Here is a 144,179-nt window from a genome sequence, read left to right as displayed (position 1 = left end):
TACCCTTCATTCGATCCCTGCGAAACCCTACATTTCAGCAGGACAATGCACGACCGCATGTTGCAGGTCCTGTACGGGCCTTTCTGGATACAGAAAATGTTCGACTGCTGCCCTGGCCAGCACATTTTCCAGATCTCTCACCAATTGAAAACGTCTGGTCAATGGTGGCCCAGCAACTGGCACGTCACAATACGCCAGTCACTACTCTTGATGAACTGTGGTATCGTGTTGAAGCTGCATGGGCAGCTGTACCTGTACACGCCATCCAAGCTCTGTTTGACTCAATGCCCAGGCGTATCGAGGCCGTTATTACGACCAGAGGTAAGATGACAAGATAATGTATGCGCGAGATAAGCCACTGCAAAAGTAAAATGCTGGTACATTAATAATCGGTTTAAACGCCAGACAGTAATATGCAAACGTGCATGCATTGTGTTGTATAGGAGCCAGATGTCAGTTTGTGGAATGGAGTTCCATGCCTGTTGATTGGTCGGTCAATAGAGGAACGGTTAATGCTGTTTGTGGATGACGTGGAGTTGTCGTCCTATGACGTCGCATGTGTGCTTGATTGGAGACAGATCCGATGATTGAGCAGGCCAAGACAACATGTCGCTGCTCTGTAGAGCATGCTGGGTTGCAACAGCGGTATGTGGGCGAGCGTTATCCTGTTGGAAAACACCACCTGGAATGCAGTTAATGAATGACAGCACAACAGATCGAATCACCAGACTGACGTACAGATTTGCAGTCAGGGTGCGTGGGATAACCACGAGACTGCTCCTGCTGTCATATGAAATCGCACCCCGGACTGTAGCTCCACGTGTTGGTCTAATGTATCTGGCACACAGACAGGTTGGTTGCAGGTCTTCAACAAGCCTCCTTCGAAACAACAAACAGCCATCACTGGCATCGAGGCAGAACTAGCTTCCATCAGAAAACACAACATACCTCCACTCTGTCCTCCAACGAGCTCTCGCTTGATATAACTGAAGTCGCAAATGGTGGTGTTTGGGGTCAGTGGGATCCACGCTACAGGGTGTCTGACTCGAAACTGTCCTTGAAGTAACCGATCTGTAACAGCTCGTTGTGTCACTGTGGTGTCAACTGCTGTTCAGATTGCTGTTGCAAATGCAGTACGATGCGCCAGAGCCATACATCGAACATGATGGTCTTCCCTCTTCCCTCCGGAGCCCGGTCTTCTTGCGATGGTACATTCTCGTGACCATCTCTGACAGCAGTCATGTATGGTGGCTAAATTCCTGCCAACTCTTTCTGTAATATCGCAGAACGAACATCCAGCTCCTCGCAGTACTGTTACACGACCTCGTTCAAACTCAGTGAAGTGTTGATAGTGGCATCTTTGTCGCCTTAAAGGCAATTTTGACTGTCATCAGCTCATCACGTCCGATCTCAAAGGTAACTAACGCTCATCTACATCTACATGATTACTCTGCAATTCACATTTAAGTGCTTGGCAGAGGGTTCATCGAACCACAATCATACTATCTCTACCATTCCACTCCCGAGCAGCGCGCGGGAAAAACGAACACCTAAACCTTTCTGTTCGAGCTCTGATTTCTCTTATTTTATTTTTATGATCATTCCTGCCTATGTAGGTTGGGCTAAAAAATATTTTCGCATTCGGAAGAGAAAGTTGGTGACTGAAATTTCGTAAATAGATCTCGCCGCGCCGAAATACGTCTTTGCTTTAATGACTTCCATCCCAACTCGCGTATCATATCTGTCACACTCTCTCCCCTATTACGTGATAACACAAAACGAGCTGCCCTTTTTTGCACCCTTTCGACGTCCTCCGTCAATCCCACCAGGTAAGGATCCCACACCGCGCAGCAATATTCTAACAGAGGACGAACGAGTGTAGTGTAAGCTGTCTCTTTAGTGGACTTGTTGCATCTTCTAAGTGTCCTGCCAATGAAACGCAACCTTTGGCTCGCCTTCCCCACAATATTGTCTATGTCGTCTTTCCAACTGAAGTTGTTCGTAATTTTTACACCCAGGTATTTAGTTGAATTGACAGGCTTGAGAATTGTACTATTTATCGAGTAATTGAATTCCAACGGATTTCTTTTGGAACTCATGTGGATCACCACACACTTTTCGTTATTTTGCGTCAACTGCCACCTGCCACACCATACAGCAACCTTTTCTAAATCGCTTTGCAACTGATACTGGTCTTCGGATGACCTTACTAGACGGTAAATTACAGCATCATCTGCGAACAACCTAAGACAACTGCTCAGATTGTCACCCAGGTCATTTATATAGATCAGGAACAGCAGAGGTCCTAGGACGCTTCCCTGGGGAATGATAGCTTGTATTTAAAGCAAACCTGGTTTGCATCTCATAGTGGCGCTACAAGCACGTGTCTTATCCGACTGGCGCGAAATTTTGATACACATCGTCATTCAGATGTAGAAACACACCCACCAACTTCCGTTTATGTCGCACAACTCCTTCTCAGTGCTGCGATTTTTTCCGTCCGTGTTGTTTCCTCTAAAAACGACTTAACCAACAACTTTCAAAAGCTTTTCGAATAAAAAAGATCATTGACCAGACAGAAAGAGGTTTGAGACCTAAATCTGCATAATCTAAGTCACGTTGATCTAAAATTTCCTGACAGATTGATGGTGTATATCGAATCGAGTCTCGAATTCGGGACTTTTACCTTTTGGGGGCAAGTGCTCTGCCGACTGAGCTACCCAAGCACGACTCACAAGCCCTCCTCACAGCTTTCCTCCCCCCAGTACCTCGTCTCCTACCTTCCAAATTTCACAGCAGCCCTCCTGAGAACTTTGCAAAACTACAGGGCTATTACAAATGATTGATGCGATTTCATAAATTCACTGTAGCTCCATTCATTGACATATGGTCACGACACACTACAGATACGTGGAAAAACTCATGAAGTTTTGTTCGGCTGAAGCCGCACTTCAGGTTTCTGCCGCCAGAGTTCTCGAGAGCGCAGTGAGAGAAAATGGCGACAGGAGCCGAGAAAGCGTAGGTCGTGCTTGAAATGCACTCACATCAGTCAGTCATAACAGTGCAACGACACTTCTGGACGAAGTTTAACAAAGATCCACCAACTGCTAACTCCATTCGGCGATGGTATGCGCAGTTTAAAGCTTCTGGATGCCTCTGTAAGGGGAAATCAACGGGTCGGCCTGCAGTGAGCGAAGAAACGGTTGAACGCGTGCGGGCAAGTTTCACGCGTGGCCCGCGGAAGTCGACGAATAAAGCAAGCAGGGAGCTAAACGTACCACAGCCGACGGTTTGGAAAATCTTACGGAAAAGGCTAAAGCAGAAGCCTTACCGTTTACAATTGCTACAATTCCTGACACCCGATGACAAAGTCAAACGCTTTGAATTTTCGGCGCGGTTGCAACAGCTCATGGAAGAGGATGCGTTCAGTGCGAAACTTGTTTTCAGTGATGAAGAAACATTTTTTCTTAATGGTGAAGTGAACAGACACAATGTGCGAATCTGGGCGATAGAGAATCCTCACGCATTCGTGCAGCAAATTCACAATTCACCAAAAGTTAACGTGTTTTGTGCAATCTCACGGTTTAAAGTTTACGGCCCCTTTTTCTTCTGCGAAAAAAACGTTACAGGACACGTGTATCTGGACATGCTGGAAAATTGGCTCATGCCACAACTGGAGACCGACAGCGCCGACTTCATCTTTCAACAGGATGGTGCTCCACCGCACTTCCATCATGATGTTCGGCATTTCTTAAACAGGAGATTGGAAAACCGATGGATCGGTCGTGGTGGAGATCATGATCAGCAATTCATGTCATGGAGTCCACGCTCTCCCGACTTAACCCCATGCGATTTCTTTCTGTGGGGTTATGTGAAAGAACATTTGTGAATGCCTAAAAAAACTTTTTGAGTTTTTGTATGTGTGTGCAAAGCATTGTGAAAATATCTCAAATAAGAAAGTTATTGTAGAGCTGTGAAATCGCTTCAATCGTTTGTAATAACCCTGTAGTATTCCTGAAAGAAAGCGTGCTGTTTCGAGGACAGTTCTGCCAAAGCAGAGTTACTAAACACAGCCTTCCGAAATGCCTTCACAAAAGAAGACGAAGTAAATATTCCAGAATTCGAATCAAAGTCAGCTGCCAACATGAGTAACGTAGAAGTAAATTTCCACGGAGTAGTGAAGCAACTCAAATCACTTAATAAAAGCGAGTCTTCTGCTCCAGACTGTATACCAATTAGGTTCCTTTCCGAGTATGCTGATGGATTATACATCATATAGAACCGTTTGCTCGACGAAAGATCCGTACCCAAAGACTGGAAAGTTGCACAGGTCGCACCAATATTCAAGAAAGGTAGTAGGAGTAATCCATTAAATTACAGGCCCATATCGTTCACGTCGGTATGCAGCAGGATTTTAGAACATATATTGTGTTCGAACATTATGAATTACCTCGAAGGAAACGATCTATTGACGCACAGTCAACATGGGTTTAGAAAAAGTCGTTCCTGTAAAACATAACTAGCTCTTTATTCACATGAAGTGCTGAATGCTATTGACAGGAGATTTCAGATAGCTTCCGTATTACTGGATTTCCGGAAGGGTTTTGACACTGTACCACACAAGCGGCTTGTTGTGAAATTGCGTGCTTATGGAATATCATGTCAGTTATGTGACTGAATTCGCGATTTCCTGTCAGAGAGGTCACAGTTGGTGTTAATTGATGGAAAGTCATCGAGTAAAACAGAAGTGATTTCAGGCGTTTCCCAAGGAAGTGTTATAGGCCCTTTGCTGTTCCTTATCTATATAATTATATAAACTATTTGGGAGACAACCTGAACAGCCTTCTTCGGTGTTTGCAAATGACACTGTCGTTTATCGACTGATAAAGTCATCAGAAAATCAAAACACACTGCAAAACGATTTTAAAAAAATATCTGAATGGTGCGAAAAGTGTCAGTTGACCATAAATAAAGAAAAGTGTGAGTTCCTCCACATGAGTGCTAAAAGGAACTCGTTGAACTTCGGTTACACGATAAATCAGTCTAATCTAAAAGCCGTAAATTCAACTAAATACCTAGGTATTACAATTACGAACAACTTAAATTGGAAAGAACACATAGCAAATAGGCTGCGGTTTATTGGCAGGACATTCAGAAAATGTAACAGACCTACTGAGGAGACTATCTACACTACGCTTGTCCGTCCTCTTTCAGAATACTGCTGCGCGGTGTGGGATCCTTACCAGATAGGACTGACGGAGTACATCGAAAAAGTTCAGAAAAAGGCAGCACGTTTTGTATTATCGCGAAATATGGGAGAGAGTGTCACAGAGATGATACAGGATTTGGGCTGTAAATCATTAAAAGACAGGCGGTTTTCGTTGCGACGGAATCTTCTCACGAAATTCCAATCACCAACTTTTTCCTCCGAATGCGAAAATATTTTGTTGACACAAACCTACATACGGAGGAACGATCACCACGATAAAATAAGGGAAATCAGAGCTCGCACGGGAAGATATAGGTGTTCATTCTTTCCGCGCGCTATACGGGATTGGAATAATAGAGAATTGTGAAGGTGTTCGATGAACCCTCTGCCAGGCACTTAAATATGATTTGCAGAGTATATATGTAGATGTAGAGGATGAAATTTTCAGTGTGCTCTTATGCGATACTTCCTGGGCGGATTAATCTGACTAATAGCACTAACTGATTATTTGGCCTAAGAGAGACGACAAATTGTGTTTCTGTAGCTGTGGAAACCATTAACTGAAACCGTGTTTAACACTTTAAAATGTGGTACTGCTGCAAGTACAAGCGGATTATCAACCAAATGTCGAGTTCTTTCTCAAACTGAAGCGTGCTGTATTTATAACACAGAAGTTATGAGACGGTTTGCCCTTGCTTTCCTCCAGTGAGCACTGGAAGTCTTATACACAAAATTTATGCGATACTGTGAATACTTTGAACACTGTAATTGACGTTGTGGTCCTAAACATGTAATTCTTTGTTTACAACGATTTAAAAATTATAGAAGTGGTAGGACACAACCGATAGTCACTGGCTACAAAATCACCGTTTTAACCCACACGCTATACGTCGACTTGGGTGCTTTCCTATTGCCGTTGTGTATTGTGTAATGTGTGAGGTAACACATTTGCTTAAGAACATACTATAGCCGGAGCAATATTACAGAGTGTCAGTATGTGAATCTAAATTTTTCTTCTGCTCTCTGAAAACGATGACATAATTACTATTTATGATACCGTATCATACAGCAAAGCTACGATTCATCTCTGGGTGAAGACGAAGGCGGATGAAGGTCACATCAACGGTCGTCGTAGCCCTGGACGTGCACGCACTACCTCGGTGGATCTAGACAGTAATACATTCCACTGCAGTTATGACGACCCTTTCAGGACCAGCACAGAAATTAAGAATATCTGACAGTTAAAGCATGAGCAGGCCGACCATACATCACCGTCTCAGTGACAAAAGCAGTTATGGACGAAAATCAGCGGTTAAGGAAATGCGAAAGGACAACGTAAGGCTATTAGATTAACCCTTGCACTGGCGAACGGATGCAAGCCGCTTTCATAAGGGGACCAAGTCTTATTTAAGGACGAGAAGATATTTTATACTAAACCAAATAGTCAGCCCCTGTATGTCGCCCAACTGGAAGGAGCTTCTACCATAAATATGTCCAAGCAGAGACAAAGGTGTCGTCAAACATCTGTCACACTTTGGGAATAGATATGAGCAAATGTTTGCAGTATTTTGTGGGAATAGGACTATCTGACTTCTAGTGATTTCTGTTGCCAAATACAGGAGAACAAAATGCTTCCTTCTGTTCTCCAGAGATTTTCGGGAGTCAGAATAATCACCCACTACGACCTTTCCCAGCCCACACAGAGAATTGTGTAAAACACTGGTTTCAAATCAACGGAGACGCTGATTCTTGGACTGACCTCCAAAAGGTGTTGACCCGAGTCCTGTAGAGCATTTGGGAATAGATGGAGACAATTAATAGAAGACCTGCAGCAATATCCAAGATAGCGCTGTCCCAAGATGTTCATGCCGCATGGGAAGAGAAGTCCCGGAATAATACTAGATTCGTTCGGAAACTTGTTGCCTGTGCTCGTCCCGACGGTTAAATTCAGCTGTAGAGGGGAACGGAAATTTGACGCCGTCGTGCATCTTTTTTCCCTTCAGTTTTTCTTCAGCATTCACTTTACTACGAAAAAACGGAAAACTGTCTTAATTTTGAGGATTTCGTGCCTCTATCTGTAAAAACGGAATCCTTATAGGATCGGTTTGTTGCCCGTCTGACTTTCAGTCCGTCTGTCCGACTGTTCATAACAGTTTTCCTCAGGAACAGGTAAACGTACCAAGTTCAAATTTATGTCACATATTAAGGTCTGTGGTACCTTGGCAGTGTATAAATTTTAAGCTTCTAACTAAATGTCATCAAAAGGTGTGGCCATTTATGTCACATACACTCCTGGAAATTGAAATAAGAACACCGTGAATTCATTGTCCCAGGAAGGGGAAACTTTATTGACACATTCCTGGGGTCAGATACATCACATGATCACACTGACAGAACCACAGGCACATAGACACAGGCAACAGAGCATGCACAATGTCGGCACTAGTACAGTGTATATCCACCTTTCGCAGCAATGCAGGCTGCTATTCTCCCATTGAGACGATCGTAGAGATGCTGGATGTAGTCCTGTGGAACGGCTTGCCATGCCATTTCCACCTGGCGCCTCAGTTGGACCAGCGTTCATGCTGGACGTGCAGACCGCGTGAGACGACGCTTCATCCAGTCCCAAACATGCTCAATGGGGGACAGATCCGGAGATCTTGCTGGCCAGGGTAGTTGACTTACACCTTCTAGAGCACGTTGGGTGGCACGGGATACATGCGGACGTGCATTGTCCTGTTGGAACAGCAAGTTCCCTTGCCGGTCTAGGAATGGTAGAACGATGGGTTCGATGACGGTTTGGATGTACCGTGCACTATTCAGTGTCCCTTCGACGATCACCAGTGGTGTACGGCCAGTGTAGGAGATCGCTCCCCACACCATGATGCCGGGTGTTGGCCCTGTGTGCCTCGGTCGTATGCAGTCCTGATTGTGGCGCTCACCTGCACGGCGCCAAACACGCATACGACCATCATTGGCACCAAGGCAGAAGCGACTCTCATCGCTGAAGACGACACGTCTCCATTCGTCCCTCCATTCACGCCTGTCGCGACACCACTGGAGGCGGGCTGCACGATGTTGGGGCGTGAGCGGAAGACGGCCTAACGGTGTGCGGGACCGTAGCCCAGCTTCATGGAGACGGTTGCGAATGCTCCTCGCCGATACCCCAGGAGCAACAGTGTCCCTAATTTGCTGGGAAGTGGCGGTGCGGTCCCCTACGGCACTGCGTAGGATCCTACGGTCTTGGCGTGCATCCGTGCGTCGCTGCGGTCCGGTCCCAGGTCGACGGGCACGTGCACCTTCCGCCGACCACTGGCGACAACATCGATGTACTGTGGAGACCTCACGCCCCACGTGTTGAGCAATTCGGCGGTACGTCCACCCGGCCTCCCGCATGCCCACTATACGCCCTCGCTCAAAGTCCGTCAACTGCACATACGGTTCACGTCCACGCTGTCGCGGCATGCTACCAGTGTTAAAGACTGCGATGGAGCTCCGTATGCCACGGCAAACTGGCTGACACTGACGGCGGCGGTGCACAAATGCTGCGCAGCTAGCGCCATTCGACGGCCAACACCGCGGTTCCTGGTGTGTCCGCTGTGCCGTGCGTGTGATCATTGCTTGTGCAGCCCTCTCGCAGTGTCCGGAGCAAGTATGGTGGGTCTGACACACCGGTGTCAATGTGTTCTTTTTTCCATTTCCAGGAGTGTATTTTGATATTCGAAATTCTCACTCATCAGAACCTACGAGGTACTTTCCGTTGATCTAGAACCATGAAATTTGGCACGAAGCAAGGTTTCACAGTAAAAATTAAAGAAAAAATCCGAAAAATTTTAATTTGTAATTACACAACACGAAAAATATTTTTTGTCATTTTTTATCCGTCTGTCCGTCTGTTGAGACCACTTTTTCTCTTCAATAGGCAATCGTATCAAATTCAAATTTATGTCGCATACTTAGGTCTATGGATCCTTGGCGCTGTACAAATTTTAATCTTCTAAGTAAATGCAATCAAAAGATAGGGCCATTTATGTCGCGTATTTTGATACTCTCAAACTCAAGCATCAAAACCTATGGGGTATTTCCCGCTGACGTAGATTCATGAAATTTGGCAAGAAGCAAGGTTTCACAGAACAAGTAAAGTAAAAAAAAAAATCTGAAAATTGTTGCATTGTGATGATACCACAAAAAAATCTTTCTGTCATTAAAACACACATTGCATTCATCAGCTATCAAAAGCACAATAGACGAACAGTACTGCATGCAAACTTTAAAAGTAAGTCGTAGTGAGGTTTCAGTAAGTAAATTTAAAATATTTTATTAAACCTATTTTATCTACATATATAAACCAGTGGAGATTTTGATATGGTCTTGGAATTCCCGAGACCGATATCTCGCCAGTATCTATACCGAAAACAGGCAAAAATCGTTGAGATTCTCGATTCCAAGGATGGATGATCTATATATATTAAGTTTGCACGGAACCCTCTGTGCACCAGTCCAGTGCCAATTTTTAAAAGTGTAATACAGTATAAGTAAATTACAAATATTGGTGCAACACCAGCAAAGAAATCTATATTAATGAATAAGAGCAGATTATACATATAAATCAGTGTCATTCAGTTTCATTTTTTACAATTGCTAAGTCGATTTTACATTATGCTACAACCGTCGATCAAGATGACGAAGACCAACCTGAAAATAATTTTTGTTTTCACAAGGGAGCAAGATGTCTACGACGATAAACGCATCAAAGCGAAACCTTTTAGTTTTCTTACGTCACGAAGAAGGCCCCCTATCCATTTTTGCTCTCTTTAGTTACACGCAGGCAGGACGCCAATACCGACGAAAATATAGTAGACGGAAACTTTACTTTTAATGTCGAACAGAAACCGCTAAATTTGAAAAAAAAAAAACAGTGGCGAATGGCCTCCGTTGTAGATGCAAAGTCAAGCGTTTGAGAACCTTTCTTCCTCAAATATGCAATTATGAATACTTTAAATCAGAATCGGCGAAGGCGTTCCAAACGGAAAACGAGCTCTGTTAGTCCAAACTGTCAGAAAAAGGCCTACGTCTTGCAGAAAGTGAGACAGAAGATTTTATTTTTTAACTCGTTCATATAGTTGGAAAGATCGGAAAACTAAGTTCTGCCAGCCAACTGTACGCTGGCTAAACTTCCTCCAATTAAAAACAAACTTTCGAAATTTCTTACTCTTTTCGTGTGTGTCCAAATTTTTATTAGAATATTGTATACAATTTTGAAGTAAATCAGTAAAGAACTTTTCGAGATTTTTGGTAACGAAGTTTCTTCTTTACATGATATACATATGTATTTATATACCATATACATTAAAAATGTGTAACTTATGTCTGTCCGAACGTTTATCACAGTATTGTGTAAAAATTTGAAGTAAATCGGTTAAAGACTATCCAAGATTTGTGCTAAGAACTTTTCCTTTATCGGCGTGTGTGTGCGTGTGTGTGTGTGTGTGTGTGTGTGTGTGTGTGTGTGCGTGTGGTCCGTTCGAAACTTTATTTCATGTAAAAACTTGAAGTAAATTGGTCAAGAACTTTCAGGGATTTTGGCAACAACTTTAAACGACTTGTCATCGTGATGGCTGAATAGGTATGGGAATTGCGTATCAGTCATAGCCTCCTTCTTCCCTCCCTCTCGTTGTTCATCTCCTGCTCTTCCCCCCCTCCCCCCTCCACCCCTCCTCGTTGCCCATTTTCTCATACACCCTCTAATTGCCCTCTCCCCCTCTCTATCCATCTCCTCCTTTCTCTCTGGCCTTTAGCCTTGTTTATTGTTATTGCAAACGAAATCACGATTGTAAAATGAAGGCACTTAAAATGTATTGGTAAATCGGTTGGAATCATTAATATAAGGCGTACAGGAGAGATCACTCTAGCTGCTGGATATTTGAGGATTTGAGGATAGTAGATTCAATCAGTAGTATTTATCGTAGTTTTAAACTGTGAACGGAACGGATTGCACAGTTTCGAATGATTCAGACTCCATAGTAGTATTCTAATCATAAGTCGATAAGTGTTAAATACTAGATTCTTCTTTTCTCATAAAACTGCTTGCGATGAAGAACACCAGACAGTGCGCTGCAGTGTAAATGATTTTTGTTTAAAGTTTTATATAAGGATAAAGACTATATCTGGAAGAAACTGTTGTCTGATGGCTTAAATGCCTGATATCTTAGTTAAAAGAGATTACGAGAAAGAAAACGAAACTGCACATTTTCACAGCACAACATTTTCTTTTTCGCAGTTACTTTTAACAGAAAATCTGTATACCGTTGTTTAAAAAAATACACAGCACATGTCTGTCTGAATGGTAATAGACTATTGCCTAACCACATGAAATAAAACTGTCAAGAATTTTTGGAGATTTTTTCCAACAGCATTTCCCCTTTACATACCAAATATGTATTTATATATTACGCATACTTAAAAATATACGGGTAACAGTTGTCCGAATGTTTATTAATGGTTCGAGTAAAAATTTAAAATAAATTGGTCAAGAAGTTTCCGAGACTTTCTAACAACGTTTCCCCTTTAAGTACTGCATACACTGTTATGTATCATATGTATTAAAATATGTAACATATTTCTGTCTGAACATTTATTGTACTATCGTGTAAAAATTTGAAATAAACGGGTCGAGGTTTTTCACTAACAACTTTTGCCCTTTATTTCAGGTACACGATTAATCACACAAAATCTAAAGCTGTAAATTCAACTATGTACTTAGGGATTACAACAACAGATAACTTGCAGAACTCTTAACGTCTACTAAAGAGACTGCTTACACCACGCTTGTCTGTCCTCTTTTGGAATATTGCTGTGCGGTGTTGGATCCGCTTTAGATGGAACTGACGGAGGATAAAGAAACAGTTGAAAGAAGGGCATCTCCTTTTGTATTTTCGCAAAATACGGGAGAGGGCGTCACGGAAATGATACGTGAGTTGGGGTGGCAGTCATCAAAACAAAGGCGTTTTTCGTTGCGACAGGACCTTCTCGTGAAATTTCAATCACCAGCTTACTCCTCCTATTGCGAAAATATTTTATTGGCGCCAACCTACGGAGAAATAATAATCTTATAAAATAAGATAAATCAAAGCTCACACCTAAAGCTATCGTTTCCTAGGTGCGGAAGTTTACCGCCCGTTTTCCTAGGCGCGGGGCGGCGCGCGTCAGAACGTAAAAAACGAAAGTAATGACTTTTATAATTTGCGATTAATACACAATAGATTGATACGAACATTGCCTTCAACCACCTTTTTTTTAATTCGATGAAAATTTCGTGTTATTGAAATAGAGGTATATTTAAGCTTTCAAGACAAGTTGAATTTTCGAGTTACCCAATATTTATCACGCCATATCTCCTAAACTATGTGTCGCACAACAACATAATTTTAAAGTTTCCTTCAGAAAGATATATCGATAACGTCTGCAGCTTTCTGACCAGTTGAGTCAGTAATAATGAAGTTGTTCACATTCTAGGAAAACGGTCTCGTTTTCGTTGCATTGTGCAAATGGAGAACGCGGTCCCGCAGGCGTTTTATACAGCACGGTGCGGAAAATTCCCGCAGCTAAGAAAACGTAGCTTAACGGCTCTCGTAGTATTGACATAAGAAGCTACCAACATTTACGAACGCCTGTCTATTATCGCTGTGTACTTGCAACTTAATAATTGAAAACAGCACTTAACACCGCCGTTATTAGAACTGTTGAGATGGAGTGTAAGCAAAAAGGAAATTATAGCATGATTGCAGGCGAATCGTATTGTCCATTGTTATTTTAAGGTTGGCTGAGCAACAATAATGTGATTGGTTACCGAGGAAATGACATCTCAACAGAGCACAGAGGCTATACAAAGAACGTAACAGGCACAGAATTCAGACCAGTCCAGCAACGAGAGAAGTCAATGAGTGACGTTGGTGAGTCAACGAACCTGAAGTACACACACACCTGCTTAGTCCACACATGCCTCTTAGTCTACACATGCCTCTTAGTCCACACTTGCCTGCTTAGTCCACATATGACCTGCATAGTTCACACATGCCTGCGTAGTTCACACATGCCTGCATAGTTCATACATGCCTGCATAGTTCACACATGCCTGCATAGTTCACACATGCCTGCATAGTTCACACATGCCTGCTTAGTCCACATAACCTGCTTACTCCACACATGCTTGCTTAGTCCATACATGCTTGCTTAGTCCACACATGCTTGCTTAGTCCACATATGCTTGCTTAGTCCACATATGCTTGCATAGTCCACATATACCTGATTAGTCTACACATGCCTGCATAGTCCACAAATATGTGTTTAGTCCTCACATGTCTGTTTAGTTCACACATACCTGCTTAGTTCACAAATGTGTGCTTAGTTCACCATGGCTGCTTAGTCCACACATGCCTGCTTAGTCCACACATGCCTGCTTAATCCACACATGCCTGCTTAGTCCACACATGCTTGCTTAGTCCACACATGCTTGCTTAGTCCACACATACTTGCTTAGTCCACACAACCTGCTTACTCCACACATGCCTGCTTAGTCCACACATGCCTGCTTAGTCCACACACACCTGCTAGTACACACATGCCTGTTTAGTCCACACACACTTGCTTAGTCCACATATACTTGCTTAGTCCACACGTGCCTGCTTAGTCCACACATGCTTGCGTAGTCCACATATACCTGATTAGTCTACACATGCCTGCTTAGTCCACAAATATGTGCTTAGTCCACACATATCTGCTTAGTTCACACACACCTGCTTAGTTTACATATGCCTGCTTAGTTCACACATGCCTGTTTAGGTCAGACATGCCTGTTTAGTTTACACATGCCTACTTAGTCCACAAATATGTGCTTAGTCCTCACATGTCTGCTTAGTTCACACATGCCTGCTTGGTTTACATGTGCCTGCTTGGTTCACACATGCCTGCGTAGTCTACACATGCCTACTTAGTCCACACATGCCTGCTTAGTCCACAAATATGTGTTAGTCCTCACATGTCTGTTTAGTTCACACATGGCTGCTTGGTTTACATATGCCTGCTTAGTTCACAAATGCGTGCTTAGTTCACAAATGTGTGCTTAGTTCACACATGCCTGCTTTGTCCACATACACCTGCTTAGTCCACACATGCCTGCTTAGTCTACAGAGCCTGCTTAGTCCACATATACCTGCTTAGTACACAGATATGTGCTTAGTCCACATATGTCTACTTAGTTCACACATGCCTGCTTAGTTTACACATGCACACACAGTTTACATATGCCTGCTTAGTCCAAACACACTTGCTTAGTCCACACAACCTGCTTAGTCCACACATGCTTGCTTAGTCCACACATGTTTGCTTAGTCCACACATGCTTGCTTAGTCCACACATGCTTGCTTAGTCCACACATGATTGCTTAGTCCACATATACCTGATTAGTCTACACATACCTGCTTAGTCCACAAATATGTGCTTAGTCCTCACATGTCTGCTTAGTTCATACATGCCTGCTTAGTTTACATATGCCTGCTTAGTTCACACATGCCTGCTTAGTCTACACATGCCTGCTTAGTCCACATATGCCTGCCTAGTCCACAAATATGTGCTTAGTCCTCACATGTCTGTTTAGTTCACACATGCCTGCTTAGTTTACATATGCCTGCTTAGTTCACAAATGTCTGCTTAGTCCACACATGTCCCCTTAGTTCATATATGTCTGCATAGCTCACACATGTCTGCTTTGTCCACACACACCTGCTTAGTCCACACATGCCTGTTTAGTCCACATATACTTGCTTAGTACACAGATATGTGCTTAGTCCACATATGTCTACTTAGTTCACACATGCCTGCTTAGTTTACACATGCACTCACAGTTTACATATGCCTGCTTAGTCCACACACACTTGCTTAGTCCACACATCTGCTTAATTCACACATGCCTGCTTAGTTCCCACATGCCTGCTTAGTCCACACATGCATGCTTAGTTCATACATGCCCGCTTAGTTTACATATGCCTGCTTAGTTCACACATGCCTGCTTAGTCTACACATGCCTGCTTAGTCCACATATGCCTGCCTAGTCCACAAATATGTGCTTAGTCCTCACATGTCTGTTTAGTTCACACATGCCTGCTTAGTTTACATATGCCTGCTTAGTTCACAAATGTCTGCTTAGTCCACACATGTCCCCTTAGTTCATATATGTCTGCATAGCTCACACATGTCTGCTTTGTCCACACACACCTGCTTAGTCCACACATGCCTGCTTAGTCCACATATACTTGCTTAGTACACAGATATGTGCTTAGTCCACATATGTCTACTTAGTTCACACATGCCTGCTTAGTTTACACATGCACTCACAGTTTACATATGCCTGCTTAGTCCACACACACTTGCTTAGTCCACACATCTGCTTAATTCACACATGCCTGCTTAGCTCCCACATGCCTGCTTAGTCCACACATGCATGCTTAGTTCACATATGCCTGCTTAGTCTACACATGCCTGCTTAGTCTAGAAATATGTGCTTACTTCACAAGTGTCTGCTTATTTCACACATTGCTGTTTAGTCCACACATGCCTGGTCTACATGCACTTGCTTAGTCGACACTGCCTGCTTAGTCCACACATACATGCTTAGGTCACACATGTCTGCTTGTCTACATGCCTGCTCAGTTTATGCATCTGGGAGTGTACACATCAAGGAGTCTACAGAGCTGCAAATCTGCTGCTAGTGAGCTTCGCACAGTGTCGGCGATCATGGTGACGATGGCGGCGACTCTGCGCATCTGCATCCATAGCTTCATGTCTCCTGGGAATGTGTCAACAACGAACTGTCAGTTCCGACCAAGGTTTTCTGGAGGTTTTCCTTGGTTGTAAGGCGAATGCCGGAACTGGAAACATCCTCCAATTGCTGTAGCCAACATTCATGTAAAATATATATTCCGAAATAAATGCTACAGCTGAATTTTATTGTCTTTAATGATTTTAGCAATATATTCGCATTAAGAAGTTATGAAAGGAATAGAACTCAGTCCTTGATCTAATCAATCTTTGATAGAAACAGTATTTATTCTTGTCTGTTACTATTTGCGATGTAGCAATGCTCTGGTTCTTGATGACAGTGATCAGCAGATGCAAGCTTAAGGATGGGTAACAGCTTTGGAGAAACAGAGAAAGAGAATCCACTTGCAGCTGAAATACAGGAAGAACAAAGATGAAAAACGACAGGAAAAACTATTATAGATTTCTTTCCGGTATGTCGTTCGGAAGTCAGCTGGACTTTCTGTACTGTTGACTGCTCCGTTTGGCCACGCCCCTTTTTTTTAAAGATTTATTCAGCGAATACATTCCCAGTTCTTCAACTGTTAAGCGTTCGTCAATGCGTCGAATGCTATCTCTGGTTTAAGAAACCTTTGGCAGACGCTATTTCTGGAAAAAAATTGTGGCATATGGAACAAAGGTCTGCGAACTTTAATGCTCACTGTGTTTCTTATGCACAGGCTATAGAAAATGGTACTGCAGCGGTAAGTAAAGATTCTGACAGGAACCAAACGAAAATCTATCTGTGTTTACATTCAGACTGTAGTACGTCTGTGCTTTCGGTAGAGCGTGTTAACAGTCAAATAACATTTCATCTGCTAAACGATTTTTTAAGGTGTCTCGAAATGTAGCTTATGAGTCCATTTATTAACCCCTATGGGATACCGCAATGTAGGAATTCCTTAAACACTGTTTTTCGTTAAAGCGTATTTTCCTGTGTTGTCTGATATGGTGCTCAGTATTTTGGCCATATCGTCTAATGCAATCCATTCCCAACTAAGAACTCAGTTTTAATCAAAGCACAAATCCTACTTCGTAAAAATAAGAGATTTGTGCAAATTAAAAGAAAAAAGGCTGCTATCTACGTAGTGCTGCTCCCCTGAAGATGAGCTTGGCCTAAGCATATTTATATTGGTACCCGTTAATGAGACGGATGCACGTTTAATAGACACCAACAAGATGAATACATTGAGTTTACAAACTATTTCTCCGTTTTTTTAATATATTCATGGCATAAATGTACATACAGTGACAAAGAAATTTTGGTGAATGTATCATACATTCAGTACCATATAAAAGTATTCTACTCGCACTAATTTTAAGAAAATGTGTTTAAAATTCCAGTGACTTAGGCGTCATGGGAATATTGTGATTTCTAATTTTAGTCCGTATGACTATGTAGTGCGAAGTGCTGCGTTCACTAACACAGGAAACTAAAATAATTTGTGTTTCTGATTTTCCAAATGGTCATTTACTATGTCGCATTGTTTTGCTGCATGTCGAGAAATTCACTGAATGCAGTTAGGTCCACACAAAAGTTTTTCAGACGCTATGAAGTGCATGATAGAGGCATTAGCAACTTTGTCTGTTTATTCCATACACATATAAAGCGAAGGAAAATGGCTGTTCTTTTCCCCATACGTGCCATCGTCTAGCTTACATTATTTTCACGACTCCTACCCAGAATATGTGATGAATACAGTATATATGTTGTACAGTCTTCTGCACATATCGGTGATTTCAGTTCCATACGCTGTACTGACCCTGGTTCTAGCACTGCATCTCTGATTTCGTTAGGTATTTTCCATTATCTCTATTTGACACAAACTCCAAATGCTGACAAAGGTACTCTAGGTATCTCTAGATTATTGTATTCGGTTTCCATGACCTGGTAAACAGCTCCTTTCCAGAAAGCTGTCTGCAAAGTTGTGTCTATATTCGCCTTGCCTACTAATGATTTCTAGTATTCGTGCAAGTCCACGTCGCCTAATTTTATGAAAGCTGGATATTTTAACAGGTTCATTAAAATAACCACTGATCTTAAAATCGAATACGATAGTAGGGTTCTTCTTCCTTAAGAGCACTGCCATATGTTCACCAGTATATAAATAGAGTTGACATTCATTCAGTACGCCAAAGAAAACACCTAAGTCGTTCTTTATTTCCTTATTACAATCTAGCGACGGTGGTTTCCTGTAACTAGCGAGATGGATAGCGAACAGCGTGTGAAGTTCAAGACGCACAGCTCATGTACCATGAAGTTTAAAAAAATATTTATTGGTCATTAGTAACCGCCTTATAAAATATTTGAAATCTGGTAGTACTTTTGAATGCATCTGAAAAATCTGTATTGTACAGTGAGAATATTGCTCAAGGCACATCAATCGTTACATTTGTTGTAGCCGAATATTCGCCACGCCGGTTCTATTGGACATAAATTCGTCATGCTCTAACCGCCATATCCCAACTCTTCTATAAACCGACAGCCAAATCTAACGACCCATCTCGCTTTTCTTTCTCTAAATCTCAGTCGCTTAGTTAGTACTGTAGTCTTGAGTGAGTTAATTAATCACTCTCATCAATTTAAATAAACGGTCGCCTTTACAGAGCGGTTTTAAAGAAACTACATTGTTTAATAAAAGAAAAGTAATGTAGTTAATTACTTCAGGTCAAGAAAAGGATAAATGCGTGAGAGCTCTTTGTTTTCACACCAGCTAGCTAGTTAACTCTTGAAAGCGTTACTGTGTGCATAGACGGAGACCTAGGTAACCAATAGGTATCAGCATCCGAAGACACAATGATACACTGTCAATTGGCTGTTAATCAACACCATCACTTCCAACCTTCTTATCCTTCTTTAGTACAGTTTCTGGCAGTGCAGAGAGAGCCGAGACAGAAACCAGTACTTACCATTAAACCATCCACCTAAAAGTTAAATGATGCTAAAAATATTGTAAAAGTCTTTTATTTGAAAAGTTTGACTGTGCCAGAATCTGTTTATAGTTGTTAACTTTAATTCTGAAAAGTAGCATAAACCTTGTGTAAACAAGCATTAGCTATGAATTGGAAAGCTACTACAGTGTCTCAGAATGTGAAAATACTGAATTATTGTTTTCTGTGTTAAATACAATACCATTTCAATTAAAATTTATGTGGGCTTTAAAGCTATCTCTCAGCATGAATTTAACAGCCTACTAACGCAATGTATTTACTTGCGAAGTTAAGAATGTGAGGCTACAAGGAAGTTAAACTTCATAGACTCACTGAGAATTACTACAGTGTGTCGTGTACAAGCAAAAGCAACAGTCATACAGTAACTTCAAGTAACTTCAAGATGTGTATGTACACTAACAGTGTTGTAATTCCAAACAACATATCATCTATACTTCCTCTGTAATACTGCTGTCATTTAGCAATACCAAACAACATGTCATTTACTTCCTGTGTAATACTGAAATCATTTAATTACTTCTCAATGGTGTACACCTCCAGACATAAAAACCAACAGTAGTTACATTCTCGGTTAGCTGATAAGTCTGCATCTGGTATTAATTTCATGAGCTTTAATAAACAGTAAAATAACCACTTTTATTATTAGTGAAGAAAAGCAATACAAAAACACTGTTACTTTCAACCAATCTCAACTAAGTAAACTCCTGCTCTGCAAAACTTAAGGACGAAATGGATTAAGTAAGATAACACACTAACAACTCAGTCAAATGATTAGAAGTACGGGAGCATGTTGCCAAAAGTCCATACAAAGCTGAACGAACGTCACATGGCGTGAAACAGCGCTAAATGGGGCTCGCCCGAAGACATGACTCAGCTGAAAGAACGCGAAAAGACAATATGTGTCAGTCAGCGAGTGACTGCAGGAAACCATGGTGGTGCTCTTCATTACATTTCCTGGAGACAACATTTAGGTGATTTCACACGAGGAATAATCACCAGGTGTCTGGAACAAGGACGAAGTGTAACGATTGTAACCCAAGAGTTAGGTATTGCGTATTGCTTTGTTTCATGTGCATGGGGAGCGTTCTAAACCACAGGCACTGTTCCCGAAGAAGAGCAGGTGGCTGCCACGGTCAACTACAGCAGCAGATGACCGCTACATTGTGGAACAGCAAGAAGGGTTCCATGTCAAACAGCAGGTGAAGTTGAAGGGTATAGGAAGACAAACAGAGTCCAAAAACTGAAATTTTTGCGGTAGAAGTAAAATAAACTTTCATATGCTTAAACTGTGTTATGTTTGTACCTTTTTGTCCAACAATATTTTTGAACTTACGTTGAATTCTTTCTTGTTTATCTCCGAAATTATAAAAGCATTAAGTTTTTATTTTACTGCAATAATTAATTAACGGTATAAATAATGAGTGAACCCAGTTGATTTTCCCCTTGCAGTTTGCAATAAAGAAGCTGGATCTCCTTATAACACTGTTTGAGACTACATGATCTTGTGTTGACAGTGAGTATTATTTAAGTCTGTAAAATTTTTGGCCTGTTATAGTCAAATTTCAGAAAATAAACCAAGTTCAGGAAACGTATGTAACAAAATGACAATAACTTTAAAAATAACATTCACCATCGGAGATACCTCGTTCAGATAGCAGTCCTAGCTATTGTGCAGCCTCGTTCAGATAGCGGTCCGAGCTATTGGGCAGCAAGAAGTTGGCTATAGAATTTCCTGGAACCCTCGTCTTCACGGACCCAGAATCTTCAATGCCTTGTACCTGCCTCTGGGCAGAAGAATAGGCGCCTGGGCTCACTTTCATGAAGATCTGGAACACATTGTTGACTCGTCTGATTCTTCCGTTGCTCCTTTATCAACGCTACGAAGAATGGTCCGTTATAAGTGTCTCTATGTTCTATGATTCTTTATTTTACTTGAAGGGATATTAACTTCTTCACCGGCCTAACAGCAAAAGAAACCTTTTTCTTGTATAACTTAGAAGAAAAAAATTTACTCTGAGTTTTAAACATGCTCTGTTCACACGGACAACATTAAACGGAATAGGCTTGACTCTGGCCCCAACGGTCGCTTATCTCCAACTATGAGTAGTCTCAGGCTTTGCACACTTGAGGATCAATGCCATGTTTATATCCCCTTGAAAGAATGGTTCGCACTCATATATGTAGAGGTCACCTTCTCACGTCACATTAATTCAACAGTGACGTAATGCAAGAGCCGGGTGATGGTGTGGTTTTTGTTTTGTCCCCTACACGAGTCGCCGAAAGCAATGAAGCGTTTGAACCTTTCTGTTCAGATAATTATTGAAAAAATGATGAAGCACTGACGCAACATAATCTGATCCTTTCTTTGTCGCGATATGGTCATAAATGATGAGCCAGCTGATAGAATATGGGCATTGAAAATGTAGAAAAAAAGCTGTCTTACACCTCACTTGAAGTTAAATTTGGTGCAGGGAGGTTTTTACCGAAATCAATTTCAATGGCCTGAGTAGTTGGTGACTGATTTGCCTCCTTTTTGGCCGGCCGATGTGGCCGAGCGGTTCTAGGCCTTACAGTCTGGAACAGCGCGACCGCTACAGTCGCAGGTTCGAATCGTGTCTCGGGCATGGATGTGTGTGATGTCCTTAGGTTAGTTAGGTTTCAATAGTTCTAAGTTCTAGGGGACTGATGACCTCAGAAGTTAAGTCCCATAGTGCTCACAGCCATTTGAACCATTTGAGCCGCCTTTTTGGCAGTTCTTTTCTTTATGCAGACCCATTCAGCTTTCTTACGCTGCAATATGTTTTCATCTTCCAGCTTTCTATGATTATCCTGCAGCACTTTCCTATCTCCTTCTCTTTAGGCATTGCGTATTTGCTTGTTGAGATCAATTATCTTAGCCTTGCATTCATCACACCAACATCACTCTTCGGTTCAGGGGAAGCCAAAAGCGATGTTAAACTTTGAAACAAAAATGTGTCTAAATGTATCATAAGAAATGCGAGTATCTGCGATACTTGGTCAAAAAATTGAAAGAGGTTCTTGACATTTTAGTCGACGGGAAGAAACGGTTTTTTTAAGTCTTTTACAATGTAATGTGCTTTTCTTCCTGTTAAGTCACAAAAACTGCATTAGTGCTTCACGAGCCTGTTCGGTGGGCTTATCAGGTAGATTAGTGTGGTTTCCTCGCCCATCAACTGGTGACTTGCCAGTTTTTCTTAAAGATGTTTTAATTGTGTGTAAACGGAAAGGTTTAATCCCAAAGAATGACTGAAATGCTTTAAAACATACTGGTACCTCTGCTGCTTCACCATCCGTTGTCATTCTAACTTTGTAGCTGTAGGAGCTGTCATTTAACCTATCATTTTATTCAGTCTGCCTCGGTGCGCGCCGTGCTACAGGATGACAGAGATGAGACGTGATAAATACCTGCTTCGTTCTTCAGTATCATCATCACACCCAATTTCAGTGAATTGCGTTATTAGATAATGCCATTCATTGCTAGAAATATTTTGAAACATTCATATGATTAGTCGCCAAACTTTTTCGCTTAAGTGCCAATACTGATACTGTGGGCGGTACCTACCACCGCATACGTACAGCTCTTATAATAATTGGTTACTTACATAAACTGGTATATTACAAGCCCTCAATAGACTAGCTATTTCAAGGGCCCGTTAAGTTTTCCACCTGTCCCTAGGTAGTGATCATTAAACGTCGTCACCATTTGGAACACTTCGTGTCGACTGTTGTCTGTTCAGATTGCTGCCGCCCTCAGAGTCCAAAGTTGCGGCACTGTAGTTGCCTGACGAAGTGTTGTTGTCTTCTATGTACAAGCGAACGATTAATTGCTAATAATAATAATTGTACGCATATTTAAATGCACTACGCAACATGAGACACGATCAGAAATGTTTATCACTCATTGCGTCGTATTACAGCACCCTTAATTTAATTTTATATTTCTTACTACAAATAACTACCTCATTTGAAGAATACGGTCTTTGGAACAAGCACCTAAGAAATATAAAATAATTTCCTATGTTATATTTACAAAATACTTCAATTAAAATGAATAATTAATAGGAATACGAATAATTGTGAATGAAAGTAACGATGGGCTGGAAAAAAAAAATTCCAACCTCACTGAGTTGCAGGCACTTTCGTCATTGGAACGGTCTGCAGATAAAATGCTGCATCATTTACTTTTGAATTTTTCTGTGGCAGTTGCTTAGATCACAAGCTCGCTGAACGCCACAAAGCTAACCATACCAACTTCAACAAGAAAGACATCTTTGAACGAGTACATTCCGGTCACCGGATACGAATGAGAAGCACGTGTACGTTCATGTACCTCGATTTTAACGCCTCAGAAAATCCATTTACATAGTATTACATGAATCGCTACGTCCCTGAGCGTCGTACACCATTCAGATATACACTCCTGGAAATGGAAAAAAGAACACATTGACACCGGTGTGTCAGACCCATCAAACTTGCTCCGCACACTGCGAGAGGGCTGTACAAGCAATGATCACACGCACGGCACAGCGGACACACCAGGAACCGCGGTGTTGGCCGTCGAATGGCGCTAGCTGCGCAGCATTTGTGCACCGCCGCCGTCAGTGTCAGCCAGTTTGCCGTGGCATACGGAGCTCCATCGCAGTCTTTAACACTGGTAGCATGCCGCGACAGCGTGGACGTGAACCGTATGTGCAGTTGACGGACTTTGAGCGAGGGCGTATAGTGGGCATGCGGGAGGCCGGGTGGACGTACCGCCGAATTGCTCAACACGTGGGGCGTGAGGTCTCCACAGTACATCGATGTTGTCGCCAGTGGTCGGCGGAAGGTGCACGTGCCCGTCGACCTGGGACCGGACCGCAGCGACGCACGGATGCACGCCAAGACCGTAGGATCCTACGCAGTGCCATAGGGGACCACACCGCCACTTCCCAGCAAATTAGGGACACTATTGCTCCTGGGGTATCGGCGAGGACCATTCGCAACCGTCTCCATGAAGCTGGGCTACGGTCCCGCACACCGTTAGGCCGTCTTCCGCTCACGCCCCAACATCGTGCAGCCCGTCTCCAGTGGTGTCGCGACAGGCGTGAATGGAGGGACGAATGGAGACGTGTCGTCTTCAGCGATGAGAGTCGCTTCTGCCTTGGTGCCAATGATGGTCGTATGCGTGTTTGGTGCCGTGCAGGTGAGCGCCACAATCAGGACTGCATACGACCGAGGCACACAGGGCCAACACCCGGCATCATGGTGTGGGGAGCGATCTCCTACACTGGCCGTACACCACTGGTGATCGTCGAAGGGACACTGAATAGTGCACGGTACATCCAAACCGTCATCGAACCCATCGTTCTACCATTCCTAGACCGGCAAGGGAACTTGCTGTTCCAACAGGACAATGCACGTCCGCATGTATCCCGTGCCACCCAACGTGCTCTAGAAGGTGTAAGTCAACTACCCTGGCCAGCAAGATCTCCGGATCTGTCCCCCATTGAGCATGTTTGGGACTGGATGAAGCGTCGTCTCACGCGGTCTGCACGTCCAGCATGAACGCTGGTCCAACTGAGGCGCCAGGTGGAAATGGCATGGCAAGCCGTTCCACAGGACTACATCCAGCATCTCTACGATCGTCTCCATGGGAGAATAGCAGCCTGCATTGCTGCGAAAGGTGGATATACACTGTACTAGTGCCGACATTGTGCATGCTCTGTTGCCTGTGTCTATGTGCCTGTGGTTCTGTCAGTGTGATCATGTGGTGTATCTGACCCCAGGAATGTGTCAATAAAGTTTCCCCTTCCTGGGACAATGAATTCACGGTGTTCTTATTTCAATTTCCAGAAGTGTACATACGCATCTACACTGACGTAACAAAAGTCATGGGCTACCTTCGAATATCGTATCGTACCTCCTTTTGCTCGGCGTCGTTGGAAGTCCCCTGCAGAAATACTGGGCCATGCTGCCTCTACAGTCGTCCATAATTCAGAAGTGTTGCCGCTGCAAGATTTTGTACGCGAACTGATCTCTCAATTACGTTCCGTAAATGTCAATGGAATTCATATTGGGCGATTCTTTCGAATTGTCCAGAATGTTCTTCAAATGATCACAAAGAACTGTGCCCGATAACACGACGCATTGTCATCCATAAAAATTCCAACTTTGTTTTCGAAAATGAAGTCCATGAATGGCTGCAAATGGACTCCATGTAGCCGAACATAATCATTTCCAGTCAGTTATCGGACCCAGGCCATTCAATGCAAACATGCCATTATGGAACCATCACCAGCTTGCGTAGTGCCGACAACATGAGTCCATGGCTTCGTGGGGTCTGCACCACACTCGAACCATACCACCAGCTGTTAGCAACTGAAATGGGGACTCATCTGACCAGACCACAGATTCCAGTCATCTAGGATACAACCGGTGTCGTCACGAACCGAGGAGAGGTGATTCAGGCGATAATGTTCTGTTAGCAAAGGCGCTCGCGTCCGTCGTCTGCCACCATAGCCCAAATTTCGCCGCTATACCGTAACGGATACGTTCGTTGTACGTCCCAAATTGATTTCAGCAATTATTTCAAGCAGTGTTGCTTGTCTGTCAGCAGTGAAAACTCTACGCAAACGCCGCTGCTCACGGTCGTTAACTGAAGGCCGTCAGCTACTGCGTTGTCCTTGGCGAGGAGTAGCGCCTGAAATTTGGCATCCTCGGCACACTCTTGACTCTGTGTATCTCAGAATACTTAATTTCCTAACGATTTCCGAAATGGAATGTCCCATGCTTCTAGTGCCAACTTCCAATCCGCGTTCAAATTTGATGATTCCCGTCATGCATCTACAAACACGTCGGAAATATTTTCACATGAATCATCTGAGTACAAATGGCAACTTCGCCAATGTAGTGCCCTTTTTGATCTTATTGTACCGATACTACCGCCGTCTGTATATGTGCATATCGCAATCCCATGACTTTTGTTACATCAGTGTCTATGTATACGTATTTATGTTTGTATGTATGTTCCACATTTCCTCCTAAACCACTGGACCGATTTTAACCAAACTTGGTACATACATCACACACTGTCTGGAAAGAAAAGCCATAGGGGCAACAACCATTACCTATCAAAGGGATAGGGATCGGGGTGAACAAGAAGTATAGCCCAAGATTCGCGAATTCCGAGACTTTCTTCATCCAGTACATGAGAATGAGAGCACTTAGCTTCACGCAACATACTTTAGACGTAATTTCAAATCTTTACGAAACTTTGTCTCAGTGACAACCCCCACAAAATGATGAAAGGAAAAAAGTCTGAGCTGCATGAAAAACTTCCGCACTATGCATGGCGTATAAATGTTGGTTATAACTCTCGCAACACATTTTGCAGACAGTATCTACACATGCCGGTGAATGTACCTAACAAATTTTATCATTGTAAGACACATAGTTGAGGAGATACGACGTCATAAACACTGATGTGCGTGAAAAACTGCCGCATTTTGCATTACGTTTAAAATTAATACTTCTTTGCCACTAAATCAATTCGCAACACGTTTCGCAGACAGTATCCATATATGCCGCTGCTTGTACAGACAAAATTTAATAATTGTACGACCCATAATTCACGAGATATGACGTCATGAACGCTGAGATGTGTGAAAAAGAAGCTGCAGTGCGAAATTCTCTAGAGATGCAGGTGACATATGTTAAATATATGTGTCATGTGAATGTGGGCAAATCATCGGATTAAAAAAAAAAAAAAAAAAAAAAAACCGTGGATGAACTTAGCCGAACTTGGTACACATACACTATGTGATCAAGGGTATCCAGACACTCCCAAAAACATACTTTTTCATATTAGGTGCATTGTGCTGCCACCTACTGCCAGGTACTCCATATCAGCGACCTCAGTAGTCATTAGACATCGCGAGAGAGCAGAATGGGGCGCTCCGCGGAACTCACGGACTTCGAACGTGGTCAGGCGATTGGGTGTCACTTGTGTCATTCGTCTGTACGCGAGATTTCCACATTCCTAAACATCCCTAGGTCCACTGTTTCTGGTGTGATAGTGAGGGGGAAACGTAAAGGGACAAGCACAGCGCAAAAGCGTATAGGCCGACCTTGTCTGCTGACTGATAGAGACCGCCAACAGTTCAAATGGTTCAAATGGCTCTGAGCACTATGGGACTTAACATCTGTGGTCATCAGTCCCCTAGAACTTAGAACTACTTAAACCTAGCTAACCTAAGGACATCACACACATCCATGCCCGAGGCAGGATTCGAACCTGCGACCGTAGCAGTCGCGCGGTTCCGGACTGAGCGCCTAGAACCGCTAGACCACCGCGGCCGGCCCGCCAACAGTTGAAGAGGCTCGTAGTGTGTGATAGACAGACATCTATCCAGACCATCACACATGAATTTCAAACTGCATCAGGATCCACTGCAAGTACTATGACTGTTAGGCGGGAGGTGAAAAAGCTTTGATTTCATAGTCGAGCGGCTCCTCATAAGCCACACATCACGCTGGTAAATGCCAAACGACGCCTCGCTTGGTGTAAGGAGCGTAAACATTGGACGATTGAACAGTGGAAAAACCTTGTGTTTAGTGACTAATCACGGTACACAATGTGCCGATCCGACGGCAGGGTGTGGGTATGGCGAATGCCCAGTGAACGTAATCAATCTGCCTGCGTGTGTAGTGCCAACAGTAAAATTTGGAGGCGGTGGTGTTATGGTGTGGCCGTGTTTTGCATGGAGAGGGCTTGCACCCCTTGTTGTTTTGCGTGACACTATCACAAGACAGGCCTACATTGATGTTTCAATCACCTTCTTGCTTCCCACTGTTGAAGAGCAATTCGGGGATGGCGATTGCATCTTTCAACACAATCGAGCATCTGTTCATAATACATGGCCTGTGGCGAAGTGGTTACACGACAATAACATCCCTCTAATGGACTGGCCTGCACAGACTCCTGACGTGAATCCTATAGAACACCATTGGCATGTTTTGGAACGTCGACTTCGTGCCAGGCCTCACCGACCGACAGCGATACCTCTCCTCAGTGCAGTACTCCATGAAGAATGGGCTGCTACTCCCCAAGAAGCCTTCCAACACCTGATTGAACGTATGCCTGCGAGAGTGGAAGTTGTCAACAAGGCTAAGGGTGGGCCAACACCATGCTGAATTCCAGTATTACCGATGGAGGACCCCACGAACTTGTACGTCATTATCAGCCAGGTGTCCGGATACTTTTGATCACATAGTTCATGATTTACTCTCTGGAAAGAAATACTATGGAGTTAAGATCCAGCATCCTCCTATTCGGGTGTAGATGGTAATGTTTTGAGAGAATGGGAGCAGAGAGAGGGAAGGAGGGCATGGACACAGATATAGGGGAAGAGGGGGAAATGGACAGAGAAAGGGAAGAGAAGAGGGACAGAAAATAAGTAGATGGACAGAGAAAGGGGAGGTGGAGGGAGAGAGGGAAGAGGAGGAGATAGAAAAGATGAGGAGGAGATGGACTTAGAAGGTGGAGGAGGAGACAGACTGAGAGAGGAGCGAGGAGGGGATCGGCAGAGAGACAGGGATAAGGAAATGGACAGATGGAGGAGATGGACAGTAAGAGGGGGAAGAGCAGATGGACAGAGTGAGGGGGAGGAGGAGATAGAGGGGCAAGAAGGAGATAGAGGGAACAAGAGGAGGAAATAGACACAGGGTGAGGAGGAGAAAAGGGACAGAGAAAATGAGGAGGACTAGATAGACAGAGGGGGAGTAGTATATGGACAGAGAGAGAGAGAGGGCTGGGAGGAGACAGCCAGGGAGAAGGGGAAAGAAAAGAAGGACTAATGGAATTGGAATAAATACATATCCAGACAACGTCGGGTATTAATCTAGTCTGAAATAAAAGAAACACATAAATTTAACATATTTTATCACAAAAGTTGACACCAGATAGGAATCAGTTGTCAACTTTTGTGATAAAATACACCAAACACAGAACCAACTGTCGTGGATGCTTAAACGATGGGACAACTGATCTCGCCCGAGCACTATCAAGATGTACTAGTATGGTCATTTGCTTTCGTACAACAGAGCCCCTTAAGATGTAACTTAGCAGATGAAAGCTCATCCGTAACTTCTGTTATATGATTATGATAATGGCTGCCACAATAGTCTCACAGCAGATACACCTCAGTGAACTGTTTTTCTGGCAGGATCCGAACCTGGTTTGATTGCAAGGAAATGTTCCAGACCAGCAGTGGAAACACAACTAAAGAACTACAGAATTTACCTGTGCTACCCATCACATAGCCAGCTCCAAACTGAAAAACCAGCCGCCTTTCCAAATGGCAACAGTCACTGCTTGTTGGCTATGCTGACGTGCTCGCCGCTGCCAGGAAACTCTGTGGTCAATGTACTCTGCACGCCCATCCCTCTTACGCCGTCTCAACAATATCCACCATTGTGGCATACGTTTGGCCACGGGCGGCTTTTACACTAGCCCGGTTGTCAGTCTGTGTGCTGAACTACCACTGTCTCACTGCCGTGACTTTCTCCTCAGCAGGTATGCATGCCGTTTATCCGCCACACGAGGCCACCCATCCTATGCCTCCTTCTTTGATGATTCCTTTGATCACCAGTAAGAGGCGCGTCCCTCTTCTCTGTTACCTCCTGGAGTCTGCTTTCGGCACTTGCTACAGCGGTTTAACTTCACACTACTTGCAACTCTCGAGGTGGGTGTGAACCCTTCACCACCTTGGCTTCGTAAAGTGGTAAAGACACTACTCCAGCCTCGATCTATTGCCTTCAGTTTCACTACCTTCGCATGGAACTTTGCGATAGCACCTTTGTATACACTGATGGCTCTCGGACTGACATTGGGTCGGATGTGCCTTCGTCATTGGCACCCGTGTCTTTCGATGTCGGCTTCCAGCACACTGCTTGTTATTTATAGCCGAGCTCTTCGCCATGTATCAGCCCACGGAGTACAACTGGCGACACAGCCTTTCCGATTGTGTCCTCTGCTCAGACTTGCTCAGCGCCCTTCAAAGTCTATGTACGCTGTGCACCGCCCATCACTTAGTGCAGGACGGCCGTTGTGGCCGAGCGGTTCTAGGCGCTTCAGTCTGGAACTGCGCGACCGCTACGGTCGCAGGTTCGAATCTTGCCTCGGATATGGATGATGACCGCAGATATTAAGTCCCATAGTGCTCAGAGCTTTAGTCGCAGCAGGTCCAGGAAAACTGTCACATATTCACTCTTGTTGCAGCCAGTGTGATGTTTCTGTGGGTTCCTGGTCATGTCGTTCTGCCAGGAAACGAGGCTGCCGACGCTGCTGCCAAGATTGCAGTCCTCGTACCTCAGGCCGTGAGTTCCTATATTCCCTCCGGTGATCTCTGTGTTGCCGCCTGTCAAGAGGTGGTATCCCTTTGGCATTGCCCATGGTCCTCTCTTCACGGGAATAAGCTCCGGCTTATTAAGCCTCTCCCACCGGCTTGGACGACCTTCTCTCGGCTCTCTAGCCGGGAGGAGGTCATTTTTAACTAGGCTGCGTATTGGGCACTGCCTTTTTAGCCATCGTACTTTGATAAATGTCGCTACTTTGTGCACATTGCACCCAAGCCTTAACTGCCCTCCACTTGCTGATGTAATGCCCATTTTTTAACCGTTTACTGTCCCGCCTGGGTTTGCCGTTTGTGTTATCGGCCGTTTTAGCAAACGACGCGCGGGCTGTCTACCGCGTTTTACTTTTTACCCGCAAAAGCAATATGGCGAAGGCCATTTAATTTTTAGTATTGGACCTCCGTTTCTGTATGGTGTCTTTTTTAGCCCTTTTCCACGTGCCTGTTTTTAGCTGTTTTCTATTATGTCAGTTGAGACTGACGTATAATCGTTTTTTAACTGCTCTCTGGCTTCGTGTTCTATAGTTTTGACTTGGGGCATATGACCCCAGTTGTTTTTTGCACCCTAAAGCAAAACTAAACAAAACCAATCATAGCTCACGTCCCGTACCACGCTTGTACACCATCTTAAAACAGGCGCACGCTGAAATCACACTGTCTCGCGATGCTCCAAGTTAACTCCAGACACCAAAAGTGAAGGCAATGAGGCTAGCCTACCACAGTATATCGATACGAACAAATCAGTCCCCCCCTCATCCCCCAATAAAACTCAAGTTGGGAGGGCAGCACAGTTTCTTTATTTGATTAGCTACCAGCTTCTGCTTTGGCACTACCAAATTTTAGGTGATTCCAATGAGACCTGATTTTCTTAGGCGTTTCAAGGTCTTGGAGCAAGAAGCTGACAAGACGCAAAATCTTAATAACCTTATACGCCCTGAGAAATCAGGACAACATTTTCCCTGTGATCCCTGTGCCCCAGATATTCTGCACATAAACAATATCTCCCACCGTCACTGAAAGCTGTACATCTTACCTGAAGGTACCTATGAGCCTCTCTCTGATGTGCAAGAGAAATGTTAGTTTTCGCTGCCACCTATTTAGCCCTGATGTCCTCAGCGTCAATACGCTCTGGTAATAGATCATTCAACGCCCACAGATTACTCAACAGCGAATTATTTAGTGTGGCACGCCTTTTCTTACGTGCCTCATGGCAGCCGAGGCAAGACTAAGCTAGTTCACTGAACTGGCCACTGTTACTGCCAACGAGAATTCTAAATTATTGAGGCTTAGTCCAAATTTCTGTTAATAGGCACTGAAAAAGGCAGCAGAGGATAATACAGAGTAGTAATCACCTGAAAAGTGCCATTATTAAAACAAATTTTTTGAACATGGCGTCAATGCAGGCGTGTGGTCACTTACCAAGGTCCTAGGAGGTCCGAAACTGGCAAAAATAACAGTTAAGCGCTGGATAATAAGCGCAATTGTCATTCCTTTACTAGGCACCAACTGCATATACCTTGTGAAAGCACTGATCACCACTAAAATGTGTCTATTACCATTTTTGGGATGCATGACGGGTCCTAAATAACCAATAAAAATTTTATCCCTGGGCTGATGTCCCATAGTGGGTTGCAAAAACATCTCGTGTTAGTGATACAGTAGCAGTCTCAAATTCCTGACATTGACCTACTAAATTCTTAATATCTGAGTTCATACTTTTCCAGGTCAGACCTTCTTTAATCTTCATCCCGGTTTTACAAAACCCCAAGTGCCCCATGCACAATGAACGATGAAAAATTCCTGTCATAACGAGTGTTCTACCACAGCACTGCCTTCTCCAAGGAATTGCCTTCCATCTAATTACCCACCTTCAGCTTTACCCAAATTTCACACAGAACATTATCTTGTTGTGGTCTCTCCTTAAGATCAACAGACTGTGAAGGAATCTCAGAGAGAACTACTATGGGTATCACCAATTCCAGTGCCTCTGCTTCTTCCGGTATGTTCTCCTGAAACATGTGACTAAGCACATCCACGACCTGATTTTGCGCTCACCCGTAAATGTACTACATCAAACTGGAAGGCAGATATTCAAACCGCCCACTGCATAATTCTTCTCGTCTTGAGGGCCCAGCAAGGACGCAGCTCAACGCCCAATTATCAGTTTCTAATCTAAATTTATTATGCTCTAGGCAACAACGCTGGAATTTGAAGCTCCTGTCTGCACAACAAACAGCAAATTGAAATCTGGAATATCCAGTACTGGAGCATTGCTCAACGCATGTTTTAAGGCATCAAAGGCTCCGTGTTGGGAATCTCCCCATTGGAATTTGTCATTTTTCGGACGCAGTTGATTAAGCGCAGCCAAAGCTGGAGATAAATTTTCCAAAACAGTTCGCCATGCCTATGGACTGAGCAGCGCACTTCTTGACCTGAGCAGTGGGATCTTATAAACAGCTTGAGTACAGCCCTGATGTATAAATAATCCCTAACCCTCCTCCCCAGGTGATACTATATGGCCCAAAAATGAGTTTTTCCTATGGACCTAATTTACTTTAGACGAGTTAACAGTGAAGCCCGCTTCCATCACATGCCCCAACACTTGGCTAAGAAGTTCTGAATGATCAGCAAAGATTGCTATAAAATTGCCCATGTCGTCTGATCTAAGTAACCGTAGACTTGAGCTTAAGGTCCCCAACCCAAATTCTAAAAGGAAATTCAAAACGGTTGTAGTCAGTGCAAAATGCTGTTAAAGGCTTGGAATCTTCGGTGAGGTGTATCTGATAATACGAATAAATTTGGTTAAGACCCAGCAAGGTGAAAATGCGCACCCCTGTAAACCACGTAAAACAGTTACATAGGTCAGGAAGCGGAACAGTTTACAGTACTTCCTTTTTTAAAGCAGTTATGTAGGTCAGGAAGCGGAATAGATTACAATACCTCCTGATGTAAAGCATGGTAATCGATGACTGGTGTACACCCTATATTATTCGATTTCGCCAACAAAAACATAGGAGCCACGTAAGGGCGGAACAGAAGGTTTATTAACCCCATCTTCCATCAGCTCATCTACGATTTTACGTGACTTCGTCATCTTTGGTGGCGAAAATCGGTGTGGATTCTACTGATCCAGAATCTAATCAGCCAAATCTGATATTGAATCTTGTTGGTAGCACCTAGTGTTACACCTCAAGAAATTCAGCAAGCAGCTGTAATAACTGTGCGGTCTCAGGTTCAGCTAAATGAACGACTTTGAATTTAGGGTCGCTAGCCAGGATACTAAATACATTAGCAACCTCGACATTACTAAAGAATCTGTATCTCTGAATCAGTATCTCTTTTCGTCCTGGAATTAAAAGAACGACTTTTCCCAGCATAACACCACTCACAGTGAGTAGCACGCAAAAATCTCAAACCAACAATACCTTAATTGTAAGCCCTTTGGCTACAAGAAATTTTGAACGCGATGTAAAATCTCCAGTTCTTAAATTAAAACGAGCCTGCCTTAGTACACATAATAAATCACGTGAAACAGATCGGCAGTTTTCACAAACAACCTGAAAACTTCCCTACACGGTAATAGCTACAATACGAGCGATAATCAAGTAAAGAGGCATTGCTGCCAGATTCAAAGGATGCACAAACTGGTTGCGAACAGAGCGTGGCACAAATAATCGTCAGACGCACTTTATCAACAGCATACACCTTACGACAGCCATTCGTCGGCGAAACGCGACTAATGTTCCTCGCCAGCGCTCCTCCATCATTGTTTATGTTCACTATCAATATAATCCCCTAAAGATTCATTTACCCTTTGCACGCTGAAAAATGCTGGTCACTGTGTTCCTATCGTTTACGTGCCCGTAAAAGAATGTTCCTCCAGAGCTCACCTAGTGACCTAACACCTCGCAAAACTTTGGGAATCTTAATTGACTGACCACTAATGGATAAATAATTTGGAACAGAATGCCATGCAGAATCTGCAACACGTCGGCACGTGTGTTTTTTTTCTTTTTACAGTCTAACATTCGCCACAGTAATTCCAAAATTTGGTTTATATGTTGTTGTTGTGGTCTTCAGTCCTGAGACTGGTTTGATGCAACTCTCCATGCTACTCTATCCTGTGCAAGCTTCTTCATCTCCCAGTACCTACTGCAACCTACATCCTTCTGAATCTGCTTAGTGTATCGATCTCTTGGTCTCCCTCTACGATTTTTACCGTCCACGCTGCCCTCCAATGCTAAATTTGTGATCCCTTGATGCCTCAAAACATGTCCTACCAACCGATCCCTTCTTCTAGTCAAGTTGTGGCACAAACTTCTCTTCTCCCCAATCCTATTCAATACCTCCTCATTAGTTACGTGATCTACCCACCTTATCTTCAGCATTCTTCTGTAGCACCACATTTCGAAAGCTTCTATTCTCTTCTTGTCCAAACTATTTATCGTCCATGTTTCACTTCCATACATGGCTACACTCCATACAAATACTTTCAGAAACGACTTCCTGACACTTAAATCTATACTCGATGTTAACAGATTTCTCTTCTTCAGAAACGATTTCCTCGCCATTGCCAGTCTACATTTTAAATCCTCTCTACTTCGACCATCATCAGTTATTTTACTCCCTAAATAGCAAAACTCCTTTACTACTTTAAGTGTCTCATTTCCTAATCTAATCCCCTCAGAATCACCCGATTTAATTTGATTACATTCCATTATCCTCGTTTTGCTTTTGCTGATGTTCATCTTATATCCTCCTTTCAAGACACTGTCCATTCCGTTCAACTGCTCTTCCAAGTCCTTTGCTGTCTCTGACAGAATTACAATGTCATCGGCGAACCTCAAAGTTTTTACTTCTTCTCCATGAATTTTAATACCTACTCCGAATTTTTCTTTTGTTTCCTTTACTGCTTGCTCAATATACAGATTGAATAACATCGGGGAGAGGCTACAACCCTGTCTCACTCCTTTCCCAACCACTGCTTCCCTTTCATGCCCCTCGACTCTTATAACTGCCATCCGGTTTCTGTACAAATTGTAAATAGCCTTTCGCTCCTTGTATTTTACCCCTGCCACCTTCAGAATTTGAAAGAGAGTTGGTTTATATATTCAATAAATAACCTCCAAATATTCTGAAAAATCAAGCTCACTGGATGCGGTAGTTTACTAAATTCTTTCCCCGTGGCCCGTCTTGGGCCCTCGACCATATTGAAAAATTGTTCATAATCAATACTAAGTGCTTCGTTCTCTGCCTGTGAACCGAGAAAAGAAATTCGTTTTGGCAATAATAGAACTTCCTCTTCCAATGCCTGAATTTCCGACAAGAACTTGGGAATCCACATTAGGCAGACACACACATCTCAGACTCTAATTGCGACAAGATGTACGAGCGCTTGTAAGTGAAACATTTGTGTGCGAGATGGTGAGGTGCCAACTAATAGATTAACATTTCCCTTCTCATCAGGAAAGCAACGTCGTGCAAGCGGAGCAGGCGGCTCCATACCATGCTGTCTCCGCTGTGATGTTTACCAGATGACTTGATTCAGCCAGCAACTGCTGACAAAAGCAGCGAGTTTGCCGTCCTCTGATTCGTTACGAATATTTATCTCATACTGTGGACAGTTTTCCGTAAATGAGCCAACTCCACCGCACCTCTTGCTCCCATCGCCTTTTTCTCTGCCAAAACAAACAGAACAATAGCCACTGAGAACACCATTTGCACACTACCAGCGAGTGTGAATGTTCACATACTGAAAACTAAGCATCATGCTGCCATTGAAATGGTAAGGGTATTGGGATCCAGGAGTGGTAAGCTGCTAAGCCCACACCAAGCAACATAAAATTTCACACTTTATTTCATATCGGTAACATTACTTAAGACACAACCGAGCGAGGTGGCGCAGTGGTTAGCACACTGGACTCGCATTCGGGAGGACGACGGTTCAATCCCGTCTCCGGTCATCCTGATTTAGGTTTTCCGTGATTTCCCTAAATCGCTTCAGGCAAATGCCGGGATGGTTCCTTTGAAAGGGCACGGCCGATTTCCTTCCCCATCTTTCCCTCACCCGAGCTTGCGCTCCGTCTCTAATGACCTCGTTGTCGACGGGACGTTAAACACTAATCTCCTCCTCCACTTAAGACACACACTGGTAACTTAAGCAGACTTAATCATTGATTTAAAAATTCTTGAGGTAATTACTGTATAATATAAACTCACCAACAAGTAAATGAAACACTTTAAACATCAAAATAATTTCCGTTAAAAGGATTTCTGTGCTTTAGCGTTCAATTAATTCAAAACTAGTAACTGGCAAAACTCCAATAAAAAGTCCGCAGTTTAATTATAATACTAAAACAGCACGCCAATAACAGATGTATGAATTTAAATAATCATCCCTTCGTCCAGAAGCTGGTACAAAAGTTGTTTACATTCACCACAGGCCTCAACAGGCCTTCCCACCATATTGAGACAGGTATGATGAAACAAGTAAGTTTTAGAGTTCTAAAACAGAAAAAAAGCAATATTACCACACACGCCATAACTTTCTAAAACAATTATAGATCATTTATGCGAAGATACCAGAGTTTCACCTTTTCCACAAATCCACAGCTTAAATCCATTTATCATATCAGTGTTACAATAACTCATTTGACTAGGCGGACCCTTTGGCCTAGTCGCACACATTTAAACCGAGTACACCTGGGGAATTTACTCTCAACTTGTGTCGCTAAATTAATTCAATCTCAGTGACAACCCATATCCACGAAAAACAAAAAACTTTATCACATTCAATAGCCACCTCAGCCAGTTCAAAGTAAAATGAAATTTGAGGTAAGATCACTCGCAGGAGTGCAATACTAACACACTAAATTGAATCACATGAGCGCACAATTTATTGTTGGCACTCCCTTTTAGAATCTTAAATAAAGGAAACACATAAACTCAATATATTTTGCCACAACAGGTGGCACCTGATTTCTAAACATCAAACATAGAATGAATGGTGATGGACACGTAAATCATGGAGCAGCCAGTCTCACAAGATCACTGTCAAGATTTACCCATGCAAGTAGTATGCTCACTCACTCTGGTGCAAACAAGCCCCGTTAAGATGCAACCCAACACACGAAAGCTCACCATTAGCTCCTGTTATATGACGATTATGACTGCCACACCAATCTCACAGCAGGTACACGTCGGTGAACTGTTTTCATGGCAGTGTCAGAGCCTGAATCCTCTGCATGGGAATGTTCCATGCCAGAAATGGAAATGCCACGAAAGAGCCAAAGAATTTATATGTGGCCAAACCGAAAAAAATACCGCGAGCTTCACAAGTTGCCAATCGTCACTGTGCCTGGGTTGTGTTGACATTCTTGCTGCTGCCAGCTGTTTCTGTGGCCAAGTACTTCCAAAGCTATTCCATACCCCATTTGCGCACCACCTTAAAACTGGTGCATACTGAACCTGCAGCCTCTCGTGAAGCAGCAAGGTAATTCCAAATACCACAAGTCATGGCACCAACGGTAACTTACAAATTACCGATACCAATGTCTCCGGCTCCGTCCATTTCGGAGCATTACTTCCATCTTTGAAGTAAGATTAGAACACATTCTGAAGCATATCTTGTGAAACAGCCGACGCTGCATCCTGGATAGGAGCTCTTAGATCCTGTAGATCTCTTACTGATGTTTTGCGCATCATTGACTTTATGTACCCACAAGTGAAGAAATCCCGGGAAATCAAATCAGGTGAACATGATGAACACAATCTTGCCGAATCTCTGTCTGTTCATCTCTTGACGAATCTGCGATTTAGGTACTAGTACTAAATTCTTATGAGAGTAAAATGGTAGGATGCTCCATCCTGCTCGAAGATAACAATACCAGCAATATCGTCTTGCTGTAGTGTGGTTTCAGGAACTCCTCCAGCATATCAAGGTAAATGTTTCTTTTAACAGTCTCTTCTGCGGCAATGAAATGTCCATAAACTGTAGTCTTTGTGAATACAAGCTACATACTCACTTTTGATGTGCCTCTTTGCCATTCAGTGGTAGCGAGGGGTGGCTTGTTACTCCTTATGCTCCACTTCCTTTTGAAACTTTTCCACATATGTCGAACGTGGCCTCTTTAGTAAACATCTTATATCAAATCATGAAACGCAGCTTGGCGAGCTGCATAATCTTTGTTATCTAATTTGTGGAGCTCCTGAATGTGGTACGCTGATCTCTCTAGTGTAAAGTGTAAAAGTTTCAAAACCGTTGATTTTGGCACGTCATGCACGTCGCTTAGACGACGAGTTGATGCATCTGGCCTTCTTCCGGGTGCATCTCTGATTCGCTGAAAAGATTCTTGTTGCAGAGGAGGTCTTCCAGACTGTGACTCATCGGCAACATTTCCAATTCTTTGGAACTTATTGACAAGTAACTGGATGTTTGTTTTTGTTGGTGCTGGCTTGTGGAATTTCCGAGAGAAATCCTGTTACATCTCCAGATAAGACAAACAACATTATCACCCACTAACAACACTGACACATTCTTCTTAATTAAATTAAAAAGAAAACCAGTGGAACCACCCTGTCACAGAATTGGATTACAGTTATGTATTATGTAATAATGCCCATTATTTCTCAGAAATGGATCTAGACCCTGTATGTGCTATCTACTGCACATTTTTTTGTGTTATTGAATTAATGCTCTTGTTTTTTAATTTAACCAAACATCTAACGTGCAGATTTTACTCCTGGAAAGGACAAAGCCAACAAATAATATTACATGTAAAATGTACTTCATTATTTCTAGTGGCAACTGTATGGGCGTACAGCTCAGATCCCACTCTTTTCCTCAAGATATTCCACTCACAGCCACTATTGCGCTGGTCAGAGACTCTCATCTACTCCGCTGCTGCTATCGTTGGTGAAGTTCACCCCCGCTCTCCCCCCCCCCCCCCCCCTTGAAGTGAGAGTGTGGAGCACTGGGGAAGGCAATATGGCAAAGGACATTTGTGGAGACGGTACATAAGAAGAAATCCAATATCTGCCTGGCCAGATGGAGCTCCTTTACTGCCTCACTTCAGACTAAGTGATGTTTATCAGTGTCGACCATAATGCAGCTGAGATATAATGGGGAATTCGGCATTAACCGCTGTTTACTGGCGAATTTTCAGTTAACCACTATGGACCACCATAACTGAGACATAATAGGGAATAAACCACTATGGGCCACCACAATTCAACCATTGTTGGGAGATAAATGTTTCGTAATATATACCATTTCTGTCCCCAATTTTTATCTGGGTATTTGCCATCCACTACATTCCCTGGGTGGCATTGCTGCAGAATGCAGTACATATCATTCGATGTATGTGGTCTAGTCATTGGGAAGTACAACATAACATAGTTTAGGTCCAAATAGAACGTTTTGTAGTGAGACATCACTGGGGATATTCACTGAAGCGCCAAAGAAACTGATATAAGCATGCGTTTTCAAATACAGAGATATGTAAACAGGCAGAACATGGCACTGCTTCCGGCAACGCCTATATAAGAGAACAAGTGTTTGGGAAGTTGTTAGATCGGTTACTGCTGCTACAATGGAAGCTTATCAAGATAAGTGAGTTTGAACATGGTCTTATAGTCAGTGTGAGAGGGATGGGACACGGCATCTCTGAGGTAGTGATGAAGTGGGACTTTCCTGTACGACCATTTCACAAGTGTATTGTGAATATCAGGAATCCAGTAAAACATCAAACCTCTGATATCACTACGGCTGGAAAAATATCCTGTAAGAATGGGACCAATAATGACTAAAGAGAATCGTTCAGCGGGAAGGGAGTGCAACCCCTCGGCAAACTGTTGCAGATTTCAGTGCTGGGCCATCAACAAGCGTCCATGTGTGAACCATTCAACGAAGCATCATGGGTTTTCGGAGCCAATGGCCCACTTGTGTGCCCCTCATGGCTGTACAACACAAACCTTTATGCCTCACCTGGGCCAGTCAACACTGACATTGGACTATTGATGACTGGAAACATGTTGGCTTGTCAGAACATTCTCTTTTCAAATTATATTGAGTGGATGGACATGTACGGGTATGGAGACAACCTCATGAATCCATGGACCCTGCGTGTCAGCAGGGGACTATCAAGCTGGTGGAGGCACTGTAATGGTGTGGGACATGTGCAGTTGGTGTGATATGGGACCCCTGATACACCTAGATATGACTCTGATGGTTGACACATATGTAAGCGTCCTGTCTGATCACCTGCATCCATTCATGTGCGTTGTGCATTCCGACGGACTTGGGGAATTCCAGCAGGACAATGTGACACCCACATGTCCAGAATTACTACAGAGTGGCTCCAAGAACACTCTTCTGAGTTCAAACACTTTCGCTGGCCACCGAACTCCCCAGACATGAACATTATTGAGTATATCTGGGATGCCTTGCAACGTGCTCTTCAGAAGAGATCTCCACCCGCTTGTAATCTTGCGGATTTATGGATAATCCTGCAGGATTCTTGGTGGCAATTCCCTCCAGCACTGCTTTAGACATTTGTCAAGTCCATGCAACATCGTGTTGCAGCACTTCTGCGTGCTCGTGTTGGCCCTGCACGATGTTAGGCAGGTGTACCAGTTTCTTTGGGTCTTCAGTGTATGACCCACAGTAATTGTTGGCACTATTGATGTGGGCACCCGTGTTTTCGCCAGTAGTCCAGTGAGACTGTGATTGCACATGCTGCAGACAGGACATCATGTAGACATATAAATCCTATGTGTTTCCATACATATTCAGCTACCCAAGGCTGCCCTCACCTGGAAGCAGCATGAGACTTGGATTTTGAACAAATGGCCCACACTCGCATAGGTGCCACACATCACTTGCAGTCCCACCACCACTGTGCACGTTGAAGGTATTGAAGATAGAATGTGAGCTGGATGCGTGAATCTTGGTGCCAAGTGCACATTTTCGTAAGTGACTTATGTACCATGTCTAACTCCCACAAACATTGTAAATGTACCAAATTCTACATCATCTTCAAGATACACTGGTAATTCTCTGCCAACATTTGCTGTATATCTGTATGGAACGTTATATCTGAGCATTTAGCGGTTGGCTCAAACTTGAGAGGACCTTCATCCCCATGTCATAACCATCAACCAAATTCCAAGCAGAGAGACTTGCAGAGGTTGAGTATGCTTCGCACAACCATCCCACATTGCTGTGCATACTTCATTGCTGTCCACACTAATAACATCACATAATTGGCATAAGTGTGACATTGAAAGGTCAAGTTTGCCATTGTCACTCCCACTGGGTGTCTCGACCACTGGCGACAGAAGTTCATTGTACATCGAAATCCGTGTGCAGCCCATAAGGTAAGCAAATGTACAATAAAGTCCATCGATAAACCATCCTACCTCGACAATTTGTTTGATGCGCCCTGAGCTATGGCCACCATTAGTTCATCCTGCTTGATCGCTGTGAGGAAAGGTTCTTCCTCCAGCGGCTGGACTCTGTCCGGCAATTCGGAGAGTACTTTGTGCACTAGCTTATAGTCCACTATGTCACTGCCATAAGAACTGATGGAAGTGGTCTTTGAACACTCACGCAATGTCATGCTGTGTCACACAATGGCGGCTGACTTGAGTTTCTACTTCCTTGATCAAAGTCCTGCAACAGTGATGGCATTCTCAAACAACATGATGCATTGAGGGGGTTCAGTAATGAAGGCGAGTCAGTCATCCTCTCCCTCACCATGACCACTTCCATTCATCGTCTTGTTAATTGCAAAATCTAGGCTTCAATTCTATACATGCTCGCCTGCCATTCCGGTGAAGGGTGTGAACCATCAACTCTCTAACGGCTGTAAAATAGAAGTCAACTGTCATGCGGTGCCATTGCAACTTCTCTTGTCTGTAATGCATTAAAGTCCATTGTGGCACTGGTTTCACATATTGGATCCACCATCATAGTACAAAGGTGCATGCCTATTGGCGCACTCACAGGTTTCCCAGCTCTCTGCTTTGGAACATCGGAGTTCTTCATGATGCAGTAGCATGATATTTAATTTTCACTGACATCTGTTGTGCTGTATCGTCTGCAGCATAAAGGATACTGTACAGATGTACGCGATATGGTCTGTGAATGCCGTGGGTCAGATTTCAATGTCCAGCATCGCCAGTCACGTACACCCTATCAATCCTGAATTCTCACCATATCACAGTTCCCAGGTGTCGAAAAGTGCGATCTCAATGACCGAACTATGCTATTCCTCACATGGAATGTCAGTCAGTACTTGGGCCTGCCTGGTGACGAAACAACTGAAGTCACCTTCCAATACACAATCGCCATATCGTCTGGCGAACAATGGTGCTACACATGCAGTGTAAAAGTCTGCCGTCTCCCATCTTTTCATGGAACCAGACAGGGCATATACGTTTATGAAGTGAATACCATCGATAGTGACATCTATTTCTCATGCTGAAGGGGGGCATCAGTTCCGCCACTCATATTCCTTCCGAGGTGAGAATAGCAGAACTGCAGCCACCCTCATCATTAACTGCGTAATGCGCGCCTTAAGAATAAAATTCCAGTGGAGAAGTGAAACACACTACTTGCAGGAATGAAATGTCCACATTCACTGTGTTTAACATGTACTTCAGCATTTGAATCTTAATCAGTGTCCATATAACATTTATATTGATTGTCCCAATTTGGTATACTTTTGTACACCTATCAGTAGGCATACGACACCATCAAAGGGGGGGGGGGGTGTCGACTAGGAACTGGATGGCATTCCTGTGCTGATTCTCCTAGTCGACCAATCTCAAACTCAAGTATCTCATCGCATATCAGTCCCCTCCAGTGTATTGTCTGGAGGAACTCTGGATGCCTCTTCCATAACTTCATTGCCTTGCTGTTTTTCCATCTCTATTGCCCAAGCTGCAGCATGCCTCCAGTCCCTGCCTCAAGAGGATGGTATGCAACAGTATTACTCTTGCTTGGGGTGTCTGTCATTTCCATTTCTGCAGTCTGGCTGCCAGCTGGGACATCCAGATCATCATCTCTTTAGCTTATGCATCTTTGACTCATTGCCTGTAGTGTCACACAGACATGGGTTGGGATCATCGTTGCAGTCTGCCATCCCCTCATGACTGATGCTGTCATCAGCAGAAAGTAATCTGTTATTCTACCTCCTCCTTGGCACACGTTGCTTTCGTTGTCTCATCTCCACAACCGCAGGTTGGTCTTCACTTCCATTGCCTATTGCCATGCTGCTGCACCCACATAGGATGCATCAGCCATCACTGCCAATTGTCCAGGGGCGATCTGCAGCTGTAGTGTGCAAAATTGGTTCAGTGGCTGCCACTGGTGAGCCAGGAAGTGGAGATTCACACCATTGATGTTCGTGATCATCACTGATCGTTTCTACTGTCGCGCATCTGCAATTTCACCTATTGCAGTGCCTCCACATACGTCAATGATAGCGCTGTCACATGTTGCGTCAGACGGAAGTCATCCCACAGAAGTTGTACCAGTCATCGCTGTATGCAGGCCAAGTGTATGTTTCCCTCATACCCGAACCTAGGACACGTGCATGGATGCCCATAATAAATTATGATTACCAGCGCCCTCCTATATACAAAAAAAATGGAAGTGAACGCATTGTTGGCTGGGAGGCCCCATCCGGGGAAGTTCGTCCACCAAGTGCAAGTCATATTTCAGTCGACACCACATTGGGTGACTTGCGCACTGGTGATGAGGATGAAATGATGACGAGGACAACACAACACTCAGTCCCCGAGTGGAGAAAATCTTCAACCTGGCCAGGAATTGATCCTCGGCCTACTTGCATGGGAGGCGAGCACTGTACCACCCAACTAATCAGGTGGACTCCTATATACAAATAGGATGGAACATGCTTCCTGAGTTCAAGCCACAGTTGGCTCACCCCATTAAGAATTGGGTATGTGTCAAAGCTCGCTCATTTTTCAGCTATATGGTCTAGCACTTTCCCATAAGGGTGAGGGGTGCCCATCACTAGTTCTGCCAGGAGCTCACACAGAAGTTTGAGGATGCATACTGTATATATTCCCTATTCCTGCATGATCGTCTGTGACCATGCCAATGTTCATCATAGCAGATTTGATAACTGTCCTTCGATCACTGTAGAAGTCGTTCCTGTCTCTTTTATAAGCTTCGCATAGACAGTGCTAGATACAGTGGACAAATGTATCCTATCCCCACCATTTCTCATCACTTTATTTTGACTTCATCTCTTAGGAATCATTCTGTCATACAAGCCTTCAGTCATGAATAATCATTATGGAAACTAAATTTTAACATTAACATCTATGTATATGAATGTACCATCATATTCGTTATTCGCAACACCTCAAACACACTTGGCTAAATCAGCATAAATAAACAGCCAAGACACACACACCAGTGAGAGGTTGTTGTGTTCTCATACATGTTCTGCTCTGTCTCACTACTGCAGGTAGACTGACTGAGCCACAACAATGTTGCTTCCAAAGCTACAATTTCACTATTTACACACCGTTTTGCGATGTCATTCTTTTCCGAAAGTTGGCAGGTTCACACTTCCAAAGAAAATAAAGACAACAATAGCTTCTAAAATTGCAGTGAATATGCCAGTTGACGATATAATGATCTGCTCCTTTAATTCGTGTGAAAGAATGGCTACTGCAGTTTAGTGTCTCAGACAATCAAAAAAGTCGATGCATGCCCTCTGTTGTCTTTGATACAGTGTGTATGTTTCGTGATGATATCACATGTCACCTTGACTTGTCAAATTAACCTCCTCCCACTAGCCGCCACCGTGAACCTAATGTCGCTACTAGGTAGTTCATTTCACTTCTCCTGCATTTCACTCCACATACTGCCTCATGGCAATGACTTTTAAAATTGATTAAAGTTCTCCAAATAGTGTGTACAGAAACTGTAAAGTGATGTGGCGCTCCCTTGCAACATATTATTTGGATGCAAAGTATTGTTCTCAAACCATGGATGTGCTCTATATGGTCATGCACTATTTGACATAACACGATGTACTGAGTCTTTAAGTTTTGATCTGATGATGACAGTCTGCTGTAATGCATTACCCTGCATGATGTAGATATATATGAAGTGTGTTTTTTAAGTAAACAGTTTTGAAATTTAAAAAAGACGTCTAAGATATCTCAATAATTTTATTTTTACATGAAAGTCTGTACCTTAGTCTACGCACTGACGCCATTACAGTCTGATTCTTCCTTGTTTACGTTGTGTACTGAGTGTTTAAGATGCCTCCGATGATCGTGAGTCCCGCCGACTGTGAAGTACAGGCTGTTATAAGATTTCTTAGTGCTAAAGGCCTAAAAGCGATCGATATTCATCGTGAGATCTGTGCTGTTTACGGAGAAAACATTACGAGTGATGGAATTGTAAGAAAGTGGGTGAGAGCATTTAAAGATGGCAGCAAAAATGTGCATGATGAACAACGGAGTGGGCGTCCTTCGGTCGTTAATGAAAGTTTGGTGCAGGAAGTGGACAATAAGGTCAGATAAAACCGACGCTTTACGATTTACTCCTTGCGGGATGACTTTCCTAATGTTTCTCGTAGTGTCTTGTATGGCATTGTGACCGAGCACTTGAATTACCGAAAACTGTGCGCAAGTTGGGTACCGAAAATGTTGACGGATGTGCATAAAACCAAACGTTTAGACAGTGCATTGACTTTCCATGAGCGGTACCACAACGATGATGATGATTTCTTAAGCCAAATTGTTACGGGCGATGAAACATGTGTGGTCTACATCACACCAGAATCAAAGCAACAATCCATGGATGTTGAGATTGGGCATCGTTTTGCTGCAAGATAATGCCCGTCCGCATGTGACGAATCAGACCAAAGATCTCATCACATCTTTTCGATGGGAAACTCTAGATCATCCTCTGTACAGCCTCAATCTTGCGCCCAGTGATTGCCATCTGTTCCTGCACTTGAAGAAACACCTGGGCGGTCAGCGAATTCAAGACGATGACAAAGTCAAAACAGTGGTGACACAGTGTTTAACAAGTCAGGTGGCAGACTTCTATGAGGAGGGTATTCAAAAACGGGTACAACATTATGACAAGTGCCTCAATATTGACGGAAATTATGTAGAATAGTAGATTAAGGTAGAGGCTTTCATATAAAAATAAAATTATTGAGATTCTTAGCACGTCTTTTTTTAATTTCAAAACGGTACTTACTTAAAAAAACACGCCTCGTAGTTTTCGTATTTACTGTGTTAACTGCAGTTCTGTGTACTTGTGTCCAATTTCTCTGGCAAATATTGACCCCTTAACCAATTTCATTTTTTAAGCATCATCAACAATGAAGCTACATTGGATGCATCTGATAGTTGCAGCTACTTGCCTATTTATATTACTAAATGGGTAACGTGCTTCTTGGCAACCAGTGGCAGTTCCATGTTGCCTATATAAATGCTTCCAGGAGCAACGAAAATTTTTATTTTCAGTATTTCATATAATTATTGAGTGTTTTAAAAATTCAAAATGCTGTCGTAATCTATTCATTAAGAAGTGTAATCTTATACTTAAGGGTTAACACAATAAGTCAAGTATAATTGTTAGGAACTGTGTATATGCCTTGCAGCAGCATAGCTCACTACACGAAGTGCCCTGACTATATTCATCCAGTATTTGAAAATGAGATCAATTAGTGACTTCAGGCTTTCTGTGCGTATTATGTCAAACCTCTACGAGACTTTGTATCGCTTGTACCGACTACAAAATGTTGATAGGAAAAAAGTTTAGGACTTACTATATTTTCGCTGTTCATGCAGCAATCTTTCAGCGTCAGACATGAAATTTTAATTTATTACTTCTATACTACTAACTCTTTTTTCAACACATTTTCCAGGCATTATCAGTTCATGCACAAGAGCACATGGTACTAATACATTCCTAAAAGCTGAGAGAAAAATGTGGTTTTTCAGGCAGTCATATCTCAGCTTCTGATCACAGATGTAATGGGTCAAGTGTTTTGGATATTCCTTTGCCCATCAATCATTTGTATAGCTACAGTATAGGGTCAAAATTTAAACACTAGACACTTCCCTCAACTCAGGCACATTGAGCAAATCGGTTGGTTCTTTCATGTATGGTCCAGGCTGGGTCCTAGACAGCTATTAAAAGCACCATTTGTTAGATTAGATTCAGTTTTCGTTCGACAGACCCAAAAATGAGGTGATTCTCATGGGTGTGGAACATGACAGAAAGTATAACACAAAAAATGTAGAACATTTGAATAAAACACTCACTCCCCTGATTATTTGTCAGGAGATTTATAAGATATGTGAATACAGTATAGTGAAGTACAACTGTTAATATATACATATTTGTCAGGAGATTTACAAAATATGTGAATACAGTATAGTGAAGTACAACTGTTAATATATACAAAATTAATACACTCTCAAAAAGAAACTTGATTATGCACTTTTATCTATCAAACACACTACCTAATCTTGACTGTTGTGACCAAGTGCTGACAAAACTGAAATCTAACAGACATTTTTACTTAAGGGGATATTGTGTGTCCTATGACACCAATGTTAAATTATCTTGGAAACTTTTTAAGACACCAATTTACAATTTTCCATAATTATTGAATGCAACTTTCTAGATACACTGAACTAGAATTATTACTAAAACTGTATTGTGGTGCATGTTATCTTTTTTTTTCAAGCACTCAATTTTTTGACAGAATTTTGTAAATAAATGAACATAAAAACAAAACAACTCAGGATATTTTAATTAGTCTAGTTCCATATGTGTTGAATCTCACACTTGGCATGCTGTGAAAATTTCATGTCTCTACCATCCATACTTTCTTAGAAAATGGGTCATTTATTGCAAAAAATGTAGCTCAGATGTATTGAGGTTTAAAACTTTTTTATTACAAATTCTTATAATTATATTTCTGTGTCTTTTATACACTAGAATTGCCCTGGCCAATACTCTGTGTCTTCCTCAGTGTCACAACAGTCCAACGCTTACCTCCTCCTTTCCTTTCTTGTTTCTTTTGTTATTTGCTCTGCTTCACATACACAAAGCTCATCCATTTCCTACAGTCCTTTAGCTGTGTTCTGTCCAAAACGTACCCCTAACTTCTCCAGAACCTTAAGTCTTTCATAGTTCCCACCATTAAAAGTTATTACAGCATCAGACACTGCTAACTTTAGGGTCATAAGGACAACAACTACATTTTAGGCACACGTCACTACACAACATTACTGAAGGACTCATTCACATTCTTGGTCTTCCTATGTAAACACTTCTTTATTAGCTCAGGATTTGCCAAATCTAAGTAAAAAGGTTCGATTGCTTCCATTATTGCCAAAGGAAGAGAATGTTACGTGTAAATTCATGCAGGGTGCCAGAAAATTCAGCTTGCCTATATTTATACCAAGTGTTTAGTGGAGGTGGACACAAAGCATGACATGGCTTTTCATCGGTTGATACTCAATGAAAGAAAGTGCTCGACACAGTTCTTTTCATCTTCTCTAAATTGTCGCAGTTATCTCTAATGGCCTTCTCATAATATTCCTGTAATTTGTCAATTACTTAGTCCATTAGTCTTCTACCACATTTTATTGTCTTGCCATCAAACAGTTTTGTGTTACCCAGCTTGGTTTTTAGGTTACACAGGCGTGTTCCCATCCTGTTCTTGACATGTCCTACACACGCAAGTTTTTGTATAGGAACATCATATGGCTTACTGTTTTGTACTGCAATAAAAGCCTTGCCGTCTCCATCACCTAAGTAATTCACATATCTGACACCTCCATCCTTCTGTGAACGCTGGAAAATGTTAACTGCTCCTTTTACCTCCATTCCTCCACTTCTGCCATCATAATTTTTTATACGCTGCTGCTTATGAAGTAATCTGTTCTTCTGGTTCACTGTACAACCTTGGCAGTACTTACTGAGAACATCAAAATCCAAAACGTTTCCAGGGTCAGTACTTATTGCAAATGTAAAACCATTTTTAGAACTAAACCCATGCTTTTGCCCAGGATCCATCCACAACAATGCTGATGTCTCAAGAATCAATAATCTTTATTCGCCATAAATCATTTCATAATGATATGGGTTTTGTCAATTTGATACACGATAAAGTATATACAATGCACAATAGCACAATGTGTAGCATTAAATATTAGTTCTACAAAGTTTATACAGTACATAATAATACAATTAAAGTAACACTTTTTAAAAGTTAATATAAAATCTGCTAAATCAAAGTATTCTTTAATATTATAAAAAGGTGATCTGTTAACCAATTGCTCCACTTATGTTTAAAACGAATTATATCCATGGTCCAAGCAAAGACTCGGAACTTATTGAAAATTCTGAGTGGGTTTACTTTGTGAGAATTTCCAGTCATTGCTAATCTGTGCCTAGGTATATCTAACTTCGACTTAGCCTTGATATTGTGGTCATGAACTTCCCCCCTGACAACAAGTTCTGCCACATTATTTTTAATGTGGAGTCCTGCAAAATATATATATATATATATATATATATATATATATATATATATATATATATATATATATATTGCTGAAGTAAGAAAAGCTTTTGCGTTTTTGCACTTCAGACATTCAATAATTAATTTAGCCACAACACCTATTCCAGCACCAATATTCTCATAAAGTTTAACTTCACCACCACAAAGACAACAAGAGACAGTTTCAGAAAGAATTTGTGCAAGGATTTGCAGATCAATAATGATGTTGTCCATTACTTTTACCATTGTCACCCGTTTCTAAAGTTACTTTCCTTTTCGATGCACTAGAGGGAGTGGTCACTTCGGAAACATTATCATGGTTTCCTTCACTGCTAGCACACGTACTTCAGAAGAAACTGCAGGTCTCACATATCTGTTACCCACAAATTTGCGTTTCTTGAAGTTACTTTTGCGCTTGGTCTATTTATTTGCATATAAAAAGCAATAGAAGTTAGCTTACTACAAAAATAGCCGAAAATCATACTACTTTCAACGACAAGTAGTATCAGAAACAAAGGACTGATTTGTTTATTTGTAATGTCAACTTCTGAGACGTAGCAGGAGGCTCAAAACAAAGCAATTCACAGCCTTCTAGACTGTGTAGATCCCAAGATATGACTGCTGAATTGTGGCAGTATATGCGTAGCCGCGAAATTTGACAGTCACACGCCAACAATCAAAATATTATTTGAAGGTCTCACGATTGTCTGATTTTAATGTATTGTATACCAAAATGTCCAGGAAAGTCCAAAGTACATTATGGAGTAGAAAACAGAAAATGTCAAATTTCAACGAATTTAACGTACAATGTCCCCTTAAGCTGTTCTAACAGTCCTTGTTAGGATATTCATCCAAAGAGCAGAAGAGATTGCCTTGCAAAAAGTATTTCGAACTCTGTTTAAACTGCGCTTTATCTGAAACCAACATTTTAATGTTTGCTGGCGATTAATTGAAAATTTGTGTTCCTCAATATTGGGCCCCTTTTTAGACATGGGTAAGTAATTTTAAGTCTTTATGTAGATTGTTCTTATTCCTAGAATTGATACTATGTGATGAGCTATTGGTTGGAAATAGAGACATATTATTTGGAACAAATTTCATTTAACCTGCAGTTGTCACATGCAGACTGACAGTGTGCAAGAGTGTATTTTTTCCTTTGCCTTTAATCTTTTTGGACCCTCGTGTCACATGACCCATGTACCTTCCTGCAATCAGCAATACCATGTTATTCCTTTATTTTATTTGGATTAGAGCAGCAGTGGTGAAATGGTCAGTAACTGCAGACTGACAGTCTCATGTGAGCAACAGCTTTCAATATAATGTGCATTGTTGCATTTAGGATATACAGTAAAGTGGAAGCCACTATAGCCACATAGTTTATTGTCTAGGGTGTCTTATTACTGCAGAGTTACTTTCTATTAGTTATTGTTAGGTACAGGCTAGTTAATTGTTCTGTTTATAAATTGTTGCAGAACGGAATTGTGACTTGAATTTATGAAGTCAAGTAAGCATCCAGAGGATTCATATATGTTTGTCATCAGAAAATCTTGTACTCATAAATCACATATTCCTAAGAATGGTAAAATTGTTGTCCTCATATCTGATCTCCACCATGATGACAGTGTTGATGAAGAAATGTGCACAGCAGAAATGACAAGCACTTTCAGCAAGACAAAAAGAAATGCAGACATATGTAACAATATATGTGACATTTACAATGTACAAGACACACCTACTGATGGCCTATGGTTATATTTTATTCTTTGTTGACTGTTAAAGATATCAGTTCTTTAGTAATTCATGCTACTAACAACTTAGACAGCTGCACTAAGGGAAGAGATTTGTTGCACCTGTTGTCTTATCTTCCTGTTTCAGAAGTGCAATTCCAAGCTGCCATTAAAATTTAAATGTACTCAATCATATATTCACAATTACTTTGTTGATTTTTAATAATACATCTATGTTTATCTAGATGCAGACAGTTCACAGTGACTACTAATGATACAAAAAATGGTGCAGCTACTGCAGTATTAAGGAATAAATACACTTAGAAACAATCGTTAGAATACCCAGTTTCTTGAACAGGTTTCTATATCACATTCCTGAATTTACACCACAAATGATTCTTATTACACTCTTTTGCATACTAAAAACTTTTGCTCGGTTTGATGAGTTACTCGAGAATATGATCCCAGATGACATAATAGAGTGAAAGTACGCAAAGTATACAAGTTCTTTTAACATTTTTACCTTCTATATCTGACATCATTCACATTGCAAATACAGACTTTTTTAGGTGCTTCAGGAATTCTGTGGTACACCCTTCCCAACTGAATTTATTGTCAGCTTGTTATCCAAGAAATTTAACACCATCAGTCTCTTCTATCTGCATGTCTTCACATGTTATACACATGCTGGAAGGAAATCTCTTACAGACTCTGAACTACATATAGTAGGTCTTTTGAAAGTTTAATAACAATGAATTGGCTTTAAACCATTTATTAACTTCAATGAAAATTTAATTAGCAGCCATTTACAAATGTGTACTTGATTTGCTATTTATTGCAATGTTTGTATCATCTACAAACAAACAAACTTAGCATCAAGCAATATAACAGATGAGAGGTCATTAATGTACGGTAGAAAAAGAAATGGACCCAAGATGGAAACTAGAGGAACACCATATGTAATTAATTCCCAAAAAGATGAGGTCTGGTGGTTTAATCCACAGGTATTTTGCAACGACACTATTTTTTCCTGTTAGTTAGGGAAGACTCGAACCATTTTGCAGCAATGCCTTTGGAACCATGATTTTCTAATTTAATTAAGAGAATGTTGTGATTCACACAGTCAAAGGTACTTGACACGCCACAGAAAGTGCTAGTTTCCCCTAACTTGCTTTCTAATGAATAAAGTACATTCTCAGTGTACATGCAAATAGCCTACTCTATATCAGAATCCATAAATAACCCAAAATCTGATTTGGACAATATATTATTTGCATCCAGATGCTTAAGAAGGTGCTTGAAAAATCCTGAAAAAGTGGAATTGGTCGATAGTTTGATGCTATTTCTTTGTCCCCCTTCTCGTAAAGAGGCCTAATTTTAACATATTTTAGCCAGTCTGGAAATGTTAGACTGATAAGGGACTGATTACACAACTCAACTCACATGAGCACTCAATGATTAACATTATTGATATGTTACCATAAACAGTAGAATAATTTGTTTTGAGGATTTTACAGTACATAATATGAACATAATATCTGGTCTGAGGTGGTGTAAATTTAGTCTTAACTGATGTAGTGAACATGTAGCAACGGTTCTGCAGTCATCACAAGGGTCCTAATCTCACCAAACTATGTTTTTAGTCAGCTCTGGTTTATCAATAAAGCTTTATGACACACTGTCTCTGTATGATGGGCACTTCACGCCCATACATGCTGTCTTGCCCTGTCGCTTATATGATGTTGCCACCTGGTGGTGTAAGCTCCTTACAAAGAATTATTTCGTGGTACGAAATTCTCTGTCCACGTGAATCAAACACCACATTTTTTTATGTACTGCAGGTGCGGCCTAAACGTGTTGAGCATTTTTATGTACTGTAAACTGAATTTGCATTGGATGGGGCACGATTTTTTGTTACCATCATATTATGCATACTTATTAATTTTATGTATATGTCAAAGTATGTAAATGTGTTGAAGTGTATAAATGAACTATCAAAAATTTGCTGACCTACAGAATTAGTTTTATATAAGCAACATACCCTGCTGTAACAAGGAAAATAAGCTGAAAAATACTCCCATTGGAGCACAAAAAAGGCGAATATGCTCTTTTTTAAAAGACTGGCGGAAAAGCGGGGATCCAACTTACTCGGTATATGTTATTCCCTTCATCATCAAAAATTTTAGCATATGAACATATTCACACTTTTTTGTGCTGAAAGAATGTACCAGAGAGATAGTGGCAGTGGAAGAGAGAGCAGACAGTGCCTGTGGGATAGAAAGAGAGAGAGGAGACACTGCTGGTGGGAAAGAAAAAGTGGAAGAGAAAAAGAGTTGTATGAAGACAATAGCAGTGTGAGCCAAAGAGAGAAGAGATAGTGATGGTCAGTGAGAGTCAGTGGCAGTAAAAGAAAAATAGAGATGGGTGGAGATAGCAGCAGTGGGAGAAAAAGAGTGAGTAGACAGTGAAAATGAGAGAGAGGCGAGGATACTGGCGAAATTAAGCACGAAAAAATTAGCCCACTTTCCCCCATCATCTATACCCACGTCTTAAAGTTTTCTGGTCTAGGGTTCAAAACCACGAACAAACTATCCCCAAGGAAATGCGTGGTGAGGACACAATGGTGACGAAGTGTAAGTGAGAAAGAAATGGATAGTGTGTGTGGAAGAGAAAAAGAATAGGACAAAGGCTGTGCCAGTGGGATACTGAGAGAGTGAAAGTGACAGAGAAGGAAGTAGTGGTAAGGAAGAGCAAGAGAAAAAGATGAAGATAGGGACTGTGGGAGCGACACACTGGTGAATGTGCTAATGGGAGAAACAGGAGATAGTGGGGGAGAAACGTATACACTGGCAGTGGGAGAGAGATAGTGAGAGGGAGATGCTGAATAGGAAGGCTTCACTACAAAGAAAGACTAGGTAAAAGGATTGAGAATCTGTCTTAAAAGAGCATGAATGTGTTTGCAAGCCGAAATTTTTAGTGAGAAAGGTAGAATAATGTATGTGGCAACTGGTTCCCTACTTTTCAGTCATTTTAAAAGGAGCATATTCACCTTTTTGTGCTCCAACAGGAGCATTTTTCAGCTGGTCTACATATACCACAGAATGTACCTACAAAATTATACTATTGCAGGACATATAATTTGAGAGATATGATGTAATAAACATTGAAATGTGTGAAAAGCTAGCTTTTGATTAAAATTGAGAACACGTTACCCAGACCACACTCATATAATGTTTGGTAATGAAAACACTTAAGGACTTCTAACAAATTTTAAATGTAATGTCAAGTATTTTCTAACTTCTTTTCACTTATATCCTTGACGTCAAATATTTAACTCATTTACTTATTTGTAAAATAATTAGCAGTTTGAAGCTGTATTATACACAGGAATTCGACTCATTAAAGAATCAGGGGCTTACTAGAACGATTCTAATCACTTGTTACTGTTTCTGTAAACTGCTTGATTGCTTTAGGGAGAATCTCTTACTCCTCATATTCTAAAATTATTCAGTGGTGGTAGCTACATAGCAGATACACCTTTGAGTCATTACACAAGTTGTACTGTAATCAAGGAGGTTAGAATAATATTCCTTGATTAACCTAATGTCAAGTATACAATGTCGAATTGTTAAGGAGCCTCCACACATTCAGTATTTATTGACAATACTAGTTTGTCAAATCTTCAATATACTGAAGCGCCCTCACACTATTAATAACAGTGACAAAAATTATCAATTGACAACGTGATATTACAAGGCTGCTCTAACTTTTTCGAAAGATCTTTGAAGAAAGCTGTCTTACTTAAAGTGCTTCTAAGATCTCCATTAAAAACCTTTTAGTGTGTAATATGGGCCTAATGCAATAAGGATTGCCAATTCCCTTTAGGAAATGATGCTATGACATGCAAGAAAGTTGTTTGTGTAAATAATGAGAGAAAAGCATGGTATAAAATTTACAAATTTCATAAAGGTAACTATGTTTTTCGAAGTTCTGTGAAGGTCATGCTTGGTAATAAAGTCGTCTAAGAATAAACCATTATAATACAATTATTGAATTCGTAAGACTTAAGTTTACCTACTAATCATAAAAATTAATGTGATGTAGAGGAAACTGGTCAATGACCAGAAAAACTGGTAATATTGCACTATTGTCATACATACCTAAATTTCAATAAGGAGAAACGATTTTCTGAAGAGATTGTTTCCAGAGGCTAGTTTGATGCAGCTCTCCATGCTACTCTAGCCAGTGCAAGCTTCTTCATCTCCAAGTAATTACTGCAACCTACATCCTTCTGAATCTGCTTAGCGTATTCATCTTTTGGTCTTCCTCTACGATTTTTATCCTCCACGCTGCCCTCCATTACTAAACCTGTGATCCCTTGATGCCTCAGAACATGTCCTACCAACCGATCCCTTCTTCTAGTCAAGTTATGCAACAAATTCTTCCTCTCCCTAATTCTATTCAGTACCCCCACATTAGTTCCATGATCTAATCTTCAGCATTCTTCTGTAGAACCACATTTCGAAAGCTTCTATTCTCTTCTTGTCGAAACTATTTATCATCCATGTTTCGCTTCCATACATGGCTACACTCCATACAAATACTTCCATTTAAAACTTCCTGACACTTAAATCTATACTCAATGTTAACAAATTGCTCTTCCTTGCCATTGCTAGTCTACATTTTATATCCTCTCTACATCAACTATCATCAGTTATTTTGCTCCCCAAATAGTAAAACTCATCTACTATATTAAGTGTCTCATTTGCTAATCTAATTCCCTCAGCATCACCTGATATAATTCGACTACATTCCATTATCCTCGTTTTGCTTTTGTTAATGTTACTCTTATATCCTCCTTTGAAGACACTGTCCATTCCATTCAGATCCTCTTCCATGTCCTTTGTTGTCTTTGAAAGAATTATGTCATCGGCAAATTGCAAAGTTTTCATTTCTTCTCCATGGATTTTGATACCTACTCCGAATTTTTCTTTTGTTTCCTTAACTGTGTGCTCAATATACAGATTGAATAACATCGTGGATAGGCCACAAACTTGTCTCATTTCCTTCCCAACCACTGCTTCCCTTTCATACCCCTCGACTCTTATAACTGCCATATGGTTTCTTTACAAATTGTAAATAGCCTTTCGCTCCCTGTTTGTTACCCCTGCCACCTTCAGAATTTGAAAAAGAGTATTCCAGTCAACATTGTCAAAAGCTTTCTCTAAGTCTACAAATGCTAGACACGTAGGTTCGCCTTTCCTTAATCTATCTTCTAAGGTAAGTCATAGGGTCAGTATTGCCCCACGTTTTCCAACATTTGTACGGAATCCAAACTGATCTTCCATGAGGTCGGCATCTACCAGTTTTTCCATTCATCTGTAAAGAATTCGTGTTAGTATTTTGCAGCCGTGACTTATTAAACTGATAGTTCAGTAATTTTCACATGTCAACACCTGCTTTCTGAAAAGATACTGCTGCCAAAATTTACAGAATGCATTAAATATGTTGGCCACAACACTCATGTGGATCCAAAAATTCTCAAATTATTTCTACTATCACCAAAACACACAATTAAATTAGGAAATGATTGATTTTAAATGGGGATGATATTGCCAAAAATTTCTAAAAATCAGTATTTAGTTTATAATCGATGATATAGTACGAATTTCACATGGAACTTACCAATGTTCAAAAATACACGAAATTTCGTGTTACAAAGATACCTTTCACAATCAATGAAAGATTATAGGAAACTGATGGATACAGAAAAATATGTCAATCTAGAATTTCGAAATATATTTGTGTGGCAGTGCAGTCTTACACTAAAGAAAATCTAGAAGTTTGCTTATACATAAACGTGTGAGATGCTTGCATTTTTTACTTACTTGAATTTTTTCTACATTAGTGAGCCAAAGATGAGCAGTGTTGCATCAGTTTTTCATGCACAATGCAGAGGAAATCAGGGAGCACTAAGAAAGCAAGTCATCTACTTGGTGCAGCAAACAAATACCTGATGAAGTACCAAAACTAAAGTACTTCCTATGATGTATCTTATTATATTTTATACTTACTCAGACTGCAATTCAGACTGTTGCTAGATTCCATTATTGTATTACAAAAAGTCCATGAACTGAACTGAATTCTGAGACTTTTGTTAAAAATTTATTTCTGTCACAAAAGATTTTTGAACATTTCCTTGAACTGTCTGTACCAGTAAAATTTGTAAAACTCTTATTTTATATTAAAACATTATTTGCTATTGTAAAGAAATGTAGTTTTTATCAAATATACCTTTTTGTCTATATACTGCTGAAGCAGTGTTGTCATCAGTCTGTAATAACAAGCGTTTTTTAGTTATGTGCTATTCATATGCACAGTCAATGGAAATATATTCTGAGAAACAAATTTACAAAATATGACCACTGTTTTCAAACTGTAGAAAAGAGCTATAAGAATAGAACAAAGAATAGTAATTGAGCTCATTGTAAAGAAATGTCCAAAGGACTTGATATTTTAGCTACACTATGTGAGCACATTTATCAATCAGTTTTAAACATCAAAAAACAATCTTAATATTAACTGCATAAACATCTCTATTGACCATGAAGTAAGAAATAAATTTAACTTACATTTACAAGAAAAAAATATGCATGAAACTCACAAGATTATTTTCTACCAAGAAATAACTTTCTACAAAAAATAAGAATTGGGGATTAGAGAGATTAGTAAAACAGATTTATTGAAAAAGGAAGTAAGGAATGCCTGACAAGCAGTACATTCTACACTGTGGTGGGTTGCTGAAATACCAATGAACAGCGTTTTTCCGGAATCTGCAACGATTTCCTAGGTTGTTTTTGGGCTGGAACTCTAACAGTACATCAATGACTTTCATATCCATCAGTGTCCCACATGTTCTTTCAACTATATGACACGATTCCCCAGGTGGTGCTTAGCACAACTTAAATTTATTTGCATACACTGGTTTTCACTGCACTACAAATATTTCTTGCACTGTCATGTATATTCGAGCAGATAGGCCTACTGTCAAGACTATGTTCACTGTACACAATTCTGTCACAGGTTCCGCCATAATATGTAGTTACCACCAAGGCCAGTTTACACTAGTTGTCACTTTATGTCAATCAGTTCCACAAAACGTTTCAAATGGCGGCACTCACATAGGCTGGCACGTCATGTCAGGTCACATCATCATGAAGGTTTCTCAAGATGGTGAGGTTGCTTAGGGAAAATATGTCATGACTGTCTATCACCGAAAGTTAACCATTTTCCCTGTGCTCATTCCTGTCACAGGCCAATTCATACTGACCCTCACAGAACCATCCTGTATATGGCACTGTCACGTCAGAGTGTATTCACACTGTCCGTCATGCTACAGCATTACAAGTCAATTCCAGTCATATGATCTTTACTTGCATGGCCTTCCTTAGCCGTCTTTTTCCGGGAATTGCGATCTTCGCAAGATGGTTTTCAACTGTTTTTACACATGAAGTGCACATACACAACACGGTAGCCTATATACATAGATGCTGGAGTCTGCATTTACACGAAAATGACACTGGTCTCAAATGGTCTGCAGCTTGCAGGGATAGCTTGTATATTAGAGAAGGAAGGCAGAATTGCAAAACAACCCTAAAAAAGTATTGGTCCAAAAAATGTCATTACATGGACAGAAGGGGAATTTCACACACTATACAAGGAGTTCAAGGAAGAGGAATTTGCATTTTATAGATATTTTAGAAAGTTGAAGCACCAGGTTTTTTATTTTTACATAAATTGCAACCAAAGTTAATAAAAGATACACAGTTTTATGAGCTACCATCACATACCATGATTTTTTTTTTAAAAGTTTAGTTTCCAGTCCAGAGCAAATTTTTGTGTAGAAGTTGTATTTCCCTCAACACTTTCCCCTTCAAGAGTTATAAGTTTTCTTTTTGTCTTGCATTTGGCTTTTAACCCTCGAGTGTTTGTGCTGTTTTTTGTAACAGGAACAAGTATGCGGCGTACTTCATAGACATATAAAGAATAGCTGTCTTCATGTTACCAAGGTAAACAGTATGAGCAATATCACAGTTTAATCTCAGTTTGATTCAACAACGACACAATAAACTCACAATATATGAGTTACAGTACTGTTTAATTAAGTAATATTAAAATAAATATTCATTATATCACTCTGTTAGCACATACAAGTGTTATCCCACAGGTATGGTACAGTCGATGCAATAAACAGTGCAGTTACTTCAGATCCCAACTGCTTGTGTGATCACTGATTATTTCATAGACACCTGCCTCACTGTGAGATTGTACTGCTTTTCTTGCTCGGGTCACGTAGTATGCTGTTTATTTTATATTGTAGTGCTTTATTTGGATGTATGACACCAAGCTAATTACTGTGTTAACTGAGCCAGTAATGAAGGAGTAGATATGGGTTTACAATTGTGAAACGACAATGGAACAGTGCAAGACAATGTTATTTGTGGTAGGTGCACTTTAAACACAGTTGCGTTTACTCAAGGTTAATGGTTCAAGCACCTTATCTGTACTGAGTTTAGGTAGTGAAGCCACATAAATACTGATCACACATGCTTATAAAACTGTTTCATACACAATTCAGAGAGCTTCTTAACAATAAATAAGCTTGACACAAAATAACTCTAATACATTACTTGATGCATGCTTCACAAAAAAAGCATTTTGACGTTTTGGCTGTGTCTGAAGGTTTCAGTCTATTTCTTTATGAAACATTACAGATGCCTGACAACGTACAAATAAATTCCACTTACTAAGCAAACTGATTCTGCCCACAGTTCACTTCAAGTTGCAGCCATATTACAATCCTGTTGTTATAAACTATTAAATACATTACCGGTATGAATTAAAATCCACTTTATAATTGTAGCAGGGGGCAGGTAAGTTAGTAGGCTAGTGTCGCTTCTGCAATTAATCTTTCGTCATTCATAATAAAGTTATAAATTTAATCAAAAGAAATAATGAAACGAAAAAATTTATAACCGACAACAAAAATAACGAATGACAAACAACTAATATCAAAGACATTAATTATGATGAAGTGAAATATGGAGATGTGCACAGGGCTGTGTGTTGGGAGAAAATGAGCTTGGGGATCACGGATCGATGAGGCATATGAAGTTAGCTTTCAAAATTTTCTCCCCGTGAAACTTAGATGGTGCCGCGACGCGATGTGATGTGGCGGGTATACCAGTGAGGATACCACCATTTGAAATGCATTGCAGAATGTTTTGATGGAATATGACGGGAAGTGATGTGACGGCCAGTGTGATTTGGCCTTTTAGTGATTTTTTTTGTCCTTTTGTTTCTTATTATGAATTATTATGAGTGGAGGTTACACTCAACAACCGAGCTAGGTTAATAATTGGCTCCTTTTACCGACCTCCCGACTCAGCAGCATTAGTGGCAGAACAACTGAGAGAAAATTTGGAATACATTTCACATAAATTTTCTCAGCATGTTATAGTCTTAGGTGGAGATTTCAATTTACCAGACATAGACTGGACACTCAGATGTTTAGGACAGGTGGTAGGGACAGAACATCGAATGACATTATACTGAGTGTACTATCCGAAAATTACCTTGAGCAATTAAACAAAGAACCGACTCGTGGAGATAACATCTTGGACCTACTGATAACAAACAGACCCAAACTTTTCGACTCTGTAAGTGCAGAACAGGGAATCAGTGATCATAAGGCCGCTGCAGCATCCCTGAATATGGAAGTTAATAGGAATATAAAAAAAGGGAGGAAGGTTTATCTGTTTAGCAAGAGTAATAGAATGCAGATTTCAGACTACCTAACAGATCAAAATGAAAATTTCTGTTCCGACACTGACAATGTTGAGTGTTTATGGAAAAGTTCAAGGCAATTGTAAAATGCGTTTTAGACAGGTATGTGCCGAGTAAAACTGTGACGGACGGGAAAAACCCACCGTGGTTCAACAACAAAGTTAGGAAACTACTGCAAAATCAAAGAGAGCTTCACTCCAAGTTCAAACGCAGCCAAAACCTCTCAGACAAACAGAAGCTAAACGATGTCGAAGTTAGCGTAAGGAGGGCTATGCGTGAAGCGTTCAGTGAATTCGAAAGTAAAATTCTGTGTACCGACTTGACAGAAAATCCTAGGAAGTTCTGGTCTTACGTTAAATCAGTAAGTGGCTCGAAACAGCATTTCCAGACACTCTGGAATGATGATGGCATTGAAACAGAGGATGACTCGCGTAAAGCTGAAATACTAAACACCTTTTTCCAAAGCTGTTTCACAGAGGAAGACCCCACTGCAGTTTGCGACCGAACCGCCGAATCTTTCCATCAGTAAATGGGGTATGTTCTCAAGTGACTCCGTTGTTTTAACCCCTCCACTGACAGAATGACCCGCTTCCTACTTCCGTATGTATTAAGCCAATACGGACTTGTAGCTGTCACGCCTTTGCGCTTACTGCTACGTATTTTAACCGTAAATAGCTCAGCCCTAATGGCAAGAGGTAGTAGTGAATTCACGTTATTAATCTTTGAAGACAGCACAGCTGCCACAAGCTCAGCTCACTTTTACTCCACTCCTACCCTCGCCATTGCACCACATTAATTAGGTGCTACATGGACCTTGCTAAATTCACTTGCGTATACATTTTTGACCGTTACTCGCCAGTATTTACCTATTGGATTAGTACACTCCTAACCGGACTATTTCCCAAAGAGCTGTGATGATTGAACGGGTTCGATCCACGGCCTACAGTGCCCTACAGTTCACACGGTAACACTGCCTACCTGACCCACTTAACTTGGTAGTGAGCTTATGTATCCAATCACCACTGCTAGCAGCAGTGGGTAGTCCTATCAGCACGACGAGAGCAGCAGACTTACCGTCGAATCCTCCTGAAAATACTTATAACTACGGTCGCCAGCTCTGAAGGAGCAAAAGAATAAATCAGTTTTTTGGCTCGTTTCAAAGTGAAACGGCTTGAGTTGAATTTAAACTTAATTCTGAATATTACTATTTCTGATCATTCTAGGTGATTCTACAAAGCAAATACTCTCTCAATTTCTGTGAGTTGGCTTGGTAATTACCACCAAGACAATTTAAGCAACTTAGGTTAACAAACTTCTACCCTTCAACTTATTTAGTGATTTTGGGATATTACTCTTTGGACAATTGCTATAGAATTAGTTAAGTGACTTTACTTGAAAGGTTACTCAGAAAATTTTAAGTAACTATAAATAGGCGACTCATTCTGGTGTGACCATTGCTCTTTTCTATATTCTTAAACGCTAAAGTATTCTACAACCAAAAGAATTGTAAATGAAAGAGGCGATGGTGGCCTCAGTCTGATTTCACTACACTATGTTTCAGGTTACTACACTTTACAATGAACAACATGCGTCGTAATTTTACTCATTACTATATTCTGTCCTCTGTACTTGCACAAAAGAAAACTGGTATTCTCCTTTTACATGTATACAAAGTTCGACTTAACAATTTCAAGCAGTCTTGCCTTGGGTAGACGTGTCGGTGCTGGTGGTGAGATGCATGTGGTTAACGCAGCTCTTCCTCTTCACGCCTCGTGCCCTTAATGGCGGCTGGAACTACGAGCTGTAGCACTCGTATAAGCTACTGCGCGTCCACCATAAAATCTGGGCGCAGGAACTCTTACAATCAGCCCCAGTGGCATAGAGACGGCTTCGACAACCATTCGTCGCGTTCTACTCCACAAACGGCGACGATATTCTCCTTTTCGCTGTTGCACAGTCACTTTTGCGTGAGCACAGTTATGCACGTCCGCTCACGTCAACACTCCCCAGGCCATTTTATTGTTCAGTCCCTGTGTCTCCAGCTACCTCTAGCTACGCTCGTATCACCAAGAGTGGGGGCGTTCCCCTACCACCTTTTCACCGAAATCATTTAGTATTTAAGAATATTTATATTTATTACCCTGGAGTTCATACCAGTCATAATAATTTACTACTAGCGCTTTATAACATTAAATCATACAGTAATAGCTTATAATTACCAAGAAAAAGAATACATTTGACTCCGATAGCTTAGCGCATTGTCTGAGACAGCGCTAATTCCCAGTTTCGCCAATAGATGGCATCAGGGTGCACTCCCTGGCAGTGTCACACCAGCGCGCCCGTTTCCGACGCGCGGGCTCCAAATTACTGTCAGCCCACCATCATTTCAGTTCCGTTACACATGCCCCACTTCTTATTGAAGTATCTAACAGTGATAATTCAATAAGAAGTCTCTCCTATAATGAATCTGAAATTTTCGTTAAGCTTTTTACCAAGGGTTTTCCCTTTCTTACTGATACACCTCGGTACTTATATTACTTATTTAAAATTAAACACCAATTCTTTCTATCTTTCCTGCTAAACATTACGTAAATGATTTACATATATTCTTTACAATTTTCTTACATCTAAACACAGTACACTTTAAACATCTTTTTTACAAAATTTTTAAATACACTTCTTTTATCTCAGGCAAGTAAAACACACGTTAAGCGCCCATTACTTTATAGCCCGTCCTTTTCACTTTACCTCCTCACTTTTCTACCTCTTCCACAACACTTATTTACACATCTATTAAGGCTTTCTTAGAAGCTCAGTCTTTCCCAGTCTGTTTAGTCTCTACTTAAACTAGAAGTTTCATTAGAATACTGCAACATATTTTAGTGAACATTTACCTTTCACATAGAACAAAAGAAACAAAACTATTTACATATTGGTTTACTTTAATATTTATTTATATATTTAATTTCAATCTGGTAGAATTCGTGGTTCATACCTTTTGAGATCCACTATGTTTCTTACTCCCAGGCGTTTGCCTGTTAATGGGTACTCTAAATAATAAGCGTTCACATTGGGTATGGACACTATTTTAAAAGGTCCATTATATATATATTTAAATTTGCTGATCTCGTTATTAATTTCACTTGACTTTTCATGTGTTTTTACAAGAACGAGATCACCTATTTTGAATTTAGGATTCCTTACTTTTTCGTCATGACGACGAATTCTTGCATCTGCTTGTTTTCTCATCTTGTCTTTTACTAAGTTCTTTTTACTATCATAATCTAATTCAACTCTATCTGGAAATTCTAGTAGGTCTTCTACTAGACATTTACTTCTCGTCTTTTTCAGGATTTCTTCTGGAGTAAATCCAGTGCTCTCGTTTGTTAATGAATTCATGATTTCTTCGAATTCACTCACATACATGCCCCACTTCTTGTGGTTACTATGGCAGTACGTCCTAAATAACCGACCTATCTCACGCATATATCTTTCTGCCGGATTGCTTGATTGGTGATAAGCTGAGATATGTACCACTTCTACCTGTTTCTCAGTTATCCCATCCTTCCACATTTTGGAGCAAAACTGAACACCATTATCTGATAGTATTCTTTTTGGCTTCCCTACTTTCACAAAATAATCACACACCATTTTATCATACACAGCTCTGGCAGTAGCTTTTCTCAAGGGATATAGCTTTATATACTTTGAGAAAAGTTCAACTGCTACAAATATGTATACTAAACCCCCCATGATTTTCGGTAATGGTCCAAAGATATCCACTGCTACTATTTCTAATACTTCATCAGGTTTTATTGATTGCATGGGCCCTTGATTAGTTGCATTTGTTACTTTCGCCTTTTGGCATAGATCACAAGATCTTATCCTCTGTGCTACCCTTCGTGCCATGTTGTTAAAGGTAATGCATTCATCTAACTTATCAGTACACTTCCGTGCACCACAATGGCCATATGCCAAGTGAACATAATCTATCAGCACTTCAGTGTGTTGTTCCGGACAACATACTCTCCACTTCCCTGGATTATTTAATCTTTGAAGATACAGTACACCTTTGTGTATTTTATATGAAGCCCTTATGTTAGTTGCGTCCGGATTGTCAAACTTGACCTTTACCGACTTGAGTGCATCATCATCACTTTGATATCTTCGCATATTTCGACATATTTCCCTAATTTTTTCTCTTCCTTCCGCTTTTTTGAAGTAATTCACCTCAAAAACATCTTCCCTATTCTTTACACTTCTTTATTCGTGTGAGACCCAACTCGCTTTATTTGTTCATGAGACCCAGAAAATATTAGATACAGGCTCCCAGGTAGATGCTATTTTCCTTGACTTCCGGAAGGCGTTCGATGCAGTTCCACACTGTCGCCTGATAAACAAAGTAAGAGCCTTTGGAATATCAGACCAGCTGTGTGGCTGGATTGAAGAGTTTTTAGCAAACAGAACACAGCATGTTGTTATCAATGGAGAGACGTCTACAGACGTTAAAGTAACCTCTGGCGTGCCACAGGGGAGTGTTATGGGACCATTGCTTTTCACAATATATATAAATGACCTAGTAGATAGTATCGGAAGTTCCATGCGGCTTTTCGCGGATGATGCTGTAGTATACTAAGAAATTGCAGCATTAGAAAATTGTAGCGAAATGCAGGATGATCTGCAGCGGATAGGCACTTGGTGCAGGGAGTGGCAACTGACCCTTAACATAGACAAATGTAATGTATTGCGAATACATAGAAAGAAGGATCCTTTATTGTGTGATTATATGATAGCGGAACAAACACTGGTAGAAGCTACTTCTGTAAAATATCTGGGAGTATGCATGCGGAACGATTTGAAGTAGAATGATCATATAAGATTAATTGTTGGTAAGGCGGGTGCCGGGTTGAGATTCATTGGGAGAGTCCTTAGAAAATGTAGTCCATCAACAAAGGAGGTGGCTTACAAAACACTCGTTCGACCTATACTTGAGTATTGCTCATCAGTGTGGGATCCGTACCAGATCGGATTGATGTGGGATCTGTACCAGATCGGATAGATGGAGGAGATAGAGAAGATCCAAAGAAGAGCGGCGCGTTTCGTCACAGGGTTATTTGGTAACCGTGATAGCGTTACGGAGATGTTTAGCAAACTCAAGTGGCAGACTCTGCAAGAGAGGCGCTCTGCATCGCGGTGTAGCTTGCTCGCCAGGTTTCGAGAGGGTGCATTTGTGGATGAGGTATCGAATATATTGCTTCCCCCTATTTGTACCTCCAGAGGAGATCACGAATGTAAAATTAGAGAGATTCGAGCGCGCACGAGGCTTTCAGACAGTCGTTCTTCCCGCGAACCTTACGCGACCGGAACAGAGAAGGGAGGTAATGACAGTGGCACGTAAAGTGCCCTCCGCCACACACCGTTGGGTAGCTTGCGGAGTATAAATGTAGATGTAGATTAAACATTACGTTATTACTTTGCTTTGTTTTTGTGACAAATTCCAGACGTCCCATTAAGACTTGGATCTTTAGCATTGAGTGTTCTTCCACCAAAGAAACAAGGTGTCTGAAAGTGAAAAAGATTCTGGATCGTGAGTTGTCCTTGGGTAGCTCAGATGGTAGAGCATTTGCCCGCGAAAGGCAAAGGTCCCGAGTTCGAGTCTTGGTCCGGCACACAGTTTTAATCTGCCAGGAAGTTTCATTCTCTTAGGGGTTTGTTTGTAGGATTTTCGGTAGCGAATAAATGTTGTTTCGCATATCAGCAGTTATCACATAAAATTGATCAAGAATGTCCATTATGAAGTTTGCTTCGGTCATTAATAAACTTCATGCAGCAGTGATCTTTGGCTTCTTGAACTGAAAGTCACAGAAGTTTCATGTAAGGTTTTATCTGTTTACATGTCGTCAGTTAACTGCTGTAATAATCGTTGGATGATAGCACAAGCAATTGTAAACAAAGTAACGAATAAAGTTTTCGTTTACTGTGTTTGAGGCCTACCTGCCGTTCTTGGTACTGGAGGCTACAAGTCGTTTAATTTGTGCTGAAGAATGAGTAATACGGGTGAGTATTGATGAAGAAAGTGGAATGTGCAGTGGATGGATTCACAAACAGAAACAAGTTGAACGAGCAATTGTAATTTTTATGTTAGGTAACTCGCAAGACGTGACAGAAAATGATGGAGATAAAACACTTACTGGATCAGAGAGTGTGCTTTCAACTGGAGATCCAGAAGAGAATGTGACAGCAGGTCAGATATTCCATAATGTTATAATTGATTGTCAACCAAAAAGTAACGAAGCTTCTTGTAACTTACTGCTATTTCTTTTAAATCTCTGGTTTCATTTGACTTGAGACTATCAGTTGTTTAACGGATAAGAAGTCCAGTCATCTAATTCACCCAAGTTTTTGTCGGCAGTATTTATCACTATGTTGCGCAGCTACTATCCTTTCGATTTTTAGTAACAACTACATTTCCTCTTCACTCTCTCCGGGAATCTGTAACTTTTGGTTTCAAGTTCCCGTTTTGTGTTGGTGCGTTGTTGGTATACTAATATCAGTTTTAATACAAAGCTGCCATTTGGCTCTGAATGTGCTGCGTAGTTACAGAATTTGGCTGGCGGTTAGATACTCGAGGTGTTGGTTGGCTCGTAATGGGGAAAAGGGGCATCATAGAGCAGCTGCTGAGATTCAGATTCTTGACAGTTTGTCAGCACGATTGAGAAAATTTTGTTATAAATATTTTGGAAGTATATCCTCGTCGTCAAGTGTTAAATATTGTGGCTTTACTAGTTTTCCCATTGTTGTTGCTGTTGTATTTAGGCTACATCATATTATTTTCCAGTACATCTGCATTCTTGATCTTTGTTGCTCTCTTCTATATTTTGAAAACGTTCCATCTCTCTTTTGTGTTTTAATCCTCGGATTCTTGTATGTTTTCTACGTGTTTGACTGTTTTTCCCAACTGTTGTAGATCTTTCTTATCTTCCATAACCTATGACATTTGTTTTATTGTCAACCCCTTGTTATCCATTCATTTTAATTGGTTGTAAAATGCAGCGCTTCACTTTCTCATTGTATCAATTTTCAGTTTTTTCGTACACTTCCTTGTTAATTCTTAATTTTAAAATCCCATGTTCATATTTTGTACCCCAAATTTTTCAAATTGTTATTTGATATTTCTTCTCCAAATTATTAAACTGTTTGGCTGTGTTTATGGTGAGGCATGAAGGCAGTCACTTTTCTGGGTTACTCACCACATTGTGATGCTTCAGCTTGCATTAATGTATTAATATTTTTATGGTACATCTTTTTTTTTGAAGTGAAATGCTGACTCCATTTTTTGGCTCTGTTTGAGTTAGCTGCTTTGCCCAGAGTACTTGGCTGAATTATTTCTCTGAAGTATTTAAATAGTGAAAGTTTCTTAATTTTTCCATATCTTGATCCCAGTACATAGTCTTTAATGTTGGTCATGTATACAGTTTTTCAAATGAAATTTGTAATCCACCTTTTTCCACAACTTCCTGCTATGATTGCTAAATCAGTAGCAAAACAAGTCAATTTCAAGGTTCTCTTTCTTCCGATTTTCAATATTATTTATTCCCACTTCTTCTGTTCTTTTTATCCATACTCATACTACTTTCTTTAAAACACAAATGAATAATAATGGAGACAATCCATCCCACATGCCAATTTTAATTTTGAAATGTTTCGATATTTCCATTACAAATTAAACTTTGGAAATTTTGCTAGTCAAAGTTTGCTTAATGATTTGCCAAGGTTTTATTGTCGTCTCCAAATTCTTCTAGGAATAGTGTGTGTGTGTGTGTGTGTGTGTGTGTGTGTGTGTGTGTGTATGTGTGTGTGTGTGTGTGTGTGCGCGCTGATTGGGACTTGAAGTTTCTTACACCTGATTAAGAGTTTTAGGGTTGAGTACTTGTTTGACACACAGTCTTCCTCTCCAAAACCCCCCCCCCCCCTAGTATTCCCTAATTTTTCTGCCATTGGATTGTTTAACCTATTTTGCAAAGATAGTTTTATACATCACCAGGAGGAGTGATATCCCTCAGTAATTGTCTACATATATTTTGGTTAAAAAGTTATGTTCAATACTAGTCATCAGCTTTTCAGCTCTGACGAGTGATGTGGGAAACATGCAGCAAACTTTGTAAGCAACACGGCATTTATAACGTGATATCAGTGGTGAGTTTTTCAAACAGGGTGAGCTACAGATCAGTTTGCCACAACAACCAAATTTTTAGCTTTCACTTTTGTTGGCTTCGACAACTTGCAACCAGTCTCTCACTACAACAAGGTTTTCTCATTGCTCATTGCTTGGCTTTACCAAATAAAAACGAATCTGTAAAAATATGCACCAGATGTGATGTCACAGCAGCTATTAACTGGTCAGAGCCGAGGACTAGTAGTGAATATTTTTCTTGGCCTCTGTTTTGACCCACTTTTTGTTTAATGTATGAATATGCACTGTTTTCGAATCTCCTGGTAAGTCTCTCAGATGTTTCCAATTCCCTAATGTAGCCACTTAACAGTTCAGTCATTTGCATTTTTCTACATTCCTGCTACAATGTTGTAATTCCCTAGAGCTTTGTTGGTTTTTAGTTCTTCAATAATTTGTGGAATTTCCTCCAAAATTTGACTGTTGGGAGTCTTCAGTTTTATGTTGTGGAAAAGTTTTGGGAATTTTTCCTTCAGTTCTTCACAGTATAAAAGTTTCTGAAAGTATCTTGCCAGCATCCTACAGTTTTCGTGATTATTTAAGGCCAGCCTTCAGTTTTCGTCTTTCCTGGAAGTCCTTGTAAAGTAAGAAAAGTGGGTCATTCGAGTAGTTTGGTTCAATTAACCCATTGAATTTCATTGGAACCATTATATTATAATAAAAAAGTTTTTCTTGAAAATCTTTTTCTTAGCATTCTGCTGTTCTGTATCTATTCTTAAGGGTTTACGTTTTGGTGATAATTTCCTGTTCTGTGGGAGAATTTTATTTAATTCTTTCGATGTTGTGAAATGAGGCGGTCATATGGTCAATCTGAAATTCCCCTAAATGTGGATTTGCCACTCCATGTTTTTTGTTCTCTTGCGAATTTTTTAGAAGTTGTGAACATTAACTTGAGGTTAAATTCTTTGCACAGTTTATGATAATATCTTTTTTAAAAAATCCTATTCTTTGGTGACTTCTATATCAATAATTTCACCTTTGATGTCCCTTCTAAGAATATGTTTCATTATGTTTTGGTTATCATTGTCAGTTGCCCACTGTCAATTAAAGTAACAAATAAATCTTGTGGAGCTGAGTTTCATTTTTCCTCTTACCTTTTTTGCAAAGTTACTATGGAAAAATTCATCATCTTCGTGTCAGCCAACAAAATAACTGAATGTTATTTGATACTAAAGCGTTCTTGCAGTTGCTGTAAATATGAATCAGTTTTTGTGTTATGAGGTCCATCGGGCATGATACTTAGTTTGAGAAATCGAAGTTCAGTTTAAGCGTATTAGTGATGTTATCTATGAGATTTATCGAGAGTCTTTGGTGGAGCGTGCTATGCTCAAAACAGGTGTTACTGAGTGTACCCTGGTTGATTAGTTTTCATTTTGTTGGCGTGTGTGTATGTGTGTAATTAATTAAATGTAGTGGTCCTATTGAGGGGCGGGGGGACACGATGTAGGGCTCTATGTTTGAGAGACGGTGTAGGAACATGTCAGGTGGATTTGCTTCACATTGAAGGGTTGGGATGGAGGGCTTACAACCACCTTGTAGTTAATTGCATAGTATAGTTTAAAATTATGCGACTGTGCTTGTACGAATACTATTGAGGGGTATTTGAGGTCAGTTAAATGTGTTGTGGCGAGGGATAGAAGACACTTTTTTGTCTTGCGGGCTCATCCTAATGAGTACTAATGGTGGGAGAATGTTCCTGAGTTATTTTGTATTTTTCAGGGGTTCATGAAGATAATTTATTTACTCATCAAAGCATCATTTCACTATGATATAGGAATTATCAATGAAACTAAATAGATTAAAAATACACACACACACACACACACACACACACACACACACACACACACACACACATATATATAGAATACAGTACTGTACATAAGTTTCTTTTTGAGGATGGGACTTGATGAAGTAGCCATCCCTGCAGTTGCCTGAAATAATTTAGGATAGCCTAAACCAGGGTAGCAGGAAAGAGCAAACAACATCCTCCCGAATATAAGGTCAGTGTCTTAACAGCTGCATTTCTTCATTCAGTGGAATATGTTATATCCTCTGTGTTAAAACTTAATAGGAGATAGCCCCTTTTGGTGCTAATCAGAACAAGCTACATTGATTTATATATAGAGAAAATAAATGCCAAACACTAATCAACAACATACTGTGGAACCCACTGCCTGTACGAGGAAGTGGGAGCTTAACTTAGTTGTAACACAGACCTACCTGTTGGTACTGTATCCTCGAAGTTCATCTGCATGTACTTGACCTGTTAACCTTGCCTGCCCTCTCTTGTAGTGCAGTTGTTTGTATGCTATGTTAGAGCAATTATGCAAAGTTGCAAGTGCATTTAGCAGAATTCACGGAGCTCACACCACCACATCTACTGCCAATCAACATGGCACTACCACCAAGAATGAATTTACATTTCTAACCACTACGACACTGCTATATTGTTTGGCATATAGTTTATGCTTTGTGCCACAAGGGACTTAAAGCCACAATGCCAGAATAGTTGTGGATCTACTGGCAATAAGCAATTGTTGAGTGGTACTTAAGATAGGTAAATAAATTAGTGGAATCAATGTGAAGTGAAGTAGAAATTAGAATGAAAAACTTAGTTAGTTTAGAAGAGTTACACACTGGCAAACAGCGAGCAGAGCAGCAGTGGCAACGGCCGGTGCTTGCAAGTCAGCACGTTCAGGAGAAGCCATCGCCCTCCCCACATAAGCGGAAGCTGTCGATTCAGCCGTCAGGTCATCACCCAACCGGCTCACACGTTTCTTAATTGTCACATGTGATCAAAGGCCCTCACCTACATTCCAAGAGCCAATGATTGACGTTAAGAAGATTCTTCAAGAAGCTTTTCAATGTGACAGAAGAGGCAATGACCGTGAAGTCGTCCACCTCCAGTGAACTGAAGTAAATAAATACGCGAGACGCAGTGGGCCCGACAGTAGTTTTCAGTTCCAGTACAGTTCAGTCGGTGCTGAAGACCGTCATGCAGGAAGAGACTACATCATACACAGAAGCACCAAGTCTGCCGCTGTAATGGAATAGCAAGCAGCAGCCTCGCCGCCAGAAGACAGAAATTTGAAGGTATTTGAAGACTGATTTTTACGTACCCGGGTGACTCGTGAGGACGGGAAGGAGACGGCCTCACATCAGCAGTCACTTGTGAGCTGGTGATGAAGATCTGACAGCCAAAGACTGGCAAGTTGGAGTCCGTTGTTCGAGTCCAGGACACTGGCCTTTCCCTGCCGCGCCGCTCCGCTGGCCGACGCACAACACACGCAGCCGCATAGAGAAGAGAAACACTGGGACGCCACATCCAAGGTATCACCACCCGATTCACGACTTCATTCTCAATAATTAAACAGGCCACCTCACAATGCGCGTCTCCAGTCAACTGGGCAAAACAGCGACACGAGATCCACACCGCCACGCGTAATCAGGCGCTGCCGCTCATGCAAGCAGAAGGCTTCGCAAACGACAGCTGCTGCTCTCCCAGCCAGAACAATCCAGTAAGCAAAACCATTGTACGAATCTTCCAATAAAAGTTATCTTATGTAAAAAACGCTGTTTCATTCTACCTCATACCTGAGCCAAGGAAGAACCCACCCTGCCCACATGTTGTTAAGAGAGAAAAAGTAATTTATTTAGTGTTTTTCACCCTGACATAATGCTTTAGAATCAAATGCCCTTTGCGGTAATGCTCATCCTGACAATTGACTAGCATCAACAGAGGTTAACCAGTTACACAATATAATATTCTCTGAGGCACTGTATCATCTAAATTCGCTGTCGTGAGCCAGAGGTCATTAGCTACACCGTAGTCACAACACTGAGGTGGAAACAACCAGATAGTCCACATTGTTCCACTTACCAACATGTGTTGGAGTGATGGCGTATTGTACGGCATACACTTTTCTCACTATCTGTCGTCATCTAGGTCTGTGTACATTATCGCAATCAAAGTATACTGCATCAACACCAGTCAAAATCACTGTCTACATAGCTGTACTTAATTAGGCATTGTTAATAAAGCTTATCATGCCACAGAGTTGAAGCTGCCATTTGAGTCAGGTCTCACCTCTTCCAACATCCGGTGCATTCTCTGTGAACAGCACTCATCTACCCCGCTGCTAATGTTTCTGGCCTGCAGGATTGATGTTAGACAATCTAAGTTAGATATATTAATGCTTCTTGTAATATAATGGCCTAATTCAACTACTCTATTTAAGACACTCTCAGTATGCGATGTGAATTAATTTCCCCTACTTACTAACTCTGACAATATGTGATTTTATGGTGGACTATTTTTCCTCTCTGTGCTTCACTGAGTTGGTCTGTTCCATCTGTAGAGGGCGTCCTTGACAACTATACAGTATTTTTATTTTTCTCCCTGCTGGTATTCTTACACCAGCCTTCCAAACTTCCCAAGAGCACACCTGTAACTCCTGGCATGATGATTCACATTTGTTCGCTTGTGCCTTCTTCCTGCTGTGTGACAATGGCTTCCTGGGGCCATTTTCAGCTACCACCAATTCCAATTATTACACTCAATCAAAATTCCAATATATCATGATCCCAAGCTTATATCACGATGTTGTTTTCACTAATCACACTTTAATAAAAATTCACATCCTTCGACACAGGTTTTCACATGCGTCCTTTCTTAGTCATTATTATAATCTGTAAACTTAGTAACTCTGAAATGAGCGTACGAAGTGAGGTGGCATACCACTGAAAAGTCTCAAGCATTCTTTGATTTATTTAAAATTTGTTTCAGTTAACTTATAGCATTAAACATACTTTTGATCTTCATCACTGCATATGCTAAGGACACCTACTGGTGACTCCTGGATATGAAGATGCTGCTGTGCCTTTTACACTAAACCAGTCTGTTCAGGAAGGTGACACCAGGCCTTCAATTATTCCCCATTCACGTCTTTATGTCAGTCCATCTGAAAAATTGAAGAAACAGACCCTGCCCTCATGATGAGTGACATATTGAACCAGGGAGAATTATAATGTCTTGTCATTCTCCCAAGTTCAATATACCACTCATCATGGGAGCATGGGTGTTTCCTCATGCACTTCAGATCTTGGCTCATGATTTTCTTGTAAAGGTTTAACATCATGATCAGGTATTGCAATGTGACAGGTTCTTGTAGTTATCCCCTTTCATTATTAACCATTAGTCTGATCCTCGGAGTAAGCTTTAATTTTGTAACACCATTCTGTATTACTTATGAAGCTGCCTTTTTAAACAGGTATATTTTAGTGATCTTTTCCATTTCCTCAGGGAGTTTATTACACAATTTTATTCACTGATAGAAAATGCTGTTTTGAATTTTTTATGTGTATAATTTTATTCACTGATAGAAAACACTGTTTTGAATTTTTTGTTTGTTTGTCCAAACTGGCTCTTGTACCATGACAGTTCATAGATCTATTAGTGGTGCACTAGTAATGTTTTTCCTGCTGTGCACAACAGGTTGTTACAGGTACTCACATGATGCATTAAGGATACCCAGTTTTCTAAATAGCTGTTTAGAATGAGTCTGACTGCCACTTCTCATTTTTATTCTTATGGCCCTTTTTTGCAGTTTCAAAATTGTGTCCATGTTTTGTTCCTTCAATCCGCAGAAAAGAATCCCATAGCATTGGCTATTACAAATTAATGATAAAACCATAAGATCAAAATGTGCTGATGACATTCCTTTTTTCCCTTATCTTTATGTATTCATTCCATCTTAACAATCAATACTCATCCCAAAAAGCTTATGTTACATGACTGATAGATTTATCATCTGTGATTAAAGTGACAGAATTGTTTTCCCTGTTTATGCTGAAGTGCATACTGATTATTTTCTTTTTGTTAAATCTTAATTTATGAAATACTGCCTACTCATAAAAGTTCTTGAGGATTTCATGTGCTCTCTCTAACAGTTCATCTGTTTGATCAATGATTCTGATGTTGTTGTCATCAGCAAAGCAACATTTTCTAAATATCTTATAATGTCTGGAAAGTCATTGATACACGTGGCACATAAGAAAATAATGTGTCAAGTGCCAAAAAACTGATTTAGAGATAATCAACAAAATGCACATAGCACTTCCACAATAGCGGTATAAAAGTAGGGGATCAGTACACAAACAAAAGAACTGCACAGTTTTCTTTTCATAGATGGGTTTTTGTTCAACATTATTAGGGTTAAGAACAAAACAATACAAAATTGGAAGAAAATGAAATGTTCTGTATACTATGGCTTTAACATAAACAATGATACAAGAGCCATCATGCCCATTTTCACTCATTTCTTAAGGTTCTTGTGAAACCACTTGTTCTCCTCTTTCACAAATGAAATCATTTTAGCTAAATCCCTTCTCTTTCCTTCAGACAACCTAGATTCACAGTGTGGTGTTTTCAGCTACACCTGTTGAAGATCAGGAGGCGTCACGACCCTTTTCGAGGTGTAATGTTCCTTGAACTTGTCAGTTGCATTAAGAGTTAACTGAACTTGCAGTACCCATAGCTATTCAGCAGTCAGTCTGCTCCACAGTGCTTTTGGAATATGCATGTTGGTGAAATTCTTATATTTGTCAGCAGCTGACTTAAAATCACAAAAATCTGTTTCTTGCATAATAGTCAATGTGAATGGTGCTCTGTGTGTAGCTTCAATGATGAGACCAACTGAATCTTTTGGAACTTCACACACACAGTTAGCCTCTTTCATTTTTCAGTGCGAGCAAAATCACGATTGCAAGACATAAAACAGTGCCCTTTCAATAAGAACTTACGTTCTATTTCCTTAGAGTAACCTTTTGCTTTTAGATAAACTCACAGAAATATCACCACCTTATTTTTGTTCTGCCCACAGGAGTGTCACTCCACATTATCAGTTTCTTTTTACAAGTAATTTTTGGTGTAAGACTTTGAGCACACAGGAAGCAATTTCATTCCAATCCCTACCACACAAGGCCTCATGCCAGAGAAACATGTGATCTGTTTGATTATCACCAACATGAATGCAAAAGCTGTAATTTGAGAGATGCCATAAATAGTACATTCCACTGTGCCATAATAAAGCAAGAGAAATCACTTTTGTAAATCCATTGCAACTGTACATAGGCCTACATCTTAGTTAGGCCCTTGACTCTTAATTGTGTCCACTTTCATGGAATCCATAGTGTTATTTGCGTAACAATAACACCACTCATTACTCAATAACTATTCAAATTATCATTGACATTATAACAATTAACAAGTCAAGAACAGTGAGGTGTGCCCGAAAGCCACCAGTACCTTGTGGTGCCAAGTGCACCAAGACGGTCACAATTTCACAACACTTAATCCATTTGTTATTCAGATGGGTGCAGATACCATTGCCGGTCCTGTGAGGTCCTGCTCTTGGTTGTGTAATGGAACCTTGCTTTTGGAGGCAGATAGTGCTTTTCAAGCACAGAAACTGCGTAATACAACCCATCTCCACAGCTCCTGTTAAAGTAGAGGTCCACTCGGCCACCTGATGGCTTGATCGAGGCTGAAGTAACTGCCTATCTCACAGATTGGGGAGTGACTGTAGTTCAGTGCTTCAGGAAAAGGATTGACAAAGAATTAGTCACTTTTGACCATGTGGTACGTCCATAAAAAATTAAGGCTGACTTTGGAGCTATTACTGTCAGACCATATATCCCGAATCCCACGTGTTGCTATGTCAGCACTACAACCACACCCATGAAAATGCAGCCAAGTGCATAACCTGTGGCAGGAACGCTCATGAGGTTGAATGTCCAAGTCCTTACATTCAGTATATCAATTCCAAGGGTGATCATGCTGCTTCCACCCATGATGTCCAATCTACTTTAGTGAGACACCTGTTCCTACTAACATTGCTTGGAAAATGTTGACTAGCCACAAACATTGTACACCACCCTCTGGCAATTATAGTGTAGTTCTCACTACACCCTGACCTACGAAAGACATGGCTATGCAGACTTGTGAGTTACAGTTTAGTGTCACAGTTGTTAAACCGTCCAGCTCCAAGGTCACACCCTAATCTTCACCTGCTATGCGTGCACAGCATACTAACAAACCTTCCCCTGCTCCATCAAAATTGCCTGCCTCGCAAGCAGAAGCAAGGAAATCCAAAAAGGACTTTCTGCACACTTGTAGGCAGCCAACATCTAGCTCTGCACCTGACAAACTCCAAGGTTCTAAGCAGTCAGACAAAGGCAAACAATCTTCTCCTTCTCCACTTTAGTGTTTGTTCTTCAACGGTGTCACCGTACAATACCCTCACCCAGCCAACCTCCGTTTTACTGGGACGCAACAACCAGTCTGCTGGCCAATTGGAGGTGAATACCGACACCTCTGTCGAACTAATGGACCAGGATCCTACAGCCTCTGAACCTGGTTATTGTGTACGTTCGAATTCTGGCACTCAGCAGCCACCACAGTGACTGCCTCCTTATTTGGCCTGTTTCCTGTGTATCATTGGATATGGTTATTCTCCAATGGAACATTCGTGACATCAGATGCAATATGGTTGAATTACAGCTCCCCTTGTGATCATACTGTCCAATTGTTTCCTGTCACCAGGAAACAAAATTACTCCCTCAAGATTGCTTTCACCTCCCACACTTCACATCAGACCGTTTTGAATTTTTGACCTGTACTGGTCAGCTTGCTCATCATCTCGAGTGGTCTGTTCTCTCCGACACACACTCGAATGACCATTTCGTCTGTGTCATTTGTTTAGTAATGCCTATCCCATCTGTGCATCCCACCAACTGGCAGCTTTCCATAGCTGACTGGCAGCTCTACTCCTCACTAGCCCCTTTCGATGAACACCATTTCCCCTGAATTGATGATCAGGTCGAATACCATACAAACGCTATCCTTACTGCCACAGAATGTTCCATAATTCGCACCTCTTCCTCGCCGCAACGTACCCCCTCCCATGGTGGACTGAGGCATTCCATGACACAATCTGCTTGCAGAGACAAGTTCTCCGCATTTTTAAAATGCAAACCCACGATGGCGAACTGTATCCATTGTAAAGTTATGTGCACAGTGTTGCTGCATTTTCAGGGACAGCAAAAAAGCTAGTTGGCTTCCTTTCCAGAGCTCTTTCAACACACGCATCAAAAAAGTTTTGCATCATCCCAATTCCCAGAACTCCTGAAGATAGACATTGACTGTGGATATTGTATCACAGACACAATCCCTTTGACTGTTCAGAGATGTCACTAAACCTGCCCAAAGATGCGAACTACCATGCATGAGCAGCTATTATTAGACAGAGAGGGTCTGATAGCTGATCAGTTCCAGTCATTCCACCAGGAAGGAGGTACATGGCTTGTGTTGCCTATAGTTCAACCATGCCTAGACGGTTCAATACCATGGTTCGATCGTCTCCGCATTGTTACTTTGCACCAGGAAGGGCTCTCAGCAAGGGGAGTGTCCAGGTGTCTCCGAGTGAAACAAAGCAATGTTATTTAGACATGGAGGAGGTGCAGAGAGACAGGAACTGTCGATGACATGACACGCTCAGGCCACCCAAGGGCTACTACTACGGTGGATGGCTGCTACCCAAGGATTGTGGCCCGTAGAAACCCTTACAGCAATGCCACCATGTTGAATAATGCTTTTCATGCGGCCACAGGACATCGTGTTACAACTCAAACTGTGCGCAATAGGCTGGTTGATGCTCAACTTCTCTCCCGACGTCCATGGCGAGGTCCATCTTTGCAACCAGGACACCGTGCAGCGCGGTACAGATGGGTCCAACATCATGCAGAATGGAACACCTAGGATTGGCATCAAGTTCTCTTCACCGATGAGTGTCGTATATGCCTTCAACCAGACAATCGTCGGAGGTGTGTTTGGAGGCAACCCGGTCAGGCTGAATGCCTTAAACACACTGTCCAGTGAGTGCAGCAAGGTGGAGGTTCCCTGATGTTTTGGGGTAGCATTGTGTGAGGCCGACATACACTGCTGGTGGCCATGGAAGGCACTGTAGCAGCTGTACAATACATGAATGCCATCCTCCAACCGATAGTGCAACCATATCAGCAGCATATTGGCGAGGCATTCGTCTTCATGGTCGACAATTCGCACCCCCATTGTGCATATCTTGTGAATGACTTCCTCCTGGATAACAACATTGCTCAACTAGAGTGACCAGCATGTTCTCCAAACGTGAACCCTATCAGACATGCCTTGGATAGTTTGGAAAGGGCTGTTTATGGATGACATGACCCACCAACCACTCTGAGGGATCTGCGCCAAATCGCCATTGAGGAGTGGGACAATCTGGACCAACAGTGCCTTGATGAACTTGTGGTTAGTATGCCACGACGAATACAGGCATGCATCAATTCAAGAGGATGTGCTACTTGGCATTAGAGGAACCAGTGTGACAGTAATCTGGACAACCACCTGTGAAGGTCTCGCTGTTTAGTAGCACAACATGTCATCTACAATGTCATTGTAGATCCTCTTGGTATCTCCACACCTTGGGCCAATATTTTGCAGACATTTGGGCTGTTGTGTGAAAACATGGAGGCAGACCTTAAAATTAAAAATATTCTTATTATAAATCTGATTATCAGCACTGTTAGCTGAAACATAAAATTTATCAATTTGAAGCTTAATTTTCATGTTAAAAACTGCTGGAACTGAACAAATGGCTTTATAACTTGTCTAAATTTAAGTCTCTAGAGCTTCTAAGAAATTTGTTTTCAAAAATACTACAGTGGTGCATTGTAAAGTAATTTATTAACAGAAAATATCTGAAAAAGTTGAAAGGTATCTTAAGCCAGCACATTTTGATCGCTGATATTGATTTTATTTAATTAGTGAAGTCCCCAGGCTGATTAATTTTTTATTGTTATCTCATGTCATTCTGTTACCAAAGAAAGCCTGAAATTTGTTTTTCAGGGTCAATGCAGTATTATAGAATCCTGTAATTAGGCATGCAAATACAGATTTGTGAGATAGATAAAAGTCTCACAGCAGAGAAAAAAAATATTCATTATAAACAACATTTTGTAACGGTAACGGAATGACATAAATGGAGTAAAGGAATGACAATAGTTTATAACTGAATTTGCCTGACATTCCTTAGGCGTTGTAAGGCAAATACATTTGTATTTTGGCTATATTGCAATTTTGTATGTCGGCTATACTGTTAGTAAAAGCTTTTTTTTTTTTGGGGGGGGGGGGGGGAGTGGGGAAGTCCCACAAACTGAGAATGTGTTTTTCAGAGAGAAGAACTTATATTCAGTGAATCTGAAGAGTAACTGCTGAAAGGGGATTTAATAAGCTTCTTTGGTAAAGATTACAATGAAATGACTAAATGGCTGAATACTACATGTAGAATGGAGTTAATTATTTTGATAAACCATATTTCTTATTCACTAACCTATGGTTTCTCTGGGGAGCAATGGCAGTACCAAATTATAAGAAAACCTCAATATTGCATATAGAAAAAGAAGTAACTGACGTACTATGTACTGCAACAGAATGTTGATTTTCTTTGAAGGTCACTATGTATTATGCCTAAATAATGAGACATTTTTATGTATTGTGTTGTTAGAAGATCACCATATGGAACAGAATTTTTTATTTAAAATAGATATTGGCTTGTTTCTAGCAATTACACTGTTTCCACAGTAATTCTAAAACAAGATATTTCATTTTTACAGTTGTTATCATGCCTCTCTCATCAGCTGAGAAAATGAGAGAATACTGGACATGACTCAAGGAGAAAGGTTAAGTGATGAGATTAAGAGAAAGGACAGGAAAAGGAAAAGGCTGAAATGGCAAAAGTTTTAACTGCTGCTCAACTTAAGGAACAAAGAGAAAAGAGAAACTTAATCAAAGAAAATTCAGAAACAAAGTTAGAGGCAGTAGTGAAGGCAATAGCGATGATGCTTGTGTCGTCTGCACCAAGAGTCCATATAAACCTACAGCTACATTAAGGAAAGCAGTTAAACGTGTGGAAACTTGTTTACCTAGAAGTCCAAGAAAGTACAAGAAAGTTGTCTTGGAATTAGCTGCTGCTCATGGAGTTTTGGTAAACGAACAACAGGTGAAAAATCAGTCAGTGCCGAAATACAGATACAGAAGAACCTGTTGCTACTTTTCAAGTTTGAGATGAGATTTCATGGCAAACTCCTGGAATGAAAGATTATGTGATAATGAAGGATAAGGAAAGTGGAAAAACCAAACTCCTGAAGAGGTACATGATTGTGACCTTGAAAGAAGCACATGCTATATATCAAGAGGAATTCCCAGACATGCCAATAAAATTGTCCAAGTTCTGTGCATTGAGATCAAAGTTTGTATGCACCTTTCAGGATACACCGCACAATGTTTGTCTCTGCCGCTTTCACGAGAATGTAAAGCTACTTTTGAAAGCTATAAATGAGGTTGTTCCGCAAGTGAAAAGAAGTTCGCATGATGTCCAAATGTGGAATGTGTGCAAATGTGTCTTTGAAGGATAAATATTCTTTGGATGAGAACTTAGTGAAGAAGCTGAGCAAATGGACCCAAAGGCAAATAGTGAACCAGCGAATCACTCTGAAAGAATTTCATGGTAGTGTTGGTCAGAGTCTTGATGCTTTTTCAAACTTGCTACTGTAATTTTTACAACATACATTTGTTAAAAGACATAAGTCAAATTTTTTTGAAAACCAAAAGAATTCTGCATACAAGAACATCTTGTGCAAGTAGATTTTGCAGAAAATTATACTGTTCAACTGCAGAATGTAGTCCAGAGAGCCAATTGTTTGTGGCATATGTTTGGGACTCACAAAATGATGGATATTTTTGTGCTGTTATTAGTGATGAACTTGATCATATTAAATATTCAGTGCATGCTTTTCTAAGTAAGATTGTAGAGCACATTATATCTATGAACCCAGAGATAGAATCTGTCACATTCATGAGTGTTGGTGCAGCCAATCAATTTAAGCAGTGTTTCCTGTTTGCCAACTTGACATTTTTCAGAGAACACTATGGAATAGATGTTTCATGGGACTTCTTTGCCACTTCACTTGGCAAAGGTGTTGTGGATGGGATTGGTGAAACTTTAAAGTGTGCCATGTGGAATATCTGCAAAGCTGGGAAACACATACTATGTGGGGCTCTGGACTTTGTAAAAAGTGCATAGACCGAGGACTTTGCAAAAATTGCGTAGACCGAAACCATCCATGCTGTTACACCTATCGCTCCGTATACTTTTGAGTACCAGCTTTACTCACTATCTCCCCAGAGGTTTGTGCGCAACTTCAAAGAGCGATCCTCAGCCAAAGAAAATTTCCAGGACCTGATCAATCATACAGGCTTGCATAAAGGTGATTTTGCTTTGGTTTCCTATGCTGGAAGAAACAGATCAGATTTTTTGTGGGGCAGGTGATTTCTGTTGAAGATGGTTACAAAATTTCATTTCTTAGAAAGAACAAGTGCAAATGGAAAGATATTTACATTTCACTCAAAGGAAAATAAATGTTGGGTGGAAAAAGACTAAATTGTAGAGAAACTAGCTGCACCTACTATAGATCAGAGGAATAAGTACCATTTTCCCTATGTGATCAACAGTGTAGAATACAACTGGTAATTTTCAAGTGAAAGTGTCATTCTGTTAGTATTAAGTGTCATTCTGTTAACAGCGATTTTTTTTATTTTGTCAGTAAAATATTAGTTTAATGCGTCTGTCATCTATGCCGTTTTGTTTCCCATTTATTCCTCTTCACATTATAATTTTTGTGAACTTTAATAACAAATGGCCGAGCTGAATTATTGTTGCATTATAAATGAGAACTATATGCACATCTGAATTGTGTCATTCTGTTACCAGAGTGTTTTTTATGTAAGTCTCATTATGTGAATGAAACTTAAACTATTAAATTAAATAAACTGTGTTCCTTTGCTTGTGTAGAAAATACAATATTAAATTTTTTCTTTTATCATGATTCTTGGTCTTTTCTACACTTACAGAGCAAAAACAATCACTGAGTGTCATTCCGTTACTAATGAAACTACCCATTTCAAGTTACATCCACTACCACCTGCCTTCTTTCCTCTAAAATGGGTGGCTGAGGCAAGGATGGTATCTTTCTACTCCCAGAATGGTGAATGTCACAATACTGCTTTTACTATGAGGGAGCTTAGACAAGCACTCTCTTTGTCCCAGTCATCCATTCCAGGACCGGAGGGCATTCAAGTTTTGATGTTGCAACACTTATCTCCTGATGGGCTATGCTTTCTCCTCCTTACATGTAACCACATTTGGGCAGATTGCATATTTCCCAGTCACTATTGTGTTAGGCCATTGACATTCACATACCTAACCCTTGGTAAGGACAAACATTTTACTTCCAGCTACCAACCAGTAGCGTCTGCAACATGAGTGTTCGGAATAAAGTTCCTGAATTTACTCCCTCCAGGAAGCATGTGCCGCGCAAGTTATTCTCGGGATTGAGGCCTGATTGAACCCTGAGATAGGAAGTTCTGAAATATTTAGAGTTGGAACGTGTATTGGAAAGACAGATTAGACACCATGGAAGGTGGTGTCTTCATTGCAGTTGACAGAAATATTGTGTCTACTGAGGTCGAAGTAGAGTGTGATTGTGAAGTTATCTGGACACGTCTAACAGGGCTAGGGGAAATAAAGTTAATTGTGGGGTGTTATTATCGGCCACCAGGTTCCACCATGACAGTTCTACAATCATTCAAAGGGAGTCTACATTTTGTATCGTAGAAGTACCCGGATCATGCTATATTAGTTGGAGGCGACTTCTACCTACCTAGTATAGACTGGGATGTCTATGGATTCATTACAGGTGGTACAGACAAGCCGTCGTGTGAATTACTTTTGAACACTTATCCGAAAACTGTCTTGAGCAGCTAAATCGACAGCCAACGCGTAATGGAAATATTTTAGATCTGGTAGCCACGAACTGACCAGACCTCATCGACGGTGTCAGTGATAAGACAGGGATTAGTGATCATGATGTTGTCATTATGACTATGGTTACGAAAGTTAAAAAGTTGGTCAAGAAGGCTAGGAGAGTATTTTTACTAGAAAGAGCAGATAAGCAGTTGTTAGCTTCCCACTTAGTAAATGAATTGACTTCATTTACTTCTGGTACGATGGTCGTGGAAGAATTATCGGCAATTTTTAAACACATTGTAAATCACGCATTGGACATGTATGTGCCGAAAAAGTGGGTTAGGTACGGAAAAGACCCACCATGGTTTAACAGCGCAATTCGAAGAGTGCTCAGGAAGAAAAGGCAGTTGCACTTGCGGTACAAGAAAGTTCGGGAGAATGAGGACAGGCAAAAGTTAGTAGAGATTCGTGCTGCTGTAAAAAGAGCGATGCGCGAAGCATTCAACCACTTAGCAAACGATCTTGCTGAAAACCCAAGGAAATTCTGGTCTTACGTAAAATCGGTAAGCGGGTCGAAGGCTTCCGTCCAGTCACTCACTGATCAGTCTGGCCCGGCAACGGAAGACAGTAAAACGAAAGCTGAAATATTAAATTTAGCATTTGAGAAATCTTTCACGCAGGAGGATCGTACAAACATACCGCCGTTTGAGTCTCATACAGATTCCCGTATGGAGGACATAGTGATAGACATCCCTGGGGTTGTGAAGCAGCTGAATGGGTTGAAAATAAATAAATCGCCAGGTCCTGATGGGATTCCAATTCGGTTGTACAGAGAGTACTCTGCTGCATTGGCTCCTTACTTAGCTTGCATTTATCGTGATTCTCTTGCCCAACGTAAAGTCCCGAGCGACTGGAAAAAAGCACAGGTGACGCCTGTATGTAAGAAGGGTAGAAGGATGGATCCTCAAAATTACAGACCAATATCCTTAACATCGGTTTGTTTGCAGGATTCTCGAACATATTCTCAGTTCGAATATAATGAATTTCCTTGAGACAGAGAAATTGCTGTCCATGCATCAGCACGGCTTTAGAAAGCATCGCTCCTGCGATACGCAACTCGCCCTTTTTTCACATGGTATCTTGCGTACCATGGATGAAGGGTATCAGACGGATGCCATATTCCTTGACTTCTAGAAAGCATTTGACTCGGTGCCCCACTGCAGACCCCTAACTAAGGTACGAGCATATGGGATTGGTTCCCAAATATGTGAGTGGCTCGAAGACTTCTTAAGTAATAGAACCCAGTACGTTGTCCTCGATGGTGAGTGTTCATCGGAGGTGAGGGTATCATCTGGAGTGCCTCAGGGAAGTGTGGTAGGTCCGCTGTTGTTTTCTATCTACATAAATGATTTTTTTGGATAGGTTGGATAGCAATGTACGGCTCTTTGCTGATGATGCTGTGGTGTATGGGAAGGTGTGTCTGTCGGAGGATACAAGATGACTTGGACAGGATTTGTGATTGGTGTAAAGAATGACAGCTAACTCTAAATATAGATACATGTAAATTAATGCAGATGAATAGGAAAAAGAATCCCGTATTGTTTGAATACTCCATTAGTAGTGTAGCGCTTGACACAGTCACTTCGATTAAATATTTGGGCGTAACATTGCAGAGTGATATGAAGTGGGACAAACATGTAATGGGAGTTGTGGGGAAGGCGGATAGTCATCTTCGGTTCATTGGTAGAATTTTGGGAAGATGTGGTTCATCTGTAAAGGAGACTGCTTATAAAACAGTAATATGACTTATTCTTGAGTACTGCTCAAGCGTTTGGGATCCCTATCAGGTCGGATTGAGGGAGGTCGTAGAAGCAATTCAGAGGCAGACTGCTAGATTTTTTACTGATAGTTTTGATCATCACGCGAGTGTTACGGAAATGCTTCAGGAACTCGGGTGGGAGTCTCTAGAGGAAAGGAGGTGTTCTTTTCATGAATCTGTACTGAGGAAATTTAGAGAACCAGCATTTGAGGCTGACTGCAGTACAATTTTACTGCCGCCAACTTATATTTCGCGGAAAGACCACAAAGATAAGATAAGAGAAAGATTAGGGCTTGTACAGAGACATATAGGCAGTCATTTTTCCCTCGTTCTGTTTGGGAGTGGAACAGGAAGAGAATATGCAGGTTGTGGTAAGAGGTACCCTCTGCCACGTACTGTATGGTGGATTGTGGAGTATGTATGTAGATGTAGATAATGGAACGTATGATTAATGGTCGGGTGATGTGGTGGCTCGAGTTTCGTAATCTCCTCACTTACGCCCAATGTGGATTCCATAGGCATTCTGCAGTTGATCATCTCATCACCTTGCCAGCTCATACTATGAACAATTTTTTGCTGACTGTGGCCATGGTTTTTGATTTGGAGAAGGCGTATGAGACCTGCTGAAGGATGGATATTCTCCATATTATGTACAAGTGGGGCTTTTAGTGTCGCTTCCTCCTTTTTACTCAGGAATTTTTAAAAGACTGTGTAGTTAAGTTACGTATAGGCTCTGCTCTCTTGGTCACTTTTATTCAAGAGATTGGGGTGCATTAGGGTTCTGTACTCAGCGTTGTCTTATTTGCCACAGCCATTAACCCTGTTAGGGATTCTGTCCCGCCAGGTATCACAGGCTCTCTTTTTGTTGATGACTTTGTGATCTATTGCAGCTCTCAGTGAACCTATCTATTTGAGTGGCGTCTTCTGTGATGTCTTGATCATCTTTACTCATGGAGCATCAATGGAGTCCGCATTTACACTGAAAAGACTGTCTATATGAACTGATGGCAGTGCCAGGAGTTTCTTCCCCTGTTCGTACGTCTTGGCCCATTCCTTCTTCCATTCATTGACGCAGCAAAATTCTTGGGACTCGTGTTTGATAGGAAACTCTGTTGGTCTTCCCATGTCTCTTACCTATAAGCTAATTGTGTACTCGTTCTCTCAATGTTCTATATGTTTTATGCGGTAACCCATGGGACCATCCTCCGTTTACACCAGTCCCTTGTTCATTCGAAACTTGATTATGGATGTGTCATATATTTATCTGCACGTTTGGCCGCTGGCACCTTCTGTACTAGTCCCATTATGAGAGTCTTATGCTGAGGCTGCTGACTTACCATTGTCCTACTGGCAGGATGTTCTCCTCAGTCGTTACACGAGCCATCTGTCTTCTTTGCCCAATCACCCATCCTATGCTCCCTCTTTTTGACGATTCCTTTGACCACCAGCATGGACTGCACATTTCTTCTCTGTAGCCTCCCAGAGTCTGCTTTCGTTTGCTTCGTGCCAAGGTACATTTCATTTTGGACTCCATTTGCTTCCTAAGGACACTACTCCTGGCCTGGTGTACCACAGTGACTTACTTGCACTTTTCACATGGCCTGGGGCCGGGGCTTCATCTATACCAACAGTTACAAGATCGGCTATGGTGTTGGTTGTGCCTTTGTACGATGATACTTTTCAATATCTTGACAAGTGCTCGATTTTTACTGTGGAGCTTTACACCCTTTATCAAGCCATCCAGTACAACCAGCGACACGGGCTTCCAAATTGTGTCACCTGCTCAGATTTTCTCAGCGCTCTTCAGAGACTTTGCGCATTGTTCTTAGTCCACCCTTTAGTACAATGGATCCAATTCAAGAATGCCTCCACTCACTTACTGTTGGGGAGCCAACGTGGTTTTCTTGTGGGTTGTTGGTCACGTCGGGAACAAGGCTGTTGATGCTGCTTTAAAGGCTGCAGCTCTCCTCCCTCGGCCTGCTAGTCATGCTGTTCCCTCAGATCTTCATGTCACTGTTTATCGGCATGTAGTATCACTTGAGTGCACAGTGGTCTTCTATCCAGGGGAGCAAAGTCTGTACCATTAAACCTCTTCCAATAGCATGGTCAACTTCCTCTTGGCCCTCACACTGCGAGGTGGTCATTTTAGCCCAGCTGCGTATAGGACACTGTCACTTTAGTCACCGCCATTTATTAAGTGGTACGGCCCTCAACCCCTCATGGTGCACTGTTTTCAAATCCGGTGCCCATTTTTTAACTGCTTATGTCTAAGTTTGTCGTTTACTTTGTCAGATGTTTTAGCAGATGTCAAGCATTCTATCAATCACATCTTTTAATTCTCTGCAGCAGCATGGCAAAGCAAATTTGATGGCCCCATGGGGACCTCCTCCATATCAATGATGTTCTGAGAAATTTTCCCTAGGGTGTCCATGGCCTTAACTGCTCCTCTTTTGAAGTTGCTTGATTGGGTTTTTGTCTTTTTTACCTCAGGTTTTTATTTAATACATTTTTTCTTATGTTATGATATGGGCACTTATGACCTTAGCAGTTTTGCACCCTAAAGCTCCAACCAACCAAATAGTCCAAGCTCTGCAAGTATAAGCTCAAAATCTGTGCCAAGTATCGACAGTCTGACTGGGTACAATGACCACTACCTAATGAAGACTGTTGACCAAGGCAATGTCTGGTAACAGCAGTAAAAGTATGTATTTCTTACATTAATACCACAAACAGCTGATGCTACAAACTTAAGATTGTTACTACACTCCATCTACAGGTAGGTTATTGATCCATATACCCATTTCATACATAATTTGCTATCCCAGGCTGTTAATGACCTCAGTGTATTGAATACAACTCTTTTCCAAATCAAACCACATCTATTGGTCTTTTAAATCTTTATTGGTTCTGAAAATGTCATTAGGTTATCGAAGACCATGAAGCCATTTCTAATTTAAAATAAAATTATAAACAAATTCCTGCATTCATTCACACAATATAATCACTTAAACATGATATGCACAAATACAAGCATGCCCAGTCTTCTAAAGGTAGGCACAGAGACTTAATGTCTACTACCATGATGCCATATCTGAACTACTTGGTCACCCAAACAAAACGAAATTAACCAGCTTCAATAGAGGTGCCCCACACACTAAAACAAATACTCATAATACTTGTGCACCTTATACACACTAACACGTCAATGACATCCGATTAGAATACTGCATGAATAGATTCAGTGACCACCAATCCTGTTTTTAAAGTTACCAGGTAATACATTATTTCTGTTGTGTCAATGACAGATGGCGTGCAAGCCCACATCACTGCATAATGAGAATGGACATCCATTAACTGCTATAATTTCTTCCTGATCAGTCAGGCCAGAAGCCGAGGCTTTGTTTTCTAAATTAATCGTTACTGTTACTGACAAGGGGAGGCCATGACGTTGGGATCACAGACTTACTTCAAACTTTGTACTCCTTTAGTAGGTCATTAAAACAACGTAATGTGGAAGTAGTAAGGTGTACTACTCTGTCAATTCCGAGAAAATTGCAAGAGAAGCTTTACATGTCTATTATGTAACTGATGTATCTGTGTGCAGGTGCTGGATGTTACTGTTCATGGTGGTCAAGTGGTTAGTTTTTGAGCTTTGGAAAATGAATGTGTATGAGGCAGCACTTCAACTCCCATTCAAACCTTCGTTTTTGTAGTACAAGTGTAAATTCTGTGAAATTAAAAAAAATTGCACCTATGCTATTTGTTCTTGCCACGTTAACAATGTCTCACCACTACACAGGTTAACTGCCAAATGGGGCCTGCCTCTGTGTCTGCAGCTCAAAGTGCTGAGGTGCAAAGTAGTTCCAAGTACCTTACCACATTGCATGTACAATGGATTTCACAAATGACAAGAGGCATACATTTTCAGGAAAACTGTGTGTTTCTTCATTTACTTGTCAATAGTTATAATTAAGTTTAATTAAAAATAGTAACATGAAATTCACTAAAACTTCATGAAAATACACATTTTCTCAAATGTCATATAAATTAAATAGTATGACCAGTGATTTAAAAAAAAGGAATAAAAGTTAAGTTTGTGCGGGAGTTGAACTGTCGCCTCATACATGTTCATCTTACATAAATCAAACACTAACCACTTGACCACCATGAACTCTAATGGCCAGCACTGACGCACAGTTACATCAGTTACATAATAGATGTGTAAAACTTCTTTTGTGATTTTCTTGGAATTGCCAGAGTAGTGCACCTTACTACTTGCACATTCTGTTGTTTTAATGTCCTACTAAAGGTGTACAGAGTTTGAAGTAAATCTGTGATCCCAACATCGTGGCAGCCCCTCGTGAGAAAGATTGCTGTGCTCACACGTAGTGAAGCAGCTAGGACTCGGCACCAAAGTTCTTTAAAGAAGAAAGACTGTTGTGCTACTGGTGCTCATAAAATGACGACCACATCAAGTGAGTAATGGCAGGACAAGGGAATTTACCAACCTTGGGCTGCATATCACATATTGAACAAGGGGTGGAGGAGTTCATTTTTCTCCTATGTCATGCCTACAGCCTCTCATCTCTGAACTCCAGTAAGTAAAATTTACTTAACAAAAGGCCACTGTTCTAGATACTCACTGAGCTAGTGCTGATATCACTTATTATTAAACACAACACAAAACAAAATCTAAGGAAAGGAAACACTAAGCGAAACAGTAACATACATACTAAATGACTTAACCTGGGCATTGTTGCTGTTTCCTGCTTCCAAAGAAGCTTGGGTCTGACAACAATAAAACTCCACAGCTTAGTGGATATTAGTGAACTGTCTTTTTTTAGTTAAAGTAGGTTACTTAATGTAGGAACTACTTTAGGTTACTGATAATGGTGTAGACTCTTGGCAGTTCCATTGTCTCTGTTGATCAAAAGATAAGTGTAATTGCCAGTTTTCATGTTAATATTATGTGGATTTCCGTAATGCAGGTAGAACTTTGGTATTTTCTTTTGAGTGAGGGAAAGGGTCATTGCTGGCAATTGGTTCCTTTTGAAGAGGGCATGTGGCCTTTCGGGTAAAACTACCAGCAAATTGCATGGTATGGATAATGTTGCAGTGAAAGTGACTCCTGTGGCCTCTGATTGACCACACAAACAGGCACTGCCATTTACAGCTGATGACAGCACTGGTGGAGACCAAAACCAGTCACACCCTGATAACGCAGATGCAACCAACCCTGGAATTACAAGTGCCAGCTGATTCCTTGTTACATCATCTACTATGGTATGTAACAGGGTCTATCGTGTCACAGTCTTGGAACCCTCCCCCTCCCCCAAGCTTCTCCAACTTTACTGTTGTGACAAGGAAAAGAAGATACTTGTTTTAGTTATGAACAGTGTCACAAAATGTTCTGACACCATGCTAACAACCACCCCAGTGTCAATGACAGCTACATTTTCACTGTGACACTGCAAATTTACATAAGAGTGGCAATGTACATTTTCATCTACGTTGCTGTCTGCAGACAGAAAATCTTCTAATGGGTTTTGGTCACACCTTGTAATTCTCTACTGGGAGTTAAAATCTCTGGTCCTGTTGATTTGTAAGGTCTTCACAGGGAGCTGTAGGAGACCCCAGAGTTTTCCTGTGTAAGGGGAAATGTTAATATAAGACTGACTGTGGGATTGTACCCCTCTTCGCTATAGTTTGTGTTTCCTGTTCAACAGTTCTTGTGTTACCCACAGTCTGTGTGCATAATTCATATTGCACATTGCCACATCTCTCTGCCCTTGTCGCCATGCTGCTGGTGACTATTTTGCCAAATAGCAAGTCTGTTTCCTTTCCCTATTCGCTCGCAGCATTGCATCGGGTAGGGCTGTTTTGGACACTTAAATATTGTACATTATTTCTATCACATCCTGTCCAGAATTCATCCAAGGCTGAAAATATATCTAGTGACTCTTCTGCTGACTTTGAATGGAAATTGATAAACTGCCACCTTACCCACAAGGGCATTTGCTGAGTAAAGATGACCATGAGGTCTTCTTGGTCCACTGGTAGGTCCAGGTTCTGAGCAGCAGAGACCTGCAGGAAGAATATGTGCATGCTTCCTAACTGGACATTGTACGGGGGTCCAGTAATCGTTCTGCAGAGAAGATGACAGTTGCAGTCTCTTACACCCTTTTCGGAAATGACATGCTACAACTAGTGTCAGTGGAAGTATTACTCAGTCCAGGAGGCATGCTAAGGTATCTTAGTGGCTAAAGGCCTGTGCTCTCATAAAACAAGTAATCGAGGTTTGAGTACCAGTCTGACATGATTTTCATTTATCACAGCACATTATTTCGATCTGTATTCTCAGCAGTAAATGTAAGTGTGTGAGTGCACTCGGGAGCTGGTAAGCATTTTCATAGTATCATGGTCAGACCGTACTTGAGATGTGTTTGATCATGATTTGCTTCCTTCACAAATGTTCTTAATGCTTAAAACTAAGACAATGACAATTTTTCTGCACTGAACTGTTACACTTTAGACTTTTCAAAGGAAATGTGCTAACACATTTTAAAAGGAAAGTCTTTCACAATGAGTGACACATTGTCTGCCGAGCAACAATGCTAGTCACTTTTACTTCTTTTTGTGCCAAGTAAAATTAGAGAATAAAAGTATGTAGTGTAAACTGACTTCAGCACATCACACCTGCCGATCATGAGGATCTGGTGGTGTATCAGCTGCAATAGAATACAACATTTTATAACATAAAATGCTCAAGAAGAATGAACACATCCATATGACCAACTAACAACCTTTTGTAAATCACTTACAAAGTGTTGTGGTATCTTACATCATCATACACATACATAAAATGAGTAAATGGAAACAAGAAGACATTATTATTTCAATATAATTACTGAACATCCCATGTTGGTAAAATCTTAAAGATATTTTGTGTATGACCTATGCAAAGTAGACTACAATGCTGTATACAATAAAATGTTTAGGAAAATTGAACACACAATCTTGACAACCAACTAGCAACCTTAAGTAGACAACTTACAGGCCATCATGGTATTTTTCTTACTTCATATATATTAGATACAATCAATCCTAGCTAAAAACTGATCTTATTTTACCTCAAATAAAAGTGCAACATTTGAGGAGAACAAAATTTGAATAGCCATCTATTGAAAGTGAATTCAGCATATGTCTACAGACTTTACAATCATTCTATTATTTTTCAGTTAAAAGGTCTTTTTGTGTTGACGTTAGCACGTAATAAGTTCAAGTATCAGATTAGAGTAGGTTATATTCAGTCTTCTTCCATAGACCCAAAAGTGAGATGATTCCCGGGGGTGTGGGACTTGTCTGAAAGTATAACATAAAAAACACAAACTATTTGAATATAAAACTTACCACCCTGATCATTTGTTAGGAGAGTGTCGAAATAGGTGAATACATTACAGTAAACTGGAATGCTAATATCTACAGAATTAATACACTGTCAGACTCATGTAGCACAAGCAGTATGGCGGTATGTATACATTCATCCTTACCAGTAAACAATCTCAAGTGTAAAAATGATTAACCCTGTCCTTATGGTAAGAACAACATACTGATTTAAAGCATATGGTATATTCTATCTGTTAATACTGCTATTGTGAATTTTGAGCATATGATGAGAACTATGTTTTCATTATGAGAGTCGCCTACACTATGTACATCCTATAGCAGCTGCAGTAGCACTGTACCTGCAGCATTTATCATTAAACCCACTCAATAAGCATCTTTTGAAAACTTTATGTTATTGAACAATGAGAAATATAATCACCAAACTTCAAGCCTTAGTGGACTAAAATACCAATTGTTATACATTGTTCAAACGTTGCTTAGAACACGCATTATTCAAACAGCCTGGAAGGTGACAGCACAGTGAAAAGGTGTAATAGGGTTCCATGCAGTATCACCCCTACAGATGACGCTGTTTTGGATGCCTTAATAAGTGCCACAACTGAGAAGAATGTTTTGTGGTATCAGTGGGGTATATGTAGATCCTTAATCCAAACAGGTTGCAGAATAGAAACCAAAACCTATCCAACTTCTCCACTTTATTTTACCCTTAAGTCAGTGAAATTGAGATGCCATAGGTTGAGTAGTACCTGTGATTTAAATTATAGTGGGCTCATTGGTTCTGCATCCCTTCCTACCAGTATAACATCCTTGACATACTTCAGTATTGTAAAATGTTGTGTGACAGAATTATTACATACTGTATAGCTCCGGAATTATAGTTAAATGGAGTTGTTAGCCTGTGCCATACTGGTTGATTGCGATTATGAGTTGTCTCACACGTGATTACAGTTCCACAATGTAAGTTCTCAAAAGGTGTAAATGTTGACTACTATATTTACAATTATTTTTTGTAATGACTCACTGTGCCGTATTTTGGTTTTTCATTGTATGTCGACATCTGAAGAGGGTCTGTTAATGACTGAAACTGGTCGTGTAATAAATTGATTGATACAGCTGTGTGCAACCATGATGTTTCAGCAATTGTTATGAGTTGTAAACCATGACGTCTTCAAAATAATATTTTTTTAGTCATTATCTCCTTTTGTTAGTATTTTAATTTCTCTTCTCTTTCTTCAGTTGAAGGCGAAGAAGACAAATATGGAGAAATACTTATTATTGATCCAGAGACAGAGGTATGACAGGAGTTTGCCAAACAATATATTAAATTTCTTAGTGTAGGCTAACTGTTATTATTAGGTTGTTAATTACTAAAAAACTGTGACATGTAAATATTTGTTGTTCCTTCATTTTATATCACGCTGCAGAATATTAATGGTTAGTAGAGAACTCTATGTTATGTAAGAGGAAAAAGCAAGCCTTAAACTCATCTAATGTGGAGTAAGATCTGCTCTAAGCATACTTGCTGGCTCATGTTGCAGCTGCTAATTGGGAGCTTAGCATTTTTACCATGATATCCTCTGTACTGTGTCCCTTCTAGGATTCACTGAATGCTACCTGCACTGGCAAGCTAGGAGTCCTGTTTCAGTGTGATGTATGTCACAGCCTGCAGTGTAGGGTTTCTCAAATAACAGTGGTTAATCCACAAGACAAACCAATATGTCATGCATCCACTGGCTGCTCTGCAGACTTTTTCATATGATTTGAAAGAAACTATTTGGTAAAAAAGAAATTGGGTCTCTTATATCTCGTCTTCTCATTCTTTAGTTTCATGATGAACTGCACAATTTTGTTAATGGTCATTTTGTGATATTTTGAGATTAAGTAACTCATTGCACTAAATTTGAATAGTTTCCAATGAGAAACAGGGGTTGCTGTGAGTTTGCATTTGGTGCATGTGAGCCATACGTTGCTGCATATAAAAGTTAGCTAACAGATGGAATTGTCCTTTAAACTTGGAAGGACATTTATATCTATCTCCTGTCCCCAGAAAATGAATTATGCATAGTACACCCAGTTCTGCTCGCTCATGCAAACGATAAAGCAAAAATGAAAGATTCATAACATTCCTCATATTTTGTAAATGATAGGTTATGGCAAATGAGAATGATAGGTTATGGCAAATGATAGCATGCAAAGAGGAAATTATTGTGCCAAATGGTTAACAAGTGATACTCCATTATTTACCACAATATGCAAGTACCTACAGTTTTTTCAGAGGAATACTGTAATTTTTTTTTTAAGGGCCATTGATAACTTGTGAAACAAAAATGGCGATGATTTCTTCTAACAACATGAGTCACAACATTTTTTTATTTTTTTTATTTTATTTTTTATTACTGAGAACGAGTTTTTTTTATATATATAAACTATTGAGATGTCTTGTCCTCAGTTGCTAGTTTACCAGCACACTGTTTCAGTATTCCGTTGCAATTTCAACTGCACATTCTGTTGCAATTTCAACTGCATTAAAATGTTTGTGAGTTGAATCTTTGTCAATTTTTCTGTGTTCTGATAAAGGAAGCAAATTTCAATATAGCAACAAGAGAAGCATGGTTGTTACTTAAAACTCATCATTGTGACACTTCCCTGAGGAAGAAAAAGGAGTATTAAATGTTTGGAAGCCAAATCATCACTTGCATTGCAATTTTGATGGAACTACGCTTTGAGTCCCAGTCCCTTTTGTACACAATGTCACAAAACTCAGGTTTTTTTTTTTTTTTTTTTTTTTTTAGCATCTCTAAAATACGTATTCACCAGTTCCTGTGTGGTTCTTTAGTGGATACAGGATCGAGGAACAGATGCAGTTCATGGACAGAGAATTCAGATTTTATTTTATACTACATCTAATACCATATAGTAAAAGAAATATGTATCTTTGTTTACTGTGGTTGCAGTGTCAGTTGTTAACATTAGCTTTCAATGTTGAAATATATACAGGTATAAAAGATTTACATTTCAGACAGTTACCAGTACAATGACTGTTCCATAGATGATGAGCCCTGACTGCTATGAAAGTCAGTAAATTTTATGAAAAGACAAACACACAAAATGGGGCTGTGTGTGTCAATATTTGAGCTTAAGTAGAGCAACCACTGGGGCTTTGGAAGGGGAATGCTTTGCATATCATTGGCAGCAGTGTAAGCATTTGTGGCAGTGTCCCTATGCTGCATTGGCAGCTGTAGGTAACATGGTGGCATAACATGCAGTGTGCGCTTTAAAGTGCGGCTGACTAGATAGCAGCTGATACAGCTAAAGGTTTTTCATTAATCTAGTTACAAAATAAAGCATATTTACGTAAAATTAAGCTTGTAAATTTTATTTAAATTTCAATACGTGTTTAGTGTAAACGAAACAAAAAATTATGCGTGGGTTCCTATAATTACATTTAACTGTGGTTCAATTTGAATCACTGGCATCTTAGAAGAACTTTACAGTCAGGGCACCACTGTACTGTTTCTTTTCTTGAAGACTTACTGCAGACTGTTTTTGCACAAACTTTGCATGCTTGTTGGGTGCATCTTATTTCCTGAGGAAGGAGCTCTTGAAAAGGTAGTATGATATGAGTTGATCATTCTTGTCTACACTTGCTCAACTGTAATATCTGTCCATGGCAATTGTATGTCCCTTTTTGAGGTAATCTCACAGTCTGTTTTTCTTGCTAGGGACATGTAGATTGTGACAGCAAAGAATCATGAATTTCTACTCAAGTTCATGTGCTCCACAACCTTGTGGGTTTTGTGTTATTTGATCTTATCATTTTATCTGCAATTGATTGTCTGCCTTATCATGTTTTATTATTGATGCAGAGAAAAATAGAAAAAATATTGAAAGCATTGCTGCTTTAATTCACTTCTATTACAAATTCACTTTCTTCTTTGAATTCAGGCAGTGATGGTTGCTCATATAATGTGGTCCATCCTAATTCCACTCCCAATGGAACATTAGAATGTCTTCTCTTGCATGTTGGTTCTAAAGATGGAACTACATTCGAAGTGCTACCATGATTATTAGAAAATATTTTCTACTGTTAGTGGTGGAATTTCATGTGAAGACACAATGGAAGTATAACTTATATTGCAGATTTCTCAAGCAAAATAATACAAAATAATGGAATGATAATATTAACATAATGCTGTTTTTGTGCTAGAGTTTGATTCAGATGCAAAATCACTGTATTCATTGTCAAAAAGTCCTTTTTGGAGCCAGAACCTTCGTACGGTTCATTCAGAAGCTTCTCGATCTCAGTATTGGTCAAAAATTTCAATGTATTTATCAGAAAATGCACTGCTAGCCAATGAGAAAGCAGCACCACAGGTCAGTGAAGTGGTTTCAAGCAAGTGAGGATTGTTCTTTGAGAATGCCAAACTAATTTAATAGATGATGTTCATCATATTTAGCCCACAACAGACATTAATGTTAATGAAAACCACCTCAGCTGTGTTATTACAAATGTAATGTGTTACAACCAGTTTTGTTTCTTTACATATCTTCAGGTTGCACAATTTGGCAACCTGAGGTGTTAAGAAAAATCCATGATATGGCAGCACCATGCAGAGACCTGTTCAGAGCACACCAAACCTGAAAGCAAAATATTTGTAAGAGCTGGGTTACATGTGATGTGACTTATTAAGTTTACAAAGTTTAATATGTTTTTACTTATCGTGAAGTTGGCAGCTTCACATGGCTCTGCAACCTTAGCTAGATGGTAAATCATTTGTCAGAACGTGAGTAGTTTATTGTATAATTTTTTTCAAAATGAAGATTACTTAAGCTAGTAATATTCAACATGAACAGCAGGTGCCCTACACACACCCCAGTTGCAAATCTGCATAGGTAGCCCACCTTTTCTTTAGCTAGTAGCATTATCATACATGAAGAACATAAATTGAGTTTCCTATCATACAGATCTTTGGAATACTTGTTGGCTGCCCTGGAGTACTTTCCCAAGACATTGAGACATTGTGAATTTGTTGACTGTAACTATTTTCCATTATAGGCTCTTGCTTTACTGAAATATTGGAGTGCCAGTATGCACTGTATGTTGTGAGAACTATGTGATGACGTCTTGGGCTTCATTTTGGCAAGGAATATACTACATCAGACTCTTCTGAAATTAAATGCAATCTGTTTAGGTAAATATCATGCAGGGCTGTACACTCGAGTAAACTTGGAAATGACCATGGTGTACATATTGCCCAGTTATGTGAAGTAATTGTCAGTTTCAAATAAAGTAGCAGCTTATTTAGGAAAAAAGTTTCATTCAACAAAGAAATAAGGTAATAGTGTTTAAATATACACAGGATGTTGTATTTGTTGTTAGAATATACTGAGTGTTGTATTGCAGTTTGAGGTGTGAAATATATCACACAAGTTGTATGAAATAATTCCGCTGCTTTTCTTCTTTCTAGATGGGTGTTTTTGTGTCTGCACAATGGCTCATACAAAATAAATTTTTGATTAACAGGTGGCTGTAGCTGGAAGGCATTGTTTGCTGGCTGGTAGAGAATATGCCCCATGATAATGAGTACAGTAGTCGTACGGGTACTTAATAAAATTGTTCCTGGTCGAGAGGAGGGCATTAGACATAGTGGTTAATATTAGTAACAAACACTGCATTAACATTGTAATTATAAATTTAAAGGCTAATAACAGCTCTAAGATGAGTGTTCGTCCTCACACCGTAACAGATTTCCTACTAAATCAGAAAGAAATCTTGAGTGGAGAAAACAGTTACATTTTTGACACAACCAACTATGCTACCAATAGATACACTCCATGTATGACTCCCTTTCTTGTCATCTATCGCGACAGCTGCTATCGAAATTTAATGAGATAATGAGTAGCTCAATGTATTTTACACTACACGTTTATTCTCCTGCACTTCGGTTTTTATTCGACTTGCTAGTTGATTTGTGTGTTTCACTGATTAAGTTGTCAGAGTGGCATGAAATAATTTACCAACTTAATTTTTATGTTGACTACTGTTAAAGAACATTATGATTATTATGTCATTATGTCTATCTCGTACTCTTCTGCACACACCTGTTCTGTGATTGGCTGCTGGCGGGAGAAATTCTGCTCAGGCACAAGTACTGTACAGCAGATGCTAGTCTGACCACACTGATTTAAATTGCATGTGGTTTCCCGAAACCACCCAGTGTTCATTCATTTATTTTTTGTTTCACACATTATGTTCCATAAATCTCATCATGAAGAGCCTCAGGGATTTGGAAGAAGGCAAGGTATTCATTAACATGCAGAAACAGCCACTGCAGGTTCAGGCTGCTGGTAGTGTGTATAAGTCCATGTGATTTCTGATGAGCATGTCCAGGCTCATGGTGCTGCCTCCATCAAGTCGGTTTTTGAGCTTTACTGTGGTCATTCTTAATCACTCCTTTTGCTGGTATGCTAAACCCTACCCTTAGAATTAGTCCATGCGGCTGAAAAGGATCAGGTTTGTGCCACATTATTCAAGTTGTGGAGGAATTTGTTATCGTATCTTGGCTTTTGCTGAGGAGCCCACCAGACAATCAGCATCTCAGATATCATATATCCATCTCAGATGTTGCTGATTAAAGTATCATAACAACGAAAATCATCAGTTTTTGACTATCCAGTTACGATTAAAGTATCAGTAGGAATGGGGCAATGTTTTTGGAAGTTCTTTGTAGCTAAGGCCAAACGTTTGATCAGTCCCTCAGAATATCTCTGGCAGTGGGGTCGACAGCTTCACAGTGTTGTGTGTCCATGTGTTCTATAGCACCCACAGTATGTGTTGTGTATGTCAGTCTTCTATTTCAGTATCCTCTGCCATAGCAGGCAGATAGGATAGGCAATAACCATTCCCAATTAGCACTGATGTTTGCTAAATACTTGTGGGTTAAATTATTTTAGTATCTTCTTAACTGTGAATTAGGTGTTTCAGTAACAGACAAGTGATGACTGGGAGACAACCACTTTAGCCGGGGCCAGCCTGACCAGTGTCTGAACATGTGAAGTAAGAACAGTATTAGCTGGGTTGATTAGGGGGGCAGTTTTGGCTGGCAGCCATGATAAATGGAGCAACAGCCTCAGGTGCCACCCAGGGTGAATCTTCGTTGAGCTTCATCCATTGACAGGTGGAATTCATTAAGCGCTCAAGAAACATGTTGCATCAGAGGACTTTCCACTCACTGCCTTAAATAGTGTGCGGTCAGTGGTGGATACGAGTAATTGGATGAGGTATTGATGAGGGTTAAACATGGATATCTACATCTACATGGCTACTCAGCAAGTTACACTTATGCCCCAAGCAGAGGCTTCATCGAACCACCTTCACACTAATTCTCTATTGTTCCAGTGCGAGCTCTGATTTCCCTTACTTTGTTATGATGATCTTTCCTCCTTATTTAAGTCAGTGTCAACAAAAAAGTTTTTGCATTGGGAGAAGAAAGTTGGTGATTAAAATTTTGTGAGAAGATCCCACTGCAAGGAAAGACACCTTTGCTTTAATGATTTCAATCCCAAATCCTGTATGATGTCCGTGACACCCTCTTCCCTATTTCTTGATAATACAAAATGTGCTACTCTTCTTTGAACTTTCTCAGTGTACTCTGTTAATCCTGTCTGGTAAGGATCGCACACCGTGCAGCAGTACTCCAAAAGAGGCCAGACAAGCATAATGTAGGCAGTCTCTTTAGTAGATCCATTGCATCTTCTAAGTGTTCTGCTAATAAAACACAGTCTTGGGCTTGTCTTCCCATATCATTTTCTGTATTCTTTCCAGTTTAAGTTGTTTGTAATTGTAATTCCTAGGTGTTTAGTTGAATTTATGGCTTTTAGATTTGGATTTAACATGTAATTGAAGTTTAATGGATTCTTTTTAGTGCTCATGTGAATGGCCTCAAACTTTACATTATTTAGAGCCAATTGCCAATTTTCTCACCATACAGATATTTTATCTAAATCATTTTGCAATTGGATTTGATCTTCTGATGACTGTACTAGACAGTAACTGACAGCATCATCTGCAAACAGCCTAAGAAGGCTGCTCAGATCATCTCCTAAATTGTTTATATAGTTTAAGGACAAAAGAGGGCATATAACAGTACCTTGGGAACGCCACTAATCACTTCTGTTTTAGTTGATGATGTTCCATCAGTTACTGTGAACTGTGACCTCTCTGACAGGAAATCATGAATCCAGTTGCACAACTGAGACGATATTCCATAAGCATGCAATTTGATTACAAGCCTCTTGTGAGATATGGTGTCAAAAGTGCCTGGAAGTCTAGAAATGCGGAATCAATGTGAAATCCTTTGTCGATAGCACTTAGCAGCCTGTGTGAGTAAAGTGCTAGTTGTGTTTCACAATAACAACATTTTCTAAATTCATGTTGACTATGTGTCAATAGACCAATCTCTTCGAGGTAATTCATAATGTTCAAACACAGTATACAGGGTGTCCCACTCAAACCTCCCTGATTTCAAGAACCCAGGAGAGAAAAACCGCAGTAGATACGACAGTGACAAATGCACCACATTGTAGATCATCTCAAAGAATTTATATTCCCGCATCAGAAGTGCCAAGTATCGTTTCCAGAGTGCAGTATGGTCGCATGAAGTGAAAATGACGACTCCACAGCAGTGCGCCAGGCAATAATGTGGTTTGCAGAAACAGAATCTCTGATTACTCTGGAAAGAAATTATCATTATGAGTTTCAATGTGATCCACTTGATGTGAAAATAAGGAATGGTATAGGAAGTTTCTGGCAACAGGAAGTGTTCTGAAACATTCTGGTGGTGCACATTACAGAGTTTCGAAAGAGACAGTGGAGGACATCAGACAAATGCTTCTCAGAAGCCCACATAAGTCAATTCGTCAAGCATCTAGGCAACTTGATGTACGTCAATCAACATCGCATCGTGTAGTTCACCTACGTCTTCGCACATGTGCTTACAAAGTGCAAATTCTGCAACTTCTGATGCTGAACGACAAACCATGCCTACAAAAATTTGCTGCGGATATGCTGCAGCGTATTAATATGGATGCCAGCTTCCTGGAAAGATGTTTATTCTCAGATGAGGCAACATTTCATCTATCAGGAAGGCTTAATAGGCATTATGTATGGATTTGGGGTTCGCAAAATCCGCACATTGTTATTGAACATGTTTGTGGTAGCCCTAAACTAAACATCTTGTGCGGGCTAATGCACAACAGGATTGTTGGGCCGTTCTTCTTTGTGAAACAAACAATGAATGGGTCAGTGTATCTGGATATGTTGGAGCAGTTTGTGTACCCTCAGATACAAGACTTGCAACCCAACATCATTTTTCAGCAAGATGAAGCTCTGCTGCATTGGTCAATGGCTGTTCGCAAGTTCCTGGATAGGAAATTTCCCAATCATTGGATTGGACGCAAAGGACCCATTGCCTGGCCACCACGTTCACCCGACATTATGGTGCTTGATTTCTTCATGTGGGTATTCATGAAGGAGTGCGTGTATGTGACCAAAGTGGGCGATATTCCTTCGTTGTGACATTATGTCACTAATGCAATTGCAACAATAACAGAGGAAATGTTACAAAGAACATGGCAAGAAGTTGAATATAGACTAGATATCTTCGTGCTACAAATGGTTCACATGTAGAGGTGTATTGATGATAAATAAATAACTTCTTTGAGATGCTGTACAATGTGGTGCATTTTTCATTGTTGTATCTACTGTGGTTTTTTTTCCTGGGTCTTTGAAATCAAGGAGGTTTGAGTGGGACACCCTGTATGTTCCAAAATCCTGCTACATATCGATGTTAATGATATGGATGTGGAGTTTAGTGGATTACTCCTTTTCCTGAATATTGGTGTAACCTGTGCAACTTTCCAGTGTTTGGATACAATTCTTTAATCGAGCAAGCAATTGTATATGATTGTTAAGCGTGGAGCTATTGCATCAGTGTGCTCTGTAAAGAACCTAAATTGTATATGATCTGGACTAGATGATTTTTTGTTAAGTGATTTAAGGTGCCTCACTACTTTGAGGACATCTACTGCTAAGTTAGTCCTGGTTACTCTTGTTGGCAGCTGTTCCTGATTCGAATTACGGACTGTTTACTTCGTTGTCTTTGGTGAATGAAATTTGGAAGGCTATGTTCAGTAACTCTGCCTTACCAGCATTGTCTTCAATAATATTTCCATTCCTATCACACAGAGAAGGCATCAATTGTGTCTTGCTTAATTTTGACATGGAAACTAAAACAGCTTTGGTCTAACTCGCCACTGCCCGCACCAAAACCGAGTTTATTGCGTGGTATCACTCCCTGTATATCTAGTAAGCCAACCAATGCCCTTAAATAGTGCAAGGAGTCCTTTTACCAGTTTTTTTGTTAGACTCGATTTCTTCAGGTCTAGTTGTCCTGAAAATACTGTATCACTTGCTCTCCAATGCCATGCATTCGAAGATTAGGTGTGATGCAGTTTCTTCACCCTCATTACAGATCCTACATTTAGAGGTCTTCTTCTGTTATACCCCTTGTAAGTAGGTGTTTTTTTGAAATTCTCATGGCCAGTCATCAGTCCAGTCATGAGTTTAATCTCTTTCCTGTTCAATCCCAGGATTACAGAGCTTCTTTTAAAACACGGCTTAGGCATCATTACCTTACCATGTTTTTGTTTATAGACCTTGGTCCAGTATTCTACGTGCCGTTTCCTAAGCCAGTTCCATAGTTCTAGTTTGATCATAGCCTTGATGATTGTCAGGACGGGTTCCGGTCCAATGAATGGAGTCATTGCCCCTATCCTTGCCAATCTGTCAACTTATTCATTGCCTTAGATCCCAGAGTGGCCAGGGACCCACGCTAGGTTTTCCCTATTGCTTCCCCCTAGCTCCACCAGGGCCCTGTGGCGTTCTGCAGCAATCTTAGATCTTGTTGCAGGAGCTGCCAGTGATTTCAGGGCTGCCTGGCTGTCTGAATAGATGTAGATGCTGTGGTCCTTGTACCACCTATGCATATTCTCCGTCACACATGCCCTGATTGCAGTAATTTCAGCTTGGAATACTGAGGCCAGTTTTCCTGGAGAGATGATGCCCTCCAGTCTTGGCTGAACCCCGTACACCCCTGCCCCAGTGCCTTGATCTGATTTCGACCCATTGGTGAACCAAACAGTATGCCCCGTACGATGTCGAACTGTTTTTTACCACTGCTCCCTGCTTCCAGTTATTATATTGTAAGGCTTGTTGAAGCAGTTGGGAGTTGTTATATAGTCAGCCGGTAATTCCCCATCCATTCCTATATTTACCTCACTCACTATCTTAGTGTGTGATTCTGGATATCCCAATGAGATCCAGTTTTTACCAGTTTTAAGTCTGTATGCACCAGCTGCTGTCTCCATCTTGACCAGTAGGTGTAGTGGAGGCATGTCTAGCATGGCTTCCATCCCAGCAGTTGGCGTACTGCTAATTCCGCCTGTTATGGCTAAGCAGGCCAGTCTCTGCACCTTAGCAAGCTTCTTAGCTGCAACCTGCTGTTCTACCTTCTTCCACCACGCTATGACCCCATAGGAAATCCTAGTCTAACCACCGTGGTATATATCCAGTGCATATCTCTGGGGTTTAGGTCCCAGTTTTTGTCACGAACCCTTCTGTTACTCACTAGAGTACCTTTCGCCTTGGAGCAGACACTCTTAATGTGAGGGGTTCATGTTAGTTTCTCATCTAAGGTTACCCCTAGATATTTCACTATCCCGTTCACAGGTAGAGTTTCATCATAGCGCTTTAGATTCCAACTTGAGTGTCGTATATGCGTCTTTGTGAATGGGACCACAACAGTCTTCTTAGGATTAACCCTTAGATCCTGTTTAATGCGCCAGTCTTTCACAATGTCCAATGCACCTTGTGCCATATATCTAACTGTGTCAGTAAATTTGCCAAGTATTACTATGACAAGGTCATCTGCGTATCCTTGGCAAAAGCATTGTCTGGAATTTAGTTCCACAATAAAGGATAGAACTCTTCCTTGTGGACAGCCTCTTGTGGTGTTAATTACCATCTTTTCATTTATCATGGTAGCCTTTACCTTCCTTCCACTAAGCATGGCCCTAGTTCACTTACATATAGTGGTTTATAGGTCACGCACCTGTGCTGCCCTTACCATGGAATCGAAGGTTGCGTTACTGACCCCCCCCCCCCCCGCCTCCCCTCTGATGTCCAAGATGATGCAGAGGGCTATTTCTTTAAAGTGAAGTGATTTCTCCACCCTCCCAACGAGTTGATGGAGAGCTGTCTCACATGATTTACCTGATTGATATGCACGTTGGTTTGAATGTAGAGGGGCCCTGATTAGCCTCCTCTCCCCAACACATACATTAACTAGTTTTTCCAATGTTTGAAGAATGAAGGAGGAGAGACTGATTGGTCTCATATCCTTGGCTTTGTATGATCAATTCTCCCTGGCTTTGGAATGAAGACGACCTTCACTGCCCCCCAGGCATTGGGAATGATACCTACTGCTAGGCTAACTCTGAATAACCTGCATAGGACCCTTATGAGATTCTCTCCTGCTTGTTGCAGGAGAGCTGGAAAGATTCTGTCTGGGACAGGTGACTTGAACAGTTGGAATGTTCCCACCACCCATTGGATTTTATTGAAGTCAACACACTCCTTGGCTGATTCCCAGTCCTATCTTCAAGTACCTGAGAACCATTGTCTCTCTGGGATCACATTCTGGTCTGTGTTATCAGCCAGAGCATATTGAGGAAAGTGAGTTTTGAGGAGCAGTTCCAGCATCTCATGTGCTGTCTTTGTATATTCCCCATCCTCCTTCCTCAGCGTACCTCCTGGATTAGTTGGTACTTCAGTGAGGATTCTGTGAAGTCTGGCTTGAGCAGTCGTGCTCTCCACTTTCACACATAATGCCTTCCAGGACGCCTTCTTTGCTTGTCTAATTGCAAGATTGTAGTTGACAAGGGCCTCACAATATTTTGCCCATTGTCCTTTATGCCTCGTAAGGTTAAACAGTCTTCGTACCTGTTTTCTTTGTGTTTCCAAGTTATTGTTTCCACCAAGACACACTCTTATATGTGCGCTTCTTGGTGATTGTGCAGTTATCGTGGTATGAGGTCACTATGGCAGAGGTAACAGCCTCTCCTACTTCCTCATACTCTATTGGATTCCTTATCAACGTTTTAATTTCTGATAAGCTTAAGTCCAGGTCCCTCCTATAATGTCTCCCAGTCTGTTTTCCTGGGATTCCTATAGGCCATGGTCTGTCTGATTCCCATTTCAATCTTGAATTTAATGTACATGTGGTCTGATGTGGATGGCTCTAACGCTACATGCCATTGTTTGACATAGCTGCCCATTATCATGGAACCAAAGGTTATGTCAATTACTTCTCCCGTTCTGCTATTCCTGAATGTAGGTTCATTGCCCCTATTCAGGACCTCCAAGTTGTTAGACAAAAGAAATTCAAGAAAGTAATCACCTATACTGTTGGTGCCCTTGCTACCCCACACTAGGTTGTAGGCATTTGCGTCACATCCAACCAACAGTTGGTCGCCTAGCCGATGGCAAACTTCTGTCAGTCTCCGCACCTCCAAAGGAGGAGGAGAGTTGTCTTCGTGAGGAAGGTATGCCGAGGCCAAAAAAATTTCCCTCGTGATACCTTCCTCACGTTGCTTCATCCTGATGGTCACTAGGTCCCTGGAGCAGAAATCCATCATTGGCATGAAAGAAATTTCATTTCTTACATAGATGTATATAAGTAGGGTTCTTGTATCAGGGCCACATCCACTTCCTGTCAGCCCAAGCAGCAGCTCAGTGCAGCAATGGCCCCTTTACTGTGCTGCAGATTAATCTGCAGCACCTCCTGTCTCCATTTTGCTGCCATCATTGCCTTTGAGGTCTTTGGTTACCCTGATGGTGACTTGTCAGAACCCTAAAAACAATTTCATGTCTTGCTCTCGCTTTGCCTTCAGGGACTTCTCTTTGACCTCCACCAGCAGGGTCCATCCTTCCGGTACAGCCTTCTGATTGATTACTCTCCAGTCCTCTGTTGAGACTTTTGGGTTCTGGACCCCTATTTTCTCAAACAGAATCTTTGGAGAGACATCCTTAACACTTTGGGTCCTGAGCCATTGCGCGCAAGTGTCTACCATAAAGACTGGCTGATTTTAACGAATTTTAAACTACTACAACTCATGAAAGGTTTCAGTTATATCAATAAAATTACTCTTATTGAAAAACCTAGGCTTTCTTGTTTAAAACCATATATAATACCTTTCTCTTGAATTAATACATACTTTCGACAAGCGTTATTATTATAACTTTGTTTTTGAAAAAAAGGAAAAATTGGTTAAAGGTATATTCCTGTATTTTTTAGAAGGATTTTTTTTATTTTACACAAAAATTGTAATTATGATGGATACAGTATGTCTTATCTACAGTAACCTCCTGTAACTATTTTAGGATGCAATTTTGCTCTTTGTATGGTAAATTTTGAAGTGCGGCATTTTGCACAATGCTACTTTACATTCACTACACTGGTAGCTTGTGTCTTTTCGCCACACTTTGCCAGAAACTTCCTTATTTCCATAAGTGTAATTTCTTTCCACTTTGATAATGAGCAGGTGGGTGAAAGGTAATTTGTGCTTCATAATTTCCTGATCCGTTGTTGAGCATACAGGTTAATTTGTTCCTTTGTATGTTTCATCATACTGTCTGTCAGGAAATATGAAAAAAAATTCTAGAGGTGCTGTTCTAGTCTAAACTGACAACATTGCATATTCCAAATTGTCCTGAGAATAGATCGATATCTGGTGCACGATCAGTAGTCGTCCAACCTTCCTCAGAATCAGTGCGGCGCGCACGTCTCGGCTTCCCCCTCACCGTTAGTCTCACTCGTTCTTCAGGCACAATATCGACGGGATTACTCGCTGCTGAAGTGCTTGGACACCTGCTCTCCTCTTCTGAATCTATCAGAAGAGTAGTATTTGCAAATAAAATCATAATTAAGTACTGAGAGTTTTTTCAGTGAAAATCTGAATAAAAACTATGCATGTTTTGTTGTCAGAATTCTTTACCTGAACTGCCAGAAACTTCTTCTTGAACGTAGTCCACATCATCATCAGAGTCATCTACAATATCTTCCTCTGACAAATCAACGTCAATTTCTTCTAAATCACGATATAACTCACGAGCAATTTCTTTGTCCGTCAAGCCACGCTTTGCCATGTCGACGCCACTGAGACCGCGCGGGAAAAATTCACTGCTCACAAAACCCGACAAATAAAAAGGGAAGCATGCCCTTCCACAACATGCCCGCACTATCTAGTGATCAATACTTAAACTACAGTCCATGCAGCGCCTCCCAGACAAGCGGGAGCCGTAAGAACACACAAAGGAAAGAAGGGGAAGAACAAGAACACGTGCCCGTAAAATTACGGGCGCCGCACTTTTGGGCAGGTCGCGCACGCCCGTATTTTTACGGGTGTCGGATCTTTGGTACCCATATTGATACTTTTGTGGTTTTAAGAAGCCCTGCTGCTGTCTTGACCAGCAGCTTCGCATCCTCCCATGGGGATATCATGGGCACTGTGTGCACCCCCTTACAAACATAAATGATGGCACCACGATCTAGATAGACCCTCCTAAAGTTGGGTCCTGGACCAGTGCCCCCCACCCCCACCCCACCCCACCCCACCCCACCCCCAATCTTTCCAAAGAGGGCCATCTGTAAGAGTTCCTCCTGCTGTGAGGTGATTGCTACCAGTGGATAGCCTTTCTGGATAACTGCCATCTTAAAAACTGAGACTGCAGTACTATAGATCTGTTTCCCTATTTCTTGCCTTGGCTTTTTCTGCTCTCACTTATCCATGGAGGAGGGAGTCTGGGATTCCTCTCTTATCCTCTTGCTACCTGTCTTCGATGTTGTGGGGGGGTCTGCATATCCCCTTCAACTTGAGACAGTTTTTTCTTGGGGGTCTTGGGCTCAAGCCCTTTGAATTCCTTCCACCTGGTTTGGGAAGCCATTCTGTCCCTTCCTTTTGTCTCTGTTCCCTGAGGAGTTCGCTCCTCTTGGCCCCAGACAAGGCTTTAAACTTAATCTGGTCCAACTTCTAAGTTACAGTTCCCACTTCTTGCTCAGGTCTCAACCCTGATTCAGTTGTGGGAGTGCATTCCATTGGTCCTGACCCCAATGTTTAGACGGCTGAGGTCTCAATTTACCCCTCAGTTTGTTTTAATTTATTTTCTTTTGTTGTGCCCATCTTGGTCCCACGAGATTTGGGTATCTACACAGTCTACACCACGAAAACCCCTTGCGGTGTAAGGCTACTTACTCTGGGAGGTCACCCGGTATCCCTGAGGCTCCGTTTGCGACACATCTCCCCATGTGCCATACACCCCTCGGGACGGATTGCATCACACCTTGGGTTGGGAAAGGGAATTGGGTAAGGACTACGAGTGGGTCAGGAAGACAGGACGTTTTGGGACACTCATAGTCTGATCCATGAGCTAAGGCGTCTCTGGCAGTAGGTCCTCTACCTTCGGAATAGCCCTCAGTTTCTGGTGGAAACACAAGCCTCTCCATTCATATGGACAGTGCTTCGTCAAGGTGGTGTCCCCCAGAGAAGAGCATACGTTGCATACGACAAGAACATCTTTGGATTTTATGCCCGGTTTCGAGACAAAGTTTTGCTGTGGAAACTATTATAAGCATCTCGCATTGAAGTCTGCACTAAATTTTGAGCTTCTGTAAAAGATTGCCAATCTTTATGGAGATTAAGCATTTGTTTAAATTTAGCATGCTTTTTTTGTTGTTTCTGCAACACTGTTCTGACCTGTTTTGTGTACTATGAGGCATCAACTCTGTATTTTGTTAATTTATTTGGTATAAATCTCTCAGTTGCTGGTGATACTATTTCTTTAAATTCAAGCCACATCTGGTCAACAGTTACATTGTTAATTTGGAAGGAGTGGAGATTGGCTCTCAGTAGAGAGAAATAGATCTGTGAAGTTGAGATGAATTTGGACCCCTGGGTTATGGAAACAGTAAGTAAACAGGATGGGTAAGCTGAGATATGAGTGACGTGGTTAGGATTCTTGCTGCTTTGTGTAACGGGTAAAAATTTACATTTTGTACTTTGTTGCTGTCCGTACTCGGCTAATATGTGTGATGTCTTGCAGATGTCTTGTTGTGATCTCTTTCCCAGTGGTCCATATGTAGTTCTATCATCTGAAGTTTTATAGTGTGAGAAATGTCAGCTTGTGTGTTAAAACCAACACACTAAAAAGACCCCCACGGGCTCGCCACCTCTTTGACGGGTTCATGCATGGCTACCATGGGGCCCCAGCCTTTGCAGAATTTTTTCCCTTCTGTGCTGCATGTCTGTCCTCCCTTAGGGAACATGTGTGGGGTGTTATTGGGAATGTTCTGCATTCTGTCGCTGACATAAGAACAGTCTCACCTTCGTTTCTCACTCCCTTTTCCTTTCTTTATTTCCCTTCTCCTCTCGTTCCTCTGCTTTGGTGTTTGAGATTCCTCTTTTGCTTCTTCCTCCCTGTGTGCTCCTGAAGGCCAGCCCCGCATTTGATGTGCAACAGGTGACGGGGTAACGCGTAATTCCCATCCCCGTGTCGAAAGGTAGGGTTCACACATACCCCCTGATACAGGCCAAGCCCATGGAGGGGTGATTGCCTGAGCTGTAACCTTCCCAAATTGCCGATTGATCCCTCTGTCAGCTGTTCGGGAAGTGTGACCTGAGGTGTGAACAATCACCTAAGGCGGGTGTGCCCCCTTGTGAAGGGGTCCCCCAGTTGGAAGGAGCGCGCCATCAGAGACGCTGGCAATCATGGGGGATTTTCTTGTGGTGAGTCAATCATCTTCCCACTCAACGTCTACAAAACATAATCAGGCTAGTGATTCAAAGACCCTTCCCACTGCACCCTGGTTCCTCGTGGTCTCGCATACTGAATACGGTCAGTCCTTCGCCACGATAAATCCCTTTATTATTCAGAAAGGTGTTGATGCAGTTGCCGGCCCTGTGAAATCCTGCTCTTGTTTACGGAATGGCACTTTGCTTTTGGAGACCACTTCTGATTCTCAAGCACAACAATGCTTGCTGCCTCATTTCTTCATGGGTATCCTGTTGGTGTCGAGGCCCATAGAACTTTGAATTCTTCCCGTGGTGTAATTTATGCCAAGCTGCTCAATGGCCTAACCGAGGCCGAAATTCAATATTACCTCTCTGATCAGGGTGTCATTGCCATCCATTGTTTAATGCAAAAGGTACATTCCTCCTTAGTACCCACCCACACTTTTTTCTCACCTTTGATAGAGTGGTGCTTCCGTCGAAGATCAAAGCAGGCTATGAAATTATCACAGACCGGCTTTACTTTCTGAACATGATGCGCTGCTATCAGGGTCATCATTTCACCCACACTAGAACGTCTTGTCAACACCCAGCCAAATGGGTCACCTGTGGTAAGGTTGCGCATGAGGACGATTGTCCACCTCCTTCTCCCCACTTTATCAACTGCATTGGCGACCATGCCACCTCATTTTGGGATTGTTCCGTGTATCTTGAGGAGTGGGCTGTTCAAGAGATCCGAGTTAAGGAAAAAGTGCCTTACCCAGTCGCTCGCAAGTTACTGTCTAGTTGCAAATCAGGCGTCTCGCGTCTGGTACCTACAGTTCTGTTCTTGCTACCCCTCGCTCCATGAAGGACATGGCCACGCAGACATGTGACCTCCAATTCAGCTCTGAGGTTGTGAAATTGCCCAGTGTCAAGGTAGCATTGCCATCCCCCCGTTCATCTGTACAATAAGCTGTCAAACTCTCGCCTCAAGGGGTGAAGCTACCAGCCACACAACCGGTAGGCCGGAATGGACGGAAGGAGTACTGTCGTGAAGACTTCTTCCATCCCTCCACCAACAACCGTTTTTCACCATTGGACTCCACAGATCGGCCATACAAGCAAGCTGATGCTTCTGTGGACCCCATGGAGCAGGATCCTCCTGCTTCTGTGCCCTGTAGTAGCGACTGTTCCCCAGCTGTCACTCGGCAGCTGCCGAGGTGACACCCCAATATCTCCCCCTCATCATGACTCTCCTCCAGTGGAATGTTCATGGTCTTCGGTCCCACAAAAAGGATTTATGGCTGCTTTTAGCATGCTGCTCGTGGGGGATGACATTCATGGTCAACTCATCTCCCTGACTACAAATCTTCAAGCTGTTGCAGTTCACCTTTCCTTTTCCCACCTGACTTTTTCCCTCTGTACCATTTATGTCCTTCTGTCATTCGCTGTCACCAGGGCAGACTTCCTTCAGCGTATTGAGCAACTACGTCCCACATTTTTGCAACTTGGTGACTAATGCGCATCATCCCCATTGGGGTTCTCCCAGAACCTGTCAGAGAGGTGCCGCCTTGGCTGACCTTCTTAACCAACTTAACCTTTTCTGTTTTAACACCAGAGCATCCACTTTCCTATCCGACTCCTCGCACACCTATTCCCATTTGGACCTATCCTTGTGCACTGCCCAGCTTGCCTCTTGTCTCGAGTGGTCTGTTCTTTCTGACACCTACTCTTGCGACCATTTCCCGTGTGCTATCCATTTGCTGACTCCTACCCCATCTGCGTGCACACCCAAATGGCAGTTTGCTAAGGCTGACTGGCAGCTTTACTCCTCCTTGGTGACCTTCGAAGAGCAAGATTTCACCAGTTGTGATGACCAGGTGAAATATCTCACAAACCTTATCCTTAATGCTGCAGAACATTCCATTTCCCGCACTTCCTCTTTACCACGTCGTGTCCCAGTCCCTTGGTGGACTGAGGCATGCCGCGATGCAATTCGCATTTTTAACCACCATCCTACAATGGTAAACTGCATTCATTATAAACAGATGAGTGCAAAGTGTTGTCATGTTCTTCGGGATAGCAAAAGAGCTTGCTGGATTTCATCCACTAGTTCTTTTAGCAGTTCCACCCCTTTCTCTGTCGTGTGGGTCAACCTTCGACAGCTCTCTGGGACGAAGATCCATTCCCCAATTTCCAGCCTAACAGTAACTGATGATGTCATTGTGGTCCCTATTGCTATCTCCAACACCTTGGGCCACCATTTTGTGGAAATTTCGCGCTCTTCCCACTATCACCCTGCCTTCTTTCATCGGAAACAAGTGGAGGAGACGCGGGCAATACGCTTCTCTTCTCTAAATCGTGAGTGCTGCAATGCCGCCTTTACTATAAGGGAGCTAGATCAGGCTCTCAGTTCTTCCTGATCCTCCGCTCCAGGGCCAGACACCATCCACATTCAGATGTTGCAGCACATTTCTCTTCCAGGCAAGCACTTTCTGCTTAACATGTACAACCGCATCTGAGCAGAGTACCTGCAACTATCCCGTTGGGTGTGAACCCTTCACCGCCTTGGCTTCGTGAAGTGGCCTGTGTTAACTTTGGCATTAATTCGCTTCCTAAGGACACTACTCCAGCCTCAATCTATCGCCTTCAGTTTCACAACTTTCGCACGGGACTTTGTGATTGTACCTTTGTATATACTGATGGCTCTCAGACTGATTGTGGGGTTGGGTGTGCCTTTGTCATTTGCACCCATCTCTTTCGATATCGGCTTCTGGGAAACTGCATCGTATTTACAGCCGAGCTCTTTGCCCTGTATCAGGCCACGGAGTACATCTGGCGGCACAGCCTTTTCAATTGTGTCCTCTGCTCAGACTCACTCAGCGCCCTTCAAAGTTTATGTATGCTGTACACCACCCATCCCTTAGTGCAGCAGGTCCAGGAAAACTGTCACTTGCTCACTCTTGGTGCAGCCAGTATGATGTTTCTGTGGGTTCCTGGTCATGTTGGCCTGCCAGGAAACAAGGCTGCTGACGCTGCTGCCAAGGCTGCAGTCCTCATACCTCAGCCTGAGTGTTCCTGTATTTCCTTCGATGATCTCTGTGTTGCCGTCTGACAGGAGGTGGTGTTCCTTTGGCGTTGCCAATGGTCCTTGCTTCGCAGGAATAAGCTCTGGCTGATTAAGCCTCTTCCAGCAGCTTGGACGACCGCCTCCCAGCCCTCCTGCAGGGGTAGGTCATTTTAAGTAGACTGCGTATTGGGCAGTGCCTTTTTAGCTATCGTCATGTGATAAGTGACGCTACTCCACCACTTTGTACACATTGTGCCCAAGTTTTAACTGTCCTCCACTTCCTGACAGACTGCCAATTTTTTAACCGTTCACATTCCTGCTTGGGTTTGCCGTTTTGAGTTATCGGCCATTTTAACAAATGACGTGCGGGCTGTCAACCGCATTTTACTTTTTATCTGCCAAAGTAATATGGCAAAGGCCATCTAATTTTTAGTTTTGGGCCTCTGTTTCTGTATGGTGTCTTTTTTTTTTAGCCCTTTTTCCATGCACGCTTTTAGCTGTCTTCTATTATGTCCATTGGGACTGACGTATAGTCATTTTTTAACTTCTCCCTGTCTTCGTATTCTATAGTTTTGACTGAGTGCATATGACCCCATTTATTTTTTTCACCCTAAAGAAAAACAAAACCAAACACTAAAAAGAGGACACCATCCATCATCGACAGCCATTGGCTTAGAGAGAATTAAGTGTGAATTTCGGCAGGTATTGCTGATGCTTACTGTAGAAGCCCCGATTTGATAGGTAGCATTTCTCTTTTGTAGTATGTCATCTCCACTGGTAACTTTTGCTATACCGTGTGGGTTCCAGAAGTAATTCATTCCTTTCCTAGAGGTAGAGGGGCTGAGTTCTCCAGCATGGTGCCTCTATTACTCGTTTTTATTCAATTCAGCCATTCACTATTCATGCAGAAGTTTAGATAGGTCAGAGTGCTTGTTACCGTAAATGGTATTTCATATGTTTAGTGATTTTGCATTACATAATAAAACAACTTGCTAACATTAAATTTTGTCACAAATTATTATAGGCAACAGAGTTTTCCCTCTGTGATCTTTTACTGTTTCCTGGAATTAAAATAAGCTGATTGGAAAGCATGTTTTGGATATAGAACATTGGAAACTAAAATCTGTGAACACATGATACAGTTGTTACAAAAGCGGTAACTCTTTAACTGATGTTTCCTCATCGACAACGCTTTATCACCTGATTCAAAGTAGTGTGGCCTGAGCTCCGAGTTGGTGCACGTCGACAGTGCAGAAAGATACGTATATAGCTTCTTCTCTGTGTTTACTTCGTAGATTATTACTTAAATTGTGTGTGAGTTTCGTATAGGAGGTGTAATTTCGAGTTTTAGTTACTGTAATCATAAATTCAGGCAGATTGTAGCGCAGTCGTTAGGCATTTGTACAGGTTAGTTCATACATTCTTTGCGTGTTTCCCTTGCGTTATCTAGGCACGGACTCGTGTTTCAGTAACTGTTGTTCAACATCGATTAGAATGGACAGGGACTGTGATTGCTGTGTTCGGATGAGGGCTGAGTTGGCATCCCTTCGCTCACAGCTGGAGGCGGCGCTGACTTTGGTCGCGCAGCTTGAGGCTGTTGCCAATGGGCACCACTGTGGGGAGCCGGACTTGGGTATCACGGGGATGTCAACCTCATCCCGTCTGTCCCCAGATCGGTCTGCCGCAGTGGTTGCCCCGGTTGCTGCCCGCAGTGGGGCTGAGCCCTCGCCTGCGGTTGATAGGGAGGTTGTTCCAAGGCGTGGCAGGCAGCGAAAGACGTTCCCGGAGGCTGATCAGAAAGCCTCCCCGGTGCGTCTGACAAACAGGTTTCAGGTACTGTCTCTGGCTGAGCCAGATGCAGCTGCCTGCCCTGTTTCAGAGGACGATTCTCAGCCTTCAAGGTCCGGGCAATCACAGAAGGTGGGCTTATTGGTAGTTGGCAGCTCTAATGTTAGGCGCATAATGGGGCCTCTTAGGGATATGGCGGCTAAGGAGGGGAAGAAATCCAGTGTGCACTCTGTGTGCATTCCAGGTGGAATCATTCCTGATGTGGAAAGGGTCCTTCCGGATGCCATGAAGAGCACAGGGTGCAGCCAGCTGCAGGTGGTGGCACATGTCGGCACTAATGACATGTGTTGCTTTGGATCTGAGGAAATTCTCTCTGGATTCCAGCGGCTATCTGATTTGGTGAAGGCTGCTGGTCTTGCTTACGAGATGAAGGCAGAGCTCACCATCTGCAGCATCATTGACAGAACCGACTGCGGGCCTTTGGTGCAGAGCCGGGTGGAGGGTCTGAATCAGAGGCTCAGACGGTTTTGCGACCGTGTTGGCTGCAGATTCCTTGACTTGCGCCATAGGGTGGTGGGGTTTCGGGTTCCGCTGAATAGGTCAGCTGGCGGCTACACGGGTAGCGGAGGCTGTGTGGCGTGGACTGGGCGGTTTTTTAGGTTAGAAGGCCTCAGGAAAGTACGGGATGGGCTGCAATCTCAAAGGGTGCATGGCAAATACAGGACGTGCTTAGATCAAGGAACAGTCGGAATTGTTGTTGTAAATTGTTGTAGTTGTGCTGGGAAAGTCCCTGAGCTTCAAGTGCTAATAGAAAGCACAGAAGTTGAAATCATTATAGGTACAGAAAGCTGGCTAAAGCCTGAAATAAGTTCTGCAGAAATTTTTACGACGTCTCAGACGGTGTTCAGGAAAGATAGATTAGGCAGAATTGGTGGTGGAGTGTTTGTGTGTGTCAGTAGTGGTTTATCTTGTAGTGAAGTCGAAGTAGATACTCCGTGCAAATTGGTATGTGTGGAGGTTATACTTAACAGCCGAACTAAGTTAATAATTGGCTCCTTCTACCGACCCCCAGACTCCAATGATATAGTTGCTGAACAGTTCAGGGAAAATTTGAGTCTCGTAAAAAATAAATACCCCACTCATACGGTTATAGTTGTTGGGGACTTCAACCTTCCCTCGATATGTTGGCAAAAATAGTTGTTCAAAACCGGTGGTAGGCAGAGATTGTCCTAAATGCTTTCTCCGAAAATTATTTCGAGCAGTTAGTCCACGAACCCAAGTGAATTGTAAATGGTTGCGAAATCACACTTGACCTCTTAGCCACAAACAATCCAGAGCTAATAGAGAGCATCATGACTGATACAGGGATTAGTGATCACAAGGTCGTTGTAGCTAGGCTCAATACCGTTTCTTCCAAATCCACCAGAAACAAACGCAAAATAATTTTATTTAAAAAAGCGGATAAAGTGTCACTAGAAGCCTTCCTAGGAGACAATCTCCATTCCTTCCGAACTGACTATGCAAATGTAGACGAGATGTGGCTCAAATTCAAAGAAATAGTAGCAACAGCAATTGAGAGATTCATACTTCATAAATTGGTAAGAGATGGAACTGATCCCCCGTGGTACACAAAACAGGTCCGAACGCTGTTGCAGAGGCAACGGAAAAAGCATGCGAAGTTCAGAAGAACGCGAAATCCCGAAGATTGGCTAAAATTTACAGACGCGCGAAATTTGGCATGGGCTTCAATGCGAGATGCCTTTAATAGGTTCCACAACGAAATATTGTCTCGAAATTTGGTAGAAAATCCGAAGAAATTCTGGTCGTATGTAAAGTACGCAAGTGGCAAGATGCAGTCAATACCTTCGCTGCGCAGTGCCGATGGTACTGTTACTGATGACTGTGTCACTAAAGTGGAGTTATTGAACGCAGTTTTCCGAAATTCCTTCACCAGGGAAGACGAATGGAATATTCCAAAATTTGGAACACGAACAACTGCTAGCATGAGTTTCTTAGAAGTAGATACCTTAGGGGTTGCGAAGCAACTCAGATCGATTGATACGGGCAAGTCTTCAGGTCCAGATTGTATACCGATTAGGTTCCTTTCAGATTATGCTGATACAATAGCTCCCTACTTAGCAGTCATATACAACCGCTCGCTGACTGATAGATCTGTACCTACAGATTGGAAAATTGCACAGGTCGCACCAGTGTTTAAGAAGGATAGTAGGAGTAATCCATCGAACTACAGACCTATATCATTGACGTCGGTTTGCAGTAGGGTTTTGGAGCATATACTGTATTCAGACATTATGAATCACCTAGAAGGGAACGATATATTGATACGTAATCAGCATGGTTTCAGAAAACATCGTTCTTGTGCAACGCAGCTAGCTCTTTATTCGCATGAAGTAATGGCCGCTATCGACAGGGGATCTCAAGTTGATTCCATATTTCTAGATTTCCGGAAAGCTTTTGACACCGTTCCTCACAAGTGACTTCTAATCAAGCTGCGAGCCTATGGGGTATTGTCTCAGTTGTGCGACTGGATTCGTGATTTCCTGTCAGGAAGGTCGCAGTTCGTAGTAATAGATGGCAAATCATCGAATAAAACTGAAGTGATATCAGGTGTTCCCCAGGGAAGCGTCCTGGGACCTCTGCTATTCCTGATCTATATAAATGACCTGGGTGACAATCTGGCAGTCCTCTTAGGTTGTTCGCAGATGATGCTGTAATTTACCGTCTAGTAAGGTCATCCGAAGACCAGTATCAGTTGCAAAGCGATTTAGAAAAGATTGCTGTATGGTGTGGCAGGTGGCAGTTGACGCTAAATAACAAAATGTGAGAGGTGATCCACATGAGTTCCAAAAGAAATCCGTTGGAATTCGATTACTCGATAAATAGTACCATTCTCAAGGCTGTCAATTCAACTAAGTACCTGGGTGTTAAATTACGAACAACTTCAGTTGGAAAGACCACATAGATAATATTGTGGAGAAGGGGAGCCAAAGGTTGCGTTTCATTGGCAGGACACTTAGAAGATGCAACAAGTCCACTAAAGAGACAGCTTGCACTACACTCGTTCGTCCTCTGTTAGAATATTGCTGCGCGGTGTGGGATCCTTACCAGGTGGGATTGATGGAGGACATCGAAAAGGTGCAAAAAAGGGCAGCTCGTTTTGTATTATCACGTAATAGGGGAGAGAGTGTGGCAGATATGATACGCAAGTTGGGATGGAAGTCATTAAAGCAAAGACGTTTTTCATTGCGGCGAGATCTATTTACTAAATTTCAGTCACCAACTTTCTCTTCCGAATGCGAAAATATTTATTGAGCCCAACCTACATAGGTAGGAATGATCATCAAAATAAAATAATAGAAATCAGAGCTCGAACAGAAAGGTTTAGGTGTTCGTTTTTCCCGCGCGCTGTTCGGGAGTGGAATGGTAGAGAGATAGTATGATTGTGGTTCGATGAACCCTCTGCCAAGCACTTAAATGTGAATTGCAGAGTAATCATTAGATGTAGATGTAGATGTAGTGCGTAGTGACAGCACCTATAGGCATTCACTTCTAGACTGAGAAGTTTTCACTGTGCGATCGTAGCTATTGAATAGACAAGCGTCTACAAAATCATAATTTTAATTTTCATTTCGTTTGTCCTCCCTTTTACACTACAGGGTGAACATTGATAAAACTGCAGGGATGGATTCCTGACCGGAAATTAAGGAAGAAAGGTCATATGAACATACGTCTAGAAATGCATCATTGCCACGGTAGATGATGCTATGGATGGAAGTACCTCTGACCATGTGTCGTGTTTTCCTTGTGCATTGCAGGCTGTGTGATTGACACAGCATACTGTAAGCAGCAGAATGGTCCAGTACTCATGTCAGAAACAAGCTGAGATGGTGTTTGTGTACGCTCAAGCAGATGGAAACAGTTTGGGGGCAGAACTCAGTCCTCCAGATCTGGTGTATGCACAGTCCACCACCTCCTTGACGTCCGTCTGAAAGATCTGTGATCACGCAAATGCCCAAAAAGGGCTTGAAATGTGTGATGTGGTTGGTGTCTGTGAGGGTACTTGTTTTGGTACAGCCGCGCTGCCTCTCATTCGTTTCCGTCTGCTTTACTGTACACAAACACCATCTCAGCTTGTTTCTGACATGAGTACTGGACCATTCTGCTGCTTACAGTATGCTGTGTCAATCACACAGCCTGCAACACACAAGAAACACATAGCACATGATCAGAGGAACTATCATTTGTCAGCACCATCTAATGTGTCAGCGAGGCATTTGTGCACAGATGTTCACAGGACCTTTTTTCTCCATTTCTAGTCAGAAATCCGTCAATACAGTTTGGTGGGTCTATTAATGCTCACCCTGTATATTATGTAGAGCTGATTATGAATTATGTGGAACAGTAGCAGAGAGAAACAGTTTTGGACTAACTGTGTACATTATCCGACAAGAAGTACCCAGACACTCTGCTTGGAACACTTTCAGTGAGATTTCTGAATGTCAATGGAGGAATGGCAGCCCATTCTTCCTCAAGAGCCAAAACCAGATAATAAAGTGATGTTGGACATTGGGGTCTGGAGCAAAAGTGACATTCTAAAAAAATTCCAAAGATGTTGCTTAAGTTTAGGTTGGGACTCTGAACAAGCCAGTCCATTTCAGGTATGTTATTGTCCACAAATAGTTGCCTCACAGATGCTGCATGGTCACGGTGATACAAGCAGTCACCATCTCTGAACTCTTCCTCTACTATGCATTGTATAGAATGCTGTTAAATGTTTTCATATCATTCCACACTTAGAACTTGCTTAAGCGTAGTAAGAGAACCACATGCTAACCACAAAAAATACCCCCATATGATAAACGTACCTCCTCCGTACGTTACTGTTGATGATTACACATGACAGCAGGTACAATTCACCAAAACCAAATGCCTCCATCGGATTACTCCAGGATGTAGTGTGATTCATCACCCCAAATCTCTCATTTCCAGAGATCCACTGTCCAGTGGCCTCACACTTTACATCACCTAAAGTGTCGCTTAGCACTGGTGTAAGAAAAGCTCAGCCGTTTGTACCCCATTCTTTTTAACTCGTTGTGCATGTTATGTTAGCTAGAATGCTGATAGTTCTTTTGAACACACAAATGATTCCTTCCACTGATATCATGGCTTTTTTTACAATGACCCTCTGCAGTGCTCAATGGTCCGTGTCCGTCAGTACATGAGGTCTGCCTGCTCTTGTTTTAGCTGTGTTTGTTCCATCACACTTTCAGTTCAGTCAACATGGGCAGGTTTAGAAGGATTTGAAATGTCCCTGATGGGATTGTTACTTGTGACACCAAATGACTAGTCAGCACTCGAATTCACTGAGCTCTCCTGACTGACCCATTCTGCTGTTACTGCTTCTCTGGTGATAAGTCAATACTCCCTACCTCCTTAAAATGGTGGGTTCACCTCTCATCACATCTGGGGTCAGTTCCACATGACATACGGGTGTTGAATTGCTTTTGATCAGATAGTGTATCTTAATAGAGAAATAGTACTAATTTTGTTATGATTGTCTTACATTGCAACACATTCATGCTACTTCCCATTCTGTGCTGCACTTGGGAGCGACACTCATCAGTACACATTGTGACAGCAGCTAAATTGGATGAAATTGAAGTCTTCTGTGTTTTTGTTGTATTAACTAAAGCCCACAAGACTTTAAAAAAACCATGGAGTGGATCCTATTAAGAAATTTAATAACTGTAAAGAGGTCATTCATGTTCTTTGTGAAAATGTGGAAGATGATTAGAATATGTTCTTCAGTATTTGTGCTTGGCCTTAGCCTATTTTGAAAAATTTTTGAACAGGATAAATTCAGATATGAAGAAGCAACACACAACTCTGTTTAATTGTGTGTCATTCTTCCAAGGACATTGTTTCTTATGATTAATTCTCCCTCAGCAATCAACAAAATGTTTGTTCAGCTATATAAACTAACCAATTACTCTTGCTTAAATAAGCTACTAATAAATATAATGTATATTTCTGTTGTGACTATGTGACTTGATAAAGCATTTATGAACAAATTTCGTTACTCACATGGAGTATGTCACCAGTTTATGATTCTAATTACCAACCTACTTCCTATACCTCTCCCATCCTCTTCAGTTTAAAAAATAGTTATTAATTATCTGCATCCTCCTCCATACTCCACATACCAATTTGAAATGATTCTACCACATACAGTGTTCTAGGATCTCTTCCTATTCCATTCATGTGTGTAGCACAGAAAAATTACTTCTTAAATTCCTCTGTGCATGCTGTAATCTCAATGGCTCCAAGCAACAAGCATCTGAGAGGACACACATTGTTCAGTTGAGCATGCAAAGTCATACAGTGTAGTGACACCCAGAGCAGCACAGACCTTCAGCACATTGACCTTAACATTGTAGCAGAGTGAGAGGTGCCAACAGTGGCGTGCCCAACAGCAACACTAGACAGAGTGGCACCATGGTAGGTTTTTAGCCGAGTCCCTGTTCTGTGTACGTTTTATTTATTCTGGTATTGGAAACATACGTATTATACACACTTATGACCATATTACTTTTGCCCAAAACTTGGCCATTTCCATTGCATTTTCTTTTCCTTGATGTTCATCTACTGTGCAGGAGCCAGGACACAGTCAACATTGAAGCATATGAGAAACACTCTGGACTTCTCCACAGTCACACTGAATACTATCTTGCCAGATTAACCTTTGACTTGCCAACTCCAGATTTCAGTCTCTTCAGGGACTTCAAGTTGTCCATTTCTTTTCACAGCCAGGAGGTAGAGTTTCTGAAACTCTTTCCCAGCCAGGGGGAAGGTAATTTGTTGCCCTAAATAGTGGCAACCTAGCTTTCTTATCAGTGTCTCTAAGTGCTATCGATGTCCTAAGGAAACTCCTCCTTACTTCAGTGGTTGTGTGTGCAGTTCGTGCCCGTACAGAGGATGCGTTCTCTCCTGCTACACTCCCCCCCCCCCCCCCCCCCCTCCTCGGTCACAGCTATTTTTCTTGGAACAGGAGGTGGTGCTATTCCTGTGAGGTGTTAAAGCCATTCAACAGGAATGGATTTCAAGCAGCCTGTTACAATCCTGCAGGTGTCATTGAGAGCTATGCCTACCTGTTTGGCATGTGTTGAATTACACTAAACAGGACATGATTACTCTCCTGCATAATAGTACAGTGTAAGGACAGAGGTTCATAGAGTTTCAGGTTGACTGCTTCACTTTGATGCAACCAGCTTCCATAGAAAATCGTACCTGGCAGCTCTGAGGAGAATGAACATTGCCAGATCGTATTCATCATAATTATAGGGGCCTAGAATCCAGCATGATCGTTGGTGTTCCGTTAGGTACACAACAACACAACACACTTATTCTGGTGTGCAAAGCCAGTAATTTGAGTAGCAGCCATTATACATCTGATGTGTTAATGTCAATGGCTGTGTCCTATCTTTGAGGCCTCTGTGATTTTATCTTTCAACAAAATAATATCACAAATTACCTGCACTGTCCTGACCTACCTTGATATGGAGGATGTGGCTATTCTCCTGGCAGCACATTCTCCACAGCTCTCAGTCGTTGAAAACACCTGGTCATGGCTTACAGTGGGATGGGCACGCCATCATTCACAACCACTACAATTAGTGAACACTGGCATATAGCTGAAGCATCATGGAATGACAAACTCATGTATGTCATCTGAGGTCAGTTCGAATTGATGCTCAGATGGATTAGAGCTGTAGTTGCTGTGAGAAGTGGCAGCTCTGTGTACTAAATCTCACACCTTTATAAGTCCAAATTACCTACATATTTAATCATGTATTCTTCATACTGTACGTATATACATAATAAGCAATATTTTACTGTTTGCTGTCCTTTGTGGACTTGCAGTTGAAATGATGGGTAGTACTGTATCTGTATCACTCACATTTTCAGAGATACAAATTTAAACTGTATTTCCCACTGTAAAGGAACATTTAGAAGCGGATTTCAGCAATTGTGCTCTTGCTTTTCTACCTTTAATTTCAATTCCTGTATTATCTTTGAGTGCCTGAACCGTAACATTGGAGCCACTGACAGGCTTGACATATAATGAGAATTTCTTTGGGTTTTGTGAGACGTCTTTCTAAAAGATTCTGCAGTGGTTGTTGTTAAAGGTATAATTACATATTCCTCTTGTAATAGCCAAACACACATCAGTGTCTGTCTATTTAGATGCTGTTTGTTTAGAAGTGTCTTTAATAGTGACGGTGTACCATGGAGTGTCCCTATGTATCCACTGCTTGTCTAACTATTCTTCTAAACCTGAGCCACAGTCCCTCTACATGCTCCTGCCCAGAGATAAATGTGTCATAGGTTCCAATGTATGGTATGAAACTCTACCAAATATAATGTGTCCAGATATTATGGTCCAAAATCTTAGAACATATGTGTGTCTGTTCAGTTAATTTTACAATATTGTGATACCTGCACTGAATAGTAATAATGAAATGTTAATGGGTTCACCATGAAGCTGAAATGTGAGACTATTAGAAGTAAAAGATACATTTTTTTTCCTAACTGCACAGAACATGAAGTGTTGTATTAAATTTTTTGTATACTAGAACAAATATATTTGTTGAAATACTAAATTTGGAAATGAATTAACCATGCTTTGTATTTTTTTTTCTTCTCTAGGGCTCGCTGCGTAATATATGTCAGATAATGACATGATTATTACTAAGATGTTCCAGAATAGCTGCTTATAATAACTAATCTTTATTCACAACAGATTGTTTCAGCATTTATCACCATTGTCAGTTACGTCTAAGCTGATGTGACCTCCATATTATGTCATTAGTGAACTGTCTTCTTACAGTCACTGTTTGAATAAGATGGTAATTTATATAAATACATTGAAAATAATGTGTTAATTATGGTTTGACAGTAATTTGACAGTTCAACACTTATGACACTGTAGTCTCTCTCTCTCTCTCTCTCTCTCTCTCTCTCTCTCTCTCTCTCTCTCTCTCTCTCTCTCACACACACACACACACACACAGTGCCATAAAAGTTGAACTGTCAAACCATAATTAACATATTATTTTCAATATATTTATGTAAATCACCATTTTATTAAAACAGTGACAGTTATAAGACAGTTCACTAATGATGTAATGTGGACATCACATCAGCCTAGACATACTTGACAATGGTGATAAATACCAAAACAGTCTGTTGTGAATAAAGATTAGTTATTGTAAGCAGCTATTCTGCTGATGCATCTTTCTAATAATCATGTCATTATCTTGCTTCATATACTGCGTATTATGTATTGTTGGTAACAAAACTTCCTTGGCAACTTTAGTAAGGTCTTCCCTGCATATTACCTGGTAGTTTCCCCATCTGAACAGTTCCACACACTTCAGAGTACATGCATTTTCCTTCGTACCAGTCATTTATATGAATTCTGATGTGATGTGGAAGCAGCTTTAATGTAACCAAACTTGAGCGTTAGTTTCTTATTTATCATATCTCACTGCAGTCTAATTTTGGAACAGTACACAGTATTACATTTGTTTGGGATCTCGAATTGAAACATAATCCACGTTTATTTATTTACAGTTTAGCATACTTATAAAATAAAGCCTTTGTATTGTTTGTTTGTGTGTAATGTGGTAACTGCAGACTTGCATGACAATCTTTTTCTCTTATTTGTTGTGATTCATAAATTAGCTAACATTGCATACTTTTGTCATTTTAGGAACTGGACTTGAATCATCAGAGAATAAGAAAACTTGAGAACTTGGAGCCCCTTACTCAGATAGAACGACTGTATTTTCGATGGAACCTAATTAAAAAAATTGAAAATTTACATACCTTAGTTACATTGAAAGAGCTTGAGCTGTATGATAACCAGATCACAGTCATTGAAAATTTGGATACACTTGTCAATCTGGAGTAAGTGTTCTGATTCATATGTTTAAAAAAAATTTCAAGAATTACACAGGACAGAGAGTTAGCCCATTTTTGCAACCATATAATAAAAATAATGTTTTAGAATTATTTATAGAACTTAAATACTGCTTATGTACAAGTTGATCTTTGGTTCACCTGTCCATTTACCAGTTAAAGTTCCTTGCCTTACCACTGTTCACAAGTATTTTTTTATGTTTTCGAAGGTATTATATTCGAGACGGTCAACATTTGAGGTATGTGTAATTTGTTCTGCTTGATGTCTCATTCTACAGGACTTGATGTCACTTAACATTCTCGTCACTCTCCAGTTCACTCTTTTTGTACCATTTGAAAACAGTAGCATGATTGAAAAGGTTTAATTTCAGTAAATTGTTATTACTTTTTTTTCTCCACAGGATTTTGGACTTGTCCTTTAATAGGATACGTGAAATAGGAGGCTTACAAAACTTGCAGAAACTTGAAAAATTGTTTCTCAGTTCTAATAAAATTGCGAAAATTGAAAATGTTAACTGCTTAAAGAAATTAGTTCTTCTCGAACTTGGAGATAATAAATTGCGGGTGAGTTAAGACTTATGTAGTGTCTAACAATAATTCATTCTATGCTTTATATATATGTAATAGAAAGTGTGGAATGGTATTTGTTTTACTTTGATTGGCGGAAGCGTTTTCTTTTTTTTGTGAATATACTAAAAGTTTTGTAAATGAAGAATTTAAAAGTCACAGTTGTTACATGATTGATTGTAGTAACAGGGAGAATGTTTGTATTAAGCTCATGGAAATATGGCAAATGAGCAGAATTTAGTAGCAGAAACCCAGAATTCACTAATTTTGTACTGTCTTATTGATGATTCCTTACAGTGAACATTTCCAAAATAGGATCTCTTACAGGTTTAGTGGATGTACTTTAATAAAATAACTGTCAGTTTATCAGTAGGCCTCAGTCTGAAGAAACAAATATTTTGCTTCAATGTGGTGCCTAATTTTTCAGAAACACAAAACTGATGGCACCATAGGTTTCATTTATTTAAAAAACGTTTCATTCTTTAGACACGACAGTATGGCTAGAACAGTGACCAAAATTGCAAAGGAAATACTAGGCATGAGTGAAGGATGTTGATTTCATTCCATACCATACAAAGAATAAATATACAGGGAACTGCCCCTTTATTCATGTTATTATTTGTTTACTACTACTATTACTATTATTATTAGTTTGGTTCTGCAATGTCTAATACAGTTTTTGTGTGTATTGTATCTGTATCTGTATTTGAATGTTATTGTTCATTGAGTATATGTTGCTCATTCACAGTAATATTATTGTATTCTGTTGTTTCAGAAAATAGAGAACCTTGAGGGGTTAGATACCTTACGACATTTGTACCTTGGGAAGAACAAAATTACAAAAATTGAGAACCTGGAGTCACTAAAGCAACTAGAGATCCTTAGCCTACAGGTATTTCACAAACTAAATGGAAAAAGTTTAATCTTAGGTATTACTTGTTACACTGAAAATAAATTGTATTGTCACAGTAAAGATTTCGTTTTTTTCTTGGTAGTCCATAATGTATGTTAGATTACTCATAAACAAAATGAATATAGAAAATCTCACTTAACTTTGGAGTACCTGGGGCAACACACACTTTTACTATTGTCTGCTTGCTTCTCAGCCAGCAGATTAAGTTGTGTGTATTGAATGGTGTGGACTGAATACTACACCCTCTAAAAAATTATTACTTTTTTTTTCAAATGTGAGGAGAAGTGAGCCGTACCATGAAGTTGTTAAAAAACTAGAGAAAAAAAAGTGCCTTAGTTTGTAACTTTTTTTCAGGGCAGTTTATAGTTCTCTGCATCTTCCTAAGTGGAGAGCAATAACAGATGGAATTCTTAGCTGTATATTTGAAGGCCAGGCTAAACTAGAGTTTTTCACGTCCTCTCCAAAGAAAAAGAAAGCTTTGTGATAATATGTGTATATTTGTAGGATAGGTGTGATTTAAGATAACTGATATGTTACATAACTGTTGACAGAATTATGAAATTTTACTCTTTCTCACAACACAGTTGACCTGTAGCAGTCCTACTGCACTAATTATAAACCCTCCTGAGAAAAGTGCTAAAAATTATGATAACACATATTGTCTTTGATAGTGGCATAAACTTCCAGGTAGTACACAACTCAGCCCATCACAAGATATAACAATACCAATTTAAATACTGTTTTGCCACGCTGGTTAGCTGCATGGTCTGAGGCATCCTGTCACGGTCCGTGCGGCTCCCCACGTCGGAGGTTCGAGTCCTCCATTGGGCATGGGTGTTTGTGTTGTCCATAGAATAAGTTAGTTTAAGTTAGATTAAGTAGTGTATAGATTTAGGGACTGATGACCTCAGCAGTTTGGTCCCATAAGACCTTACCACAAATTTCCAGATTAAATACTGTTTTACTCCACAACCAAAAAATAGTTACAACACTCACTTTTTGTGGCCAGAATTTGCCTTCAGGCGATGAAAAGTGTAGAACCACAAAAGAAATGTATAAAAGTAAAATTGACACACTACCTAGCTTTTTAAAGTAGTAGTTTCTGCCTTGAGGAGGAGAGAGAGAGAGAGAGAGAGAGAGAGAGAGAGAGAGAGAGAGAGAGGGGGGGGGGGTACCTTGAGGAGGAGGAGAGAGAGAGAGGTATGTTGGAGGAGATTAAGAGACAAGGACAACTCCCTGAGACTCCAGGATGAGATAGACCCACCTGTGATGAGGATTGGTTGACAAAAATGGAGGGGAGCCATCTGAGAGAGTAGGTTGGAGATAGTACATTGATATGCATTGTGCCAGGGCTGAGTGAGAAATAAACTGTCCCCACCTATCCCATTCTCCTATAGGGGAATATTAGTTCCGAAGACTAGGTCATGTGTCACATCCTGAATAAAAGTACTGTCAGACATTCTGTTTTATAATTTGTTAGGTTTCTCAACTGAATCTTCTTCTTCTTCTTCTTCTTCTTCTTCTGTGGGAGCTCTACAGCCCTTGCTGAGCTTTGGCATTTTCAGTGATTTTCCTCCACATTTCTCAGTTGTTTGCTGCTCTTTTCCACCCACAGACTCCCATACTGGTGATATCTACTATTATGTCGTCAATCCATTTTCTCTTGGCCCTCCCTTTTCGCCTAGCTGAATGGATCACACCTTTCATAATTTTCTTTGGAATTCTATCCTCTGCCATTCTCTTCATGTGTCCCAGCCATCGTATTCACTGTGATTTCACAAATTTTACTATGTCCCTGTCTTGTATTAATACCTGTAATTCACTGTTGTAGCATATTCTCCAGCCTTCTTCTTCCCTTATTGGACTGTAGTATTTTCCGCACAAAGGTTCCTAGTGCATTTTTGTCATGTTCTGTCAACATCCATACCTCTGATCTGTACGTGATCTCTGGGTGGACTAGGGCATAATATATTTGTGGTTTTGTTTTTCTTGTAACAAGGCTATTTCTGAAAAGTTGCATATTTGCAAAGTAAGCTCTGTTTCCTGTTTATATCCTTTCCCTTATGGCCTTTCCAATACTGTTATCATTTGCTGTAAGGGCTCCCAAGTAGTTAAAAGAGGACACTCCTTTGAAGTATTTACTGTTGATGTTCAGATCTTTAGGGGTTCTTTAGCCTCAGATTGTGACATTACCATACATTTTGTTTTGTTTTCATTTACGTTGAGGCCAATTTGTAATGCTTCTGTTTCCATTGCCTGATATGTTTCTTGGAGTGTATTGATATTTCTTCCTACAATAGTAAGGTCATCAGTGTACGCACATATCTGGCTAGTTTTCATAAATGTGATCCTCTTTTGTTGATTTTATGTACTACACTATGCAGGGCTGTATTGAATAGGACCTTGCTTCATGTCGTTATTAAAGTCAAATCTTTCACTTGTTCTGCTAAAGACCTTTGCTTTTGCTCTTGTCTACATCATTGTCATTCTGACGAGTCTTACTAGCTTAGCACATACACCAACTTCTTCCAGTACTCTATATACTTCTTGCTGGATTATGCTGACAAAGGCTTGTTTGAAGTTGACAAACAGGAAATGCAGATCTACGTCATATTCATAGAACTTTTCCATTATTTGTCATACCACAAATGTTTGATCAGCTGTTCCTCTGACTGGTCAAAAGCCACACTGATAGTCCCTTAGCATGTCTTCTGCACACTTCTGTATCCTTTCGTTTAATATATTTGTGAAGATCTTACAGGCTGTGCTTAGGAGTGTTACACACTAAAGTTTTCACATGCTGTTCTATTCCCTTTCTTATAACTGGGGATTATTATTCCATTTTTCCAATTATCTGACATAGTTTCCGTTTCCCATATACATGATATTAATGTGTGCGGTTCCTTTATTACAGCCTCTCCACCAGCTTTTATTAATTCCAGGATTATGCTGTCTTTCCCAGGGCCTCGATTATTTTTTGTCCGCCTTAGTTTTGATATTGTTCACTTTGTCTCATCAACCAAAAAAAATAACATTGTTGGTGTCTTTATCTTAGTTGAAAAAGTTGTAAAAACATGTTGCTCAAAGTTTTATCTATCTTGTAATTAATTGTCTTTGTGAATATTCATCACAAATATCTTTAATGTGCCAAAAGATTAAAAACTTTCTAAAGCTAAGATCGCACAAATATTTATTTATTTAAAACAACCGATAGACTTTGCCATCATCTTCAAGTCTGTAACAAAGTGCATTTACATGGAATATGTCTCATAAAATGAGTTAAGATGTAATATTTAAGATAAAAGTTGTAATGTTTTTGTGACGTAACAATCATTTGTGAGCAGTATATATATGGGCATGGCTATTTGCTTACCAAACTAAAACTTTTTTCTCAAACACTACATCTTAACTCATGTTATGAGACATATTCCTTGTATGTGCACTTTTTTACAGACCTGAAGATGACAGCAAAGTCTGTCAAAACCAGTTGTTTTAAATCAAGAAATACAGGGTGTACATAAAGTCCAGGAACACTTTCAGTTATTTGTTGCACAAGAACCAAACATTGTACTGATATCATACATGTGTCATTTTGAAGAGAAACCCTTAAAGTTTTTTCATGTATACCAACACCGCGTAGTTTGGTAATTTGCTGATAGTCAGCACTAGTCGCAAACTTGGCGAGTTTGGGTGTGGAGCAAGCTGTTTCATGAAATGGCCTCCCTGATCACCAGATCTCACTCCGTGTGACATTGTTTTCTGTGGGGACACATTAAAGATCTGGTGTATGTATCACCTCTACCTCATGATGTAGCAGAGCTCCGGGAGAGAATATGGGAAGCGACTGCCACAGTCGACGATGCCATGCTAGGACGGGTATCGCAAGAATTTGATTACAGTATTGGTGTCTGCTGGGTCACTCATGGTTCTTTATGTACACCCTGTACTTATGTGATCTTGGATTTAGAAAGTTATTAGCAAGTAAAACTGATTGCTCCTTCTGTCTTCTCAAAACGAGACAATTCAATCAAAGTGTCAATAGATATTGTGTGAAAGATTTTATTGAGTCAATAATATTGTCACACTATTTCTTCTTCAGGAATCTAATCTTTGTGTCCTTCTTTTTATATATGTTCTAGAGTAATCGTATTACTAAAATTGAGAATTTGGAAGAACTTACAGCTTTGGATCAGTTGTATTTGTCAGAGAATGGTATCTCTGTGATGGAGGGTCTTGAGCACAACAAGCAACTTTCAACCTTAGATGTAGGAAGTAACAAAATACAACGCATCAGCAATACAGAGCACTTGGAAAGGCTCGAAGAGTTTTGGGTAAGTTGGTTCTCTTTTCTTACAGGGAGATTTAGTTAAAAGTTTAGTTTTTGTTTTACATAAGATACAGAGTGCCCCAAGAAGAATTGTCAGTATTCAGGAATAGAACAGAAACAGTCATTCAAAGCTAAGTAGTCCAGTAAACATGGACACTAAAATGCATACCTCAAGAGCTACGAGCACTTCTTCAGCTTTGATACTGTGAAATAAATCTCTTCTACTGCAAGCTCTTTGGTGTCATATTTTGGGAGGAGGTAATGTGGACCAAAAGTAGAAAAAATTGTCTAGAAAATGTGGGCTGTAGCATGCAATACTTTATGAGCTATGAGGACTTGTTCAATAGAGGGGATATGTTTCACAGTATCAGAGATGAAGGAACTACTCATAGAGCACGCATTGCAGAGCCCACTAGACATTTTTTCATGCAAATGATGGTTCTTGTTGTAATCCTGAATACCCACCTTTCCTCCTGGGACTGTGTGTATAAATTAGTTGTATTTGACCTCAGATTGTGGAGCAAAAACTGTTATTTTATTATAGCTGGGAGGAGGAGGAGAAGTCAAGATTTGTTCATATCAGAAGTACTTGCATTTTTAAAAGTTCTCAGATAGGTATCTGGCTTTTGTTGCTCAATAATATGGAAAATTGGATAGTGGTGGGAACTTGTTATACAAAATACAATTTTGCATTGAAAGGTGAATTTTTAGAAAATACATAGGCATGATAACAATCTTACACAATTTTACTGAAAATTGTTTCACTAACTGTAAAATATGTTTCTGACAACTACAAGAGAACAAAATATTATGAAAACAAGTACTGACAAAAAATTGATACTAATTATTGATACAATTCTAAAGTTAAGTTTTCATAAATTCCGTAACCATTATTACAACAGAATAAATCATAAGGTTAATTTCACTGGAAATTGTATCAATAAAATTGTATTCTTGAAATCAGCATTATCTGTAGTAGGACCACCTATAAATTACATTACACACAGCTAAGTGGTGCAGTGGTTAGCACACAGGATTCACATTTACAAAAATTAGAGTTCAGATCCTCATGTAGCCATTCGTACTAGGATTCACCAGATTTAACGGACTATAAGGTTAACTTTTTTCTTCAAAACATTGGCTCCAAAATTCAGGTGCATCTTGTACTTGAAATTAATATAAAAATGTCCAGTGTTTGATTTAAAATTCCTGCCAGTCCTAAAAATGGTCATATATTCGATTCTGTGGGAAACCTATCTCTGTTTGCAACTTTGATTTCAACTGGCAGCAGCAGCATACCAATATGACGAACATGAGTTGTGGGGATTCACAAACCTGCTAACACTGTCACCCTCCTGCCCTTCCATCACAAAACCCAGAACACTGCCTAGCCTATTATGAGTCATTGCAGTCTGTGGTGCCAGTGAACTTGAATGGAAAGTGATTTGTGTTATCAGTAACAGTACAATATTTTTGTTAGTAATTAGTTTTGTAATGAAAAAAATAAAAGGTATTCGTGTGGTGCAGGTTATAAATTGAAAGTAATATAGCATATGCAGAAGAATAAGGAAACAGAGCAGCATTTCAGCCCTCCAGCATCAGAAAAAAATCATTCGCATTTGGTGGCCTAGTAAAGAAGAACAGAAAAAATTGTAGAAGAATAAATGTGCAAATAGAGGACTGAATGCAAAATAGCCAAAACTGGAAGATGATGTATTGAAAGGGATACAAGGACACTGTCAAAATGGCATTGGAATTAGTATTAAAATGATTCAAATACATACTCATAAACTAGCGCTACAGTGGAGAGTAACAGACGCCAAGGGGGAGTTGGTTGGTGTTACAGGGCTATGAAGCATCATGGACTTAGCATATGAACCAAAAACAAAATACCTCCTAAAATGCAATGAAAGTATGAAGAGAAAATATTATCTTTCCATTGCTTTATTATTCATCTTCGAAAGAAAACCAGTGTATAACTAAGCCAAATAGCGAATATGGACGAAACTCCTCTGACATATGATGTACTGAGTAACAGAACTTTTACCATGAAAGATGCTACAACTGTACCTATGAAAACAAATGGACATGAAAAAATGCACTACACTGTTGTCTTTGTATGTTGTGCTGATGGTACCAGACTTAATCCAGACCAAGTGAGGTGGCACAGTGGTTAGCACACTGGTCTCACATTCAGGAGTACAATGGTTCAAACATTTGTCCGGCCATCCTGATTTAGATTTTCCATGATTTCCCTAAATCACTTCAGGCAAATGCCGAGAAGATCCCTTTGAAAGGACACAGCCGACTTCCTTCCCCATCCTTCCCTGATCCAATGGGACTGATGACCTTGTTGTTTGGTCCTCTCCCCCCATAATCAACCAACCAACCAACTTAATCCAGTAACCATTTTCAAGTACAAAACAATGCCAGTACCTTCTGAAATACTGCCAGTTGTTGTTGTTGTTCATGACAAGGGTTGGATGGACAAGGCTGGTATGAAATTATGGATTAACTGAGTGTAGGAGAGAAGGAAAGGTGCTTTAATGAAGAAGAGTTTTCTTTTTGTGCCTATCAGTGTAGTAATCATTTGCAAAATTCTGTGAAAGAGAAATTGGGACAGGAAAGTACAGAGACTGCTGTTCTTCTGGAACACTTATTTAACAATTGCAATTGATTGATATCTCGATAGATAAACCATATACAGTGTATATGACAGAGGAATGGAACAAATGGATGATGAATGAGACCCAACATTCACACCGAAGGGAGATTTAAAATGACCCACAGTCAAACAAGTGTGTCAGTGGATATAACAATTATGGTCTAGAGTGAGAGAAGACATTGTTGTTAAATATTTCAAGAGGGGTTGCATAAGTAATGCTCCCGATGGCAGTGAAGACTGCCTTATGCATGAAGAGGACAACAATGACAACAAAGAGGAATAAAAAGAAGAAGAAGGAGGAGGAGGAAGTTCAAGTGAAGATTTCAGGAATTTTAAAGGTGAGTTTGGTTTTATAAATGAAGATTTTATTAGTCTGGCTTTGCAATCTAGTAATGAAATGGGTAAAAATGTTATTTTAAAAAAAACAAAATGCTTAAAAAATAAGGTGTCTCTCATAGTCCGTGAAGTTCAGTAGATGTTTGGTCTAAATCAATTAAGATGAATGCTGGGACGATTCTTTTGAAAAGGTCTTTGTCTCCATACTGGCTCTAACTGAACTCTTGCTCCATCACTAGGGACTTCACTACCGACATGATGTCAAACACTAATAATCCTTCAATTTGTATAAATTACATCAACGCTAAGAGGGCATAGCTGTTAATGCGACAGTACGTGATGAGGGAAGGGATAGATTTGGTTAAAATACATCATCACAAATTCTTCTTAAAAATATTATGTTAAATCTCAGTCTCCCTTGCTATGTGGCACCTTTCTCAGTGGTAGAAACAACAATCACAAATCAGGGAAAGTGTGCGCCTCACAAAGGCCTGCTGTCTATGAAAGTGTGCACCCAACAGTGCTTGTATACATCAAGCATGCAAAACTGATCTGTTACCTGTTATCTTTCATCTTGTTAGGATTTGGTTTGGAATATTGTGTGGCTATGTGTGTGTACTGTTTGTATGTAAACATAGGCTAATAAGGGATCTTCAGAAAGAACGACCCTACTTCATAGCTTAATGTCTATATTGACACTCGTTGCAGGAGAATAAAACTTATATTGGTTAAACACTCATGACTAGGGTTTAAAATGAGTGCCATTTGATGGTTTAAGTTCTGTGTATGTATTTCGGGTCTGAAGCAACTTCTTATGGCTCTTTATTTTTAATTTTGTTTTTGTTTTTTAAGAAACATTTTTATAATAAAATCCATTGTCAAAATGTTCTGTTACTGTCTTTTTTCGTAAATTCGTGCATTTTTTAATGTATATTGTAGTCATCAAATTTTGTATTATTAAATTTCACTTGAGTGCTGCATTTGCATATGAAATCAAAGGAATCACAATGTGTCAAACTGCATTTGAGTGTGGTATTTGCAAATTATGTTATAGGATTAAGAGTGCTGGCCACCAGAATGTTAAGAATTTGTTCATAGACATGTATTTTTACTGACAATATGCCTTTTGACCACAGTTACTCAAATACAATTTACAAATTATTCTTACTCATGAAAGAGGAAATAATAATTTGCCTATTAGCAATTACAAGATTATCAGGATCAGTACCAGGGTGTTTAAATTGTGGTTGCTAAGAGACAAACGGAATTGGCAGGTGGGCTTATAGATGAGAACTGTATTGCATTTTATCAGTTGGTGATCAGGCTGCTAGTGTCGCAGTGGAAGACATGCTGCAGGTCGTCTGGCATCATCTCTTGGCAGCGTGAAGGCAGGACTACTGGGATTGGTTGGCCATATGGCCCAGCAGCATGTATGTGAAATGTCTTCTTTCCATATCACCAGCAACTGTTCCTCTAAGGCAGTCTCTTTGCGTGCTCCAGAGCTATGTCTCTGGGCGTATCCATACACTAGATGGGTCGCTCAAATTGTTCTCCGGCCAATCAAATTATTGTTCAGCATCCTAATCACATGTTGTGTGTCATCCACAGTTCCCATGGCTGGACAACCATATGCAGACATAATTGTAGATGGAATTCCTTCACTGGCAAACTCCATGTCACCAATTAAGAATAGATACCCTATGTCCTGTACATTTGTCACCTCCACCTGTGCTAAAATTTCCTTCCACTTCAGTGTGATCTTTCGCACATTTCCTTCTGCAGGAAAGCACATGCAAGTGCCAAAAAGACATTCACAGCAAGTATTCTTTCCCTTTGCAAACTGCATATTGTCATTGCACAGTAGCATCTGATAAAATCATTCTGGTGTACGATAGCATGGGTGTCCCAGAAAGGGGGATGCTCTCTTCTGTTGGCCTGTTGGCACCAGGCTCTGTCTCCCACAGGGAAGGCCAGGGACTGGGACCAGGAGTGGCAAGACCTCTATTGTGAGATCAATTATAATATATTAAGAATAAAATAGATGAGTTAATTTATGGTAAGCTCCAAACTGGTTCTTGCAATATTACTCAGGATCTGTCACCTTCTGCACCTTTCCCAAATAATGTACTGTGTATATAAAGGCTTGTAAAAGTATAAAATAGTCGGCGTGTGAAAATTAGAATGCAGCAAAGCAAGCACTGTATGCTTTGACCCACATTTGGTTGTACTAGTAAGAACTCTCAGTTCGTGGATATATATTCAATTTCATTTGGATCTCGAGGACTGAATTCTGCCGTTTCTTGATCAGGATACACTGTTATACATATTTTAATAACTGAATAAGCAATAATGAGGAACAAAAGTTTTGAAGGATACTCCCATGTGATATTAAGCTGTGAACAATGTTGCGACTTTTAAGTGGAAACCAGAGATCTAGATTAAATACTTGACAGAAACAGATTATGTTTGATCTTTCCTGTATAGCATTTTCCCCATTATTTTTTGGCTCCTTCCTTTGTGCTGTAATGGTAAACTGTTTAGTGGTATAGAAACATATTTCTATATCTCTGTTATGTTGAATGATTTCCAGAGAGATGAAAGCTCAGTAACCTAGTGTACAAAATACCTCACTTCCCATGAAAAGTTACTTTGCTTCCATTTCTCATATTTCTTGAGGCTCCTCCCCCCCCTCCCCCTCCTCCTCCTCCTCTTAGCACTACCAATACTACTACTACTACTACTACTACTACTACTACTAATTCTTTCTTTCATTTGTGATTATTTTAGTGTTTGTTAAAGGGAAGCCTGTTGTCAGTCTTACTATTTGTTATACAGTAGATTACACTGACAGGGTGTATACACTGCAGGACAACCTGGAAATCCAGGAAAACCCGGGAATTTTTTATCTGGGAGAAAACTGGGAATTCTGGGAATTTTTCATTGTTTTAGTCTTCAGTAAAATTTTTGTAGTTTTGGCTGGTAAGAACTGATAGTCCAACAAAGAATTTTACTGTATCCCGCCACTGCAGAATAATACTTCAGCTATAAAACATAAATGAGGGAATAAAACCAAAATAAAACTCAAGTTGCAAAGGAATTGCGCCATTTACAACAACAAAACACAGTGCACACACACGCACCTGCCAAAAGCAAAATATATCAAAGGGTTTAGGGCGAAGACAGTTGAATACTTCCTAACAGCTAACTGCTTCCGATGAGCATGATGTCACAACTATTTACATTAAGTTAATTTTGAGCAGTTGCCGGTGGGCTTATACAAATGTGCAGTTGAGTTTCATGTGAGCAGTACCTTCTCCTGTTTCTCGGTAGCAAGATGCAGTTATGCTACCCAGAAAAATTTTTCTGGCTTGCCAAAGCTGCCACATTGGTGCCTGCACAGGGCAGTCTGGGTTGTAGTGCGGAGGGGGCAAGTGTCCCATGTCTACTTTTAGTGATTTTGCTGCTTCCCCTTCATTTACAGTTCACACACCAAATGAAAACAAAACGGATTTCTGTGGCCGGGAACTATCAAATGAATTATAATACATTTCCATAATTACGGAAGGCTAAAATATGTTATTAGTTTCAGTTATCTGATTTTATTCCCACATTTTTGGCAGTCAAGCATTAATTGCCTTGCACAACAGTGAAGTTATTTTTGTCGGTTTGCTAAATAAATGTGGCTTTTATTAATCTTTTCCACAGAGGCAGTCAGTTTATGAGAAACATAAGTGTTTCATTCCACACTATTGGCTAGTTTCAACTCTTAACTGAATTTAAAGTGCACATTTTTATCTTCTGGCATGTGTGGCATTATGCCATATTAAGAACCAAACGTGAGACAATACAGTACTGATACTCCAAAAAAATTTGCATCTCAAAAAGCACATTAAAAGCTTAATATCAGGTTCGGCCTTCTTCACTGTGAATCTGGACATTTGAATGTGCCCTTTAAGCTGAATTACGCAGTTTAGTATGGTATACAAAATTCCTATGCTCGTGGAGTATCCTGTGATGTCCTGTTTCTTTTATGACTTTGTGTAAGATCTCCTAATGCTACGTGTGTTACAAATATATGGGTTGCAGGAAAATATTGCAAATGGTTCTTCAAAAATCATTATTTTCAAAGGAAATTTCCTTTCACGCAAGATGACTTATGTCATGTATGAGAATGTGCAATAAATTTCTTAAATCAGAGAGTCTGACTCTCATTTCAAACTTAACACTTCGAGTACCAGCCGCTTAGAATAATTTCAAGCCCAGAAGACAAGACATTAATGTTGAGGGTTGAATAACACTTAGGCGGTTTGTTGTTCTACTTATTTTTATTTGTATGAACTAGTTTTCGGCTTACTAGGCCATCTTCAGATAACTACTGGCAATTGTTTACAAGGAGCTTGTTTTCTTGTGAACCAAACATTCTGGACTAAGATACAATGCACTTACATACGATCTTTAGTTGTGGTATTGTCTTTGGAATTGTCAAATGGGTCTTTTGACGAGCCGGGCCATATCAACAAGGCTGACAACATGAACGCAGCTGGAGATTAAATAAATCAGTCTCCACCTTTGTTGAACATGTGCTCAAAGAAAGACACAAATATCTAACACACACAGAAGTGCTACATATAGACAACAAAGGCAGGAAACTCAGCCGACTAGAAGCACTTTAAATTAACAAACACTTAGCCCTAAATCCCCAGCTGGCTCTAAATGACCAATTGCAACTGAGCACATCACTACTCTTAAACTTTACACAATAAAGTAAACCTGCTACTAACCACAAAGTGTCCCAATAGTAAACAAATTCACACCCCAATTTAATGTAATATCCCTTATTTGTTTACATTCCTAACTGTAACTCAAGTGTAACAATGTAATATTTTGGTATATATTAAAGCACAATTTTTCTAATAACAAAATGTAACCCCCAAAGAAAACATCGCTGTTGTACAGCCGACAATTAGTGTCCAGTGCAACTGTTCACAACAAATGCCAAAAAATTGTAATAATGTGTATTCTAAATAATTCTAATTGTTGTCATACATGGTGCTGACAAACCATAAAATGTGATTTATTAAGTTAAAGAACAGTTTTACAGAACATAAAGTCAAAAGACCCATTTGACAATTCCAAAGACAATACCACAACTAAAGATCGTATGTAAGTGCATTGTATCGTAGCCCAGAATGTTTGGTTCGTAATAACACAAGCTCCTTGTAAACAATAGCCAGTAGTTATCTGAAGATGGCCTAATAAGCCGAAAACTAGTTCATACAAATAAAAAAAAGTAGAACAACAAACTGCCTAAGTGTTATTCAACCTTCAATATGGAATTGTTCTATCAAGAAGCGACGGAAGAATCCATAAATAAGAGACATTAATGTCATTGTTTAAAATTTTAATGGCACATTTGTGTGATGTATCTTAAAGTGAACACACGCTAAAAAGACCAATATTGTTCGTGAAATCTTAGCTTTTCAAGTAGTTACACTATGTACATTAATTTAAACCATTAATTTTTCCTCTATGTGTATTCACTCGACGTAACGGTGATGTTGCTAATGGCTGACTACATCATGTGTGCTATGCTCTGAATGTCTGCTGTCATCGGCTGGTGAGATCACGTGACATGAGCTATGATTGGCTTACAAAAGCGCATTGCAATCTCTGTTTCAATGCTTCGGAAACTAAAGTGCTGTGTTTGGTGGAATTTGAATTTATAATTTCATAATACGAAAATATGCAGCATACGTGTCGCTGCACATCAAATATCTTTCCAAAACATGTTTCTTTCTTCTTTTTTTGTTTTTTCCTCCCTTACTGTGTTTCATTTACTGAAGTTGTGGGAAGTTCTACACTGGTGTATAAGAATTGATTTTTTACAGTTCTAAGGGAAAGTACACTGTCGCTTATCATGGAAAAAGTGTATTTTCACCTTGAAAGAAATGTATGTTGATGTGGGAAAAAGTGCATTTTTAACTGGGAGATCTGAGATTTTTTCCCCCTCCCCTTTGTCCGCATGTACTTACTGACTCATGATTTTCCATTGTTACAATGATATTTCTCTTTTCTATGATTCATTGTTTATATGTGTGATTTTCTTTTGTAGATGAATGACAATCTAGTTGATGATTGGTCTAACGTTGAAGTGTTGACACGCAACAGACGATTGGTCACCGTTTATTTAGAACGCAATCCTGTGTCGAAAGACGTCAACTACAGGAGAAAACTTAAATTAATGCTTCCCTGGATTTCGCAGATTGATGCCACACTATGTAGGTGAAGCGAGGAAATCATTATTGCTATGAAAATTTTACCTACATTTAAATGGGCGTAAATGTTACAGTGAATACCATTGTATGCATAATATGTAACATTTTTCTACTAACGTATTCATTGCTACAAATATTTTAACAGAAATATAGTTACTGTGACTATATTGAATTATTCACGTTGTTGTCATAGTTTCATTTCTTGAGCTTTGCTTTATTTGTAAGAAGCTTGTTATTATAGAAGTCTGACTCTAATCTGTAATTTAGAATCTTACTTTTTATATCTATTGTATATGTTATTGAAATAATGTAGCATGGTTCTATTTGTCCTTTGACTATCAATGTCGTATAATTGATGTTAATTTCAAAATCATTGTGTCCAAATGTTTTTCGTCTACGTGGTTTCTGTAGTCATTGTTTCTAATTGTGGTTTCATGGGCTCTTTTGTCATTTCAAAAAATGCATTGTATATATTGCACAGCTGATAATATGGTCAATAAGGTTTGCATGGCATTGTGTGCTTGTGCTTTTCAAAATAACAATCTTGTGCAGAAAGTACAGTGTAACTGAAGCATGAGACAATGAATGTTGAACTTGTAACTACAGTTTATAATTAGTTTAAAATTTTGAAAAAAGTATGTTGTAGTACCTTTAATGTTCCACCTTTATACTTGTATTTTGCATATATCATTTGGATCTCAACCCCTAATTTTAATCTGTTATTACTTGTGTTGTTATTACTACTACTACTAATAATAATAGTAATACTACTACTAATAATACTAATACTAATAATAATAATACTATTATTATTACTATTATATATAATACTGTGACATCATTTCTTTGCCTTCAAATATGTGCTTATCACATATGTCATTCCCATATTGGTTCCCAGTATTTTGATGGAGCCTGCCAGCCGTTGGTTGTCTTTGATTTGACATGTTAATTAGAAAAATATTATTGAGTTGCTGCCCTGCCTCATTCTGAGAGTGTTCTGGTAACAGACATAGCTGTGAGAAGTTTATTTTTTGAAGAATTACATCATTTAAAGTGGTTTCATTATGTTGTTATGATATAGAATGTATTTGCATTTTTGTAGGTTTTATGCCTCTTAAATTTGCACTTGCCATTTACAAAAGTCTGTCAAAAACTGATTTTGTTGGAAATGTTCCTCTAAAAACAGAGGGGGGGAGTGCAGTTATTAGTCTGAAAGTTTGATAAATCAATTTACTTTGTCTGAACAACATTTAGTATAATGTGGTCTTGGAGTCTTCTTAGAGTAATAATTATCTTCCTTATAAAGCAGACAACTGCTATATTTTTATTGTAAAAATTGTTGAAGGAGTAAAAATGAAAGTTCTTGATCTGTGTCCTGAATATATATCATGCCTGTATTAAATTTTACAGGTGTGTCGCCCACACATGGGGGAATGTTTTTGGCTGGTGATCACACACTTGGCTTCAGGTGTTCATAAGTTATCTCCTCATAAGACTGGAACAGTGGACGGGCTGAAGACAGACTGTACAACAGTGTGGTTTGCACAGTTTTAGAAATTGTAATTTCAGCAATTAGCATTACTTTGTTAAATTATTTTCATAGTGATGCACAACATTTAATGTAGTATGCAAACAAAATCACAATGAGAACCACCTTCATGAAACAGTAATGCTGTTGAAATGTAACTAGAACTTGTAACCACACTGAAGAGGGTACTTTTCTCATCCTGTGATGACCTTTGTCACGATGGATGTCTCTGGTTGGTTTCCCTCACGTTATATCATGTCCAGATCAATGAAATTCATGTTGTAAAGAAATAAAGACAGTGTTATGGCAAGAAGAACTGGTTACTGTTACTGCCATTTGTATTAAGATTTTAAAATCCAGATTTTAATAAACTGCCTTTGATCATAGAGAGAAGTTTGTTGGGTTACGGAGAAGCGTGCTGGGCTATGAGACTGTGTACGCTCTTTACGTGACTCATAGGCAGGGCACCCTAGTTACTTGTGGTTGTTGTGACATAATGTGCCATATTTATGAATTCTGAACAATGCTGCTACAGAAAGGACAGATGTTAAAGAGCTAAAAGAGTTTATGCTTGCATTAGAATAGAACCGAAGATAATGTGTAATATTTTCAAAATCTCCTTTCATATACTGCATATTTCAGAAGAAAGTGCTTCCAGATATAATGGCCAAACAGAAAGTAAATGGTGAGGGTATTGTAACTGGATTCTTGTTCATAAGCTGTTCCATAATATTTTCATTTGAGATATTATTAAAACAAATAACAGCTCTTTAGAGAAGAGTAAAAATGGATTAATGTTTGTGTAAATAAGTGATATTGTCACTTTCAGATTAATGGGAATGGTCAGTTCATCAGTTTGCAGCTTTAAAGTATTAATA

At 40.5% G+C, this 144,179-nt stretch overlaps 1 protein-coding gene across 1 annotated transcript; it reads left to right on the top strand.

Moving 5' to 3' along the window:
• The first annotated feature begins 67,447 nt into the window (after positions 1-67,447).
• On the top strand, positions 67,448-143,687 carry LOC124593672 (protein phosphatase 1 regulatory subunit 7). Its single transcript, XM_047131965.1, has 9 exons — positions 67,448-67,639; positions 67,728-67,826; positions 95,181-95,236; positions 126,482-126,678; positions 127,092-127,254; positions 128,033-128,149; positions 132,310-132,501; positions 141,611-141,776; positions 143,184-143,687. Exons 1-9 carry the CDS (start codon positions 67,627-67,629, stop codon positions 143,249-143,251), a joined length of 1,071 nt encoding a protein of 356 aa, XP_046987921.1. The 5' UTR covers positions 67,448-67,626; the 3' UTR covers positions 143,252-143,687.
• Positions 143,688-144,179: the final 492 nt, after the last annotated feature.

The sequence above is a fragment of the Schistocerca americana genome, chromosome 2 (genome assembly GCF_021461395.2).
Source record: "Schistocerca americana isolate TAMUIC-IGC-003095 chromosome 2, iqSchAmer2.1, whole genome shotgun sequence".
Classification (NCBI taxonomy): Eukaryota; Metazoa; Arthropoda; class Insecta; order Orthoptera; family Acrididae; genus Schistocerca; species Schistocerca americana.
This window is presented reverse-complemented; position numbering and strand designations above follow the sequence as displayed.

Bases quoted from the DNA above. Each gene is read 5' to 3' on its own strand.
- LOC124593672 (XM_047131965.1), top strand. The intron at 126,679-127,091 runs GTAAGTGTTCTG...TTTTCTCCACAG, and splicing joins GATACACTTGTCAATCTGGA to GATTTTGGACTTGTCCTTTA. The intron at 141,777-143,183 runs GTAGGTGAAGCG...TAAATTTTACAG, and splicing joins GCAGATTGATGCCACACTAT to GTGTGTCGCCCACACATGGG.